A 136299-nucleotide genomic window follows, 5' to 3' on the forward strand; every position below is an offset into this window, starting at 1 on the left:
TAGTTCCCCGCCCATATAAAGACGATGCTAAATGGATGACATCTACAAGTTTATATTGCTCGCCTCCAACCTCGATCTCATGGCCTTCAGCAGTCCACCATTCTCTCCGGCCACCCCTCTTACTAGACAGCTTGAAGAAGGACTCATAGCCCAAGCACGCTTTGCTTGCGAGAGATAGATGAAGGAGAGTAGCGACAATTTGATGTTCGTCTTTCTCAAGATCAAGCATAGTCGAAGAGACAGAACCAGCACGGTCAAAGTACCAGAACTGTAACGTTCCACCTTCAACATGCAGACCAAGAACATGACGCCTATTTCCAGGGATGCAAATGGCTTCCGTAGCATACTGGATAAGATTTGGGGGACGGAGGGGAGAGGATGCCACAGGAGGGGGAAGATGTCGTAGTTTTCGACGTTTTGATGGCTGGCGAGTAGCATCTGAACCCATGAGTATAAAGTCACGAGGTCGTTTCGTCCCTCCAGGGGAATGATCGTAGCGAGGCTCCACGGGAATACGAGACATGCACTCTGTGTCGCATTCTGCCCGGGGAAACCCATAGTCAACGGGAGGGGGGGAGCGAGACTAGGGTTGCAGTCAATAACGAGTATTGAATTGGAAAACTCGAAACCAAGCTCCTTATTCTTTATTGCGACACATTCAACACCGAGACAGCGAGGTTGGGGGATTCGGTGTTTCGGCTGCGCTGTGCCAGGCTCTTCCGGACGCTTTCCATAATGGATATCGTGAGCATATTGGTGAGAAAACCCAAATGATGGCGCCTTCCAAACAACAAAGTTGAACAATCGCATTAGATCCACGTCAGGGTCAGGCACTTCCGGAGATAAAGGCGCTTTCTTTTTGGCACCGTATCGCTCAAGATATGTCTTTCGATATCGAGAGAACTCATCACTTCGAACTATATCGTCAGCAATGGTATCGAGGCCAGGATATCTGTGGTTAGATCCAAATATAGCATTCGTATACACGGAGAAGTCGACCTGGACATGGCTCTCCTCTTCGGGAGGCTTGGATCCAATGAACGAGGCAGTGGGTGGGGTAGGAGCATCGTAGAGAAATGGGGTTTGAGCAACAGCGTCGGAGATGGAGCGTAAACGGGTCTCATACTCTTTCAGAGTAATAACACTGGTACTTGCTGTGTTTTGGGACCGCAGAGAAGATGTCTTGCTTGTCCTCAGTTTAGGTGCGCTTGGCCCTAGTGAAGGTCTTGAGCTAATATACTTCAAGGGGGCATTCCACGAACCGGAGCATGATGAGTAGTTATCTCGTGCCTCTCGTTGGTCATATTCTTCCCAAGTCATCAGCACGAATACGGCACGAACAGCAGAGGGATTTTTCAAGGAGTACAAAAGCAGGTTGAGGCTTGGTAGGGAAGGGAGCGACAGGCGTTGGCCAGGCAAAGAGCAGACGGAGCGGAGTCGAGAGGTTGAGCCTTGGCCACAAGTTGTTGTTGTTGGTCTGCGACCGCGTTGACACGTGGCAGTGCGGCTATCCCGGCACAACTGAGACTTGTAGGGGCAATCAACAAACAAGGAATGCACTGCCACGTTTTCGGTCGAAGTATGTATTATTTGGCCTTGGTTCATCCGAGCCGCGAAACACTATGAAATCATAGAGACTACTATGACATGAGTTATGGGCAAAAATTCCGGAGTGATCTTTTCGGCAACTTGCACTTTGTGCCTATCAGCTTGCCTCACATGCTTTACATACTTTGCATACTCCTGTCCTATGACCCTTGCTAAGCCTACCCAATTTCTATAGGGGCCCCCTGCATGTGACTGATCTTATGCTGTATTTATTGTAGTGGAATTTATTAGAATAGTGACTATGTCGCGTAAGACTCAGACTCGAATAAGAGATCTAAGTTGTAAATACCTATGTCGCGTAAGACTGCGACAAGAGTTATACATGAGTTATAATAGGAGATATAGAATGGTTCTCACCTCAGACTCGAATAAGAGATCTGAGGGAGAAAAGTCTAAGAAATTCCTCCCTTATATACGCGACATTCCTGAGTGGCAACGTCGTCGTACAAAGGGAGTTTTAAGTTGAATAAGAGGGGCAAAACGCCCCCAACGCCTCAAAAGCCCCAGAATGACCGCTATGAATAACCGCTACACAACTACCCGATGTAAACAAGGTTGGTATTCTAATAGAATTATCCAAATTCCCGCTACTCTGTAGCGGGTCTAGACTGAATTGCCATGCAAAAAGGTCCTCTATTATTGCATATTCCATTGCTTCCCGAGGTCCTCTTTGGTCCTAACCGTTCCCTTTCATGTTCTATTACCATTGCATGTGTGTTGAAACCTGAGTTGGCCCAATCTTCCTTGCCTTTTAAAACATTCCAGTTACCCCTCCCTCAACTTGCTTCTTTCCTCACCTATGGCCGCTCCATCACACAGTGCAGCTCCCCATGCTTTCTCACCTTTTGCTTTTTTGTCCACCACTTCCGCTTCTTCTCCCTCCCTCGTGAATGAAGCATTCAAGCATGGACTTTTTACACAACCTGTAACGATCAATGATCCCTGTTTCACGCTTCTGCATCATATTGTCAATGGGGACTGCTACTTGAGTGCCTTCAGTGCATGTGCCAACACTCGGGCGAAATTTGTTCTTATCGATGATTATCTCCGATTCCTGTTTGACTTCCTCCTTTCCCCTTCTGCTTCCAATGTGTTGGAGGAAGCGCCCTCAGCGCATGTATTTACACATGTTTATATTACCATATACAATCTAAGAGTTAACCGCCATGTTGTCCAACCGCCGTTGACCTGGTTCTTTCTACAGGTTATGAGCCCAGGCGGCTCGCCTGGACACCTGAGGTATCAATCAAATCCGTCTGACTCTCGCGGTACCCCGGCCTGTTTTCCTTAGCCATCTGAGAAAGTCCTCAGGCTTGAGGCAGGAATCTGCGATAAGTCCCGCTGGGCCTGCATCTATTTGGAAAGCCCTCAGTTTGAGGCAAGAATTTGCGATAAGTCCCGCTGGGCACGTGCTTATTGTGAAAGTCCTCGAGTTTGAGGCAAGAATTTGCGATAAGTCCCGCTGGGCACGCGCTTATTGAGAAAGCCCTCGGGTTTGAGGCAGGGATTTTGTGATAAGTCCTGCTGGGCACACATTAATCAAGAAAGTCCTCAGGCTTGAGGCAGGAACCTGCGATAAGTCCCGCTGGGCCCGCGTCGATTTTGGAAAGTCCTATTTATTAGGCACCGGTAATCTCAAAGCCCATGGGACATGGCACTTTATTGCTGTAAGCCCTTAGACAGGCATGCAATTTTTACCTCACATTTTCCTCACCCCCTCCTTGCCACGTCATCACCTCTCTTTAATTTTTCTCACGCCTCATCGCACCACTGTTATTCAGAGGGTGAAAAAAAAAAAATTTACACTCCTTCCTCATTCAATCATCATGCCGGCCACCACCCCATTCGACAAACTAAGTGACGACAATTATACAGCCTGGTCCCAGTACATGAAGGCTGACTTAGTCCGGAAGAAACTCTGGGGCTATGTTTCTGGAGATATACCCCGACCACTTGGAAGTGCGCATCACAGGACTGTTCAGGCCTGGCAAGAAAAGCACGATATTGCCGCAGCTGAGATTCTACTCAATGTCTCCCCGAAATATATCAGTCATTGTGATGACACTGATGCACCTGGAACCTGGAACAAACTCAGAACCATATTCCGCACAGAGGGCAGTAGTTCTATTGCTGCACTCCGTTATCAATTCAATTCTATGCGCTACAATGGGACCACAATGCGAGAATGGATTACCAAAGTTGAAGATGCCGCGCGTCATCTTGAAGATGTCAAGTCCCCCATGATCCCAATTGACATCATCAACATCCTAATTCGCAATCTCCCAGAATCATACTCCCCCCTAATCGTCGTCGTTGATACTCTGTTGGATGACCCCCTCCGACCCGTGGACTCTACAACCATTCAAGATGTCATCAGGCGACTTCTAAATGAGGAAATTCGCCTTGCTAACACTACACACGATGGAGAACCCTGGGCTGCCAAAGTTGCCAAGGAAAGTAGGAACACAGACAGGTGTTATAACTGCGGGCAACCAGGACATATCAAATTCGAATGCAAACTTAGCCCATATGAAGTTCAGACACGCCGCAAGTGCAGGAACAAGTTCAAGAACATAAATGTGGATGAAGCAAAAATGGCAGAGCAAGATGAGCCTAATTATGAATCTCATGCCATTTATTAATTACATGCTCCTTCGTTCGAGAGGGTGTGTTGGAGGAAGCGCCCTCAGCGCATGTATTTACACATGTTTATATTACCATATACAATCTAAGAGTTAACCGCCATGTTGTCCAACCGCCGTTGACCTGGTTCTTTCTACACAATGAACTCCAGAAACTTGTATGTAATGCTTTGGGTGTTTGTCAGGGGACGACTCCCGGGTCCCCATGACCCTCCCCTATGGTCCACAGCCCTGTGGTGTAACCAGCCCTATCCAGGGCACAACCTACTGTGGGTAAGAAGATGAGAGGGAAGCTAACTTCTCATCTTCCCACAGTGGCCACCATATCAGGAAAACTTCCGGGGATACCTGGAAGTCACATGAAGGGGTAGGAACCGGGCCCAAGGCATGCGGTGTGTGGAGCGTGCGCACATGTGGGAAGCGTGGTGGGTGGAAGCGGGTCCGGGTCCGGGCTAGTCAGGGTGTGTGCCCTGACAGTGTTGCAGACTCTAATCGATATCATGCTGGTCCAAATGACTATTCCCTCATATTGAGTGAATTTTCCACCATTCAGTACTGATATCCAGACTGGTTCAGCATTTTCCGTTGCTTTGAACGTTTATCTCATCTTGAACTCCTTGCAATCTGCCGCTTTCATCAACTTGCATGTCATCTTCACAGTTCAAGTCTAACTCGTGAACAATTGCAATCCATCCTCATTGCTCATTTACTTTCCGACTCCCCATGCAACTTTGGGTTGAAAGAACACTCTGTCTCTGTCAGGGCACACCCTGCCTGACCCAGCACCGCACCCAGTGCCGCACCGCCCTACTCTGCTCCCCCCGCTACCATGCCTCGTTCCTCCTCTCCCTTTTTCCTTCTTTGTCTCTATTTCTATTCCATGGTCGATTTCCCTTTTCTCTATGTATCATCACACACCTAATACCACTCCCCGATCGCTGCACCCATCGCGTGCATCCCCACCTACAGAGCAGCACACCTTTGGGATCTCCCATGGAGACACCCAGAGAGGTCTGGCTGTGTGTGGAGATGACATGGCTCCTCCCATGTGACCCTGACCACATGTATATAATAGCACCTGGGGTGGGAACAGAAGAAGCAGCCTTCTTCTCAACTTCCCACTTCAGGTAAGTACTGTAGTTCTGTCATATCCATGCATACCCGATCCCGGCCCGACTCCTGGACCTCCATCTTCACCACCTCCGGAGTCCTACCCTACCGCTGTCTGCTCCGATACTCACCTTCGGTCCTGACACCCATGCCACCTCCACTCCTCTGTCCTTCTCCTGTCCTATCTCCATCCGCTCCGATACTCACCTCGGACCGAACACCACTCCTCTCACCACCCTCCTCCTACTCCTCCCACTCCTCCACTTCCTCCTCACAACACCTCCACCCTTCCGTCATTCCCCTACCCTTCACCCATCCACTCCGATACTCACCTTTGGACCTGACACCTTTCCTCTCCTCCACTCCTCTCCCTTTTCCTCTTTCCTCTCTCTTCCCTCTGGCCCTCTTCTGCCAACCTTCTGCCAAGTTACAACCTTCTGCCACTGTCCCATACCTTGTACCTGGACACCACTCGTACCTTCGCCTCGTACCTTCGCTCCAAGACTCTGTCATAGTTCCTACCTCGGACTTTGACCCCACCTCAGCTTTAGTCCATTGCATTGGTGACCTCATACTACATAAACACCATTGCCAATATTCCTCAGACTTCCAACCCCACCTCCGTAACCTCCGTAAGCTCCGCAACCTCTGAGCTCCACGGATCATCTTCGGCACTTTCGCCGCTTGTAATGTATCTTTCGCATTTCCCCCTCATCCCTATTTGGACTGCTGCTTCTTCCCATTCTAGCCAGTTAGTCATCATCCCCACTTCCCCTCTGGTGTCAGGGCATGCCCCGGCATGCCCCGCCCGACCCCCGCCCCGCTTCCCCGCTCCGCACCGCTTCCTTTCTCCTTTCTTTCTTTCTTTCTTTCTTTCTTTCTTTCCTTCTCTCTCTCTTACATGGACCACCTTTCCTGCTGTTCAATGTACCACCGGCACGCATGCCCATTTCCCCTCCTGTATCTTACCATCCCTACATCACCGCTACCGCCGCCGCACTCGCCCCGCACCCACAGTGGGCCCTCTCAGGATCTCCCGCGGAGGCACCCGGAGAACCATGGCTGTGTGCGAGGGTGACGTGGCACACCCCACGTGACCAATCCCACATGTATATAATAACAGCTGGGGTGGGAACCGAAGAAGTAGCCTTCTTCTTACATTCCCACTTCAGGCAAGTAGTGTAGCCTTCCCTTTTAATGATAACTTACATTCCCACTTCAGACTAAGTGGTTGGGGATGCTCACCCCGCAACGGGATCGCCGCTACGCACAGCCGCTATTCATCCCACTGAGTCCCGCACGCCAGGACCTCGCTTTCGGAGCTGTCCCTGACATCTGGGCTTTGCCCTCCTTATCTCCTTTCGGATGTACCACAGGTTCAGCCCTGTGACCTTTGGTACCACTCCGCTTCTGTCATCCCTTTGTTCCCATTTGGATGCCTTTGTTCCGATTCGGACCCCCTTTGTTTCCTTGTCTTTCGCCCTCTCCATATATATCAGCACTTGTACATACTCGTTTTAGGCCTTAGTCTAAAATCGACCTGAAATGCCCCCTAGAGACTTCCTGCTCACCTCCTATGAAATTAAGGACCAAATGGACAAACAGCAATGGCACAGTGCTCTGCTTGAGTCGCTGAGGCCAAGGTCCCTCCTTGCTAAGTCTCCGGTTCCCCTCCAGAATCGTCTGCCCTTGCCCAGTTCTAACAAGTTCCTTTCTTTTAATGATAATACAACTTCCCACTTCAGGCTAAGTGGTCAGGGATGCTCCCCCGTGACGGGATTGCCGCTACGCACAGCCAGCATCTGTCCCATTGGGTCCCTCGCGCCGGGACTTTGCCGCTTTCGGAGCTGTCCCTGACAGTCTCTGACTTCCACATGCATTGCAGTGCAAACCCTCTGCCTGAAGACCAAATACTAATCAACCATGCAAATCTAATTCGCTCCATCATCAAAGTCAATATCCATGAGCAAGCTCTCTGTCGTATTCTCTCTCATTTCAACTTGCCATTTGACCCTTCTGCGAATATGTCTACCTTGCACCACTTATTGCTTCAGCATGCTGATGAATGCTCCCCAATGCTGGTTCCATCTGCTGATGGCCAGTACAATGAATGGAGACAGCAATGTGCTTTATGATGGCTGGAAAAGCTGTCAACAGAGTCCAAAACCCATTTACTCAATGGCTTTTATTCATTGCTTAGCTCCAAACACCTGGCTTCATCAGTTTGCACTGTTTGTGGTGCAGCCAGGTTTCAAGATGCGATGATACCAGATCCTGTTGATTTGCAATCTTGTTGTTATGTAGCTCTCAGCAGGGACACTCGGATAATGGGGAACAACCAACTTGATATTGTAACTGCACAGCAGTATAAGTAGTTAAGGTAATTACACAGATATCAGACAAGAATAATAAGAGGATGAGATACGCACAAGCGCTACATGTGGAACACAGTCAACAGTGAGACATGCAGCACATGGTGAAGGGGTATCATATCGGCTAGCTGATATGGGCATGTGGTGCGTCGTCATGTCTTGCTCAACCAACAAATCTTATGACACCTCCTTGCTTGAAAGACATTACCCCCCCCATGCACCTCATCCTTTTCCAACCATACCTTTTTTACAATGCATTATGTTGTCCCCCCTTGGAGTGGTTGAAACTGCCACCACTATATTGATTTGCATTTGCAAAGAATGTCATGCCTCATTAAAATGCCGGCACTTGCCTAACACTGCTATTGCCAATGATTTGTTTTTTGGCCCCATCTGTTACAAAAATGGGGCCGGAGGCACCCATTTTTGTCCATTCTGGTGCAGGAATAGGGAAGGGGGTTGGACATAAGAGTTTACAGGTGGTTTCACAGATGATTTAACATGTTGTTTAACAGGTAGTGTGGCAGCGGGTTTTCGTTGATTATTGATTGGTTAAACTCTATTACTATACAAATCATGTGATACAGAACCCATAAGAGTCTAAAATGGGAAATTCCCATTTCCATAACACCATCCCTCCTGAGCTCTCTGACCTGGCATTGATTGAAGAAGCTCTGATAGCCAGATGCCATGCAAAAAGCTGGATTATTGTCAGGGACGTGTCCAGGGTCGAGGGGGCCCGGGGGTAATGCCTGGCACTGAGGCCGTTGTGGGGTGTGGAGCGGGCATGCGTACTGACAGGCCCGGTCCGGGATGATGGTCCCTGGCCACTCAGACTGAAGTGGGAACTGTGAGTTGTTATTAAAAGGGGAAGCTATGCTACTTACCTGAAGTGGGAACTGTGAGAAGAAGGTTACTTCTTCAGTTCCCACCCCAGGTACCTTTATGTACAAGCGGCTTGGGTCACATGAGGTTTGCCACGTCACCCCGCATACAGCCGCAGTCATCCAGGTGTCCTTGTGGGGGATCCCAAGGGCATGTGCTGCATGCACGCATGCTGGGTTGCACTGTGAGGCCGTCTGGGTTGTCCAGGGCTGGGTGTGTTGTGCATGCATCGTGGGTGGGTCAATAATACATAGGTATGGGGAAAGGTCATCTGTGTAGATAAAGATAGAAGAAAGAACAAAGGAACAAAAGAACAAAAGGACAGAAAGAAGAACAAGAGTTGAGGAACTGTGATGAAGGGTGGGGAGTAGAGGTGAGCGGGATACTGGGTGAGGGCGGGTGGAGCCGGGTCGGGCGGGTGTGCCCTGACAATTATTCATTTGTGTGATGATTCTGTGCCTGCTTCACATACAACAGGTGCATCCTTTTCCTCTGCCAACCCTACTTCTCAATGAGCACTAAAGGGCCATATCATTGTGTTTCCTACCAACCCAGAAATGCTGTCTCCTTTTCTGCCTCCTGCTTTGAATGAAGTCATCACTCCAATGTGCATTGTGTTTGTCAGTTCAACCATGCCAACTAAGGAGTGGTGTACATCAGCAAACCTTCCATGTCGATTGCCATGCTATATATCACTTCTATTGCACAATCAATTCTAGAGGGTACCCTGATATATAGATGTCATATCAATTTTATTTCAATGCCAATAGTAATGGTTGTGGTGCTATCACAATCAGCTCAAGTGGACACAGATGACATTTTGGTTTCGAGTAGTAAATAAATCAACACAAAAGTGAGAAACAAGTTAAAGGCCAAATTTACCAAGTTTTGTGCATGTCATAGTTTACCTTCCCACTAATTGGACACCACCTCTCCATGTGTAAGGGATTAACCTTACTTCACTATAATTCCGATTATAGTGATATTTATATTGTGTTGCATCGCTATAATTCCCATTATAGTGATGCTATTATTTCTTTATTTATTTGCACCGAGATATGTAATTTACATTTATATACCTCGGAGTAGTTGTAAAGGCCCAGTAGCCTTTTACCTCTACCCCGTTGAATATACAGCACATTAAAGCTTATATTTAGACGGACTACCTGAGGCCTGAGGCGAACGGGGGAACGGAACATACCGTCCCCAAAATAGTAAGCAAACCTTTTACCATGTGTGCTGTCAATCTGTAGCATAGCCCTGATGCTAGAATAGATACATGTCAGCTTGGCATAGTAACTTCATCCGTTTAGTCTCACCTTAAGTCCCTCTTTACAATGCAAGTGTAGCCACTCAGCGCTATGTCCATAAGGCTAGCCTAATCAACATGACAAGATGTCAGGCACAGGATTACCGTTAGAGCCACTGCAATAGCGCTGCCAGGATGAGGATATGGGTTTGTCAGGATTTTGGGGTGGAGCCATACACATGTTGGGAGGGCATTCAACTTGGTATCTGAAGGAGAGATTGGAAGGCAGATGCTGCACTCACTAATATGGTGCTGCTCCCATGCCTGCTCAATGTCTTGAAGTCATTTTCTCGCTTGCCAAAACTTCAAGTTCAAAGTTTGAAAAAAGGGATGAATGGACTTGAGCCAAATTTGATTCCAGGAAATTCAGTTCGGTACAATAAAATCTGCTTTTGATGCAAAGTCCATGGCTCAATATATTCATTGTAATGAAGGAGTTTCCATGGGAAGTAGAGGTACGTAATTGTACACTGGGTAGTGGTGATAGAACTGATTGAGGCTCAACCAACACATAGATTGTGGGGATGGAGCAAATTGTGGAGATAGAATTGCTGCCTATCACTTCTATTGACCTTTGAGGTTTGCTGATGTAAGGGGTTGGTGTAGGTGCCAACCCTGGTTAGCCTAGTTCCTCAGGCTGCCAACAAAAGTAACTTGTATGAAGTTATTATTTGGAACAGTATGGGAGGAAAGGCTAAGTTGCTCTTTCCACTTTCCCACACCAAGGTAGGCATCATACATAAGTAATCACTCTCCGGAAGCAAAAATCACAAAACTGCATTGCCCTTTATCGTCAACACAGGACTTCCACTGCTCAAATGGGGGCCTGGAAGCTGTATAATAGACATCCTTCAGTGATTTGGTGGATTTAGATTTTTAATAAATGGGGTATTGAAAATTATTGACCCTTCAAGTTTTGCCATGGCCGGTGTGGGCAGAAATGAATGGCAGTAACTGCCGAAATTGAAAAAAAGAAATCTGTTCCTGTTCCCTTTTCCCTCCAAAGCTCAGCAGAACCGAGTACTGTGTATGCCTCCAACAAAAAAATGAAATAATTTGGGACTATACTCCCAGATTCTTTTTTTCCAACCCATATCTCACATATTCTTGTTTTCTGATTATTTACCGGTTTGAAAATCGCTTGCGATATGTTTGCTGTGCACAGCCACACCGGAAATTTCCGGGAGAGTGATTACTTATGTATGATGCCTACCTTATTATATGACTTTGTATATATATATAATATATCTTGTCGATAATGAAGTGAGGTTGAATGTATTGTTCAATACAAATTAATTAACATAAGCAATACAGTTCTCTGAGCTGTGGGAGCTGTTTCAATGTTAACAATTGTACTAGACAACCTGTCGTGGTGTAATAATATCAAATGGAGAGGTGATCATGATGCATCTGTTGCAGAAAACCCAATGGAAAACGGTTGAAAACTGAGGGAGATACGAGTGGTGGCCCATCCCAGTGCGAGTTGTGTGCATGGGCAATACCAAATAAAAGGAAAGTCAATATGGGCCCATTGCAAAAAACCCGACAAGAAATGGTCAAGAACTGACAGAGATACAAATCCAGTGGCAGCTCCATGGATTGTTATGGAAATGGGAATTTCCCATTTCTAGCCTCTTATGGGCTCTGTACAGTACAAAGTCACGTGATATGTATATATTAACAACTTAACCATCAACAATCACCAAAAGCCACCCTTTGTTAATGTCATTGTAAAGACAATTGTTAAACCTCTGTTACATTAACTGTAACACTATTTCGATGTCACGGCCACTCCCTGCACCCGGACGCTATAGAAATGGGCCAATTAGGCCCCATTTTTATAACACGGATGATCTGTGCATGGGAAACGTTCTCCAGCACCTCATAGATGTCTTAAAAATATGTAAAAATGTTGAGTACTTGCGTTAACGATATACAAAATAGCATGCGAAATTTCAGGTCATTTGGTCCAGTATTGAGCAAGATATAATAGGTTTTGTCATTAATCTTCATTTGGACCCCTCAAAATTGCGCAATAATGAGCCGGGGCAATAATAGTAGTCGTAGAGGGCATGCCTGTTGAAACAAATCCAAAGAGAAACGAATAGGAACTGACAGAGATACGAATGTAGTGTCTGCTCTGCGCATGGTCTGTGCGTGGGAAAACGCTCCCAGTGTCTCACAGACGTCATAGAAAAATATGAAAAAATATGGAATACTTGCGTTGATAATATATAAAATGGTACGCAAAATTATAGAACGTTTGGTGCAGTATTAAGCGAGATATAAGATTAATACCATACAGTTTTGTGTGGGAAATGAGAAAAATCGCCATAATCTCCTCAGGATCGCCAAACGACGAGTGGAACTAATAATACGACATGTAGAGGGCATTGGGATGCGCCCATAGAGAAAAACCCGATGAGAGACGGATGAGAACTGAGAGAGATATGATAGATTTATGTGAAAATCACGTGTATATGTTCAGTTTGAGGAAATTCACATGAGTAATTGAGTTTGACCTCCCACAACTTTTTTCGTGCACAGACATATGCAAAAAAGTACTAATACCCCCACTCAAAACCGGTTCAAACCCCCCCATGGGAGCAACCCTTTTTTGTTCCCATGTGACTTTGGCATGTAAAATAGATAGATAAATAGATAAAATAGGTAGATAGGTAAATAAAAGTAGATAAATAGGTCATAATAATCGTAAATAGTAATTAAAATTGTTGTTGCATTAGTTATTTTTTTGTTGTTTTCACTAATTATTTATTAATAAATTATTTGTTCATAAATAATAATAATAATAATAATAATATAATAGTAATAGTGGTGTTGTATTAGTTATGTTTTCGAAATTGGCATGTACTATAAACAGTAGTACTGTTGTATTCTCTCTTTTTCTTTGTATTTCGCTATTAGCATGTAAAATAAATGGATAAATAATCATTGAATAATTAAAATCTGGAGCAGAATCAAATGAGGGGTTCCATATAAGGTAAAAATTTGAGAAAATTCATGGCAGCTTGGAACAACATGAAACAGAAACATCCAAAAAAGATAAAACCAAGGTGTTCTGTATAGAATAAAATCTGAAAAAATTGCGGCAATGTGGGACGACAAAGGAAAATAAAATCCAGAAAATTCATGGCAACATGGGACAACATAGAATAAAAGATAGAAAAATAAAAGGAAGGTGTGCTATATAAAATAAATTCCAAAAAAATTCATGGCAACATGGGGAACACTGTTTTATAAACTTATCAAGGAATAACAGACAAAACTTGATCAGTTGGGGTGGTGGGTTTGCAGAAATGGCCAGGAAATGAAGGAAAACAGGGCCTCACTCCCAGTGCATTGCCAAGAGGGGGAAAGGCATTTCTCATTCCTGTGTATGAGTGGCAGGGCAGGGTTTGGGGTGCAGCCCCAAGGCTCTCCACAGGAGTGGGGTTCAGGGCAATGCCCTGATGGCCCTCTGCAGGAGCAAGGGTTCAAAGGGCTGGCCCCTTGGTGCATAAATAATCACCATATATCTTATTATTTCTTTAGCACATGGGGAACAATAATAACAAGGATGACGTGGCATGGGGCGGAGCCCCAATGGGGTCTGGGGCAACGCCCCAGGGGGGTTCAGGGCGCAGCCCCAATGCCCTCCACAGGAGCTAGAGACTGCTAAACCCATGGGTGTGTGAGGTGTCATATCCATCCACGGCCATTGTTAGAGACCACATCGAGACAAAGGAATGTCTCCATGGTGGAGGGCTTCGGCCTCAGCAACTTATGCCAGGAGTGCTGTGCCAAGTTACACGTCCGTGCCCTAACTTACTGACTGGCAACGAGAACTAAAGGGGGTCAACTCTAGTCGATTTTATTACTGAGGTGTAACCTATGTACAAGTTGAGTATATATAGTTACAACGAGGGCTGGCCCATAAATGGCGGGGCCGAGCAGAGCGGAGCTAACGGAGTTAAACATTAGCCGATTGAATATTACCGACAAGTCAGGTTATGGGGTTAGCGGAATGGTAGGTGATAACCCAGAAACAGAAAGGAGGGATAGGCCCGAAGGTGGGCTTGCAGGGCAAGTGAGTGAATTGCCCAGCAGAGGCAGGAGTGCGCTAGTGGATGTCGGAGCTGTCCGGAAACCTTCAGGGCTCCGTACTTAGGGAGGCATAGGTAATATATTGAAAAGAGGGGGTGGTGACCATTGAAGAGAAGCAGAGGTGGTTGCGGAATATGGGAGCTCCGAGGTTAGTGAGGAAGGAGTGGAGGTAGTCCGGAGAGTTCAGAGGTAGTGGAAGTCGATGGCCGAGTATGGATATGACAGCCATTGTCTTCCACTACCTCCAACCCTTCCGGATTACCTCTGCTCCTTCTTCACTAACCTCGGAGCCCCCATATTCCGCAATCACCTCCAACTCCCTTGGTGGTCACCACCCCCTCTTTTCAATATATTACCTATGCCTCCCTAAGTACAGAGCCCCAAAGGCTTCCAGACAGCTCTGACATCCGCTAGCGCACTCCTGCCCCTGCTGGGCAATTCACTTGCTTGCCCTGCAAGTCTACCTTCAGGCCTATCCCTCCTTTCCGTTTCTGGGTTATCACCTGCCATTCCGCTAACTCCATAACCCGACTCGTCAGTAATATTCAGTTGGCTAATGTTTAACTCCATTAGCTCCACTCTGCTCGGTCCCGCCATTCATGGGACTGCCTTGCTGTAACTATATATACTTAACTTGTAGATAGGTTACACTCCAGTGATAAAATCAACTAGAGTTGATCCCCCTTTTTAGTTCTCATTGCCAGTAAGTAAATTAGGGCATGGACATGTAACTTGGCACAGCGCTCCTGGTCCAAGTCGCTGAGGCCAAAGCCCTCCGCCACGGTGTAGGAGAAATAATGGTCACACTATGGAAACCCATTATGGAAATATGCCAGATAAATCACAAAACCCCATACGACAAGTAGATATAAGAAAATAGAAGGACTTGAATTTTAATGAATTCTTACGAATTTTTACGAATTATTATGACTATATGCAATAAATTGAAAGAAAGAAAATTAGCAAAAATACTTCAAGCTTAGCATCAACAAGACGGAATTCTCGGGGAAATTTATACCAAATATTAAAGAAAGAATTAGGACAATCGACCAAGATTTGACTATAGAAACAATCAGAGAACCTCCACAGAAACTACTTTCCCACATCTGCACATGTAGCCAAGGATGGAAGTACCACGGAACAAGGATTCCTCAGGAACTAATGCAAAATTCAAAGTCGTGTTTATAATAGGAAACTGTCAGGGACTCGTCCGGGGTCGAGGGGGTCCGGGTATAGCGTCCGGGACCGAGAGCCTGGCGGGGGGCGGATCAGGCGTGTGTACTGACAGGCCCGATGTGGGACAGTAGTCCCTGGCCACTTAGACTGAAGTGGAAAGTTGTTATTATTATTAAAGGAGAAATATTGTACTACTTACCTGAAGTGGAAAGTTGAGAAGAAGGCTACTTCTTCGGTTCCCACTTCAGGTTCGTTTATATACATGCGGCTTGGATCACATGACGGATGCCACGTCACCCTCGCACACAGCCATAACCACCCGGGTGTCTCCGTGGGAGATCCCGAGGGTATCTGGTGCAAGGCGCGCGTGCTGGGCACAGCGGGAAGTCGCCCGAGGTGCCCGGGCCGGGTACATGGTGGGCGCGCTGCAGATGGGTCAGTTGTACATTGATACAGAGGAAGTCGTCCATGTAGAATAAAGAGAGAATAAAGGGGAAGTAAGATAAGGAGAAACTGAGGAGGGGAGGATGAGGGGGAAGAAGGGAAAGGGGGAGGGGGTAAGGAAGGGTGGACTGGCGGGGTACCGGGTCAGGTTGGGCAGGGTGGAGCCGGGTCAGGCGGGTGTGCCCTGACAGAAACGTAGATGTCCCCCAAATGGACCCAATGAAAGTAATCACAGGGAAAACTATCCATAAACGACGGAGATATGACTAAAACTCCTGCAAAACAAGGACAACACTTAAAAAGCAAGTGCAAAGAATAACCAGTAACGACCGAGACGAGCTTGATAGCCCATTAGAAAGGAAGGGATCTAATCTTAATCCACCCAAATTTTCATAATAAAAGGATCACGCATTAACGAGATATTCAATAACGGGAATAGCAACATCAAAAGTCCGAGCTCAGGGAAAAAACGATGTTTACGAAGGATCCATAATTAAAACATACAACGAAATTTACACGGAAATTATGAAAAATCAGAAACTATAGTTGTGCAAGTTTTCAGCCCAAACGGTCCAGCCGTTGTAAAGTTATACCAATGATGGGAATATAGAAATCCACATCATGTTTAATGGCATGTGAGGTGGCAATGCAAAGGGAACCGGCCGTCGGAACCGAGATCCGCACTTCGGCAGATCGCGAAGACCAATTTCCATCCAAATAAGGAAGAGCCCAGTCAAAACAAAGCATGGAAAGTGCAAAACAACCCTAGATCATGAGGGAAAAATCTGAGATAAATCACAGAAGCCCATATGAAAGATATAAACATCCACACATATCATAAATCCTGAACAATTAAACAGAAACAGCACCCGCATACGAACGACTATGGGAACGATGCACGTGATTACTGAATGCACACGCGAACTTTTGCTAACTCGATGAATACCAGGAAATAGAACGCAACTTTAGTACCATTGGAAAGGTGGGAATAAATGAAAATTTATGATACCAAGAACGTGAGAAACCATCCAGAAATGAATGAGATACTAGGACATGAAGTTAGAAACCTGAAAATGCGTGGGAAAACAGCTTCAAGAGGTCCAGAGCCCTAAATAAAATACATAAAAATATGATATCTTCGAGGATGACCTACTATAACAACGAACAATACATATGGAGGATTAAGATGTGATAATACAAGGGGGAATTGTCAGAGACTGGATTATTGTCGGAGTCAGAGGTGATGCAGAGGTCTGTTGGAGCGCACGCACGGATATGCGGGCGGAAATATGCGGCGCGTCCGGAAGCGCTGTTCAAGGTTAGCAGAGTGGGATCACGGCCTCAGCGACTCAGGTGGAGCGCTGTGCCCTGAGCTTGACATTTGGGGGAGATCCCATATTTACAGACTGACACTCACAGCGGACTTCAAACAAGACTTGCGGGCGGAGCGGACCTGTAGGAGGAGCGCAGACTCTGCGAGCACGGACTCAGAGGGGGGAAAGCCCCCTTTGCAGAAGGAGGGACTCAGACCAGACAGGGGGGTACTCTAGTTGATTTCAGACTAAGGTCCCCGAAAGTATTTACAGGATATAAATAGGCAGGAGGGAAACACAGAAGGACCGGTCAGTCCGGCGCGGTCCAGTGCGGAAATAAGCGGGGATTGTCAAACTGAATGAAGGACAAGAGCCCGGGAAATGGGAGGCAATGAACTAAACAAAAGCGGATCAAGTGCCAGTGTTGGCAGGTAATAAAAGTGCATCAGCACATGGATCAAGTGCCAATATTGGCAAGTTGAGCGAATGAATGGATGAACAATATAGGCACTCAGCAAGGAATGAATGGTATGCCGCCGAGTGACAAGATGGCCAGAGAAAAGCGGAGGTCAGCGTGCAGCGCCGATACAAGTCCGCAAATAAGCGGGGTCGGTGCGGTGCCGACACAAGTCCGCGAACAGAGGTTGATCTGCCAGCACTGTCACACAAGGACAGCATGAAGGCCAACAGAGGTACAGAGGGGAGTGGGAGTGTTGACCTGACCAGAGGTGTCAAGGACAACCAGAAGTGGCCAGAGGGTGCAGAGATGGGCAGAGGGTGCAGAGTGGGCAGAGGGTGCGGAATGCATGGAAGCGGGGCATGGCTGTGACCACATAGCGGGAAGCGATGAGTGTGGTTCAGATGGAGACAAGGCAGGCATGACTGAATGCCGGGAGCGCCAAGGGCTCAGGAACTGGAGGTAAGGTCGGAATACCGGCAGGGTCTAGGTTCTGATTATTGGCCAAGTCTCACGCAGTAAGGCAGGGGGCCAGACATGGGGTTGGGGGCTGGTTAGGATGGGTTTCGGGTCGGCGGATTCGCCTATCGGCATTGGTTCGCCGCTGATGGAGCCCCGGGATTTGTTGGTCGTGACAGGAATCAGGGAAGATGAACGAAATCCACGAAATCCACTAAACTACGACGGACCATGGTGGGAATTTTAGGGAACAATATTCTAATGAAGTGGAGAGCTACAATACATTCGTTTGAGTAATTCTTGACTACTAGCAACTTTTTCTTTTGGTTTTAAACCTGAATAATTCACTCATTTACCATTTCAAGTCTCATTTTTACTGAATGTCACTGAATAAAAATGGAATAAATCAGCTGAAGGTCTCAGCGCAGCTGTACGCATAGTAATGCGAAGTTTGAATTCAGAATCACTGAGTCATAGCGAATTTAATGGTAAATATGAGGAATTTGAAATAGGAAACTGCGACAAATGCAGTGCAGTCAAGTTCTAATTAACCATTAAAATAGCTTAGGTGAGGAAGGACAATAAGGATTCTAGGCGCAGTCTGACCGCAGTAGAGCCGCAGTTCAGCGCAGCTGAGTGCAGTAGAACTATAGCGTGAAAATTTCATTTTTTATTCAGTTTGAGAAAAATACACTGTAAATAAATCCTGTAAATATGAGGTAGAGCGTGAAAAAGGAAGGTGACCCAAGGAGTATAAAAGGGAGACCCTTTCTGCGACTTTTCGCCCCCCCCCTAGAGAAGTAAGAAAATAGAGTATTATTTTTCTCAAGCATTTCTGGTTGTCACTCCAGTGCGAAAAAGTGATATACAGTTAAGATTGCCACTGTAGTAAAAGGCAGCAATTAAGGAGAGAAATATTAAGTAGATATTTCAACAGGAGAGCTGGTTAACACTCCAGATTTCAAAGTGTAAACACAAAACAGTTATTTTGCTACTGTTAAAACAAGCAATAAAATAAGACAAAAATAAAACAAACTCAAGGGACACTCCAGACACAATCCAAATCCATTAACTGAGTAGAATCTTTGAAACTTCACCAAGTAGAAGATTTAATTCAAGTTAAATTCCAAATTAAACAACGCTACACAGAATTACACCTAGACAAATTAAGAAATTTCAATAAAGGAACAGCTCTGCAGGGCTCGGTTTATCTGTAAGTCAATTCCCAGAAACTTTAGACTAACCCATAAACATAGAATTAGCCAAAACACTCGGATTGGTACTATATTTACAACAAATAATACTAGTACACTTCCCCATCCTAACTACAGAACCAGGGAACAGCTTGGTGGTGGTCTCATTTGAACCTCCCAACTGACCTTCCTTCGTTCTCTCCTTCAATGGAGACAACTCCTTTGTCTTGCTCCGGTCTCTAACAGTATTTTATCACTCCCTGACAGTACATGTCTTGTATGGCACCCAAAGCCCCTCGCACTCGTTTGCAACTACACACATTAGTCCCTAACTCTGCCTCACCATCCCCCGAACCCTTGCAGCCTGGTCCTAGTCGTCTGGCGAGAAACCCAGTTGAGTTTCGCAGCTTCTCTAACTTAGAAACCCCTCTCCCATCGACTCCGATCATGCATCCTGTTAGAAATTGATCACCAGTTGCAGATTCCGACTTCAGAGATGCCACAGAACAGCCCATAGATCCAGTTCACTTTGGACTCGGTTCTGAGGTCCCCAACTTCGTCGACTCTCCTCCTGCTGATCCTCCCATCCCTACTGTCCCAACTGCCAATGATGCCGAACCCATTCCCAACATAGCTATCACACAGCTAGCCCAGGCCATTGCCAGTTTGGCTTGTCACACTGGACGTTGCAAGTGGGAAATCTGCTACAGTCTCCAGAAAATGGAAGGTGGCACTCCAACTCACTCCCCAAAAGCTAGGGAAGAAAGAGAAAGGGGGCTGAAAGGGGTGTTGCGGTATGAACAGGTCCATATAATCAATGGGAGGGGGGGGATTTCAGGGAAATATATATAACTCTGATAACTCTTGCTTATCTTCTTTCTGTGGTGGATTTTCCTAAAGGTCATGATTGTCATATCCATGCATACCCGATCCTGACCTGACTTCCGGACCTCCTCCTTCCCCACCTCCGGAATCCTACCCTACCGCTGTCCGCTCCGATAACCACCTCGGACCGAACACCACCCCTCTTGCCACCCTCCTCCTACTTCTCCTCCTACTCCTCCACTCCCTCCTCACAACACCTCCACCCTTCCGTCATCCTCCTACTCTTCTCCCGTCCGCTCCGATACCCACCTTCGGACCTGACACCTCTCCTCTCTTCCTTCCCCTCTCTTCCCTCTGGTCCTCTTCCACTGACCTTCTGCCAAGTTACAACCTTCCGCCGCTGACCCGTACTTCGTACTTGGGCACCGCTCGTACCTTTGCTCCGAGCCTCCATCATAGTTCCTACCTCAGACTTTGACTCCACCTCGGTCTTAGTCCATTGCATTGGTGACCTCATACTACATAAACACCATTGCCAATATTCCTCGGACTTTCAACCCCGCCTCTGTAAGCTCCGCAACCTCCGAGCTTCGCGGATCATCTTCGGCACTTTCACCGATTGTAATGTATTTCTCGCATTTTCCCCTCATCCCTATTTGGACTGCTGCTTCTTCCCATTCTAGCCAGTTAGTCATCATCCCCACTTCCCCTCATCCTCGTGCCCCTCTGGGCCTCACCCTCCTTACCTCCTTTCGGACGTATCACAGGTTCTGCCTTATGACCTTCAGTACTGTTCTGCTTCTGTCATCCCTTTGTTCCCGTTCGGACGCCTTTGTTCTGATTCGGTTCCCCTTCGTTTCCTTGTGCTTTCGCCCCCTCCATTATATATATCGGCACTTGTACATACTCGTAGGAGGCTCAGTCCGAAATCGACCTGAAATGCCCCCTAGAGACTTCCTGCTCACCTACTGTGAAATTAAGGACCAAATGGACAAACAGCAATGGCACAGTGCTCCGCTTGAGTCGCTGAGGCCGAGGTCCTTCCACGCTAAGTCTCCAATTCCACTCCGGAGTCATCCGAATCCGCCCATTTCTAACAATGATAGCCCTTTACCAATCGTGTGGCCACTCACAGCACCCAAGTACACGGACTTCAAAAGTAGTGGGAGGGGGAAAATCTCTGGTCCGTTTCAATCGCTATGTACATATACCCATACAGCAAACATACAATCTGTGAAAAGAGTCTGAAATACATGGGTTTGGCTGAGCTAAGCCTCCACCAACAATGGTGGTAAGGTTCGGCTGCCATTGGCTTAGAATAAAATTCCAAACAACAAAGGAAATTGAAAAGAAAAACACAAACTTCCTCATACCACTCCAAACACTGCATCAAACCTCTGTCCCTTTATCCCACTCGACTCTCCTCATCCATAGCTTTCTATCAATACCGATTTTGTGAAGTCTGGTGGAGATTTGACTGAGAACGGGAATTCTCAGAAACGGAATATATATCTTGATTATCTGTGCACAGGGAAACTTGGGCCAAATAATTTCACTGAGACTAGCTCACACGTGAGCTTCCACATAGTTCATATTGTCCCATGACTCCTGTCATGCCTGATAATCAGAATATCTCCACAACCACTGAACCGAGGAGGGTGAAATTCAACACTGAGTATTTGGGCATTTTTCTCGATTTAATGACCCCACGATCGTCCTCTTCCATCAGCTTTTGACCTTGTTCTCATGGTCGCGGTCAAGTGCATGGACTTTGCTCATGAGGGCATCTCAGGTTGAATTTCACCACCAAATCTCAACCAATTCCTTCACGGGAAGGCTCATTCGGTTCGTACGAAAACCCTCTTTCTTCTTTCCTATTACTCCCCTCTATCATTCTTTCTTCCTAATAATGTACAAGTACGGGAGCCCAATTTGACGTATTTGCTGTGTAAGGTTCCATGAATTTGAGCACACCCATTATGCACTCCTACAATGTCCACCACCTCCACCATCTTCCACTCTCCAGACCAAGGTCCGTGAGCCTGAACAGTTCGATGGAAAAGATCCCTGTGAACTCCGAGTATTTCTGGTCCAATGCGAACTGAATTTCCAGGACTGCCCCCTCGCTTTTGCTAGCAACCGCGCCAAGGTCATCTTCATGCAGTCCTACCTCAAGGGGATGGCCCTTGATTGGTTCGAGCTGGACCTACTCTTCGATCAAAATCCTTCACTTTGTCCTTGTTGGATAAATAACTACCAGGAGTTCATCAACGAACTTCAAACCAACTTCGGTCCTCACGATCCTGTGGGCGACACCGAAGTCCAACTAATGACACTGGATATGAAGGATGGGCACCACATCAATTCGTACATCATCGAGTTCAATCGACACGCTTCTCAACTTCATGGTTATGGAGAAGCCGCGCTCCATCGTTTCTTCTATAACGGATTGCCGGAACGTATCAAAGACAACATTGCCAGGGTAGGTAAACCTTCTACTCTTTTGGAACTTCACACCTTGTCACAGACTTTCGATGCACGCTATTGGGAGCGTAAATCCGAAGTGACACACCATGCAAAACCCTCCTCCAATGTCTTTGACAAGACCACTGCCACTTCTTGCTCCGACCCCGTTCCTTCCTCCTCCTTGTTCAACTCCGCTTCCGGTAGCAAGCCTCCAAAGGACAACAAAAAGTCCGAGGCCAGCTCCGCTAAGCTGGATCTTTCATCAAAACTCGGAGACAACAGCAAGCTCATGCCACAAGAGCATAAGCATCATCTCGACAAGAAACTTTGCATGTTCTGCAGTCAGTCTGGCCATATGGTCAAGGACTGTCCCAAGTCTTCTTCTTGCACATCTAAGGCCCACATGGCCCAGACTGAGGAGCAAGGATCCGCTTCCGCAGAGGCAAGTCCGCACCCCTGTGGACTCTGCATGGACCGGGGGTTGCGATTCTTCCCTCTGTGCGCTCAAAGAAGTGCGCTTAAATGCATCTTCCATCTCCAACTTGTCCTCCCTCCACATCCCCATTTCTTTTTCTCTTTCTGATGGTCTATTTTCTCCTCTTAATGTTGACCCTCCAGTTGATGTTCTACCCATTGTAGATAGTGTTGCTGATGTATCACTTTCTCCTCCTCCACCTCTGACTACTTCCGTAGATCGTTCCACCTCTCTCCACTTCTCTTCTCTCCTTCTCCTGTTTCTTCTTCTCTGTCCGATGTAAGGACAAAAAAAAAACTCTTCTGCACCTATGAGAATGTTCCTGCACTCATAGACTCTGGGTCTTTGGACTGCTTCATCGACGACACATTCGTGAAGAAGCTGGCCCTGAAGACATATCAGATTAAACCTCTACAACTACACCTTTTCAACGGTAGCACTAACTCAATCATAACCTGCACCATTGATATTCCCCTCCACTTCGCTTCCGGAAACATCACCCCCACTACTTTCTTTGTCACATTGCTGGATGGATCTTGTTCCCTAGTCCTAGGACACAACTGGCTTACCCACTACAATCCATTGATTGACTGGGTCTCAAGCAGTATTACGTTCCAAACTTCTGAACCTACCAAGACAGTTACTCCAAGCTCTCCCCCGTCTTCTCCAGTACCACTGCCATCGTCTGACATCCAACCATCTGATGTTCCGCTAGCACCTCAGTCTCAGGCTCCCATTCCTCCATTACCATCTATTGAGTTCGTCAGCCATTCCGCATTCATGAAGACTTGTCGACTTGAAGGATTGGTATCCTTCAGCCTAACCATCCCTTCCAAGGATGGCCACTTGAGGGCTGCCTCATCCCACACCGATTCCATTGACCTTTCAGCTGTTCCGAAGAGTACCACAAGTTTGCAGATGTGTTCAGTAAGAGCAAAGCCTCAATGCTAGCACCGCACCATGAGCATGACCTGAAGATTGACCTTGAGGAAGGCACTTCACCACCCTTGGGAACTATGTATTCCCTCTCTACTTCGGAACTCAAGGCTCTCTGGGTGTTCTTAGATGAACACCTGGCCTCCGGGTTCATTCATCCTGCTACTTCCACTCACGCGGCACCAGTCCTCTTCATCCCTCTGTCTTTGCATTGACTTCCAAGGGCTGAACAAGATCACCAAGAAAGATCGCTATCCACTTCCCCACATCTCAGACCTCCTCGATGCACCTAGCTGTGCCACTGTCTATACCCGACTCGACTTCTGGCATGCTTACCACCTGGTTCGCATTGTGGCAAGTGACGAGTGGAAGACTTCCTTCCGCATGCGCTATGGTTCCTATGAGTGGCTCGTCATGCCATTCGGTCTCACAAATGCACCTGTGGCCTTCCAGCGATTCGTCAACACGATCTTTGCCGACCTCTTGGACGTTTCTGTGGTAGTCTACCTAGACGACATCCTTACCTACTCGGAAGACATGGCTTCACACCAGGAGCATGTCCAAGAAGTTCTTAGGAGACTCCACAAACATGGCCTATACGCCAATCCGAAGAAATGCAAATTTCATACAGACACTATGGAATATCTCAGATACTGCCTTTCTCCCTCCAGACTCACCATGTCCATCGAGAAGGTTAAAGCCATCCAAGATTGGCCCAAGCCCCATAAAGTCAAGGATGTCCAGTCCTTCCTTGGCTTTGCTAACTTCTATCAGCATTCCATCCACCAATACTCTGACATTGTGGTCCCTTTGACATGCCTCACATGTAAAGGAGCCCCCTGGTTATTCTCTGATGACTGTCATTCTGCTTTCAACACCCTGAAAGAAGCCTTCACATCTGCTCCCATCCTGATGCATTGGGTACCCAATGCCCCCCTCATTGTAGAAACTGACGCCTCCGATTACATGATCTCCGGAATCCTGTCCATCTGTTGCGATGACGGAGAGATTCACCCCATCGCTTTCTGCTCTAGAACACTCTCGGTGCTGGAGCTCAATTACAACACCCATGATAAGGAACTGCTCACCATTCACAATGTGTTCCGATCATGGTGTCACTACCTTGAAGGTTCAGGAACCTGTCAGGGACGCATCCGGGGTAGAGGAGGCCCAGGTAAGATGCCCGACACTAGAAGTCTCGCAGGGTGTGGAGCAGGCGTGCGTACTGGCGGGCCCGGCTCAGGAGACAGTCCCTGGCCACTCAGACTGAAGTGGAAAAGGATGTTATCATTATCAAAAGGGAATACTATGTTACTTACCTGAAGTGGACAAGGATGAGAAGAAGGCTACTTCTTTGGTTCCCACTTCAGGTATGTTTATATACATGCGGCTTGGGTCACATGACGGGTGCCACATCATCCTCGCATACAGCCGTAGTCACCCAGGTGTCCCTGTGGGGGATCCCAAGGGTGTCCGCTGTGAATGCGCGAGCTGGACATAGTGGGGGTCGCCTGGGGCACCTGGGCTGGTCGTGTCATGAGCACGCTGTGGGTGGGTCAATGGTACATTGATACAAGGAAAGGTCGTCTGTGTAGAATAAAGAGAAAATAAAGAGAAAGTGAAATACATGAAGAGGAAGTGAAATGGAGAAAGAGGGAAAGAGGAAGGAGGGAGGAGGTAGGAGAAGGCTGGGTGGCGGGGTACCGGGTGAAGTAGGGCCGGGTGGGGCTGGGTCAGGGGGGTGTGCCCTGACAGAACCCCAATCATCGTCGTCACCGACCACAAGAACCTCAAGTATTTCTCTACCACCAAACTCTTGACCCGGCAGCAAGCCTGCTGGTCAGAGTTCCTCTCCCAGTTCCACATGACTCTCCAATTCCATCCCGGAAGACTCGGAGTAAAACCAGATGCGTTGACTAGATGCTGGGACGTCTATCCCAAAGAAGGGGATATGGACTATGCTTGCATCAATCTGCAGAACTTCTGACTGGTCTTCACTTTGGAGCAGCTCACTGCATCCTTACGAGCCATGTTCCTAGCTGCCACAGTAATCCAGGCAGCCATACTCGTCAACACAGAGGCTCTCCATCAAGACATTTTAGCCTCCCTCTCCTCCGATACCACAATCTCTTCTCATCTCACTTCCCCCAACCTCCCCAATTCTGGCTGGTCCATTGATGCCGAAGGCTTGTTAAGGCTGGACAACCACATTTACGTTCCGGATTCCAATGATCTTCGTCTCCACATTTTGCAAGACAAACACGACCACCAGCTCTCCAGACACTTCAGTCAAAACCGGACCCTGGACCTAGTCTGTCATGATTATACCTGACTGGGCATCCATAACTTCGTCAAGAGCTACATGTCCTCCTGTACTTCGTGTGCCCATGCCAAAGTTCCCCATCACAAGCCTTATGGCTTACTCAAACAACTCCCTATCCCTGAATGTCTCTCCATGGATTTCATCGAACAGCTACCCTCCTCTTCCAGATTCACTTCCATCTTGGTCATCATGGACTGCCTGTCTAAACAGTGCATTTTCATTCCTACCCACAATACCATCACCTCTCCGGAACTGGCTAAGCTATTCCTCCTCCATGTGTTCTCCAAGCATGGAGTTCCTTCCCATGTCACCTTCAACAGGGGTCTGGAGTTCGTTTCTCACTTTTTCCATTCACTTGGTAAGGCCCTCAACATCTACCTCCACTTCACCTCACCTCCAGTTATCATCCGGAAGGAGACAGACAGACCAAACAGATGAACCAGACACTCAAGCAGTACCTGCGCATCTATAGTAACTACCAGCAGGATAATTGGTCCGAACTCCTACCTCTTGTGGAGTTCACATACAACAATGCTCCAAATGCCACCACAGGTGTCTCTCCATTCTTTGCCAATAAGGGCTACCATCTGAACATCACCATTCACCCAGAGCGAGACTTAACATCAGTATGCTGTAAGCATGCTAGGGATGTAACCCAGCAGCAAACAAGAAAAGAAAAAGGGGGCAAAGAAAATCTTACTACCGGTAAGGCCACACACGGTCCCGGTGCAAGTGCACGATACTAATAAATTCTTTTAAAACTCAGAACTCACCCTGGTCCTTCTTGGACAGTCATCAGGGAGTCAGACTAAGCTCTTTAAATGTATGGAAGGGTCGCTCAACACCACAGTCTTTGTAGCACAGATGAGGGGTCCAACAACATAAGTACAAGATAAACTGGGCATATTTATAGAAAAAAAAGGGAAATCAGAACAAAAAATAGCCGATGGATGGTGTCAATGGAAACAGGAAGAATGTTGAGAACTCGGCTAAGAAACAATAAGGCAAAAAAGTGTCCACAAGGTAGCAATAAAAAGGCCCATAAGGTCAATATCAACCATCAATCTCGCTTCTCCACCGCATATCCGTCATCCTAACTCCCGTCCCGTCCTTCCATCCTCTTCTCCTAATCCGTCGCTGTCCTTCAAGCTCAAAATCGTGTGAATTGGTGGAAAATTGGTGGAGATATGGGGGAAATGGTGGATATCCGTGAATTTTGGGGAAGTGGCAATATGGGTCTTGAGAAAAAAACCATGGAAAAAATTGGAAAAAAAACGTGGAAATGTCCCGTGGGCATTGTGAATGCGTCGGAGGCTTTAGGGTGCTCGTTGGAGCCTCGAAAAACGTGGTTCTGGCCTTGTTTGTGTGGTACTTGCTGTGCCCTCCTACAACGTGCCCAAGAGTACTCGGTAGATCTCAACTCCCTCCACCACTTCCTTCATGAGGAAATGCACCACACTCAAATCCATTACCAGGGCCCAGCAGACTCCTGTCGGAGTCCTGCCCCAGCTTTCGAAGTAGGAACTTTGGTCTATATAAAGGCCAAGTATTTCCATTCCACCTGACCTTCCAAGAAGCTCTCCGAGAAAAACCTTGGCCCATTCGAGATCATTGCCCACGTTGGAACCCACTCCCTCACCCTCCACCTGCCGGAAAACATGCAAGCCATTCACCCGGTATTCCATGTCTTGCAGATCGAACCCTCCGTCCCAAACATCATTCCAAACTGCCACCAGCCACCTCCACCTCCAATAGAAATCGAAGGTGAAATGGAGTTCAAGATCAAAGAGATACTCAACTCCAAGATCAACTGACGTAGATGCAACAAGTTGCTCTACCTGGTCAAGTGGCTAGGCTATGAAGGGACCGACAAGGAGACACAATGGCTCCTTGCCGGCAAACTCGATCACGCCTCTGACCTCGTCAAAGCTTTCCACTCTTGGTACCCAGACAAGCCTGGTCCTGAAGCTCCTTAGGAACCTCGACTCCTCTCCTTTCTCCCCTTTCTCCCCTTTCTCTCCACTCCCCATTCCCATTTCTTTTTCTGTAAGTACAGCTCCCCTCACCTTACTAATTCTGGGCCTTCAAGGGTTCAGGCCTAAGAAGGGGATACTGTCATACCATCCATGGCCATCGTCTTCCACTACCTCTGACCCTTCCAGATTACCTCCACTCCTTCTTCATGTCAGAGACGGGATTTTGTCAGAGACTGGATTATTGTCGGAGTTGGAGATTGTGGCAGAGTCGGAACACTGTCAGGAGGCGGATAGAAGACGGATTGGGTTCTGTCTGAGTTGAGGTTGGAGGTGATGCAGAGGTCTGTCTGTTGGAGCGTGCACGTGGATATGCGGGCGGAAATATGCGGTGCGTCCGGAAGTGCTGTTCAAGGTTAACAGAGTGGGATCGTGGCCTCAGCGACTCAGGTGGAGCGCTGTGCCCTGAGCTTGACGTTTGGGGGAGATCCCATATTTACAGACTGACACTCACAGTGGACTTCAAACAAGACTTGCGGGTGGAGTGGACCTGTAGGAGGAGCACGGACTCAGAGGGGGGGGAAGCCCCCTTTGCAGAAGGAGAGACTCAGACCAGACAGGGGGGGTACTCTAGTTGATTTCAGACTAAGGTCCCTGAAAGTATTTACAGGATATAAATAGGCAGGAGGGAAACACAGAAGGACTGGTCAATCCAGCGCAGTCCGGCGCGGAAATAAGCGGGGATTGTCAAACTGAATGAAGGACAAGAGCCCAGGAAATGGGAGGCAATGAACTAAACAAAAGTGGATCAAATGCCAATATTGACAGGTAATAAGAAGTGCATCAGCACATGGATCAAGTGCCAATATTGGCAAGTTAAGCGAATGAATGGATGAACAATATAGGCACTTGGCAAGGAATGAATGGTATGCTGCCGAGTGACAAGATGGCCAGAGAAGAGCAGAGGTCAGCGCGCAGCACGCAGCGCCGATACAAGTCCGCAAATAAGCGGGGTCAGTGCGGTGCCAACACAAGTCCGTGAAGGGACATGGAAATCAGCATGGTGCTGACAAGTCCGCAACAGAGGGTGGTCCATCAGTGCCGTCACAAACAAGGGCAGCATGATGGCCAGCAAGGTTGGAGGGGAGTGTTGGCCTGACCACAGGGTGTGGAGGGCAACCAGGAGTGGCAGAGGTCCAGAGGGTGTGGAGGTGGGCAGAGGTACAGATGTGGGTGGAGGTCCGGATGCGGACAGAAGTCTGGATGCGGGTGGAGGTCTGGATGCAGTGCATGGTTGATAGGGCAGGGGGCCAGACATCGGATTGGGGGCTGGTTAGATTGGGTTTCGGGTCGGCAGATTCGCCTATCGGCATTGATTCGCCGCTGACGGAGCCCCAGGATTTGTCAGTTGTGACACTTCACTAACCTTGGAGCCCCTGTATTCGCAATCACCTCCAACTCCCTTGATGGTCACCACCCCCTCTTTTCAATATATTACCTTCACCTCCCTAAGTACAGAGCCCCGAAGGCTTCCGGACAGCTCCGACATCCGCTAGCACACTCCTGCCCCTGCTGGGCAATTCAGTTGCTTGCCCTGCAAGTCTACCCTCTTTTCCGTTTCTGGGTTATCGCCTGCCATTCTGCTAACTCCATAACCCAACTCATCAGTAATATTCAGTTGGCTAATGTTTAACTCCATTAGCTCCGCTCTGCTCGGTCCTGCCATTCACGGGACTGCCTCGCTGTAACTATATATACTTAACTTGTAGATAGGTTACACTCCAGTGATAAAATCAACTAGAGTTGATCCCTGTCAGGGGATGGACCCCAGGTCCCCATGACCCCTCTCTATGGCCCACAGGCTAACCTGTAACAGCAGCCCATCTCAGGGCATAACACTACTGTGGGTAAGAAAGTGAGAAGAAGGTTAACTTCTCACTTTCCCACAGTGGCCCCAATATGGCGAAAACTTCCGGGGATACCCAGAAGTCACATGAGGTGGGATCCGGGGTCGGATCATGCGGCGCACGGAGCGTGCAGCATGAGAAGTGCGTGGGAAGTGGAGCGGGTCCGGACACGGGTCCGGGTCCGGGCTAAGTCAGGGTATGTGCCCTGACAATCCCCCTTTTTAGTTCTCGTTGCCAGTAAGTAAATCAGGGCATGGACGTGTAACTTGGCACAGCACTCCTGGTCTGAGTCGCTGAGGCCAAAGCCCTCTGCCATGGAGACTACAAGACAATTATACAATTATGTAATGGGAAATAAGGGGTGGGGTTACCACTCCTTACAAGTGGTTATTGAATAATGTGCGGCCTTTGATAGTTCGCTGAGAGAAAGTGCAGTCTGCATTAGAATGGCTCATTAGTCACAATCCGCTGTATAGTGATGTCATTTTGCATCAAGATCATCTACACCAGATTCCACTTCATGACATAGCACCGGTTCCCATTGAGCAAGCTGTGGGCTCTGTGGCTGGTGATGCACCAGGGGCTCATTATGACCTTCTAGTTAATGATGTTGGAATGCCACTTGAACCCTCTCCACCACTCAGTGACCTTTTGCAAAGTGTGGTTGTCACTGATATAGACATGTGTGGGTCAAACTCAGCAGAAATGAGTGCAGCAGCAATTCACCACCTCAAATGATGCAACAGGGAGATAGGGGGCCACATTCAAGTGGGTCATTTGCCTGATCCTGTGAATCATTATTCTGATCCCCACTTACTGCCACTTTTATATCCAACTTTGTTTCCATATGGCATTGGAGGGTTTCATTATAGCTGTTCCTCCCCACTTAGCTTGGAAAGATTTGCAAAGCATCTGTTTGGTTTGTCTGATCAAAGGTTTCAGGAACATTATTCCTTTCTTTTCCTCATCTTCAACATCATCCAACAACAAACCACATTGTTTCACAGCCAACTCAAAACCTCCAATGCTAATTTTGATCGAGTTGCCTCTGAAATACATGTATCATCTGCTACTTTTGATGCTACCCTTGCCCATTTATCTCATGGAAATCACTTTTCCCCACAAAGTCCTGATGAACGTGCTGTGTGCCAACTGGTGAAAGAAGTCTCTGTCATCACTTCCAAAGTGCCTGGGTCTCAAAGTGCATGCACCCAGATGAGGAATGAAATTTGAGTGCTCATTTTTGACCATGGGCCTCCTAGTTTTTTTGTAACCATCAATCCAGCAGATGTTTACAATCCAATTGTTAAATTTTTATCTGGTGCAGACATTGACATTGACAATATGTTACCAGAACAAGTCCCATCTTACTAGGAGCAGGCATGTACTGTGGCCTGAAACCCCTTTCTGGCTGCATGTTTTTTTAAACTAATCATTGATGCATTTGTTTCTGCTATCCTGGGTCACACTGAGACTGATGCTATATGTTCTGATGGTATTTTGGGGCCTTGCAGTGCACATTATGGTACAGTAGAAACACAAGGACAAGGTACACTGCACTGTCATATGCTGGTGTGGATCCAAGGTGCTTTGAATCCACAGCAAATCAAAGACCACATTCTGAAGGACCAAGACTATCTATGGCATGATAAGCTGCTTGACTTTTTAGATGACACCATCAGAAATGTAATCCCAGATCATCAATCTGTGACTGATTGTTTCTCCAACCACTTCCATCCACTCCAGCATCCCCTCATGATTTGTGAACAGGACTTGCATAACTTAGTAACCAAATGCCAATCACATACACATACAGCAACTTGCTATAAACATAGCAACACAGAGTGTTGTTTTGGCTTATCTCCTGCATGCACTTGTGCTTCCAGCTCTATGGACATGGACATTGGGGGACTTTCTTTGCGAATTTCCAATGGGATGATAAACAATTACTGTGAAACCATCATCAAAGCTGTCAGATGCAACATGGACATTAAATTCATTGGGTTGGGCACTTCAGCCAAGGCCATTTTGTATTACATAATGGACTACATTACCAAAACCCCACTAAAAACACATGTGGCATATGGTGCACTGCAAGCTGCTGTTGCCAAATTGCATCAAAATCATGAGCAACCACTGTGCACAATGGATCATGCCAAAAGTACATTGATTAAGTGCGCAAATGCTCTAATTGCCAAGCAAGAGCTGGCCACTCCTCAGGTGGCTTCTTACTTACTTGGATATGATGATCTTTTTACCAGTCACAAATTCCGCCCTTTGTTTTGGACATGTTTTGTGTCTTATGTACAACAGAATGAAGTGACATCTGTTAGATATGGTGGATTCGGACAACTCTGGAATGGAATCAGAGACTTAGTGTGGAAGGACCTCAGCCTCAGCGACTCAGGTGGAGCACTGTGCCATTGCTGGTTGTCCTGGGGGTCCCTAATTTCAGATCTAGCAAAGGAAAGTCTCTTGGGGGGAAATCAAGTCAATTTCAGACTGAGGTTACAAGTTACTATGTACATTGTTTATAAGGAGGGGTCCGGAATCAAAAGGAGCAAGGGTACTCTGAAAGCAGACAAAGGGAGCTGGAAGGAGGAACAACACTGAGGGTCAAGGGTTTGACTCAATGGTGTTTCCCAAAGGAGGAGTGAAGGGCCAAGGCCCAAGGAGGAAGGAAGGAGGATGGGAGTGGGGAATGGCCAGCTGACTGAATAGAAAGGAGCAGCCCAAATAGGAATGAGGGAGAATAGCGGAATTGAATGGAGCAATGTGTCAGTGTCAGGGCACACCCGCCCGACCCGGCTCCACCCGGCTTCACCTGGTACCCTGCCCACCTCCACCCCTCACCCTTCACCATTGTTTCTCACTTCTTGTTCTTCCTTTGTCCTTCTGTTCTTTTGCTCTCTTGCCCTTTCTTCTATCTTTATCTACATGGACAACATTTCCCCTTATCTATGTATTATTGACCTGCCCGTGATGCATGCACGACGCACCCAGCCCTGGATGACCTGGATGGCCTCACAGTGCAACCCAGCACACGCACGTGCAGCACACACCTTCGGGATCCCCCATGGGGACACCTGGATGACTGCGGCTGTATGCAGGGTGATGTGGCAAACCTCATGTGACCCAAGCTGCATGTACATAAAAGTACCTGGGGTGGGAACCAAAGAAGTAACCTTCTTCTCACAATTCCCACTTCAGGTAAGTAGCATAGCTTCCTTTTTAATAACAACTCACGATTCCCACTTCAGTCTGAGTGGCCAGGGATCGTTGTCCCGGACCGGGCCCGTCACCACGCACGCCTGCTCTGCACCTCACGACGGCCTCAGTGCCAGGCATTACACCCGGACCCCCTTGACCCCGGACGCATCCCTGACAGTCAGGAACGTGTCGGACGTGTATCTGGGTGACCCGCAAGGTGCGCAAAGTCATCCGGGCTCATAAGGTTGGAGGGGCGGGACTTTAGCTTCAGCAACTCAGGTGGAGCGCTGTGCTTCATTCTTACGTTGGTGTCCCAATTTCAGACAGAAGCCTTACGATGAGGAGAGGAGTCTAGAGGGGAAATCCAAGTCGATATACGAACTGAGGTACATCCGGTGTAACCTACATGCCTTATAAACACAAGTAACTAAATAGGACTGGCCCAGAAGGAGTGGCAGATCAAGTGCGATATTAATGAATGAAGAAAGAGACAAATAGTTAATATCGGCAAACTTGGTCAACAAAAGGCAAGCAAGAAACAAAAGGAGGAACAATAGTCCACAAGCGAACAAAAGAGAAAAGACCATCCAGCCATCTAGCAAGCCGTCCGGCTGGCAGGCGGACAACAATGAAGTGGGCAACCTAGGTTGGAAGGTACATGCGTGGGGGAGGAAGTGCAGATGAGGGTGATGGGTGGACAGATGGATGGACGGATGATGATGTTAGCGGGCGGGATGGGCCAAGTGGCACTAGGATGCATTGATGGAAGTGATGGATATGTCAGGTCGTGACACAATGCAATAGTTGCAAGGTCTGAAGTAAGTCCGGAAAGTCCAAACTCAGAAGTTAAACTCCAGAATATTGGCAAAGGTAATTAAATGGAATGAGCTAACCAATACAATGGGTATAAGTGGAGGTGGGGTCAAAGTCCAAGGTTGGAGCTAAGACCAGAGGTTCTGGAGACGGTGATGCAAATGGGATCCCAGAGCAGAGGTCCGGAGTCGGGAGCATAGGTGTTGCATGCTTGTCTGGAAGGTGCCGAGGTTGAGGTCGGACCTGGAATGTTCCAGAGTCGGACCGAAGGTGGTGTCGGAGCCACAGGTGGGATAACCTCTTGGGAGTTGGCAAGGAGAAGGTGACAGAAGGGAAGTAGGGCTCCGGAGTCAGTTTCAGAGTTCTGGGAGCCCGGAGTGGAGGTCAGGATTGTATGGATATGACAACATCCACAGGCAGTTCACCTGCTCCAGCTGGTGGATTGTATGTTCAAGATGACTCAAATGCTGAAGATGCTTACATTTTGGAAATGAACCCATCTTCTGGGCATATTGAATGCCCACCAAATCAACTCACAGATTATCTTGCTTGCAATCAGCCCCCACTTTTTGAGCAGATGAACATTTGGGATTTTGTTTCCTGGGTAGACAAAGTACGTATATGCTCTACTACCACAGTCAATGAACCCAATGTTGATGATGAAGGTGATGGAAATGTTTACTTACATTGTTTGCCTCACTCCAGCCTTAATGAGAGTCATCCTCATCATTTGACACACTTTTTGAGGCATCGTTGCTCTCACCTGATTGCTGTTCCAATTGGCCCTAGCCTTCCCCATCATGACAACAGTGCCAACCTGGAATATTATTCATGTGTCATGCTCACACTTCTTAAACCATGGCATTCTCCACTCAACCTTTTAGGTGACAACACCTCCTGGTCAGTGGCTTTCAATGCATTTCTGCCCACAGTTTCTGTCCATACCTGGCAACTGATTGACAATATTCAAATATTACATGAATGCAAAAACAGTCATGATATGGAGTATGCAAAGCATCGAGGGCAAGGCCATGACACTGATTTCATTACAAACAATGCCCATGCTGTCACCAATGCAGAAGAAGGTGCTGACTTGAATTTTGAACTTGATCAAGCCATTCTTCATCAGCTTCTGGACATGGAAGAAGTAAGTACCACCAAACATTGTCGGGAAGATGAGGACATTCAGAATGCCGTTCACCATGCCATAGATGCTGGGCTATTCATTGACACTGTCACCGAGGATGTTCTATTGGATCCCCCACACTGAATGCTCTCCTTTCTCATCAATCCAGAGGTGATAACTTTGCTCAGCCAGTCACAGATCATGGCACTTTAGAATTAAGGTGATTGGATGATTATAAGACATGGAAACAAGTGGCAAAAGAGGCTCTGAAACAGTCAATGCTGGCTAACTCTTCTTCCTGGCACCAACACCTCAATTCAGAAAATTCAATGCAAGCAATGCTCATACTCAATGAATCTTACTCCAATGTTACTTGGAGTTCTGTACTGCCTCAGATCATCAGTCACCCACCGCTGAGCCAACTGATCGCCATCCAGGAGGTGCTGAATGCAGTCACAACACAATTTTCACTGAATGTAGAACAACAGCATGCTTTTCTTCTGGTTGCCAATCATGCCATACAGCCTTCTGATCTTTGGCAACCATTGTACATGTATATGGGTGGTGCAGGCAGTACTGGGAAATCAGAAGTGATTAAGGCATTATCAGCATTCTTTAATTCTGTCATATCCCAGAATCCTGACCCCACACTCTCCCACCACACCACACCTTCCTAACTACTTCACCATCCCCTACACCATAACTCCCCACTCCCCAAGTCACCTTCTTTCCTAACTGTCTCAGCTCCGGCCTGGTTGCAGCACACCGAACCTTTGCCACTCCCATCCTGGAAGCTCGGTCCTGAGTCAGAACATTTGGAGACTCCAGATTTGCTCCGATCTCCCAATGGATCTCTGACATCCCGTGACTTACCCCTAAACCATTCCCCCACCCATTTCATTTATTGGAGTCACCCAACATCCTTCGGATATGTAACTCCGCCTTCAGAGCTACCTGCTGTCAGGGACTGCGCGTCAGTTCGCGACGATAAGGGTGTTCCCGAGAATCCTAGTCGTTGTTAACGCTGAGGTGCCACCCTCAGCGGAGATAGGAGTTATATACATGGGTACCACTACCCACTAGAGTGCGGCTACAACGAGATAGAAGATAACCGATAGAATGATGACATGAAAAGATAGCTATTCATTCGGATAATCGTAAGCGAGGTGTGGGAAAGGGGTGACATGTGGACGGAAGATAGAAAGCGGGAGCTAAGCGAGAGCTAAGCGAGATTACCTGCGTTCTTCGGATCACTCCAGATCGTCTTACGGCAACTCCCTTCCGGCATAGGGAGTCAGGGTAGCCAGTTAGGCCGTGCCCTGACACCTGCATCCTTCGGTGACCCCACTCACGTTAGCACTTATTAGTCACCTTCCATTTGTAGCATGACTATCTTCTTCTTACATTCAGCTGGCTAACCCCCTCTTACCCATTTCTTGTTTCCATTCATCCTCTGGCCTCTTACTCCACCCTCCTTGACCCCACACCTCAGTTCCCCGTTAAAGATATTGTTTGGGACCTTTCGGTACCTCTCAGTATCATTTGGCACCTTTCAGTGTTTTCTATTATCATTCGGACTTTGACTAAAGTCCTTCCCATTCCTCCATATAAATACCTGTAGATTAGAACCTGTAGTTTTCCCCAGTTCTAATCTCGACTAAAATGTTACCCAAGTCCCTCTGAGTGAATCCTGACCCCTTTCTACAAGATACCTCAGACACATGAAATACAAGGACTAACTGAGACGTAACAGAGGCACAGCACTCCCTCCGAGTTGCTGAGGCCACATCCTTCTTAGAGCCTCTTGTACCACCCAGCAGAACCGGGCTTCCTGGAGAAGCTTCGGTTCACTACCAGAGCTCTTGGATCCCCTCTAGTTGAGCCCCACCTGCATTTGGACTCACGCATCTTCCCCTAGGATCCAGGTTTTTGACAGATTCAATCAACCAGTCATGTTGACTGCATTTATGTGCTTTCACTGGTGCTGCAGCACAAAACATCATTGGTTGCATGTTACACTCAGCCCTCAATTTGTCTCAGTTGCCACTGATGATGAGATCCAATGGCTCTCAAAGTTGCACTGATCTGATTCACTTCTGGTGTGGAGTGGACTATTTATTCATTGATGAAGTTTCTATGATTGGTTGTGAACTATTGGTGGATATTAGTGCTGCACTATCACTGGCAAGAGAATCAACTGATGCTTTTGGTGGGATCAGCATGATTTTTGCAGGTGATTTTTGTCAACTGCCCCCTGTTGGCTACACCAGACTCTATACAGCTACTAAGATGTTGACAAATAAGCCATCTGACTCTATATTAGACCATGGACAAAAGAAACTTAAAGGATCTCAGCTGTGGTTACTGGTTGACACAGTGGTGTTTCTGAAGCAGTCTATGTGTCAAGAAGGTGTCCACAACACTGCATTTCATGATCTCCTGTCCAGATTGAGATTTGGTACATGTACACTGGCTGATAAATCTTTGCTGGATAGCCAGCTGCTCCAATCCATCCCACCAGATGACCTGCATTCAAACACATGGGATGCTGCTCCCATTGTAACAGCCTCCAATGCTGTGAAAGATGCATTAAATTGATCAGCAGTGAAGACATTTGCTGCTCATCATCAACTGCCTCTTTCAACATATGAAGCCACCCACTATCTCCGCAATCAGAAAATGGAGGATGAAACACTGATTGATCTACTCTTGAATCTCACATCTGACTCACAGACTGGTTACACCATTGGCCGTTTGCCTTTACTGCCTCAGATGCCAGTGATGGTCTGTGACAATTTCGATGTGTCAGGGGGTATTGTGAATGGCAGTGAAGGAATCCTCAAATCAGTGCGTTACACCACAGATGATCATGGCACATGGTGTGCCACCAGCTGTGTGGTCAGAATTGAAGATTCCAGTGAACATTCTTTTACAGAGCTGCTCCCTCATGAATGTGTGATTTTGCCGAAAACGCTATCCTTCAAAGTATCATACCCATTCAGTGGTCAATCAGTTACTGTGAAACGAACCCAACTGCCATTGCTCCCAGCATTTTGTATTACTGACTACAAATCTCAAGGTAGGATGATGCCCAAAGTGATCCTTGACATCAAAAGTGCCTGTTCCATTCAATCAGCTTATGTGATGATATCACATGCTACAGCACTGGAAAACTTGCTGATTTTGCACCCTTTCAACCCCAAACATATTATGTCTCACATGAATGGAGACCTATGCAAGGAACACTCTTGGCTGCAAATTCTAGAATGCAAGACTATTTTGTGGACAACTTCACAAAACTTCCATCATGCAGAGGCCATGGCATTAAAAATGCAATTGATGGCAAGTTCTTGAACAGCAGGTATGTGGCTACCCTACAATTGGGTTGCACTATTGTTGATCCAACTCATCTTTTTCAATAGGGCGGAGTGCCCTGCACCAGCCACATGATCCACCAAGGAGTAAGAGAAGGAGGTTAGAATAGCTTGAAGTGTCCCTCCTGAAGATCAGTAGTATGGCAAGGTGAGTTGATTTGCATTTGAAATAACTGCAACCCTCTGCCAGCTGATCAGTACTATGCAAAGCTGAGTTGGTCGACTTTCCATCAAATTTGGCATCATCTGGTTCAGGGTTGAACTGAACAAGACCCACAGCCAATTTGCGACCCAACACATATTTTCTGACAGCACCAAATCTGCACACCAGGCACAAGAACCACCAGTTGATCTATCTCCAAACCTGTCCCCAACACTTGTTTTCCGATGGCTCCGAATCCACACACCATGCACAAGACCCACCATCTCCAAACCTCCCCTTCCCCTGTACCGAACAACTTCTGAGACCATCTGCTGTTATGTTGGAAATCCCCTGGGGTCTGAGGCACCAGGGTGTCAATTCACCCTTGAACTCAGATGGATCCAAAACGGAATTTACCATCTTTCTCTTCCTTTGCTGTGCTCCTGGATTTGTTATGACTCCAAACCTCCCCATTTGCATCTGATGTGCTGGGGTTTCAATTTGCGGTGATCATTCTCATCCTTTTCCATGCTGCTAGGTTTTCTGCCACTTTTCATGCACCAGTTCCGGGTGTCAGGGCACACCCACCTGACCCCACTCCACCCGGTCCAGCCCCACCCAATCCCACTACCCTCACCCAGTGCCCCTGCCCTCCTTCCTCCCTTCTCTCCTCCCCCCTCTCTCCTTCTTTCTTTCTCTTCTTCTTTCTTCTTTCCTTTCTTCTGTCATATCCCGGAATCCCGACCCCGTGCACTCCCACCACACCACACCTTCCTAACAACTCCACCATCCCCTACACCATGCCTCCCCACTCCCCAAGTCACCTTCCCTCCTGATTGTCTCAGCTCCAGTCTGGTGGCAGCACACCGAACCTTGGCCACTCCCATCCCGGAAGCTCGGTCCCGAGTCGGAACATTTGGAGACTCCGGATTTGCTCCGATATCCCGACGGACCTCCGACATCCCGTGACATACCCTTAAAACATTCCTCCACCCATTTCATTTATTTGAGTCACCTAATATCCTTCGGATACGCAACTCCGCTTTCGGAGCTACCCGCATCCTTCGGTGATCTCACTCACGTTATCACTTATTAGTCACTTTCCATTCTTAGCACGACTACCTTCTTCCTACCATTCAGTCGGCTAACCCCCCCTTACCCATTTCTCGTTCCCATTCATTTTCCGGCCTCCAACTCCACCCTCCTTGGTCCGACACCTCAGTTCCCCATTTAAGATATCGTTTGGGACCTTTCGGTACCTCTCAGTATCATTCGGCACCTTTCATTGTTGCCCCATTTTCATTCGGACTTTGACTAAGTCCTTTCCACTCCTCTTTATAAATACCCGTAGATTAGAACCTGTAGTTCCTCAGTTCTAATCTCGACTAAAATGCTACCCAAAGTCCCTCTGAGTGAATCCCGTTCCGTTCTACAAGATACCTCAGACATAAGAAATACAAGGACTAACTGAGATGTAACGGAGGCACAGCGCTCCCTCCGAGTCGCTGAGGCCGCATCCTTCTTAGAGCCTCTTGTACCATCCAGCAGAACCGGGCTCCCTGAGAAGCTTCAGTCCACTACCGGAGCTCTCGGACCCCCCTCTAGTTGAGCCCCACCTGCATTCAGACTCACGCATTTACCCCTACGATCCGGGTTTTTGACATCTTCCTTCTTCTTTCCTCTCCTACTACACGGACAACTTTCCTTGCATCAATGTACCATTAACCCGGCTTGTTAGAACTGGGTGAGGGCAGACGATTCCGGAGGGGAACCGGAGACTTAGCAAGGAGGGACCTTGGCCTCAGCAACTCAAGCAGAGCGCTGTGCCATTGCTGTTTGTCCATTTGGTCCTTAATTTCATAGGCGGTGAGCAGGAAGTCTCTAGGGGCATTTCAGGTCGATTTTAGACTAAGGGCCTAAAACGAGTATGTACAAGCGTCAGTATTTAATGGAGGGGGCAAAAGCACAAGGGAAACAAAGGGGGTCTGAATCAGAACAAAGGCGTCCAAACGGGAACAAAGGGATGGTGGAAGTGGAGCATTGCCGAAGGTCATAGGGCAGAACCTGTGGTACATCTGAAAGGAGATAGGGAGCACAAGGCCCAGAGGGGCAGGAGGTGAGGTGAAGTGGGGATGATGACTAACTGGCTAGAATGGGAAGAAGCAGCAGTCCAAATAGGGATGAGGGGAAAATGCGAAAGATACATTACAAGCGGTGAAGGTGCCGAAGATGATCCATGGAGCTCGGAGCTTACGGAGCTTACGGAGGTTATGGAGGCAGGGTTGAAAGTCCGAGGAATATTGGCAATGGTGTTTACATAGTATGAGGTCACCAATGCAATGGACTAAAACCAAGGTGGAGTCAAAGTCTGAGGTCGGAGCTATGACAGAATCTTGGAGCAAAGGTATGAGTGTAGTCCGAGTTTGGGGTACGGGACAGTGGCGGAAGGTCATAACTTGGCGGAGGGTCAGTGGAAGAGGGTCAGAGGGAAGAGAGAGGAGAGAGGAAAGGGGAGTGGAGTGGAGGAGAGGAAAGGTGTCAGGTCCAAAGGTGAGTGTCGGAGCAGATGGGAGAAGGGTAGGTGTTAAAAACCCGGGTTGTGGAAGAGGGGATAAATGCGTGAGTCCGAATGCAGGTGGGGCTCAACTAGAGGGGGGTCCGAGGGCTCCAGTAGTGAACCGAAGCTTCTCAGGGAGCCCGGTTCTGCTGGATGGTACAAGAGGCTCTAAGAAGGACACGGCCTCAGCGACTCGGAGGGAGCGCTGTGCCTCCGTTATGTCTCAGTTAGTCCTTGTATTTCTTATGTCTGAGGTGTCTTGTAGAATGGGGACGGGAATCACTCAGAGGGACTTTGGGTGGCATTTTAGTCGAGATTAGAACTGAGGAACTACAGGTTCTAATCTACGTGTATTTAAAAGGAGGATGGGGAGGACTTTAGTCAAAGTCCAAACTGACAAATGGGAAAACACCGAAAGGTACCAAATGATACCGAGAGGTACCGAAAGGTAATGAAAGGTCCCGAACGATATTAGAACGGGGAACCGAGGTGTCGGGCCAAGGAGGGTGGAGTTGAAGGCCGGAAAATGAATGTGGAAGACAAATGGACAAAGGGGGTTAGCCGACTGGATGGTAGTAAAAAGGTAGTCGTGCTAAGAATGGAAGGTGACTAATAAATGATAACGTGAGGGAGATCACCGAAGGATGCGGGTAGCTCTGAAAGCGGAGTTGCGTATCCGAAGGATGTTAGGTGACTCAAATAAATGAAATGGGTGGAGGAAGGGTTTAAGGGCGTGTCACGGGATATCGGAGGTCCATCGGGGTATCGGAGCAAATCCAGGGTCTCCGAATGTTCCGACTCGGGACCGAGGTTCCGGGATGGGAGTGGCCAAGGTTCGGTGTGCCACAACCAGACCGGAGCTGAGACAGTCAGGAGGGAAGGTGACTTGGAGAGTGGGGAGGCATGGTGTAGGGGATGGTGAAGTTGTTAGGAAGGTGTGATGTGGTGGGAGTGCGCGGGGTCGGAATTCCGGGATATGACAGTAGGGGAGGGATGGAAGGGTGGAGGGTAGGACTCCGGAGGTGGTGAAGATGGAGGTCCGGGAGTCGGTTCGGGATCAGGTATGCACGGATATGACATGGCTGTGCAACATGCCCGGACCCGGACACACCAGGTGATGCCCTACACACCAGATGCTCCTGGGATCTCTTATGGAGATACCCGGGCGGATATGGCTGTGTGCGTAAATGACATGGCACCCCCCACATGACCTTCAACCACATGTACATAAACACAGCCTAAGTGGGAACTGAGAAGTAACCTTCTTCTCACACTTCCCACTTTAGTCTAAGTGGCCAGGGACACCCTTTTGTGCTGGGCCCGTTAGTACACGCACCTGTGTTACACCCTATCGGGCCCTCAGTGCCAGGTGGCACACCTGGGCGCTCTTGACCCTGGGTCACTCCCTGACACTGGGGATGGATAAAAGCTGCTTCGATGGACAGCTCTCACTCTCGGTGCCCTCTTTGTGCAAACTCAAGATGGAATCCACCATTATTTCTCATCTCCTTGCACACACACAAGCTGAGGATTTTTTGGGATTGATTGATGCTTCATCTTTGTCATACAAAAGTGCCACATCCTCAAATGGGCAAAGCATTTGTGGGTCTTGGGTCTTACAAGAGAAATGCAATGTCTTGGGTGAATTTGCACTTTTCGGCATAATCTCCATGACTGAGGTGGGTCCTTATGGAAATCAATGGTCCACTCCCTTTAACACATGGCATGAGCAAGGCATGTGTACTGTGCTCAGGTTCCAACTCTCGCCTCAGTACTGATCCTAATTGTTTGGTCAGTGATCAAAGGTTAATGCAACCAGATACCAAATGCACCTCAGCATGCCTTCTTCAGCTCCATGAATGGTGAAAAAGTTATTTGCAGATCAAATCCGGGCTCTTAACCAGATTAAGAATGCCTCTGGCTTGGGGGTGCACTGCAAAGGTGGGTGATTTATTTACTAAATTCTTCGCAACATCATCTGAACCCATACAGAGGATGTGATTGAGATTTGTGAGAACGAGTTCAGATGGGCATATTTGGACAATCAGAATTGTCCTTTCCTTTGGATCCTTCACCCTATGTTTTTGGAGAGCAGAGCATCTCCCCTCAAGGAGGGCAAAAAAGTAAAGGTGTCTTTGGCATTAGAAACCGGTTTGTACTCCTTCTTGCAGCCCTATAGTCTTGCCTTCATTGTTTCACTCATGGATTGCCTGCAGATGCCGCCTCTCCAGCTAGTGTGACAACAAGCAACAATGATGCCACTCCTTCTGTATTCTCTCATCCCCAGTGGGATCCCAAAGGTCACTATCATCATGCACTCCCATCTCCCAACATGCAAAGAGACTTTAAGTTCCATGTCAACCTCCACGCTTTTGATGACAACAGTATAGATGTCTCATGCAATGGAATAGAATTGATTTTTAAGGAAGGAATGGCAGTCATCGGCACTGTGTCTCTGCATTTGTACATCCTCCTGTTTGACTACCATGCTACAGCTGTTCTGTTGGCTGATTGGCCTGTGTACTAACACCCAAGCACAAAATACAGTGAGGGGTGAAATCCACTCCTTTCAATTGCACTGGACTGTGATACAGATAGTCGGTCGGGCTGGAGCATTGCAAGAGGATCCTATTGTCATTGTGTCCAGCAGCAAAAAATGCATTGCTGAAGAAGAGTTGCCGGGTCTGCCCAAGCATGGTCCCTTCTTCACTTGTAATGGTGAGAACAAAAAAAAGAGATGAATCCTCCTTGGAGTGTGGGTCCAACAATGAAGAGGTCCTTCTGTTGCCTCCTGTTGAGGAACTGCTCACTATGGATCATCATGGGAAAGGAAAGGAAGTCGCATCTAAGGCTCTGTCTGGCAACACACAAGGTAAGCTGGACTCCAAACAGGATACTTTGCTTGATGTCAAAGAGCTGGTGGTCATTGAAGATGAAGTGATGTATGTTTCCTGCAAGTATTCTACATAATGGACGACTCACATTCACATTCCCCTTTTCGACCAGGTGCCCATTCATTTCTTTGACCACAAGCAAGGCTGATGAAGAGGATTGGGTTGATTTGTAGTTGCAATGCATTGGCGATTCACCTCCGGGTCAGTTTTCAACAGCTTTGAGCAGCGGAGTTGTGTCAGGGCCTGGCCCTCATTCCACAATGGGCCCAGGAGGATCCTCCTAGTCACTGGGGTATCTAGTCCCAGTCCGAGATCTTCAAACTCACTGAGGGGGCTAGCCCCAGGCTTCACAGGAAATGAGTTGAGAAGAAGGGTAACCTTCTCAACCTCCTGTGAAGCCACTACAAATGGGAGTCAGGAACTATACAGTTTTCAGCTCTTTGCCGACTTTCCATAAATGGCACCCCCCCCCCATGGGAAGATTCTGGGTGAGCTGCTCACCCAGTGTCAGGGATCAGCAATGACCCTGGACCCTATGCCAGCTGCGTGTTGAAGGAGGAGAACAGAAATCCTATAAGGCTGTTCTTTCTTCTGATACTTATATGTTAGTATTGGTACTTTAACTCAACCACTGTAGCGTTTTGGTTGCTTTGTGTATTGATATTTGTATGTGTTACTAATTGTTTGTATGTGTATGTAACTCTCAGGGTTCAATTCACTTGTCTACCTGATTGTTCCACACGAAAATCACGCTATAGACCTACTATTTTTAGTCGTTTCACCTCTGTCTTGTCACTTTTAACTCGGAGCGACTCCAACCGACTTGACTCAACATCACTATTTCTTAACTTCTTCTTAACTTTTTACTGAGGGTTGATCACTTTTACTCAGATGTGATCTGAACTGCACACTTGTACTAATAAAACTTAATTTTTATTAGGACACCTTATGACCTATGAGCCAGAGCATGTAGGGGAGAGGAGTAAAGAAGGAAGAGGGGTCAGACCAGAAAATGCGGTCTTTTATACCTTTCCTAAGGGCTCTGTTTTCACATGTCACTTTACTATTTACATTGCTGAGTAATCTTATATTGAGCTTAGTAATCCTCTTATGTAAGTGATGAGCATCCCATTCTGCTTCTAGAACTTTCTGGAAGTTTTGGTGTGGGAATCAATCGATTGCACTGTCTAACACCCATCATGACCTTGTTTACCCTTGTTTACTCACTTTATTCTAAGTCACATGTCATGGGGTTATTTGTTAGCTTAAGAGTGTAGCTTTCCGTTGGTATAAACAACAGTAAACTACGAGGATTATTTATGAAGATATGAATTTTTCAAGATTTAATTTTGAGGTTCTCCAGATTGCTTTGGCATTAGCTCATCCATTTTCTTACGATTAATTCTGGATAAATTATGCCTTGTTCCTGGACTCGAACTCTTTAGTTTCGCATTTCTAGCTCATCCATTTCTACCACAAACTCAGGATGTTTGAGCCAGTCTTCTCTGCAAGTGTGTTTTAATCTTGTTAAATCTTTTCGTACACAGACCTATACTTCAACTCCTTAAGACAGAGAAGGATTTATATTTTTCCCTATTTTTCTCGTATAGATATTCCCAATTCTTTCATCTTTTCCTCGTACCCGACCATTTTTCATTATGTGAATTCCTCGATTTTCTTCCAATTTCTCTTTGTCATTCGTTTCGTACGTTCATAAAACTATTTTCCCACATTACCACGAATTTCTAATATTTTATTTGATACAGGAAACCTTGTTTTTATTTTCATGTGGGTTTATTTGCTGTTTTTCTTCATTTTCTGGACCACCTTTTAATCCCTAGACTTGAAAGTTCGCGTAGATACTCAATTCATCGACTCTGTTCTTCAGTATTTTTCCGATATTTTATTTCAATTCATTTTGTTGAGTTATGATTTTATTCCTATTTTTATTTCTGGTCCGTGGAGGTTGTATGATTTTTATCCAATTTTCTGTGATGGTTTCTGGTTGTTTTAGTGTTGTAACTTTTATATTCCTACAGTGTATGTGTGTGGGAAGTATGCTGGTAATTCCCGTCTACTCCGCTTACCTAAGCCCCGGTGACCCGGATCATCTCCAGCATTGTTCTGGAACATTCTATGATCACATGATTCTATCGGCAATCTGTTTGGTTTCCTTATTGCCGGACTCTACATGTATATAGCTGACCCTAAGATGGGGACATCCCTTTCCCCTGGCTTTAATCACAACTAAGTTATCGGAGCATCTTGCGCGAGCACGTGCGTCCCCTGACACCCAGAAAGTTCCCATGGTTGTGGCTGTGATGGTTTCTGGGCAAGTATTTACTTAGCATACTTATGAATTGTCATTCGCTGCTGGCTTCAACTCATATGCACTCTTCTCGCAATATTAGCATTACCTGCCCATTAGATGGAATGGTAGCTTCAATATGTTGAGGAGATTGATGAGTAGTACCCCTGAGTCTGCCCGTCCCTGGTCAAGTTATAGGTTCTCTCGTTCATACCCGGTTCCTGGCAGATGACCCCCTTGTTCACAGTGCTGGTATAACCTTCCATTGATGCTCAATGGCCATTAACCTGGGTTCCATTCTTACTTTAAAGGCCATTCAGAGAACACTTGGTCCCCCCACCTGAAGATGATTCACTTCTTTGAAGAACCTCAAGGTCATGGGTGCTGTTAGAGACCGGATCGAGACGAAGGAGATGTCTCCATGGGGCTTCAGCCTCAGTGACTCAGACCAGGAGGGCTGTGCCAAGTTACACGTCTGTGCCCTAATTTACTTACTGGCAATGAGAACTAAAGGGGGATCAACTCTAGTCGATTTTATCACTGAAGTGTAACCTATGTACAAGTTAAGTATATATAGTTACAGCGAGGGTGGGCCCGTGAATAGCAGGACCGAGCAGAGCAGAGCTAATGGGGATAGATGTTAGCTGACTGAATATTACTGACGAGTCAGGTTGCAGGTTTAATGGAATGACAGGTTATGACCCACAAGCGGAAAGGAGGGATAGGCCTGAAGGTAGACTTGCAGGGCAAGCAAGTGAATTGCCCAGTGGAGGCAGGAATGTGCTAGCAGACGTTGGGGCTGTCCGGAGAGCTTTGGGGCTCCATACTTAGGGAGGTGTAGGTAATATATTGAATTGGAGAGGTGGTGACCATCGGGGGGGGTTGGAGGTGATTGCAGAAACTGGGGGCTCTGATGTTAGTGGCGGAGGAGTGGAGGTAATCCAGAGGAGCGGAAGTGGTTGAGGGTGATGGCCATGGATGGATATGACAGGTGCCTGCACTACCACACATTGATTAGCACCTCCCCAATGAGGTTACACACTTTCAAGTTCAGCCATCACCTGTGTATCTCATTGTGTGCCCCACACCCTGCACCAAGGTGAGTGCTACATTGCATCTTGGAACTCTGGGAAACCTGAATATTGACAGTGATAAGTTCGCATTCGATCAGGCCAACAGAATTGTTGAAGAGCACCAAAGATGCAGCGCTTCTCATTTCCATGTCTTGAGTATGCCTTTCAGGAATGCACTGGTTTCTCCTTCATTTCACCCCAGTCTGATTATTTCTGCCAACTCACAGTGACCAAAACACTACCATGCATTGTTGCAGGGACAAGTCCATGCATGGTGTCACAGCCATGCATTCCGGCCCATTAGCTGCCCGTCCCGATGCTGCCTGAGCCCATTCCCGCTATGCAAGCATGAGTGCGAGCCCCGACCTCAGCCCTATCCTCCCTGAGGACTCCCTGCTCACTCCTCTGCTTTCCCCTAGGCTCCCCTACACTTGGCTGACTCCCCCACAGCCACACCAACCTCCCTGCCCTGAGTCTGCCTCCGGCACCACGCCCAGCATGACTCCTCTACCCTGCCCACTTGGCCCCTACAGGGCCACTACCATTCCTGTGCCCAACTCCAGCCCAACTCCGAGTCCGGCGCTGCTACAATACCATCACCGCTATCACGGCCCTATGCTCCTTCCTTTATTTATCTGTTATTGTTTGTTTTGACCCTCGGTCATTGCTGGTCGCTGTGCAGCCAACCCCGCTCTTTGTTCCCTTTTGCTTCCGGACCCTTCAGCCTTCGGCCTGGGTCTGCTTCCATTCATTCTTTCTCCCTATATATATCCTGTATGTTACTTTATTGTACCTTAGCTCTAATATTGATTTGACCATGACCTCTCAAGTCCTGACCCCAACAAGGCAACCCCAGTAAGTCTGAAATGAGGGCCAAGAGACAGCTAGGGGGCACAGCGCTCCTTTAGAGTCGCTGAGGCCAAATGCCCTACCCTTGGGCCTTGTTCGTGACATCCCGGCCATCACAGCCTATAGCGGCCCACAACAGTGACCCTCAGTGCCGACCCTGGACCAGTGTCTAACACATGGTAAAAAATCAGATTCTGCAGAATTTGCCCACCAACATGCACTGCATATCCGCTGATGCTCCCGATGCTCATTCTATCATTATCCAACACTCCATACACTCACTCCTTATTTTTCCATATTTTCCCCATCATTCCCAACAACCCCAAGCAAAATTCCCACACCCAACCATGCTGCCAATTTCACCCCCTCTCCAGACCTCCATACCCACACATACAACCCAGCCGTTTTTCTACCCGTTAGTGATGCTCTACCTTCCTTCTTCACCCATGGAGCATTTCCCAGAATGGAAACCCCATACTCGGATGGTTCAGCATGGAGTAGAGTCTCATGTGGTCTTGACAGCACCTGTCAATGGCCACATCTCAAGAACTACTGCACCAATTGGGATGAATAAGGGTTCGTTGGAAAGCTGGAGACGAGGAGGTTGCTGATGGGAGGATAGGCAGGCGCTGCAGCGAAGTGTTGCAGAGTTAACTTTCACAATTCCCATTTTGGATCCTGTCAGGGCAATAGCCCCGAACCCCGAGTCACATGTAAATTAGATACATATAGTCACGTGGGCAAGCGGGAACCTCCAGGTAACTGCTTACACACCACCGTAAAATACACTATCTTGTATCACTTACGGCCTTGTGTGCTGAGCCACCCTAAGACCTCACACTTTTTTAAGTGCAAGAGGTGTGTTTTACAACACAACCCACAACTCTAAAATCTTAACATCTGACTCGGAAGCGCCTATGGCGCCTAAACACGCCCACAAGGGCAAGGTCACATCTGCAGTGACACTAAAAAGAAACGAGCGGTTTATAAAGAAACCGCAATCTCCCATCATGGGAGATTCAAACCAAAAGCCGTCATCAGACGACGACGAGGATCAACATGATCCGGCATTAGCAACCACCTCAGGGCTGGTCCCTGAAGGTTTTAGAAACTTACGTGGAGTAAGTGCGGGGCAAAATACCCCCAGAACTCCACAACATACTGATCTAACCCAAGCTGGGGAAGATCTCTCACCTCCTCACGAGGTGATCGACTTGCGCAAAAAACGCGTAAGCACCGAACGATCAGCCCAAAAAGCTGATCGGATAGAGTCGCAGGAAACTCCAGGGCCCCACTATCCCCTGGAGCCCCCCCTCACGTCCCCAAGTCAAGCCCCAAAGGCAGACAAAGGGAAACAAAGGGAAGAGCCCCCGCGTCGGCTATCCGAAAAACTACTGGACTTGTTCCAGGTTCCGTCTGAATGGAGGACGGAAAGTGAAGATCAACTTCTTCTCAGGCTGAAAGCCTGAGAAGGCGCGAAAATACGCCCTGAGAGCAGGATCTCCCAGAGCACGGAAGCTCCAAAAGAACTTCCGCTGTTTACACTCCCACACACCATGCCAGACAAGGCAAGGTTGCCAACCTCGGAGGAGGTCTCCGAGATAATGAAGAGGAGGCGAACTGAAATGAGGGAGTTCACTGAGGAAGCCTTACGTAAAAGTAAGGAAAAACCAGCGAACAAACCCCTCTATGAAAGGGAAGCACCCTCCACAATGGCCTCGCCTAAACAAAGCGAGCGTGGAGTGTTCACTCCAAGAACCCATTCTGGAACTCCCAGAAGCGGAAATGTCAACTGGGGAGAGTCTCTGCTCGCCCAACCAAACTTCCTCCTGGAAAACCAGGAATCGCGCATAATAAATGCGATAAACTTGATCCAAAAAAAGATCGAGGAAACGAACCATAATAGCACGGCTCGTCTAGAGATAACTCTAGAAAGAATGGCCAACGCAATCGATGCGTTGACTGAAAAAATCAGCGAACAAACAGATTTGCTGAAGGAAATAAATTTCTCACAAAAAAGTGAGGAAACAAATAAACACCCCTGGACCACGGTCCAGGACATAAATAGAACTCGTGAAAAATTCACGAAAAGAACCACCAGTGAAAGCACACTGGAATATCATCAGCGACTTGACAGAGATGCTAAGGAGATCCTTCTCCCAAGGATAGGAGAAGACGATGCCGAAAGAAGGCATCGTTCAGAGACTAGGAGGAGAATTGGCACATACCAAAGGTTCGGCCAAACGTCCACTTATGACAGACCTCTCGAACAGAGAGGTAACTCATTCACACCCTCTCAAAACAATGAGAGAATACAAATACAACTTCAGGTGAATTCGCCTGAAACCAAAGAAACACTGTGAGGAAGATTTCCCCCAGCAAAAACCCCCCCAAAGGAGAGATCTCCATTGGATAGCGACCCCGCGAAGGCAGGGGAGCAAGAAGAGTACCTGGAGAAATGGTACGAAAAGGCCATAAGAATGGCCGAAGTGAGAATACTCACTCCCTACCCAGAAGGAGTGAAACCAGAAGCCCTAAAGAATGGGCCGGCATTCCCTGACAAGAAATGGTCAGGGGAGAACGACATGGAATCGTTCTGGCAGTGGTTCACAGAACTACTGGGATTCCTCGCCTCGCAAGGATGCAAAGGTCCCCAATTTGACGAAGTCCACCTGGACTGCTTGATTCGTGGATTAGGGGGGCCCGCATTTGACCTCGGAATTAGACTCCGAGACGAAACTCTCCTCAGAGGAGATGAGGGCATGTTCCTCGAAGTTCTCAACATATTGATGAGAACCTTCATCAAAGCCTCCGCCGCGTTGAACGCGACAAAGAAATACCGCAATGTCAAATACGAAGCGGAAAAAGGCCTAAAACAGTTCTACTTAGAACTGTCAAAAGCAGCGTCCCAGATGGTGACGCTGCCAGACCAGGCGTCCTTCAACGCCAGGTTCCTAAACTACATCCCCCTCGAATGGAAGAGGGAAATGATTGCTTATTCTGTACTTGGGGGGCTTCATCGACGTCTCCAGCGCGAAAACTCGGGAAAATCGAATAGAAAGCGAAAAGAATGTGGATTGGACATGTAAAACTTGAGAAAAGGTCGTCTGGCTAGGGGAAGGGGTTCGGATGTCGCGATATCGAGGAATAACGACGCATCCGACTCAGATAAACTTGTAAACTCCTGTACTCGGCGTGTAATTTTCGATACGCGATGTAGAATCAAGCTCAGACACAAATGACGATGTAGTTTCGCATGCAAGAAATAAGCGCAAAAGTTGGACTCCTCGGAAATCATAAGAACACATGTAAGAACTCGAAGGAGTGTTGGAAATTGATTAAACGTCGGCTTAAACTAAGGCGAGGGCGGGTCTATGCTCAGAAAAAGATGCCCTCCGGCATCGCGAGTTTGCGAGTATCACCAGGAAACTCGGAGACTGGGTGTGCTGGGCCTCTGGTTTGTCCAGGCTCACGCACAAGTTGGGCCGACTGGCTGCCCAGACCGTGCTGCGTCTCTCACGTCTTATCCGGATCTTTCTCGGGTGAGGGAATATAGCCTTCGTCTAGCTCAGGCTCCGCATGCAGCGTCTTAGCATTGCCGGGCGCTTCAACATCTTGGCTAGCGTTGTACAACTCGTGTGGGTCACTTGAACACCACAACACTCCGCGAGTCACCTCTGGACTCGATGACTTGGTGTTCCTAAGCTCAACAGTGGTCTCGGCGTCGTTACAGTCTTCATCGATGAACAATCCCAAATCGTTAGGCAACTCGGACTCAGCTCTGGATGGGGCTTCAGCCTGATGCTCGTGGCGTATCTCAACTAGGCATTTGACATGGCCGACTGCTACGGCTGGTTCTGAGTGACGTGGGGCGCTCTGTGGAACAGGACTTCCGCTATCACTGAGCCTCGCCCGGTTGACTCTACATGTCTCGGGTGTGAGGATCAGCGCACGTGGGGGTAACTTCGCATTATCTTGATCAAGCGACATCCTCGGCAGTACTCTAGTTGCCCTGGCTGGAATAATCCGTTCAACCAGCAGCAACGGCTTGGGAACAAACGCCTTGTTGCGTGATCTCGTGCGGCAAGGTTTGCTGTAGTTAGCCGGGCGAAACTCATGATAGGACCCGATCGGCTGGGGCTCCTCGACTTCATTTGGGCAAACGAGGTCGGTCGATTCGAGGCCGTGAGGCCCTAGCTCTTTATGATTGCGCTCTGGTTCAATGGGATCTTCGGACATGGCAACGGGCTCGGCTTCACAAAGGCTCTTGTCATCATCAAGATACGAGTCCAGATCAAAGACGTCATAAACTGTCCCACCAAAATCCTCATCATTGGGATGCAGGTCGGAGGTGTCATAGGCTATCTCACGAAAGTCATCTTCATTGGAGCGCGAGTCTGAGTCGGGGACATCATGGAGGACTGTTTCGTGGGTGGTTGGCTCGGCGTCGGGTAGTGTTAGCGCATCATCCATACATGATTCCAAATGAGAAACATATTGTAAATCATCATAACTAGATGTCTTGCTCAATGGAATCCGGTGTTGGTCAGTGTGTTCATAGTCGCATGCCCACTCAAGTATTGCCGCGCTGGAGCGCATATTAGTCTCGTGAACCTTTCCCCCTCCATTGGGGGCACGTGGAAGATCAGACCCATCAGCCATGACCAGTTTATTAAACGCGTCGTATCTGAGTACACCAGTGGCAATAAAAGCATTTGCCTCAGGGCAGTCTTGAACAAAATGGCCTATGCCATCGCACATGGAGCATCGGTCATCAGTAGACCGGGTAAATCGAGGCCTATCTGTAAGGCACGCTAATTTGACTGTCAATGTGTTTGCACGCTCTGCGAGATCGTCTATCTTGGCTTCGGGAACTGTGTCCTGGGGGCCCGCGACATCTGTCTTGGTCTCAATGACCTCGGCATCTTCACTGGCGTCAGCGGCTCTGGACTTGGATCTCTTCAGCATCTTCCTCCTGACTGCCTTAGCTATTCTGCGACGCGATGAGGACACAGCCTCTACTTCTGAGTCGGATCCCTCATCACCGGAATCCTCGCTAACTGTGTTGTCGCTGCCATCATCAGAATCTTCAGCGGAACATCTGCTTGTTGAGTTTGAATTGTCATCGGACTCGTCGACGCGGTACAAATCACATTGTAAGAGCTCCTTAGCTGTCACAACAACGTAGTCCATGGGAGGAGCACGGGTCAAATCGATCCACCGGTTGCGGGCCTTGAGTTCTTGCTTAACTCGTCTGCGGAACTGGGTTGGCTTGAGTCCACAGTAAAAGTAGTCGTCTTTATCGCCTGCATTGAGTGCATTCCTCTGCTCAAGGGGTCTGGCAATAACTTGGAAACACCGGTGGTAGTCATCAAAATCTTCATAGCACTTGATCTTCCGCCTCTTTTCAACAAATCTTCAGAGATCTCTTGTGCGATACATGCGGTCTTCTTGCTCATCTGAGTAAAAACTGAGCAGGTTGCTCTTTAGCGCGTTCCAGTCCTTGTTCTCGTAGCTATCAAGGGTCCGGATAAAGGTGGCTTCCTTTTCTGTGGAGTAGGACACAACATAATCGCATTTCAATTGATTTGCGAGGCGCGCGGCTGCTGTCTGGAGCTCGAACTCGTATAAAAACTTCTTCAACTTGGTGCCATTGAACCTTGGGGCATCTCTAGACCATGGGCTAGGCATTGGAATGTAGAACATCGGCGCTGCAACAGCAAAACTTGCAGCCATCTTGAAAGGTTAACAAAACACGCGGAAACGGCTCTTGGATGTCCGGCAATCGAAGCAACGGGGGTAAACGAGTATCTCGCTGGGTAAAACGAGGGCAACTTGGTACAACTTTTGGGTGAAACAGCACGGGGACGACTTGAGCAGTGAAAAGGGAACTCCTGTGCCTCGTCTTGAGGTCCGCCAGGAGGCAATGATTGTGATAACTTGGGTAAACTTGTGTAACCGTGCAGATCCGTAACTCGTAGATCCCAAACATGGACTCCTGTGCCTCTTCTTGAGATCCTCCAGGAGGGACAACTTGGGTAATAAACTTCAATATCCTGTGCCTCGTCTTGAGGTCCGCCAGGAAAACAAAAACTCGGGCAATTCTGCGTGCGTGCGTGCATGCGTGCGTGCGTGTAGTGGTAGCTTGGGTGGTCCCGTGTGGATCCCTAAAAACTTGTACTGTTCTTGACCTGTGTCTGTAACCAGTGTAGATACTCGATATCCACGGCAAAATGATCAATTTCCAAACAAACGAAAAGCGTGAACTTGCGTGATTGTGATGAAGAGAAGTGTACCCCCCCTGTAAGGACCACCAGATTTGTAATGGGGTCTATCAATCTAGACTCGAGGCTCAGGTCTAGGGGGGGTAGGTCTCTCTCTCTATCTCTAGGGTAGATGGTCCTGCGAGTACGGTGCTGATACTCTGTCTCTAACCTCTAACTAACTGTCTGTACAGTTGTCATGGAAGAGTCCGATACAAATATAAAAGGAAAGTCACATGCATGAATGAATGAAAATAGTAAGGAAAATAAAGAAAAAGTCATATCTCCTCAACCACTCCACCAAATCCGACGATCTTGGACTCGTCAGAACCATCTCCACAGTCTCTACAACTCCTACTATTACCACAACTCACCAATCCTAGTCCCTGATGCAGTAGGGGGTGAAATGTGTGATAAGGGTTGGTTTGACCTGCACGGACTTGTCCCCACAACAGCGTGAGTGGGAAAGAATTTGTACTCTGGTACGAACAGGCTGAAGCCGCCTTCAAAAGCGGCAAGGTACACAGAACCCTTCGCGAAAAAGCAAAGGAAACCGAGAAATACTTCTTGGGACTCCCGAGTATCGCAAGACTCGCAGAGGAATATAATTCCCCAGAGAATAAGGGAAAAATCTCCTGGGAAAGTCTAGGCAAAGCTGCCTACTTAAAGTCCCAGTTCAAACCACTCAGGAGTCCTGAGGAACGTGCCGCAAGAACTGCGGAATGGGAAGCGAAAGCTTCCAAATACCGGGAAAGAGATGCAAGTCTCCGTGCTGGACAACCAGCCCAACGACCATCCTTCCCCACGGGAAGAACGGTAGACCTACCATACTCTACACCTGAGCCAAGCAGCTCAGGAATACAACAACCCGCTCCCACCCAGGGAGCACCCACTTCGTCGAGCCCACAGCCCGACAATGTAGCCCAGGCTATGTCATCGCATCCAACGCAGCAATCGGATGTCCAGATGAACAACCCGGAGGAAAACCCTCCTCCGGGGCAATGAATCCACCCTTGAGAGAAGGGAAAGTGACACGGTAATATGCCATCAAGGCACCTGTGAAAACACCTTCCCCCAACTCGAGGCCCCGCACACAATACTGTATGTGAGGAACTGCAAGTAACAATTGCGGAAATCTCCACTCCGTCAAAAGACCCACATCCACCACCGCTCGTGTGTAAACACCACTTACACATGAACCCTCACAGAACAAGTGAGGAACACCAAAGACATACAACCTTTGGGTCGAAATTCATTTTCGACAAACTCCACCATTTTTTCTCTTCTCTCCCTGCGATACCAATGTATCGCCGTTCACTTCAAAGTAACGGCCCACACTCATTCATTCCTTAAACCCCCTCCCTTTTCTTCACCGACATGTACAAAATTGCCCACTTTAAAGTGGTGACAACAAAACACTCATTGATAATTCCAAACTCAATGTAAATCAACTATTAAAACTCTGTTTTATTCACTATCAACTTTGTATGCGTCGCAAATGCAACGCAAGGGGGGAGAATGTCAGGGCAATAGCCCCGAACCCCGAGTCACATGTAAATTAGATACATATAGTCACATGGGCAAGCGGGAACCTCCGGGTAACTGCTTACACACCACCGTAAAATACACTATCTTGCATCACTTACGGTGTAGGCAGGATAATCGCCCACGCGCAGAGCCGGCTCGGATACCCGCTTCCAACATTCAGAAACCACTTTCATTCACGCGACGACTCGGTACAAATTTGGTATCCAAAAATAGTCCTAATTCGTACGATTCTGACGATACCAAGAACGTCCTAATCGGTGGAGATTTGACGGAGTTCTATATTGAACAGGTTAGGCACGGAAGGTCACGAGCATGTGCGGGCGTGGGAATCTCAAGCGGCAACCCAGAATTCCAGCCTCACTCGTTCCCACGGCGTCTAATAAATTGGTAAAAATGCTCATTGGCTGTGTGAGAGTTATCTCCGGCTACATTTCCAATTTAGGCTCTTAATTCCGTAAATCCATTGAGATATCGCTTATTTTCTCTTATTTTCATATTTTGCCATCATTTCAGATATTGATTGATATTCTTTTATTGTTACTGTTACCCTTTTTTATTACTTTGCCTAATAAGGTATGCAGGTGCCATATGGTACCAATATTTCTCATCAATTATTCTAAAAATAATTGTTCCTTATATCCTGTACATACCGGATTTTGGAATAGAAGTTCTCCCCTCCCCCAATTTTCTCTAAGGTGCTAGGACGTGCTAGAGAGGGTGTGAGTGTGTGGAATCCAACAGTAGGAATAAGGGCAACTGTCTAGCCCACAACGAGTGGGTAGTAGATTAGTTGAGCCCGGACCTTGCGGAATCCCGGAGAACCCACACGGAGTTTAAGGATCGAGAGTCAAGCGAAGTTTAGAGAGAAAGTAGAGAGTTTAGGAGAGTTTGGCCCCACGAGCTTAGTCGGCATAGAGAGCCGCTAGCCCTCTTGCAACGGCCTTGTGTGCTGAGCCACCCTAAGACCTCACAGTGTCAGAACCGTGCGAAGGTTCGCCGAGGGTAGCCGTAGGCGACCGAGCATTGCCCACTAGTGGTAAAGGCATCCTACACCCGACCGAGCTTTAGCGAGGGATAAACCCCACCGATCTCGAGGCCAAGGCTACTTAGGCGAGTGAGCCGGGATTTCGGCTTCAACGACGCTAGGAGGAGCGTTGCGCCTCGTTCTCGACACGGTCCCGATACTTCAGAAGGTTGGAGGTCTCACGGGGACAGAGGTAAGCTTTAGGGGGTAATTCTAGTTGATTTCGAACTACAGTACAAGCATTAGTTACAAGCTGTATATAAGCGCTAGGGAACTGAATGGGGAATAAGTCGCCAGATCTCGCGGAGATTGCGGGCAGAGAAAAGAAGGAGGAAAACAAACAACAAAGGGCACGTGTTCAAGACAGCGAAGGTCAAGCGTGACCTTCGCCGCGAGGTAACAAGGTGCGGAGAAACATGGGACAACAGGTCGTGGCGCTCTGCACCGCTAGGCCGTTCAACGACAATTAGGAGAGGGGTTGTGGAGAGGTGGCGGGAAGTGGTTAGACGGCGACGGGCGGCGAGCGGAGTGTGTGGGGAGTGTTCGGGCGTGGGAGAAGGTCAGGGAGGAGGTCGTCTGGCCCCGGGGAACGCCGGGTCGTGACACACAGATCCGTTGTCATATTTTCCCCATTCATTCATATTTCTTTTATTGTTTCTTTGTTCCCAATTGGATATTCCTTATTTATGGTTGCCTAACAGCCCATTTACATTCCCCCATTCCATTCATCCCATTTCCAACTCATATAAAATAGATAATAGCTTGTACATAACAAGTTAGTACTGAATAGACCCATGAAGGAACAAGAAAGAGTTACATCCACGATCCTAACACCCCCTCTGAGCTAGTTACCAACGTCTAAGACCCCTCTTATCATAATACTTAGCCTTGACATCCAAGAGAGACATAGGTGAGTGTTTGTTTGAGGTTTTTGCAGGCTCAGTAGTGCCCACAAACCAAAACCCGGCCCCACAAACCACACCCGCACACACTACAACCCTCCCCCTCTTCTCTGTCTCGAGTCAAGGTGATTGACCCATTACAGCATAAACAACTGCAGTCAACTGAGTGAAGTTGGGATTCCTCTGTATATGGCACAGTCAGACCTCCATGGTGTTTGTATTGACTGTAATCTCTGGAACAAACTAAATACAGATCACTTGAAGTTTGGGATTCCTCCGTACATGGCCCAGTCAGACCTCCGTGGTCTTTGTATTGACTGTAATCACTGTAATGGACTAAATACATTTGACTTCAAGTGCTTCTGCAGACTGTTTAGAACCATGCAAGATTTCCAGGAGGTGATCAGAGTAGTGGGTTCTGCCATGTCAGGTGGCATCCACCAGTTATTAAATTGTTATATTGTCAATACTGTCTGTGCACAATGCTGGCCACTGTCTGAAGGGGTGTCAGCACTGTTTCTCATGGTCTCAACACACTTTGCATAGTTGGGTAGCCCCTTCAAATAGCTTCCAGAATATATAATTTGATACTAAATGCCCTGCCTTGTCGCTATCATTGTTTAGCATAAGTGCCGAGTCTGTGTTGTCCAATATCAACATTGCTTGCTGCCAACCACATTGAATCTCCACTGTGCTGCCACCTACAACGTCACCTTACTCCCAGCTCCAATGCATCCTCTCCATTCACTTTCACTGTCAACATGCCTGTCAACATTCATTTACCATTGGCTGCATCATGTCTGGCTACACACTGTGAATTGCAGTTTATTCACAAGCTGACACAACTGGGGTATTCCCCTGGTTTCAGTTAGACCATGTGACTACATCAGCAAAAGTCCGTTATGCTCCAGAGCATCAAGAGTGGCTGGAGCATGTGGGAGACAAAACAGCAGATTGGGCACTCCTGGAGCCAATAGTGTTCTCCTGGGAGGGGGTTCAGGAGCAGCTGGGAGTGGTGAGGAGTATGTAATGTGCCAGGAGCAGTGGGAGGAAAATTTAGGGAAAAATCAAAAAAAAATTCAGGAACTATAGTGCCTTTAAAGTGCTTTCAGGACATATAATTATTTGCAAAATTGAGGAAGAAATGATGGAGAAAAATGGAAAATACTTTCGGAGACCCGAGAAATAATGAGAACTGAATTGATGGGAAAGTCTGAAAATTGAATAGGAAAGTGAGGGGAAGCCTTGTAAGCATTGTTATTTTCTGCTGTTCTGATTTTTCCTGATTGTTCTTGGTCTCACTCCCAGCTGCTCCTGGACCCTCCCAGGAGCTTTCAGGAGCTTCCTGGAGTATTGAGGAGCAGCTGGGAATGAGACCAAGAAGAATCGGGAAAAATCAGAACAGCAGAAAATAACAATGCTACAAGGCTTCCCCTCACTTTCCTATTCAATTTTCAGACTTTCCCATCAATTCAGTTCTTGGGTCTCCAAAAGTATTTTCCATTAGCTGCTCCTGGACCCTCCCAGGAGCTTCCAGGAGTATCCAGGAGTATCCAGTAGCAGCTGGGAGTGAGACCAAGAACAATCAGGAAAAATTAGAACAGCAGAAAATAACAATGCTACAAGGCTTCCCCTCACTTCCCTATTCAATTTTCAGACTTTCCCATCAATTCAGTTCTCATTATTTCTCGGGTCTCCGAAAGTATTTTCCATTTTTCTCCATCATTTCTTCCTCAATTTTGCAAATAATTATATATCCTGAAAGCACTTCAAAGGCACTACAGTTCCTGAATTTTTTTGATTTTTTCCCTAATTATTTTTTTCAACTTTTTAGAAGTCCCTATTTTTCAAAATTTCCTCATTTCCCTCTATATCCCCCCTCATTCTCCCCCTCATTTCCCCCTCATTCCCCCCCTCATTCTCCCCCCCTCATTCTCCCCCCCTCATTCTCCCCCCTCATTCTCCCCCCTCATTCTCCCCCCCTCATTCTCCCCCCTCATTCTCCCCCCCTCATTCTCCCCCCTCATTCTCCCCCCTCATTCTCCCCCCCTCATTCTCCCCCCTCATTCTCCCCCCTCATTCTCCCCCCTCATTCTCCCCCCTCATTCTCCCCCCTCATTCTCCCCCCCTCATTCTCCCCCATTTCCCCCTCCCCCATATTCTGCCAGCCCGAAAGTGATTAAGTTGCCAGATTAATCATATATCAGGCCATAAATTTTGATTGTGTATTGGTGAGTCTCAGTGTCCTTGATATATAGTATAGTGTTTGATCTAAATGTTAAGCAGTGTCTTGTTGTGTTAGTCTTGTGGTAGGAGGTATTCATGGGGGATCTTCCCTCTTTTTTTTTCCTTTTCATTTTCAAATGCTCCAGGAGCTCCCAGAAGCTTCTCACCCCTATACACTTTGAAGCATCTAATCAGGGTTGACTGAGGTCGTAGCGGGAGACAGCCCAGGAGGCCCAGAATGTATTGGGAGCAAGCAAGCGGCGTGAGACACGCGTGAACCGGCTACAAGTACAAAGAAGTTTCAGACAAAACAAAAGAAATACACAAGAAAGTAGAACAACGGATGATAGTAATACATGCAAACTCCGGAATGGGTGGAAACCAGAAAAAGATATATATGGAAACAGAATACACGCAAGATCGGAAACGAAACGAAGTAATCGGTGGTGAAAGGGGAGGGGGTGGGAGAGGCGAAAACAAACTAGCATGAGACTGCAGCAACGGATATGCATGAGTCGAGGGGGAAAAGCAGCAAGGGAAACAGGGAGGCAGTAGCGGCAGCAGCGGCAAAATCACGAGAGTGAGTTCGAAAGAACAGCAGCAAGTTGGCCTTGTACGCACCACGAGAGTCGCGAGAGATTCAGGCGATAAGGAAGGAAAAGGGGGCGCTGTGAAAGCCCCTTTTTATAAGCATGGCCTGAATTGTCATGAGCACTCTCGTGATAAGTGAGGTTCAGTACATACCTCCGCTGGTGTGGTCCGCTTCGCGCATCTGCACCAGAAAACCCAGCATACGACTGAGGCACGGTCCCTGGGTCCATCAAATGGTCAGGTTGTGCAGCAACTCGTGAAAGCGGCAAAGGGGCAAGTGCGGTGCTGAGACAGGTGCATCGGGGTGATCGAGCCAGGGGAAGTCATAGCGTTGGCTGGGCTGAGTTTGATCGTTGCCCTGTGATTAGTCTCGTGAAATGAAAACATTAAACAACAATTAAATTGTATTTACTGGATATGTTTGTGCACAAAGCAATGCTCCAGGCCCTCCTGGGAGTGCCCTGGAGTACCTAGCCAACTCTGGAGGAAATGGGCTGTTCCTGGACCGGCCAATCTCCTCCCGATTCTCCCAGTGCTCTCGATACTCCGGAGCACTCAGGAGCATAACAATTTTTTGCTGATGTACTCAGTCACAAGACTTCCCTTTCCTATTATTTCGGACTTATCTGTGCCAGGTCACAGATACATTCATTCATTGAATTATTCCTTTTTTCCTCAGTTCTTGCACATATAGCTTGAGACTGAGGTCTTATCATCCCTTTTACTTTGTAACTTACATGATCTGTATATTGCCTTTAGCTAGCGCTTATAGATCAATTACTGTGTGTCAAGAAAAGGCAAGTATTTTATAGATAAGTGTTGAGGATCTATGTAAGGCTGGTGTAAGTGCTGGCCTGGTTGATTCTTCAGTCCTCAGATCTGTCAAGAAGTTAGACTATATGGAGCTCAGGTGGTGAGGAGAAGGGTAAAGTCCCTTTACCCGACCCCGCATCATATGTACAAATGTAAACACAATTGTTATAAACTTGTGAGGGACCTTAACATTGGCAGAGGCCAGCAATTGAGTTCAGGTGGTTAAGGGACTTGGGGTAATTGAAAGTTGCTGAACCAAAGTCAAACTCGATATTACACTAGAGGGTGTAAAATACAAGATCTCCAGCTTAGATATGGTTCTCTATGCTTATCACTTACAAAACTCAACTCCTCAAAATCCTGTGGCCCAACTGACACATCTCATCACAACGTGCAAGGTACTCATCAACTTTGTCTGGTGCAGGTTGCCAGTGTTGACCAGGTTTTACAACAAGCAACGATTGCTGGACCTTTGCCTCCGCCGCATCGGATCTTGCTTGATCAGTTCAAACCACTGCAGCTTGTTTACTGAATAGACATTCGTATCTGGGCCGGTCTTGAGCTATGCATTCAATGAGTGCCATTGTAGCTGCATCATAGCGCATGTTGTAGATGGGGATACAAGATGAGATCATCTGTCGGAAAACACTGCGGAAGCGTTGTAACCCGTTACAAGGCGTTGTAACGCCTTTCAACGGCACGTGCCGTTCTAACGCTCTCAACACTGAACTCGATCATTCCAACACTTCGAGGCGTTGTAACGCTTTGCCTCCGTTTCAACGCGTTGCAACGGCAACAAGGTAGGGTCAACAAAAAGAGACAACCCCTTGCAAGCCAGGATTGAAGCATACCTTCACTTCATTACATCCTATCCTTGATTTTGGTGACTCACATTTCGGAATAGGACCAGAACTAAATATCATTAAATGGTTGGTACAGGTGGGAATTGAACCGAGGAACACTGTGATCATTATAGTAAGTACATTCATAACCGCTACACTACCATGCACTCTCAGCTCCGCGCTGATATGTTGACATAAAGTTGTATCAATCATAGGTCTTTTGAGTGTATATGGGCTAAGTTACTTAGTATTCTCAATATGTGTACACCCGCTGTGGGATTGAGGTCTAACTCATTGTGGCTCTCAATGGTGGTGCTATGTGGAGTTAGAATTCGTGATTGTTGTTCATTTCAGCAGTGGTATTGAGGAGAACATGAGTGCAAACACAAATCAGAACTCAGTGAACGAAGTGGCTTAAATAAGAATGTGCGGTGGACATTGAGGGTGGTGGAACATGGAGCGATAAAGGAAGATTCCTATGCTGGACACTGACAGCTGATGGGGGGTGCACTCTGTGTGTGGTCGGAATCGTTGTCCATGCTGTCCCTGAATGACATGTTACGACTCAGCGCCCGGCCTCCCATATGGAACCCCACTGGTTAAAATGACACAGGAAGAGAACGGTGGGGTTGTTGGGGATTTGTCACTTGCTGAAGTGGTCGTTCGCTGTGAGAGTGGCTTGACCGTCAAGTAGGTAGACGTCATCGATGTGAAGCAAGTGAAGGTAATTTGTGGCAATGGATCATGGAACGTGTGTTTGCCTGAGTATGGGGGACTCCCATGTGGCTTGGAAGTACAGGGTATGGAAATGTGAGTGTACAGTTGCTGCAGCCGTGGTTGGCAGTGAAGGGGAAGTGCGTCCATACGTTTGTGAACAGGGATGTTTACAGCGGGGCTGAGTATTTACAATTTGATTTTTGCATTGAGCGTTGGAACGGACTAGCAAAGTGTTGGAACAAATTAATAAAGCGTTGGAACGGATCAATAAGGCGTTGAAACGCGTTGAGAGCTCTTAACGCGTTAAAACGAAATTCCGTGTTTTCCGACATCAACTAACACGCACACGTGCTTAGAAACCCAGCTTCCTCAACATTGACATTCGGTCTATGATAATGAAGCTCACTCCATCGAGTCTCACATCGTGCGGCCACTTCCCAATAACTCATTACTGTTAGGAACATGCACGAAAATAATCACGGGTACGACAAAGGTGAATAAGAATCAGAAAAAGGAAACATTGTAGTAGTGGGATGCAGGTGGCGAGGGTGGTATCTGGGTAGTTGTGGGGAACCCTGTGATGATTTGAGGGGGGGAGGTGCGGAATTTAAATCGTTGGTGGTGCGTCCTATAATGAATGTGGAGCGAGGTAGATGCAGGTGATATTAGGTGAATCGATGAACGCTAATCATGCAACAAGTTTCGCTTGCCAACACGGCAGAAACTATGTAAGGACATGCGAGCTGGTTTCAAGCCGAAGACGAAATATTGTCCATGATGTCCGTTCGGTATCCGAATCATCGACGTTGTCTCGTCGATCGTTGGGACTTGGATGGTGTTTCTTCCGCCATAGCGGCGGTGAAACTCTGAGCACCAGGAGCGGCGCCATGTGCCCATGCAGAGTATCCCCCCGGTGGCATAGCTTGAGGGGTCGTCGAAGCCGGCGGTGTTTCATGTGAGGGGGGAGCGGTAGGTGCCGTCGCGACCGCCTTGCCTTTGCCCTTATCTTTTGAGGATGCACCACGTTTGGAGGAGCCAGACGGGCCAGGGACTGGAGAGGGCGAAGTCGGATCCGGAAGCTCGAGGGTAGGTGAGGCTGCAAAGGTTTGTGAAGGACCAACATATGTTTCAAACTGAGCATTTGAGTTTTGCGTGTCCTCGCTGGTCCCAGGCTCCCATGCACTCCATGTTTGCTGGGACACCACCTCTTCTTCGTTGTCTGCTGAAACCGTCACACTGTCGATGTAGTGTGAACTGGACGCTGCGTCTTGCATCATCTCATCTTCGTGGTCATCTTCGTCCTCACTTTCCTCATCCTCTTCGCCGACGCGAGCGGCCTCGATGTCGTCATCTCCTTCCATCCCAAAATCCCAGACGTCGAGGAAGGTGTGTTCCTGGGCGTTGCTTGCGGCCACGCAGAATCGTTCGTCAAAGACGACTTGCCAGACACCAGTGATGTTGGTGAGTAAATCACGAATGACAGTCCCATCTCGCGTATCCCACATCTTGAGCGCTCCATCTGAGCCAGAAAGGACTTTGAATTCATCGTGCTGGAAACAAGTAATAGCACCAGTATGTGCAGAGAGGACGTGTTGCAGGGACCCAGAAGTTGGATCCCATATCCGAAGCGTGGAGTCTGCCGCAGCAGATACAAGGGTAGTGGGAGAAAGGGAGAGTAAACCAACGAGAGAGGTATGACCAATGAGGGTGTGCAACAATTGACCAGTCTTGAGCGACCAAATTCTAACGCTCCCGTCCATTGAACCCGAGCAGACTTGATTGCGAATGGAATCCAGCACGACGCTATAAACTGTAGAGCAGGAAAAAAATTAAACCCAGTGCAAGAGGATAGCGAGTCGATGCCTACCTTTCTGTGTGTGCCCTGTTAAAGTAAACTTACAATCTCCAGTTATAATGTCCCAGACACGAACAGTAGCGTCATAACTCCCGGACACAAGTGTGCGTCCGTGAGCGGCCAAAGCCCTCACAGCGTGCGTATGACCTTCTAGCAGCCTGATGTGATATGGATTTTCACGCACGTCCTCCTAATGACCGGTCAGCCATTATTGATAACTGTAGACAATGTAATAATAATGCCCCACCTCAGCTGGATCGTCTTCCGTCGTATCAGCCCCAAAGCATCTATACTCATCTTCACCCCTCCCGGGCAACCTCCAAACCCTAAGCGAGTGATCCCGGCTGCCAGTAACAATCAACGTCCGCTTGGGCCATTTCTCCTTCACACCACTCCCATCATCCTTCTCAATCCAAGTCGGCCTCACAACCGCCAAACACCTTACAGTACTCGTATGTCCCCCAAATACATGCGTGTTTCTCCCTGTCGCAAGATCCCAAATTCTCACGGTCCGGTCAGTCGAGCCAGAGACAAGCAAATCATAATATTTGGGAGACGCATGAGGATTGCGGGACACAATCCTTCTCGAACACACCGCGAGCGCCCACACACCACCTTCGTGTCCCTCTAAAATCCGGATTTGCCTCCCATCAGCCGGATCGTACACATGAATGGAATGATCGTCCGAGGCAGAGATGATTCTTCGACGAGAGAACAACAGACACGTAACGACTGAGGCACCATGAGCAGGGAAGTGTAAACGCTTGGGTGTTGTCTGAGTCCAGCGGGAAAGGATCGTGTGGCGAGCTCTAAAGAGAAGCTTGTAAGGGTGTGGAAGGGGTAGTGAAGATACAGTGCTGCCACGTCTGAAAGCAGGCGGGTGACGCGCGCGGTACTCTTCCACTCGCTGAGCAAAGGCAACCTCCGAAGGGCCACCGAACCATGTTCCGGTACGTTTGAGAAGGTTCATCCATATGACAGGATCGGAATCAACTAAATTCCTCCAAGAACGGGAGACTCGAGCAGCGGCAAATAAAGCGGAAGGCGGCAAGAATTGAAGGATGTTCGAGGCAAGTTCGGGAGGAAGCATACCGACGAAATCGCGAGCTAGGGTGGGGGTGAGGACGGAATGAATCATGCGAAGCACTTGGAGTGGTGAATGACGGAGGAGGGTAAGAATGTAGTGGGATTGAAGGCCAGGGGGGAGTGAGATGTAATGTGTAAGCAGATCGGGAAGAGCTAAGAGTGTCGTGAGTGAAAGATCCGGCTGAAACGGAGCTTGAGCCTCAGTGGAAGGGTTAGGCGCCCATAATACTTGACCCGCGGGGCTCGGCTGGGGTGATGGGAGTGGTGATGGAGGTGCAGCATGAGATCGAGTCACAATTTGATCAGACGGACGAGCCTTCTTGCGAGGAGGCGGACTGCGAGCAGTATCGTCTATACCTTCCATCACAACATCGCCACTGTGAGGATCATCTACAGGACTAGTAAGACCAGAATCACTATGCACCCGCTTTCGAACACCAAAGCGGTCTATAGCCTCGTTTAATCCGACTACTACCTCCTTATCCTTTTTCTGATTAGATGACGATGAATTCATCATTTGCCACCCTTCACCTCCGATGACATCTTCGCCAGCCCATTGAGGATCAGTGTCTTCATCCGAATCACCTGGATCATGGAAAACAGCGCGAGTTCCACCAGGGAAGACAAGTGGGAATCGACGCAAAGACCGCGGCACAGGCGCATGCAGCAGCGGATATAACTTGGGATCTTTCAAAGTCGGCTGCGGCGGCAAAGGTGGCAATGTGATGGGAGCATACGTCGTAGTAGTCGTCGTAGTCGTCGTAACACTAAAGAATAACCGAGGAAAAGGGGGTCAACACGACGAAAGACGCGTTGTGCAACCAGTGGCGTGGATAATTCACTCACACAGTGGTATTTTTGGCTGGCCCAAGGATTATCTGCGGACCTTGTGACAAACCATAGCTCTGGTGTGTCTGCTGATGACCCCCCGACATTGGGTAGCTCATCGCTGGCTGGACTCTGCACCGAGCGGCAAACCTGTAAGTTGCACGGCGGCTTGACGCTCTGGTGTAATACGGCAGAACGGAGTTTGGCGGAGTTTATGCCTGTACATCCGAATGCGTGACATTCGATCCATTCGAATTACATAATTTCGCATCAGTAAAAGGCAATAACGCGCGCGCTCTCGGCTCACACGGAGAATCGTCCGCAGATATCGGCGCGTGGAGCCAAAAAGATCGATTATTTTATTCCAGGTGTATGTGGTTGAATGGTGATCTTCGAGAAAATTCAGTTCAACCGTCAACGTCATGCATACATTACATGCACACCAGTACTGAAATTCGACCCCATAGAACATTGCTTACAGCGTTATCGTACAACGCCAGTGTTGCGCTATAAATACAAAAAATGTGCATACACAGTAGTGTAAGTCCAGAACGGGATAGCGAATGGCAAGAAACCCAAGTCGGCATGAGAGAAAGCTGCGATGCATGGAAAGCATATTACAATGACAAAAACACCCCAAATATCTCACGATTTGACAAATTAATGACATATCATTTTGACATTAGTGTCATACCTTCGCCAGGGAGAGATAATTTGGCATTCTTCCCACTTTTCCTCCTTGCCCTAGCAGCAAGTACATCACTCCTCCTCTGACCTCTTGCATAACTGTCCAAAATAGCTCGAGTCTTCTTGTCTGCTGCGGCCATCGACCGTCTCGGACGGGCCTGTTGCAATGACGTCCGCTTAGCGGCGACGCCTGACAAACGTAATGTCTTAGCGGGACTAGCGACAGCACCAGCAGTACGCTCGCGTTGTTCTCCCAACTTCGCGATGACCTTCGAGCGAGAGATGCGAGGTCGGCGAGAGGGTGTCACGCCTGCTTCGAAAGTCATCCCCGTTTTGGGAAGGAGTGTTGTGGGGGCGGGAGTGGCAAGAGTAGAGATAGTTGTATCGGCTTGTTGCGGATGTGATACCGGGTTGATGGTCGTTGAATTAGGGGAAAGAATCTTAACTGCAGAGCAGCGTGAAGAAGTGGGAGGGGACTTCAAGTGTGCGAAATCAGAGGATTTGAATTTAAAGCCTTGAGCTACAGGAAGCTTTGAAGGAGTGGCAGATAGGATTGAACTGGTGGGTGAAAAAGTAGATCTTCCAACAGACGAAGAAGGTTGAGCACCAGAAGGTTTCACATTCCCGACGTATCCAAATTTACTGACCAATCCACGGGAAGAAGCCGAGGACAAGACACTGCTCGAAGCTGTCGAGTTCCTCGTCCCAGATTTGGAAATTCTCACGCTCCCAGAAACACTTCCATTGAGTGAAGGTGCGCGAGTTTTGGCAAGAGAAGAAGCTGTGGGCGCGAAGAGTGTGGAAATGGATGTGTCTCCATCCTTGGTTTGATTTTTCGACAAGAAATTCGGCTTTCTCAGAAGCCCGATGGAGGAAACGGTGCCGCTCGTGGTTCCAGACAGCCGCGAAGATCGAGAATATAACGTAGATGAACGAGCGCTAGACGCGCTGCCCAGCGCACTGGAGGATTTGGTGGTACTCAAAGCCCCAGATCCTCTGCTGGAGGTAGACCGTCCCTGGGTGGTGGAAGTGAGGGAGGGTATGCTCGGACGCACCAATGGTTTTTGTGACGGAATTGGCGGGGCGGGGCGGGATGGTCTTGTAGGTGCCTCCAAGGGTGTAGCAGTTTTTGGCTTGGCTGGCCGGAAACCGACAGAAGGTGCAGTGGGCTTCGGCGCGTGGGTCAATGAAGTGTCTTTTGCAGTCGCAGGTTTCGACGAGGTAGAGGTCGCAACATCTCCATCCTTGCTCTCCCTCGTGGAGGGGACTCCTGCAGGTGCTACAGCTGCACCCTCTCCACCCACAACAGCGGTGAACACGCTCTTCATGACGGACTTGGCTGACTTCTTCAAAAATCCGAATCGACCCATAAGGCCCTTCGGTTTACCTGATTTACAACGCGATTAATTCAGCTTCATTTGTTGAGGACCCGAAAGACCACCACTCACTGCTGCCAAGCACAGCATTCTTTCCAAGACTTCTCCGACCGACGCTACTCCTGCGTCGTTGCCCGGTTTGACTAACTCGAGCTTTGGACATCGATTTCCTCTTGGCAGCTGTCACAGCAGCCTCAATCTTCTTGTTCGCCATGGCCGACAGATCCACGACTTCCTTTGCCTTCTCTTCAAGTACGATCGAGGGTGATATCCCTTTCATGGAAGTTCTCGCTCGTTTCGCAGCTCTTTCCTCACCAGCCAGAGGAGCAACTCCAATTTGGAGAACAGACGGTCGAGTGGGAGTTCGGCCGCGAGAAGCAAGGGACGTTCGGTTTGGCCTTGGAACGAGATGAGAAGTTCGAGGCTTGACCCCTGCGAGAGATGATTTGCGTGGTGAGTTGGAAAGACGTTGTCGAGCGCGTATCCTCGCACGGTCGTCCAAAATAGAGGGCATCCTATTATACGGAGGGCTGAGAATGTCAACGGGAACCAAATGCATGAACGAGCTCACTTGTTGAACTCACGCTCATGGGCAGCTACAAAGCGCGAGTACCCTGCTGCTTCGGGTGCAGGCTCAGGCTCACGAGCGCGCTTCTTGCTCGCCTCGTTGAAGAAACCAACGGTGATGGTCGCCGGAGGGTCAGTCACAAGCAAGCGACGATTCATTTCTTGCAGAATCTCCGCACGCAAACTCGCTTTCTTGGTCTCATCCATCGAAACGCCAGGCATCGGTGAGCGGAACGTAAACTCTGTTGTCGAATGTGTGAGAGCGAGGTTAAATTTCGGCGAGGCTTGACGATCTGGAGAGGCATGAGGGGTTCCGGGAAGGGCGTCGGAGGGTTGAGAAACAGATGGAAGAACGTGGTCTGAAGAGGCGCCACCAGAGTGCGAATCGGGCGTTTGAAAACTCTCAGTTTTGTCGAATGTTGGGGAGATGGGGGATGAAGAAGGGAAAATTACAGATTTGCCTCTGAATGGAGAAGGCATGGCATAATCAGGAGAAGAAGGTGGCTTCCCCACGAGTCGAACCGTTGATGCAAGACCAGCCTCGTTCATATACACCGAATTTATGGATGTATTTGGCTCGGGCTCGGGTTCGGGCTCATTGAAAGGTTCGAACTCTTTCACATCGTCATCTTGCAGCTGAGAGGAGGGACGAGTTTCGGTCGGGGCAGGGAGGCTTGTCATAGAGCTGGAGGCCAGCAGGTTTGACTTGGAAGAGGAGAACGATCCATGCAAGAGAGTGGCAAGTGCTTTTATCGAGGATGTCACACTGGAAGCTAAGGCGCCAACAAAGACGTAAATCGGCCCTATATCATCTCAAGATAATTTAGACCTTACATTTACTTGAGCTTTCGCCCGTTCCAAATTCATTGATCGTGGATAGGTTTTGAAAGTGTGTTCGATACTCCTGCTCCGGGGGCTCCTCGATGAGAGACCAGGTCTCGCTAGGTCGAGGCGCAACTATTTCGCCACTATGGGTCTCCTCCGCATTCCCCTCCCCGCGTCTGAGCTGAGAATCGATCGCGGAAGGATGGTCTCTGCCATATTCTTGTAGCTTCCCGATCAGTTCTGGATTCTACAAGCAAGCTCAACCCTCTAAAACATCGCTAATCGACAAAAAAAACCCAACCTTTCCTATTGCTTTTATCCCATGCCTCTTGCATAGCTGCACAAGCTGGTTGCGTTTAAGGGAGTGAAGAGCAGGAGAATTAAGCAGAATATTATCTGACGACATTGGAGACTTGTAGAGGCCAGGAGTAGATTATGAACGTGTAGAAACGCGCCAGGACCCACGAAAACGTAGGATCAAGCTTCTACTCCGGGTCGGTGAGGAAATGCAAGGTTTTGGGATGTTGTCGCGCTTCAGAACTGAATGCGGGGCCTTGTTGAACACGAAGAAGTAAAATGAGCCCCGGTGGCAACAAATATGTACACACAAACAATCACACTCTATTCAGAACGCCAAGCCCTTCCATTCAGTCCCCCACAAAGTAACCTCCACACTAACCACAGACGATGAAGTGCCTGGAAATCATTGGAGTCGGTAACGCCTGCCTGCTATCTAGCCCATTGATAGTCCTGAAAAACCGAAGGATTAAGCTCTTCATACAAGCGCGTATCCTGTTAGGCAGGATGCCAGCCCCTATAGGTACCCTGTGACTCGGTCAGGGGTGAAAGAGACTTTTCATGCTGCAGAGTAGACTTGATCTCATGTGTTCTTATCCCACAAGTCAGGTAAGAGATTGCACCTCAGCTAGGATTCATCCCGGATGTGCCTTTGGTTTAGCCCAGAACCTATGTTCTCGGCTGAGATCAAAGGAGTGACAGGACCATTGGACACAGCCGTAGGAGTTGAGATACGAGCAAGTGGATATAACACTTTGCGGGACTCCCCTGACGAAACATCCATTGTCTGATACTGGTTTGCAGCATGCAGGCTGTGCAACGTTAATGGTTGCTGAGGTGAGTACCCCAGCCACATCGGTCGCCACCGGCTTCGAACCGAGCTATATAGATCCCAATTTTTCCACTTCTATCCTCAGCCGCAGCCCGGCGACCGCCACAGCGCAACCCGACCCAGACAAGATCGAGATGTGCGTTGGGGAGTGTTGGTTATCGTGCCTGATGTCGGGCGCGCCATCGCCCCACCCTGCAACTAGCTTACGTTATTGAGAGTGGTGGCGTAGTGTTTCCTTTCCTGGTATGTAGGCTACCATGCTTGTGCGCCATTCAGAGTGCTTTTACTAATAAAGTGAAAATTTTACGTTTACGTCTTTCCTACGACGTCACTGAGGTGAGATATCACACCTTGTTTTTCTTGTCAAATACCCCCCGTGTCGACTGGTGTTCCCCAGCGCTTCAAGCGAGGTATTTTTCCCCCTTGGATGCAGCCCACGTACAGCGCTTCCAGACTAGGTTTTAATATGTCGATTCCAATGATATCACTCCCAAGTCCAAAAGCGGAATGGCTATCGAGAGGGAGTGTTGCGCAAGCCACGGTACCTCCAATGAAGATTGCGCCGGGCGAATTCGGCATGTCGTGGACAGCCGCCGGATCAATTCGAAACGTGTCAGAGCGAAAACGGGACATTGGCCGGTTACTTCCTAGTATCAACCTGCCTCCATACGCAACCAACGATCATCTCCTGATGCAATACTTGACCCTCCCAACGTCCCCTGTAAGTGTGTCCTCGCGTAATGGGAGAAAGCCACCAGGATCACCGGGGATGCCAGACACTTGCATAGGGTCTGAGCTATAGGCGCCCACGCGATTCGTAAAAGATTGAAGATGGCGGGGCGAATGCAGGCATGATCCTCACGTAGGAATCGAACGGAAGAAATGACACCAAGCTAGGAGAGCAGGTTCAATTCTTGAACCTACCTCGAACCTCGTGCGATGGTTTTGACCCTTCTTTCGAAGGTTGATCCGTCTGTGGGGCACACGCGGCATCATAATTTACAGGCTTTGAATACGACTACGATTGGTCTGATCTGGACTTGCTCTAGTGACACGATCCCCACTCGATCTGCACGCACGCATAGGCTTTACAATTCACGATAGTACGATAGCTAGAACTCCTGCAATTCGGTGTGAACCGGCCTTGCGAAAAGCGTACTGAACAAGTGGTTAAAGTCATTGGCCTGTTTGGATTACTCCATCACTCGTGAAACTCCCCTATCTCTCAGAAGACGTTCGGTAGGCATGATGGATTCAGACTTGTTCCTTATGATGAAACGATCGGCAAATCGGAGGGGTCGTAATCCACCTCCAGGCACTGTGCCACTTTTCCTCACTGATGCCCATCAGCCATAAATTAATTTCTTTACTGCCTCGTGGTAGAATTTAATTTCTATTGCGACGGCAGGAAAGATCAACTATTGAGCTGATTGGTTTCAGTGTCACACGTCGGTGCAGTGTATGTGTAGCGCTCAGGAACATCGTCCGAAATAATAGTGAAGCATTTATAGGCTGCCAAAAAATCACGCTTAAAAATGTTTCTAGGGGCTGGTCGTCATCGAGAGGGAAAGCTTCTCGCCTAAAGGAATAAAGCGATCGGCAAATTCGCCGGAGACACTGAAGACTCGAGAGATGACCGTACAACCCGTGAAAGGGTGATGACGATGAAGGGCGGATCAATAAGCTTGCCAAGGAATTGATCCTTTCTGGATTACGAGTCTGGATTAGAATCATGCCTCGAAAATATCCCGAGTGGAACGGATGAGGGAGGTCAACCCGTGATTCTATTGAACAACTCCGAGTCTGGTCTCATTATCCAACGCGCATTTACAGCTGTTCGCCTTGATAGCGGCTGCATTACGAGGCCATGTTAGAAAGCGATCTTGAAACACGTATTTGCATGTGTTTGCGCCGACAATTTCATGTACCATCCACACTCCTGAGCTGCTGCTTCAACACCCCGTACTCGTCAAGTCCATCCGGAACGATCACAGAGCGATCCTCTCCCGGAGGCAATGTATCTCTAAGATTAGGCACCGGGTTCACCTATTCCCAATCAAGTATGTCAGGTCATTGTAGCACGACATGCCTTTTGGCCTGTCTAAAATTAAAACATTATGATCATCAACTCGGAATAGTCATGTTGAGTCCGATTGACTACTTGAAACCCAAGTACACGGTTTCATTGACAGCTTTCGTGGATCGTCCTTAGTCGGACCGACCATCCCCAACCAACAAACATCGCAACTCAGAAAGTTGACTCTAACATGCAGTGTCCAGTGAGCGTCGATATGGTGCGGCAACAGAGGGCTACTCCTGACGAGGATAATATTCAGGGTACGCTTGGAAAAATTTGTACGCTGCTTCATCTTTGGCATACCCTATGTTGGTTCCCTGGCCACGAAATATCGAGCCAAGGACTAGAACGCATTCCAACCGGGGTCAGTTGTATATTTTCGGAGAAAGATATTAAGCCCACCGTGAAGCTCTGACTCCCAGATCACCGTGTTATGGCCCACAAGTTCATTCACAACCTTGATGAGTGCGTGTTGAGTCAAAGAGTTATGCATGGGTGCACGGGATTCACGAAGGCTCACCCAGTGGTAACCAAACCCAAAACGTTGCGCGGCAGTGTTGAGCCAGGATCGGGAATCTCCAGGTGAGCCGGGTTGACTCCTTACAGCGACATTTAGAATGGGGTAAGGAGGGAACCCCCACTCATTGGAAAAAAGTACAGAACGAGTTGTGGAGGAAAGACTGGGAGTGGAGGTTTCAACTTGGGGGACATCTCGTTCACTGTGGAGCGTGGGATCTACGTCAACGAAGGAACCTGAACCCGTCGATTGCTCAGGCCTGACGAGCTGCTGTGCATCTGGAGTCCGAGTCGTTAGGGTTGAGTCGTTTTTCTCCCCTGATGCGGAGAATCCGCTGTGGTAGACACGGCCCCCTTGGCGACCTGTACATGTCACGGCATGAGCAAACATAGGAATTTGCAACTCAACACCATACCTCCGGTGGACATCTCAGAGGTTTCTTCTGCTAAGCATGATCTGAGGGAAGTTAGTGGTATTATCCAATTATCTGACAACTTACTCGAGAGTATCGCGCACCCCATTGATGCTTATTCGGCCCCTGTGCGGAAGATATGTAAAGCATCTAGCAACAGAGCTTTCGAATTCGTCAAGGCCCTCCCACTCATAGGGCGGTATGGCAGCGACAGGGATCTGATTGTCAGTAAGGTGGGAGTAGGGAGGTTCTCCAATGAGAATCTGCGGGAGGGGGTAAACATCTTTCCCTGGAAAAAAGAATACGATCAAAACTACTTGTACACTGACACAACCAAAAGCCCAGACATCGTTTTCTCGATCCGGAACCTTTGTGAGACCATTGAGCAATTCTGGGGATCCAAAACGGGGACTGGGGGGATGATAATCGGAAGGAAGTAATTTATCCAAACGATCATACGAGAATTGGAAACCACGTAAGCAAGCATTGCCTCCATCCCCTATCACGACGTTTCCCTGAACAGAACAGTGCCAAAATTAACCATCGAATGGTGCTCTCCAATGGCTGGCATAGTTGACGTACGGGTTCGATGTTTGCATGGACGATTTCTCTCGAATGGAGATAGCAGAGACCCAGCGCAATATCATACACCTGCACAACAAGGCATTGGTCACTTGTTTTCTCCTCGTTCGTGCTGAGATGTCTCACCATCTTTCGTCTATTGGAAACTGGGTGCTGGCGCAGGTATACCATCACATCGCGGTGAGGATGCCAAGCGGAAATTAGGCCCAGACTGATTACTTCAGATTCCGGAGATAGCATCCATCCACGGAGCCTCTCTATGTTGGGGTGCATTAATTGACGCCATATTCGGATTTGCCTCTTTAAGACCTTTTGAACACCACCTTCGTCAGGTTCAAGGATGGCTCGGAAGGAATAATGGCGAGCATACACGTATGGATTCAGCGAGCACACGCGAATCTGTGACATTGAAGTAATCTGATTGTTGGATGCAGACTGGCCTCTGTTGAAATGGCGTTGATCATCACCAAGGACCGCACTCGGCTATTCCAGGAAGCGGGTACATACGCCCTTATGGGTTCCCTTATAGGGAAACGGAGGATGCCCTTGATGTGTATGCAGTTTTTCGGATTGGATTTTTCCAGTGAGGTTCCGGTCGTCCTCTTGCATGATTTCATGTTCTATGCTTAACCGAATGGGGAGAGTATGTTTCCCAGCCATTACAAGCCTTCTGAGCATGAGTTTTTCTCTTGGGGAACGACAATCCACGCACCTCAGCCGATCTGCTATTCTGCTGACAGTGGGTCGTCTACTAGGTTCATAATCTAGACAGTCCATTAGCACGCGTTGAAAATCATCAAGATCTTCCCATCCGTATGGGGAAGTATGCATCACGGCTGCGATAGGGATTTGGAGGTCGTTCTGCACGGTTATGTAAGGTGGTCGCTCCTGAAGCACCTGGAGAAGATTAGACATTGAGGCGTATGGCGATGGCGAAAGAGAAATACTTCTAGCGATGTGCATGCAAAGGACCAAACATCGCCACTCGTATCACACTCAACTCCAGCCCTTATCAGCAACTCGGGTGGGGCGTATCGTACAAGCCTCAGAACACCGTACTCCACTCCAGAATAAACGGGATTTTCCCTAAGCGAGTAGCAGAGCTCAAAGCCACCAATCTTTGCGATAGGAATGTCATAAGTACAATCAACGAATATTTTCCTCTAGAAAACAAAGAGAAAATAAACAGACGTTCAGGCGAGGACGGGGAATGTCATATAGCGCACAGGACTGAGATTTCCATGAACAACACCCTTGGAGTGAAGATGCCCCACACCTTGAGAGATTCCGATAACCTGTATTCGACGCAATCAGAACGTGTGTCTCACTTCTCTTCGATTAAAAAGCATACCAAGCCTTGCCGATCCACACCTCTGTGCTCTCGAAGAAAGGCCATGATTTCACCTCCTTCGCATCTCGTCAAGACAGCAGCCGCGTGAACCAGAACTTCATCATCCAACATCATCCATCCCCGGAACTCTACAACGTTCTCGTGCTTTGCGGCTGCCAAAATGCGTACTTGATGCCCGATACGCTATTTAAGGCACCGACTCAGGTACTCCATCAATAGGATTCGAAGGGGCACATCAGACCTCGGTAAAGTGTTTCACCTCGCTCTGTTTCGAAACGTTAACTTCACAAAGGACCTCGATTCCCACTCTATTCTGCCGATCGCGACCGTGGGACACTCCATCAGTGGGGGGCCAAGCAAGATATCACAAAAGCTGACTTGGCCTTGCACACCAGGCACCATGGCACCAACCGCCACTTGTCCGTGATCCAGCTTAATTTCCTGAGAATCAATAGGCGGGGGGTCAGCCTCCGATACGAGGGTTTGTAAGTTTGGATGTGAGGACATGTCGTTTGGAGGCAACGTGTTTGTGATTGCAGGACGGTGGTGACAGGGAGCGATGGATGGACGGGTGGTCCAGGCAAAAGTGGAGAGCAATACAATTTTGGCGTGCAAAGGAAGATGTGTCAGAGATTCACGAATTGGGGCATATTACATTACGAACACCATATCATAAGGAATGGTGGTGTATTGGCTCAAATAGTGATATTTGAGTCTGAGGATAATTTCAAATCAGTCCGAACAAACATGATTCAAGTAGCCGTATCCAGAAGCGCTCATGCTTACAACGCACCCAAGAGTGCCTCGCTGGTTGTAGGCTTCAAGGAGTACTATGCGTTTATTCGTGTATTTCCCTGCCGCCACTGGCTCCTCGGTTTGTCAAACAGCGGGGTTTGAGTGTTGGAGTAGCGGTGCATGTGACCATTTCATCTCGAGATGGCTTCAGGCCTGACCATTCTTGTTATGGATCAATATTCTACTTCTGCACTACGTTTAGGCCCCGTATCGTGACTTCCGTGGAACTTGAACTTGTTCCACCTACACTTCATTACATTCTATACATCCAAACTAGTACACATGAGCGGCGGATGCGTGACCATCGTTATGAGTCTCACACCACAATCATTGCTAGTTCCCTCCGCCAGCTGTTGAACAGGTCGGAGGGCGGACGTCTTTCCCCCAGCGTCTCCAGCGACTGTCAAGTGAGCAGACATGCCGTGGGATACTATACCTGAATCTGTGCTCCGCGATGTTAGGGAAAAACTGAGCAAAATTGATTCTCGCATCCTCGACGGCCAGGTGAAAATAGAAGATCGCTACTGTATTGCCAGTGGAGCTTACGGAGTCGTCTATAAGGGGCTCTATAACAAGGTTCGCAAATTGAGCCTCACGATGTTTCAGTTCCTCTCAAGCTTATCTATATTTCGCCCCACCTCCTCGTTAGAGCATCGTATGCATCAAGATTTTCAAGTCTCGGTACATTGATATCGTCTCCAATGCCGATAGCAACATGATCTCAGTATGTGGATGCATCATAAGTTTGGCAAATGATTCATTGCACTCCAAGCGGTTAATTCATGAAGTCAAAGTTTGGAGGTTGTTAAAGCACAAACATGTTGTCGAATTTTACGGATGGTTGCTCGATCTGAGAAGTCCGGAACCACCATCCCCAAGTCTTGTATCGAAATGGTGCGAACACGGAGACGTACGAATGTTTCTTCGTTGCCGGCCTGATGCTGACCGTCAAGCGTTGGTGAGCGTGCTCCCGATCGCCTTACCCCGGAGAGTCATTGATCGAGCCGAATAGATCTGTGGCATTGCCCAGGGCATTGCATACCTTCACTCCGAGAAAATTGTCCATGGCGATATTAAACCAGTGAGTTACCACCGGGTAGTCCTGCGTCGATCAAATCTCAATCTAATTTCCCCTCAGGACAACGTCGTAGTTGACAAATGTGAAGTCCCAAAATTATGCGATTTTGGAGCATCTTGCTTCCTTTCGGAAAGTTCCTTCGTTTTGGAGCTGATAAGTGTGAAGACGTTGTATTACGCGGCCCCAGAACTATCTATTTACCAGGACAATGCCCACCGAGGAATGGAGAGCGATGTTTGGTCTTTCGGCTGCACAGCTATGGAGGTACCGACATGATTGATTTTAGGTGACCAGCGTCCACTGAATTCCTAGCCAAGATTCTCCGGAAACAGATGCCGTATTGCTCCACACCTGGTGAAGCGATATTCACAGCCATTGGGAAAAAGCGTCCACCGTTCGAATTGAAGCCTTCAGAATTATCCGCCGTTGAGAGAGTGGTAATTAGATGCCTTGAGTACGAGAAGGATGACCGTCCTGCCATCACGGCTCTGATCAATGATCTTATGTGAGTGCGTGCACATCCCTCACCGGACACGCGCCCAATAGTCTCTGCAAGAAACCCCCGGGAGGAAGGACCTATACCATTTTCGGAGGTGCTTAAACTGGAAACACAAAACCGTAAAGGGAGGTGGGCAAGTCGCAGCCAATTTCATGCCCAGCTTTCTGGCACAGTGTGCGAGCGGCCTCACTGCTCGATACAGCGCGGAACCTACAACGTATGGGTATATTCAAACGCTTCATGCGCTTGTTCTGGGGAGACTTATCTCGCACGGCGAATGGGAAATTCTATAGGATACAAAGAAAGTGCGAATCAAGATCCTGCGAAGGGTCACCCCCATATCGAACGAAAAGATGCTTCGAAATTTTATCTGGGTAAGTTTCTAGTTTGTGCACACATGATACGATTTAATCGTTCCAAAGGAGTTCTTGACTCAAGGGGAAAGGTGGCCATGGGCTGACGACTCGAGCCCGGTCGCCAAAATGCAGGGATGGGAGCTGAGCATCGACGATCGCAGCTATCTCGACATTACTTTAATTTCTGATTGGTATCCGAATGGGGATATCAAAACTTATCTAGCGGACTGTCCAAATGCGGATGCCAACATCTTGGTGCGTTCTAGAGCCGATAATGCTCAAAAGATTCCAATACAATGCGTCTAGGTTCGCGACATTTGCTTTGGCTTGAAATATCTCCATGATAGGGGAATAAAGCACGGGAACATCAAACCAGTACGCCCGCATGTTATGTTTATTGTGTTTGCTCCCTAAACGAGTGATGGCTTCGCAACAAGACGAACATTTTGATCGATGGTGGTGGTCGAGCAGCGCTATGTGACTACGGATTATCGGAGCTTTTTCGGGACCTGCCAACCAAGTTCCAAAGTGTACGGTACACGGCGCCCGAACACCTGATTTGCGACAAAGACGTGTTTCCATGCAGCTACGAGGGTGACATTTGGGCTTTTGGTTGTGTTTCGACCGAAGTGAGTACTGTTGGTTCCTCACAAGATCGACATTGTATCTGAGGCCCCTGGTTCGTGAGATCTACATCGGCCAGCAACCGTACTGCACAATCGAAGATGAAACTGAGATTCTCAAAGATAAACCCCCAGCATACACGGCTGATATTGTCCAACCCATCGGTAATACCGAGATTTGCGACTGTTTAAATGCTCGCCCAGAGGAACGGCCAAGCCTGGACGATGTTCTAGACTCCCTCGATTGATTCTGGTGCTCATGTTGATGGTCGCATCTGTTCCGCAACCTACACACGAGAACCGCCGTACTGTAGACGAACACGCCTTCGTGATCCTTGCTGGTGGCACATCGAAGCGTTAATAAGACGAAACCATGTGTTGAAGTCTAACCTGTTTTCTGTTGCATGTACTGGCACTTCTTGGAGATCTGGGTGCTGACTGGTCGTATTACTGGATCCAGATACCTGTCTTGTCCCTTCTCTCTGTTGTTCTTCAATGGTATCGAATCTACTTTGGCATATGTTCCAATGCTATGTACGAGACGGTCATGCAATATCGCAATTTCAACGTTTGTTGAAGGGTATTGATGCATGTTTGACGTCGAACCATCGACGCTGTAACTACTCACGAGTACGGGCCAGTATTACCTTTCTTGGTATCTTGACTACCATGCTTATACGTCATTCAGAGTGTTTCGCTTATAAATATTATTTACGTCTTTCCTCACATACAACGTGGAACTGAGCTGGTGAAATACGCTCCTTGTTTTTCTTGTCAAATGTCTCCGTGCATGCCACTCGCATCCAAACTTAGCTGCCGCCCTGTAATAGATCCTCTAACGTCCCCCTTCTTTGACGACCCTCACCACCCCGTCGGATAAAGCCACCAGGCAGCTTGGGACGCCAAATATTCGAACGGGATTGTTCGCGCGACTCACAAAAGAGCGGGGTGAGCGCAGACAGGACTCCAGCTTTTACTAAAGTAGAGGGCGAACGGAAAGAAATGATGCCAAGGAGCATGGAACCTACCTCTAACCTCGCTCTTTGAGCTTTCTTTCGGAGGTTGATGCGTCTGTGCGGCACTCATACTACTTCACAGGCTTTGTCTGATTGGTCCGATCTGGACTTGCTCTAACATGATCCCCACCCAGCCGCATGGCACGCATCGGCCTACAATTCACGACGCACAAAAGTGACGTATTGGGGAAAGACACGATCAATCATATGGACGGAAAGCGTGCTGAGTAAGTGATCAGCGTGTTCGAATTGCGCTGTATTCGTGAAACTCCCTCCTTTTTATCTCCCAGAGGATGTTCGGTATGGATGTTGGGTTCGGATTCGTTCCCTATGACGAGACGATCACGAACATAATTCTGGGAAAATGCCTTTCCTGGCACGGCCACTTTCCTCACTGATGCCATCAGCCATAAACCAATTTCTTGACCGTTTCGTGGTGTTTCCACCCACAAATCCCAAGTAGAAATAACAGTGTGCCAAAATTCACGCTCAGAGCCCGTGAAATACTTTGAGGGCTGCCAGCCGCTCGCGAGCGGGTTATCCCTAATTTACATGTCGAACCGAGCACTCAGGGAAATTATTTCTAGAAAAAAAAAGCTTGTGCCTCTGAGCTGTATACATGAACGTACAAAGACGCACGACACACTCAGTTTTGCGGTCCCGGAGAGGACATGGAGACGGTTAGAGTGCTTCTCCGCTACCCAACTTGCCGGATAAATTACGTTCTACTTCTAACAACAATCCAGCATTGCATTCTTACTTCCAGAAGCTCGTTATAATTGCTGACACCCGACTCATCTCCAAGTCTTGAACTACAAAATTACGAAAGGACATTGCTCAACCAAATAATGAACGGGGAAAAGAAAGGGACCAGAAATGCGCATTACTGGATCAAACTACCTGACTGATATCAACAACGATTGGGGCCTTCGATCTTCCCTGAACTAGAAATCGAGTCCCATCCTTGCTAGCCCGGGGAAGGTAAAACAAATCAAGATTATCTTCCCCCAGGACTCGGTCACCATACCAGGGGTCTCTGCCAACGGCGATCGGGGTTTCCTTCGGGCGCTGTGCTAAAATTGAACTTGTATCCCTGGCTTGGGGCCGGTAAGGAACATCATCAATATTATCAACAACCATTTCATCCGTTTCTTCGACTCTCGTGGTATGATGTGAGGTTTGTGCAATCGGAGAGTACTCCAATGGGAGGATGAGTTCTGATCTCCCGTTAAACCAGATGGCTGGCAGAGCAGACGGAGTGCGGCCGGGAAGAAGTAACGGGGTCCTTCCTATTGCAGACGAATAAACATCATTGCGGGTACTTCCGTCCCCCATGGCAGGCGAGAGGTCGTAAAAAGGGCACTTCAGCCAGGATTCGTCCGAGACGGAAGTTTGTGCACGGCTCACATCTTCCGGGATTAAAGGGACGGAATGTTGAAGGAAGATAGGGCTAGGGGTGGAATACGAGCAAGATGGGGCAATGCCAACATTGATGATCCACTTGTCGAAACCACCCATACCAAATCGGGTGATCAACTCGCCTGAATCCGTTGACCAGATAAAAGCGCCATTCTTGTCGTAAGCGCTAAAGTATCGGCCTCCAGGAGAAAATCCAAGGGTGTGACGAAGGGGAAGGGAAGAGGGTTTGAGAGACTGAGTAGTAGAGGGAGGCATGAGAAGCTGAATGAATGAGTTGCCCGAAACACGCAAGAGTGCCGTGGTCTCGTACCAATCCCCTTCGGAATTGCTCGGGACTCGAGCGATGAAAGATCCATCACCCGATACTGTGGTTACAGGAGGGTGGGTGGTACTGGGGAGAATGCCAAGCTTCACCATAGGCATTTCATGACTGAAAATGGTAACGTTTCCTTGAGTATCTTCAGTGGCAATATAGGCATTGCTGCTGTGGATAAATTCAATCCAAACGGGAGGATAGGAAGAATCGCTCTGAAATCGACAGATTGTGGCTTGATTGTTAATGTCAGCTACTTCAATAATGCCACTTCCGAATCCGAGCGCTACGAGATGGCCATCTCTTGAGAGCGCTGCACAGGTCACAATACCATTGCGAACGCTGTCATTGATAAACTCAGCTCCATAATCAATCCCTTCTTTCTGCTGCTCATCAACCGCCCCTGGCAATTTAGTCAGCTCCGCCTCCATCACCCTTCGAGCGCTGTGTGCATCATCGCTTAAAGGAATTAAGCCACCAGCGAACTTGCCAGACACACTGAAGACTCGAACAGGATCCGAGAGGTGACCATACAATTCGTAAACGAGTGATGACGTTGGAGTGAATGGGAGGACGGATCGATAGACGTCCGGACGAGTGCGCCACTTAAAAATATCCCGAGCAGCACGGACGACGGAGATTGACTTTGACTTGTGATTCTGCAATGCATAGTGATGATGGAAATACTCGAAATATAATTCAATTGGGACTCACCTTGAATTGATTCCAAACGCGAGGAACATCTGCCTCAGAGCCTGCTGAGAAGAACGAGAACAAGTTTTGTGTCCAGAATTGTTCAAATTCTCTCTGCAATCCATTAGACTCTTGCGAAAAGAGGAGCGAAGGGTTCAAGTGTCGGAACAAGTGCGCAAGTGCATAGTCGACATGCTTGGGTTTCGAAGTCTTACTCTTGGACTCCCACTTCTTTTCATCTCCCAAGGGAAGTTCGGTGGGGAGACCCAACTCATTCCTTTTAATGGCACCATTCACAAATCGAAGGAGCCGCAACCCGATTGAATACCCATTCTTGTCGTTAATGAAGAATACCTTGTCCTCTCCCTTGCCAATCGGAATCCCTGTGATGAATTCCTTCACTGTCGCATGGTAGAATTTGACAGGCATTTCGTTTGTTGAAGGCATATCCACTATTGAGCTGATGGGCTTGAGTATCGCGCGTACTTCATGCTCAGAAAACATTCCAAGGAGCTGTGATATCCCATACACGCCGAATGCCCACCGTGGGACAACCATCATCCCAACGACCTCACGGTATTTCTCTGTGATGTGTGGATCGATTTCTGGACGCTGTTGTAGATAGGCCCGTCGCATTATTCGCAAGTACTCCCAGTTCAGATCCTGAGGCGCATCTATGAGATTGCGATAGTAATCAAACTCGGTTTCCAGCACTGAACCGCATTCAATCTGAAGGACGACATCACGTATTCGGGTCGAGGCGATAAGAGGTAAGCCACGGCAAGCTGAAGCGAAGCCATCAAGATCCTTCTCGGTCGGTTTCCATGGAGACTCCATGATACAGTCCTGAAGCCCGTTCTCGACCATACAACGGATTGTGTGGAAATTCTCATCTTCCGCCATCTGATCCATATCTTCATGAGCGATCGAAAGATGCGGATTAGCTTGAGCCCAAGCGGAAATCACTTGCGGCTCTGGGCGGCAACTGACGAGTATGGCAAACATCGGAGGCAGCTTATCAAGCAGAAGAACGAGCCTCATCAAAGACACAAGCACCTCTGGGTTTCCGCACTCGTCGAGTCCATCCAATACGATCACAGGGCGACCCTTTCCTGACGACAATACACCTCCGAGTTCACGCATAGGGTTGATGATCCAAGCTGCCATCTCTTTCTCAGCAGCAGAACCACCGATACTGCTGAATGAAGCGGACTCCCGAAGTTGCCTGATAAGCAAGCTCTTATACTCGGCGTTGAATGCCGCAAGCTGTCGGGCAAGGGTAGAGGGGAAGCGTTCAATCGAATCGAGTCCTGTTCCCCTTTGGTTCTTATCCCAGAAGAAGGATGATGCAAGGGTGTGCTGCTTGTCAAGCGTGGAAGCTACACCCATAGATATCACGGTTTTCCCGGTCCCAGGTGAACCACGCAGCCAAACAAATCGGTTCTCAGGATCCCTCAGGCGATTGAGAATTGAGCTGCGGGTTTGGTCCCGTGTGGTTTCGGGGCATTCTGACTTGCTCTTCACGCGATACCACTCAGCATCTGCTCTGGGCAGTTTTGAAAGTTCATCTGAACACGGTACTGAGCTGAAGAGTTTAGAATCAAGGGAAAAAAGACGAACAGTCCACCGACGCTTGGATCGTATTGAGAAGGTTTAAGGTTGTTGCCGCCGTCTACAGGGGACGCTCTATGAGTCGAAGTTAATCGGCATGAATATAGTTTTTACGAACAGCAAACCGGGAGAGGGCTACACTGATGTGCATCCTCACGTCATTTATGCTCTGCGTTAAAGAGTCCGCTGTAGATATTTTCCTAAAGAGATTTTGATTCTGACTCATGGGTGACTTGATCTTCTTGACCTGGTCTTCCAGAGCCCTGTCAACAGTGTTTGAGATCTCAATGAATGAAAGATCGGAACGGCATCCACATACAAGTGTAATTGATTCACTAGAAAACTAATTTGGGGAGGTACCGGTCCCGTCCACAGTTGGAGTGGCCGTAGCATGATGCTGTATACATTTTGCACATCATCATTCAGCCTTTTGAGAGCTTCGTTATTACCAGTGACGCTCTATGTGAATGAGGCAAACGTGAGGGATATATCATGATTAATTGTGAGCACCATATCCAGACCTCGTAAACCTGAAGTAGCGTGAGAAGCAGGTCTGGAATTTTAGGGAGGAACGAGATGGGCGAGAATTTGAGAGCGATGGATGCGGTGTGGAGAATGAGCCTAGTGGTGCTAATGATGCTTCCTTCTATGCCGTCCGACGGGCCAACCGACGATGATGGTGTTGGTTCTGACACAGGGGGTACAGGGAAATTCATCCCTGCATTTTCCAGTTGTGTGCGGACGCGTGCACGATTGTCGTATGGGGTCCAAGGGTTGGGACTTGCGTAAGCAGTTTCGGGGAGCGATGGCGCCGAGGGGGGAGATAACAATCGGGCCGAATGAACAAACGAGATGGGGACAGGCGATTCAGAAACGCGTGTGCTCGAATGGCTAATACTACTGCGACCTGAAGGCCATAACCGACGATCGCCCAAGAGGGACCATGGAGGTACGTGATGATGAGGAGTATCGTCGGGAGTGGGAGTTTGGAGAGTCAGCAGGTCAGTGGGAAGGGCTTGACGTGATGGAGGTGGGGTATACGGGTCCGAATGACTGTGAGATGGCCCGAGCAGCGTAGTCACACTGTTTAAGGCGGAATCGCCAGAAGTACCCGCGGCCCCATGTATCCCAACATACGGTTCACTGTGCCAGTCATGAAAACCAAAGTCCGGGGCCAGCCAGCTGGTGAAATCAAGCTGAGGAAGGTGAAGCAATGAAGATAGGGCAGATGATTGTTCCTGATTACTGACGGATAGAATAGTGGATGGCCGCTTTGGTGTCCGAGGCTCAAACTCAGTGGATGATCGTTTTCTTTTGTTTTTGTGGTCCATGGTGTAAGTATCAGTGCGAGTCAAGAGAGGGGGAGTCGGATAAAGGCCAGATAACTCCCTAGGTTTCTTTTCGCTATCAGATGGCCTAGTTGGGGGCAACTTCAGCTCTGGTGAAGCCACATCCAAGTCCACAGACAAGCTCGCCAGGTGTTCCCGAGACACTACGTGGGCAACATGGCTGCTGAGTGTCGTGGAGGAAGTAACCCCGGTAATTAACATTGGGTCGCTGTTTTCCCGCAACGAGGAAAACCCGCTCCGGTAATTGGGACTTCGTTGGTGACCTGTACATGCCACAAATCAGGCCAACGAAGAATTTTCAGATTAATGCCATACCATTGACGTCGTTGGAGATATCAGGTGATTCAGAAGTAGCTTCTGCTGCCAACCACGATCTAGTGGGAGTGAATGGAAAATTATCTAATCATTTGGTAGGGACTCACTCCAAAATATCACCGGCATCGTTAACGGTTATTCGATTGTCCGGAGGATATGCAAAGCATTTGGCGATAGCGCTCTCGAATTCATCAAGATCTCCCCAGTCATAGGGCCTTCTGGGGTTTGCGGCAATGATGGGAACCTTAACGTCAGGTAGGCAGGAATAAGGAGGTTCACCGATGAGTATCTGCGGGAAGGGGTAAACATCTTCACTTTGGCGACAAAAATAAAATTACTTCTACAGTGACACAACCGAAAGCCCAAACATCGCTTCCTTGATCCGGGATTATTGTGAGGCCATTGAGGAACTCTGGTGATACAAAACGGGGACTGAGGCCATCATGGATGTCGGGGGAAGTAATTGGTCTAAACGATCGTATGAGAACTGGAATCCACGTAAGCGGGGATTGCCTTCATTCCCTATTACTACGTTTTCCTGATCCCAATCTTAAATATTACAGAGGGGGCTCCCAGTATAGCCGGCATACCGGTTTAATGTTTCCGTGTACGATCTCCTTCGAGTGAAGATAGCCAAGACCTTGGGCAATATCATACACCTTGATGGCAAGAAGTCGGTCACTTGTTGCCCTGTTCTCGTAGTGCATATCTCACCATCTTGCGACGGTTTGTATCCGGATGTTGGCACAGATACTCCGTTACGTTGCGGTGGGCATACCAGGCGGAAATAAGACTGATTACTGGTTCAGTTCCTGCAGATAGCACCCATCCGTGGAGCCTCTCAATGTTGGCATGTATCAATCGACGCCATAAACGTATCTGCCTCTTCAAGGCCTTCCGAACGTCATTCCCGTTAGTTCAGGATGACTTTGAAGAAATGAACGTGAACATACACGCATGGAATTACTCAGGGCTCGTGGATCCAAGATATTGATCTGTTGGATGCAGACTGGCTTCTGTTGGAATAGGATTGACCCGTCACCTGGGCTACACCCCGCTGCACGAATTCGCATGCACGTACGCCTTTATAAGTCCCCTTATACGGGGACGAGAATCGTCCTTCAAGTGCTAGTAGTTGCTCGGATTGTATCTTTCCGGTGAGGTTCCGTTCATCTTCTTGCATAAGTTCACGTTTTATGTCTGCGTGAATGGGGAATGAAAGTTCCCCGGTAGCTGCTTGCCTACTGAACGTGGGCTTTCCTCCAAAATAGGCAAATTAATCTACGCACTTTAGTCGTGCATCAACTTCGTCAATGGCAGGTCGTCTATCGGGTTCATATTCCAGACATCCCATCAGAACACGCTCTACATCATCTGAGTCCGCCCATTCGTATGGGGAAACGTGTTTCATGGCTACACGTGGAACAAGCAAGTCGTCCCAAGTAGCCTTGTATGGAGGTTCTCCTCGAAGTATCTAGGAGGGATCAGACATCAAGCCGCATGGTAACAATAAATTAGAGTACCTCCAGCGATGTGCATGCGAAGGACCAAATATCACCGCCCATATCACATTCAATTCCGTCTCTGATCAGCAATTCGGGTGGAGTGTAACGTATAAACCTAGACGTCCTATGTTCTGCTTTGGGAAGGATAGGTGTTTCTCTAAGGGAATAAGACAAGTCAAAACCACCAATCCTAGGGACAGGACCCTCCGGAGTACAATCGACAAAAATTTTCCTCTAAAGAACAAAGTTAGGGAGGGATTCTCGCGAGGGCATCGAACGGACAGGATTGAGGTTGCCATGAACGATCCCCTTGAAATGCAAGTGTGCTAGGCCCTTGGAAACCCCAAAAACTAGTGTTCGTGCCAGTTTCTGTCGATGGGATTTATCCTCCTGTGTCCGAAGAAAGGTCATCACCTCGCCGCCCTCGTATTTCATTGAGACGGCGTCCACACGAAGTGAACTCGTATCTTCCGGCAGCATCCATCCTAGAAACCTCACGATATTCTCATGCTTTGAATCACGTAAGATGCGCAATTGTTGTCCAACACGCTATCAGTATAGCTGAGTGGTGAGATACTGGTGCTGCGTTGGCGACTTCCAAACGGACCTGAATAAAGTGATTGACCTCAGGTTGTGTCAGCGAGTAAACATCGTATAGGATTTCGATGACTTCTTGACTCTGCTAGCATTGCCGGAATGCCTTGGTGGAGGTTAAACAGGATACTGATCACGAGGACTCACAGCTGGCTGGACTGTCCCCTGGCTGAGATTTAGCTGGATTTCGCGAGGATCAAGGGGTGGGAAGGCGGCTTGGGATACCAAACGTTTGATATCTGAACGCAAAGGCGTGTTGTGGAGAGACATGTTCGCCACGGTACGACGGGTTTGAGTCGAAGGGGCGAGAGTTTGGGGAGTTACAGAAGGCCGGTTGTCATACCCAAAGATTATCGTTGTGAGGTTCAGATAGACCTTCCTGGACAAGATAGAGTATATAGTATTACTAGTACGAAGTCAAGGGACAATTGAACATCCTCGTGATTCTTTATTACAAAGCGCTTATGTACATGATCCGGTACATCAGTAACGTTCTTTATTACGTTTTCGTGATTTCCTCATATCGCAATCATTTAGTCTGCTGAAAATTTCTCCCGTTCCAGTGATAGCTTCTAACTGGCAGACATGACAGCGCAAGCTACCCAGGAGTCCGTGGTCCGCTACGTCCGCGAAATGCTGAAGGACTATTGCAGGCTCGATAATAAAGTACAAAGAGATCATGCAAGACCCGTGCAAGGGGGCTACGGAGATGTTTATCGAGGGACCTACACAAACGTTCGTTTCACCGGGTTTTGGGCGTTGCGATTAAATTGTATCGATCATACAGACCACGACGCCAGTTTGTGTGAAGGTCTTCAGACATGTGGATTTCTCGTGTATTGAAAACGATTCCATCTCGGTATGTTGCACGTCACAAATTATTGATCACTGATTTAGTACAAGCAAAGCGATTGATTCATGAGATTCAAGTTTGGAGCCCGTTAGATCACCAGAACGTTGTCCGATTCTACGGATGGATCCTCTATGAGTCGAAGAATACAGAACGCCCGACTCCGAGCCTGGTATCAAGCTGGTGCGAAGGTGGAAACATATTAACTTTCCTTGGTGTACGGCGCCCCACTGGAGATAAGCGTTTGCTTTTGGTAAGTGTAACCACGGTCATCCAGTCCGCGTAATTTTCACCGTGGGTGCGACGCAGATTCAGGGGATTGCGAAAGGTCTCGACTACTTGCATTCACAGTCCGTAGTGCATGGTGACATCAAACCAGTGAGTCAAGTAGCTCGTGCATCTAAGTCTTATCTCCCTAGTTTCTGATCTCTATTTAGGACAACGTTGTAGTCGACGGAAACGATGTCCCACGACTGTGTGATTTTGGAACATCCTCCACCAACCAACCTAATCGCCGCATACTTAGGCAGACACACACGATGACATTGCGGTATGCGGCCCCAGAATTGTTGATGGATGAATACCCCTTTCGCTGTGCAGCCAGCGATGTTTGGGCCTTCGGGTGTACGGCTATGCAGGTGCGAATCTAACCACTCGTCCGCAGTCTGGATGAACTGATACTCCCCGAGATCCTCCGTGGAGAGCAGCCATACCACTTTGTTCGGAATACTGGGGCTGTAATTCGTGCTGTGGAAGTTAAACGACCGCCCTTCGAACCGAGGTCCTCAACTCCTATGGAGGAAATTCTTAGCGGCTGCCTTGATTACGATCCTCACCGTCGTCCTGATATCAAGACTCTTCTCGACAAATTTGGGTGGGTTCAAGGGTATCCTACACCCACATATGTCAACCATGTTCATCAGAATCCCGTCCGAGGAAACACTTACACCGTTCCCGGAGCTGGTAAAATTATTGTTACGGGAACCTACAGGGTATTGGGCGAATGAAAAGGACTACAGGAGCGACGGCGATGACGACAAGGATGAAATAGTACGTACAAGTCCTCATTCGGTATTACGTCGTGGATGCAAGGTACGTCTCGGGCTCACGTTGAAGCATACCTTATTCGTGAACTGAAGCTCCATTAGAACCGAATGGATGTGCGAATAAAAACCTTGCGAAAGCTCCCCATAACAGCTGAATGGGAGCGCAGAGACTTTGTGCGTGTACGTTGGTCTGCCCAGCTTCCTAAGAAGTACGCTTGAATGCTCCCGAAGCGCTTCTTCGCCCAGGGAAAGAACTGGAACAACTTCGCCAGGACTAATCTAGCGCCAATGCAAGGATGGATGATGAGATTAGATGATGATGGGAACCTCAACGTTGGTCTGGTTTCTCCTTGGTATCCGAGAGGGAATGTCAAGTCCTATCTGGCGGAGTATCCGAAGGCGGATCGCAATAAATTGGTGCGTTCTAGGAGCTGACACTGCTCAGAGTTGTACTCTCATTTCTTCCAGGTTTTCGATATATTCTGTGGCTTAAACTACTTACATGATGCAAAAACAGTGCACGGTAATCTCAAACCAGTAAGTACATAGTACATGTGGCTTCCCCGCTGATTAATTTATCTCTTGACCAATTTCTCGCGTAGACAAACATTCTGATCAAATTTGACGGTACGGCGGTGCTATGTGACTACGGACTGCAAACTCTCCTACGCGATACAGGTATCACATTCCAGAGTATACGGTATACTGCCCCCGAACTTCGTCAGAACGACGGTGGCGCATTCCAATGTAGCTATGAGGGCGATATTTGGGCGTTCGGCTGTGTTTCGATAGAAGTGAGTATGCGTCGTTCCTTGTGGGATTGGCATCGTATCTGAGAGTTCTGCTTTACAAGATCATGACGGACCAGCGACCATATGATACAATTGACAAAGAAACTGAAATCCTCGTGACTGAGATTCCAGCCTACACGACTGACAGCCTTCAACCCATCGACAGCGCAGAGATCAAAAGCTGCTTGAATGCCCCCCCAAAGGAACGATCAAGCCGCGAGGTAATCCAGGAATGGGTTGATTGGCAGTCGTGACAGCATTATGAATCTACACATTTAACTTGCATTTTGTATGAATGTATATTTATCTTTGTTTAGCCTTTTGGGAATATGTCATAAAAATAAAATTCGCCGTGACTGTGAAGGAGGTCGAGCGTAGGAGTGCAAGGATCGATGGAGAGGAATCGAAAAAATTAGTGCAGCTTGACGTGAATGCCAACATAAACGCCCTCCCAAGATTGACACTATTGTTATACGCGCAGTAATACCTTTTGGTGTACTTTAGTAATGAAGCAGAAATGACGATACACGGCAGGTATAAGTAAGGGCTTGAACCATAGCACGTCAATTTAGGAGGGCATTACCAATCGATCTTTGGCAAATAGTTCAGGAGTGTGCTAGCGGAGCTAACATGCCAGCATGTATGTCTGGCATGCACCCTTCACTGTTGCTGGCATTCCGCTGGTAGCTATGTTTTGTTTTGTTTTTTTTCTCTTGAATTGAATGTGCGGAGTTGGCCGAATTTATCTAAACCAATCCCCTCAAGCGGCAGCGCTAGGAGCCGTGCTCATGACCCGAGCTCTAGACAAAGACAAAGTACTGCATAGTCAGTGAGTTGGTGTTACTGGTTCAAATGGCAGCTTGAGTGCCCAGAACATCGTCCCTGGCGTATTTGAAAGAGCACTCCGGAGCCCGCTACAGCTGTCCTTTTGGTGTGGGGGCTTAGGATGCCCCCCCCCCCCCTATTCTGATGTAAACCTCTCGGTTTTCTCGGAAATGCACCTGTTGATCAGAGCTTCGCCGCGTTGTCCGTTGAACTTTACCACTACCGACTCTGCCAACGAACTCGCCTAATCAAGGCGAATGTCAGCGCCTGATCTATTTCACTATAGCTCACACGGTGATGCATACGATATTTGGGCGCTGTTCATGCACGCGAGGCCAACATTGCATGGGGTGGGAATCACTGATATATATACATCGCCAGCTGGCCTGCTTGTGCCGTGTATGCGCTAGAATTGGGCCCTATATGCCTCGACTCAGTACCTCGACAAGTCATGTTCTTTGGGCACCTCAACCAGGGCTCATCAGAGTGATGGCCTGGGTCTGATGCAGATCTGGTATACAAGGAGCGACTATAGGATTCGGGACGAGATATGAGGGGAACATAACACTGGAACTGAGGACCCAAGTCGTGATGTCTGGTACGAGATATTGAGCGATCAACTGGCAAGAATCTGTTGACCACACGAAAGCGTGGTTCCCGCCGCAAACGCCAACCTGTCGACTTCCGGGTGAGAACCCAAGCATGTGACGGAGAGGAGTGGTCGAACGACGGGATTCAGGGGGGCTACCAGAGGAAGGCGATGAGAAATACCGAATGGATGGCTCAACAGAGAGTGCCATTTCCCCGTACCGATCGTAGTGGAGATTTCGAGGGACTCGTACAACCGACACAGCGGTCACAGCAGGACCAGGACTACCCAGGACCAGGACTTACCAGAAAGAGTACCAACCCTTAGGGGTTGCATACCGAAGTCAAGGATGGTGATGTTTCCACTGCTATCCTCAATCGCGATCTGGTTGTTGTCGATCCAAACCGGCCGGGAGATTAGTGGGACTGCACTGAAATCGAGAGATCGTTCTCCGATGGTCGATGTCGGCAACTTCGCTACAGCGACCATCGAGGAAAAGCGCCGCGCATGTGGGTTCGTGGAATTCAGCGTCACCTCACCACCAAGCATCTTCGGCAACTCGGGTAACTTGGCCTCCATAAGCTTTGGGCAATGAATGTGCATCCTCACTTAGTGGAATGACGCGACCGCCAGAAATATAATTTATGAAAAAAGGGTGCCAAGGTCCATAAATCTCGTGAAATTGATCGCCTTCTGAGGAAGTCGAATTGATTTGTGATCCTGTGATGCAAGAATGACGTCAGCGGGGTACCAAGAACACCCATACAGTTAACATGTATTGCGAGAGCCTAGGGTGCTTCCGCCAAAAAAAAAGAAAAAGAAGAAAAAGAAGAAAAAGAAAAAGAAAAAGAAAAAGCAGAAAAGAACAAGAAAAGGCAACGGCGCAGTATGAACATGTATTTGAGAGACCTGCGAGGGCATTGGTGGGGCTCGGGGGCCTGCTGGTGAAGCAACACGGATGATTCTAGGGGAAGTACGGCCAGTAGAACGCACTCTGACAATATCGGGACGTGCTCGGGCTCGGAGACTTGCAGGTGAAGCAACGCGGATGGTGCTAGGAGAATTGCGGCCAGTCGAACGCACTCTGACCATATCGGGACGTCGTCGTAAGGTTTCAGGACGGACGGACGGAGGCAATGCTTCATAAGGCTCAATCCAACCGCCACTCACAGACGGACGCACAGGTGTAGGTGGCACGGGGGCGGGTTGCACACTTTCGAAGAGCGAATGGGCTAGGGGAGTGGGAGTTGGTATATGTGGACGTGTTATAGTGGGTGCAGGAATTACATGGACAGTGTGTTCATAGTCACCAGGACGTCGGCCTGAGGAAGCAGACCTCGATCGACGATGACGACGTGGAGAGCGAGAGCGAGAGTACATGCGACGGGAACGAGAACGGGAGAGGTGAGGGCGTGGCGAAGGTTCACGGTATAGCAAGGTGTCAGCCAGTTGACTAATTGCACCACCAGTGGCCCCAGAAAGTGCTGCATCTGCCAGCCTGTCACGAGTGGTTGGCGAACGCGAACGCCATCGTCGTGCAGAACGAGATCTCGAACGACGTGTGCTCCCTTCAATCACAATAGGACGATGAGGTGATCGTGAAAAATATGTAGAACGGGTACGCGAACGACGGTCCCGTGGGGTGCGGGATCGCCGGTGACCGTCTCGACTGTAGGTCCGATGCCGTCTCCTTGATCTGGACTCAGGTGGTGACCTTCTGCCAGGCTCATATTGGGTTGTAATAGTCGGAGGCGGATACACACTAAGTTGCGCGGCATCAGTGGCTCGGTGAATTGGGGTCGCAGCGCGGTGACGAGAACGCGGCGTGCTCGCCCGTGAGAGTGTGGAAGGAAATCGTGTGGATTCCGTTCGATGAGAGACCGATTCTCCAATATTTATGACTGTTTGCGCTGGCGCTGAAGGCGTCGCTGGATGTGCCACATCATCGTATGCAGTCAGTGGAGGTCGTGCCTCAGAAAGACGAACCACCGGAGGTGGCTCTGTCCTAAGTGTAGGAGATTGTGTGCGAACAACCTGTGTGGACTGAGAAGAATGCGGGGTGCCCAGTCGAACAATCTCCAGTGCTGAAGGCGGTTGCTCCTGAGCAGGGGGGTTATTGGGGTGATTATAAATGATGGCTTGCGGATGTCCCTCGTAGATCGGCGTCGGCGATTGGGCGGCTGGGGGTGGGACATCTGCTTGAGGTGGAACCTCTTGCTGAAGTGGACGGGGTGCTTCCGGACTTGGCCCAATTTGTACGCGTTCCTCCTCTGTGGGACGCTCTGCCTCAACCTTCAAAGGGGGAGGGGCTCCAGGAACAGCAACGGGAGGCACAACTACAGGCGCTGCTTCTGCTGGGGGCGGAACGCTTGGCAGATCATTCAACTGATCCGGAACAATGGAACCTTCTGGAGAGAGGGGAACAACGGCAGTCTGAGGAAGAATTGTTGGACTTTGAGTTGGGAGCAGGGGAACATTCATCATGGTAAGCGGAATGGTGGGGACGCCTGGTCCTGGTGGTGGAAAGACGGGAGGATATCCCGCTGAGTCCACTAGATGCGGGACAACAGGACTTTTCTCAGATTCAGTATCTTCCCTACGTTGTCGGGGTGTGGGAGTCAGTCCAGGTATGACAGGTGGCGGTTGTTGTGGAAAAACTGGATGAATGGGCACCACCCCAACTGGTGCCGAAGGCCCCAGTAACGCACGTGATGGCCGAAATGCTGTGTATGCGGCCGAGCCTAAGTACTAAAAAAAACAGCTCATGAAGATATACTCACAGGGGGGTGGAGTTGGCAGGAGCTCATCTTGCATCCATTCGCGTTCTATGCGGCTGAACAGAGAAAGTCCCCTGGGACTGGATGTAAGTTTTACCCTCGAAAAATCTAAGCAAATAGCAATTTGCATACTCTAGCTGCGTATTGACCTGGTTGATGGGGGGCCGCCTGCTGGGCTCATACTCCAGACAGCCCATCAGAACACGCTCAAAACTATCCAAGTTTATCCGTTCGTACGGGGGAACGCCATCCATGGCCGCCTGAGGTATGAGAAGATCGTCCCAGATATTCTTAGAGGTGTATGGAGGATTTCCCCAAAGTATCTGGGAAGAGTTAGATACCAAGCTACATGGTAATAATAAACCAGAGCACCTCCAGGGATGTGCATGCGTAGGACCAAACATCACTGCGCATATCGCACTCAACTTCGTCTCCTGTTAACACTTCAGGTGCGGTATAACGTATAAGCAGGAATGACCAGTATTCCTCGTTAGGATATACAGGCGTTTCGCTCAAGTAGCACAGATCAAAACCTCCAATCTTAGCGACAGGGCGCTCGGAAGTACAATCGATGAAAATTTTCCTCTAGAGAACCAAGCGAGTTAGAGAGAAGTATCCGGCAGGGGAGTCGAAGAGAGCATCGAACGGGGTTAAGGTTGCCATGAACGACTTTCTTGGAGTGTAGGAAATCCAGGCCAACAGTGACTCCCAAAACCTGTACTCGATGTAAACTAGACTGTCTCTTGGAATTTTCAATATATAACGTACCAATTGCTGGCGATCTGCGCCCTTGTGTGCATGAAGAAAGCCCATCACCTCACCACCCTCGCATTTCCCTGAGATGGCGACTACAGTGAACAAATTACCATCTTCCTGTACCGTCCACCCCTGAAACTCTACAATGTTTTCGTGTCGTAAATCGCGTAAAATGTGCAACTGCTGCTTGACCCGCTGTCAGTGCAGTTAGGTGAGATGCTGGTGCTATGTTGGTGATTTTAACAAACCTCAATAAAGTGATCCGCCTCAGCCGGTTCCGAAACATCATATAAGACCTCGATAATTCCTTCATTCTGAGCAAGATTTCTCAGTGAGGGTCAAACAAGACACCACGAGGGCTCACGGCAACATGAGCTGCCCACTGGCTGGGATCAAGTTGGAGGTCAGCTTCCGACGCTAAGCGTTGTGCGAGATCTGAATGCCAAGGTATGTCGTGTGGAGACATGCTCGCTGCCGCGATGGCGCCAACAGAGAGTTCACATCTGGTTATGGCAGGTGATGGAGTACCTAGTTTTCACGTTCGAGTTGGTGAGACCCCCTGAGCCAGAATTGGTCGGCGTGGGATGAAGAGTTGATTACGTCATAACTGAATTGTGCTTCTGCGGTTGAACGAGTTCGGATATGTGTTGGATTGGTACCAAAGAGTTTCGAACCCTTATGAGCACTTTTTTATCACTGAGAACTCCTCTACCAGTTTCAGTGAACGATTGATAGTTGACGGATATGACGGCAGGAGCCACTCAAAATGCCGTGCTCAGGCAAACGCTGCGGAATTATGACGCTGTACAAGTCCCACCACATCCTCTAAAAGTTACATATCCTCCAGACGAGGTCTTTGGATTTTTCGCATACCAACAGCAACTTCATCCTGGTATGTGGGAAGATCATATCATAGGGCGCCGACCGCTAATCTAATAATACAAGCAAAGCGATTCATTCGCGAGATTAAGATTTGGAGCCCATTAACGAACGAACATGTCGTTCAATTTTACGGGTTTATCCTTAACAGTGGTTCGGGGAATGTGAAACCGACTCCGGGTCTTGGTGTCATACCGGCGCGAGGTGGAAGGGGATTATCTGATTATCTTAACCCGAAACAAACCATGACTGATGATGAGCATTTGACCATGGTGAGCGTAACTCTTAGTAGTTCTCATAGGGGTGGGACACAGCTTCTAAACATTGGAAGAGGCCTTGATTTTCTGCCTGCACAGGCCATAGTTCGTGGTGGCGTAAAACCAGCAAGTTGCGTAGCTTGCGCGCCTAGATGTTGCCCACCCATCCTTTACATAATCTATATCTAGGACAACATTGTAGCCGACCAAAATGGCCACCCACAACTGCGGGATATTGGAAGAGCCTGTATTCCATGATCTAAATCCCAGACGCAGACAATGGAGGCCATGTGGTTGGTACGCAGCTCCGGAATTGTTGAAAGGTGGATCCTCCTGCAGTAGACAGAGCGATGTTTGGGCCTTCGGGTGCGTAGCTATGCAGGCAATCCAGATCTCGCCAATGGTCTACAGTTCAGACGAACTGACCCTCGCCGATATCTTCCGTGGCAAGCGTCCATTCCACTACCACCAAGGCGCGACGATCACCCTTCGAATCTATCCCTCCATCTGCCGTCCTGGGGTACCTTATCAGGTGCCTGAATTACGATCCTAGTTTTCGTCCTGATATAAGGACTCTCAGTAAGTGCATCTGTATTCTATCCTTTGCGTATACTTAATTATCTTCATCAGGAATCCTTCCGAGGAAATACCACCTTTCTTGGAGCTGCTGGATCAAGAATTAGAGCAACCCACTGGACGTTGGGCAAGCACATGCCAATACACAAGTAACTTGAAAGAGCACCAGGGAGTCCTCGTTGGGTGTTATGCCATGAGTTGTTCGGGAAGGTCCCACTTTCTGTGCTTACCGCGACGCGTTATCTGGTGAACTGAAGGTTTGTCAGGGTCAAGGGAAAATGCGAATAACGACCTTAAGGGGGGATCCGCATATCAGCCGGTTGGAGGCGTAGAGATTTTCTCCATGTGTTGTTGGTCTGCACAGTTTTCGCCTGCGATGCATGACTTGTGCTCCCCCAGAACTTCTTCGCCCAGCTAGAGGCATGGCGCGAACTGCAGACCGTCGCCCATGTGAGAATACTAGCAAGATGTAAGCACTCAGTTCTTAGCAAGCGAATTAAATGAATTAAATCTTATCTATATACCTGGCAAAGTGTAAGCGCTAGGATATACAAAGGTTTTAGTTATTGTCCAAGATAGCGAAGGCAGGAGATCTCACCTCAGTTCTGAGCAAGCGAACTGAGGGAAAAATTACGGCTTTTAAGCCTTCTGCGATGCGGCTGGAAGAGAGTTACCAAGAAGGGAACGATGGGCAATCATGTAGATCGTACGTCCGTGCGCAAGGTATGTGACCTTTCTTCTATGTAACAGCACAAATGAAGGATGGATGAGCGGTCCAATTCCTGATGACCTTGGTATTCGAAAGGGGATATCTGAAGAAGTATCTGAGGGCGGATCTCGATATGTTGGTATCTCGGTGGCAAAAATGGCAATCACAACCATTATTCTCACCCAGACGTGTTGCCCTCCAGTACATTCATCCCCAATGGTCTTTTCGGATGTATACTCAGTAATCATCGGCGGTCCGTTCAAGTCCCGGCTAACCCGTTGTTGGCAATCGTTGGGCCCGTTTACCCATGACGAAGGCAAGGATTAGGGCAGAGTCAGCCTTCAAGACACCTTATCAGCCCGACATTTCGAATCGATGATTTAGAGGTGTATAGAACAGTCTTCATAGCTGTTGCTGAAGAACTCCCGTGCTCGAGACGCTTTACTTTATACCGTTTGAGCCGCCCGTTGTCCCCTCACCGAGAGGGGGTAAGCAAACCACATTCGGCATAAACAGTCCTGATTAGCCAGGTTGGCCCGAGCTCGTTATCAGATGCGATTGGCTAACAATGTTTCTATACCGCACATCAAGTACGTCAGGTAGCCGGGTTTAGCGAGCACAAAAGATTTTTGGGGTCGTCCGATCGGCCAGTGCATCCGGGAGTGACATTTATGGTCGGATCTGGGTGACCCTTTCATTGAACTCAGCAACAAGTACATGACAAAAAATCAATGTAGTGGCAGCCTCCTCAGTCACCCAGCAGGGGCGGGGAGACGAGTTACTGTCCCATTGGTTCAGTCACATGTCACAACGAGACAGATGAATATATTGACGATTAATTCCCACGGTATCCGGGAGTTGCCGGAAACAGCAAATTAATTCAGTTTTTATTCAGTTCAATATTTTCACGTGATGTGCGGCACATGTCACAGTACTGAGGGATGAACTACGCAAGAAGGAGCCGGCAATCCCCGAATCCCGTGGGAATGAACCTACGGTCGTAATGGGACAGTACTCCTGTTATCGATCACTATGGCGACATGAGTCAAGATAGGCTGACATCCATTATGCGTAATCACATACTAACCAAAAGCGATTCTCGAGGCGAACTGCGGATCTGTCTACGTTGGAATGCGCCACCCACAGGGGGCTGCATATAATAAATTGGCACAGCATTGATTATGCAAACGTAGCGCTTGCGCATGCAGATATATCAGGGTATGGCGCTAAATCGTATGATATATAGGGGCTAATGAATGAGGGACGCCAAACAAAAGCGGCTTGGGAAGGGCAAGGCATGCACAGACGATGAAATATTCTTGAGTAGCGAGCGGCACGCTAGCTCAGCATGGATGAAAGTTAACTCACACCGAGAGAATAACGATTCGGTTCTATGTTCTTTTAAATTTTACACTCAGAAGGTCGAAATATCGAAAACGTCGAATTTCATAAATCCAGCATTGCATCGCGATGTAAGATTACTCGATAACGACTTGGAATAGTACTGTTGCCGGACAGTTTCTAGCTGAGAGCGAAGGATCACTAATTATATTTAGATAAGGTCATCGCTAATGATTCAACTCAGCCACATCTATTCGAATTGAGCCAGGGAATGGCCAATAGCTCGAGACCCCATTCGATACATGCATAGGTCAATTCTAGTTCTGAGACAAAACTGAAGCTCCTTCAACCGGTCCAGGGACACTCAGGTCACCAAGATAATGTTGGAATTTGCACGTGGTCTTTTAGGGAAACCTAAAAGTTGGACATACTGGGAATCAAACTCCAGTCTTCTGGATCGCGAACTCAGCATGCACAGCCATTACACCATACGCCCTGATAGGCTGAGGTGGTTATTTCAACAGATAAGGGCTTCCTTGGAAGATGGTTCGTACATACACAACACAATATCCAAAGAGTTCCCAATGCCATTGTTTCGTCTACAAGTGCCACATAGACTAGAGGTGTACTCATTATATAAACCATGCAAGGAACAATCCTGCGAACTTGGATCCAATCACAGAAGTGCATGTTGTAGTCCGAAACTACCGATTAAGATGAGCGACTGTTTTCCAGCACGATTACATGGTAGAAGGCATTAAGAGTGCGGAGTTCAGAAGGTAGGTAGAGAAGGCAGGCGTGCGTTAATTTTCAAGTTTAGTGAGTGCCCTGAACGCCTTCTCGCTGGCGGACCACTTAGCCTCGCGAACATTGGGTTTAGGCGATCCTTCATATTTAGTACCGTTGACTAGAAAAGAGATAAAGGACACCCAAGTATTCGAGTAGTAGATGAGATGCCATACCATGGCATGTTACTACCCAGGTTACTCGGTTTTCGGACACGAGGATTTGCTGGGGGGGATCATAATGGAGGGTCCACCCCTTGCTCAAGGGTGCAGAGTTCACTCGTCCCTTTGCATATCTCACGTTAGTATGAGTAGAACTACCAGGGAGGAGCGTACAGTCAACTTGGCCAAAATTGGAGTCGCTCATTGTGCTAGAAGTGTTCTAATAGAGGCTGGAGTCCTGCCTACTAGAAGTGCGGGATTGCTGATTGCTTGACCTTCGTCATTCAGTAGCTGTATTGTAGTGGAGTTGTCCGAATTTATTATGTGTCCCGAATCTGGCGATTGCAGGACTCCAGCCTCTATGGTGTATATAATCCCCTCTAAACCAATCCCCGAACGATAGGTCTGAAATGCCCTTTATCTTGGACGTATAGAGTGTGTGATGAAAGGCCAGAGGCAACACTATCTGCCATCGAAGAATCACAGATGCTTCAGAGACTGCACCTAATCAAGGCGAATCAAATGTCAGCGCTTGATTTATTTTACTATAGCTCACAGCGATGCATACGGTATTTGGTCCCAGATCATCACGCACTGTTCATGCACACGAAGTGCCTCCAACGTTGCATGGGGCGGGAATCACTGATATATATACATCGTGCAGCTGGCCTGCTTGTGCCACGTATGCGCTAGAATCGGGCCCTGCATGCCTCGCCTGTTGAGTCAAGTTTGATAAGCCACAGCGTGCTTCAATTGAGATGCCTCGACTCAGTATCTCGACAACTCGCGTTCTTTGGGCACCCCCCTCTATATGCATACCTCATCCACCCAGGAGGATGCTGGCTCGCAATCATCTACGCACCCTTCTAGGACCCTTTGGCACAGCATAGCTTAATGTATTTGATGTGCTCACCATCGAGGGGTATTAGGAGTGCCACTCCAATAAACCAACCGTAAAAAATTGACCAATATCCAGAAAATTACACCTCTTGATTAATCCTGACCTACCCACAAAGGCCTATCTATCTTCAGCTTGAGTAGCATGTCCGAAAGCGGGGCGCTTCATCCTTATGTTCTTCACTTACCCTTTCCGCGTCAGTTCCATCGCTGGTTCCACACCTCACTCGAACGGTCGCGTGTGGTACGGAGTATGGCCTTTATGGCTGAGTTTTTGCCTCGTTACTTCATACTATTCATCCTCCGAGCAACTGAATTTTCAGAGGATGAGGGGATGCTCAGTAGAATGAGTTCGATGCTAATGACTGTGGGAGCAACTACCGCTTCGTTGCCGTCGGAAGCCAATCGGCGGAGCAGTTGGGTGCCGTTCCCTGAGCCGAACGAAAATGACCAGGAAGCGGTTGCACTACGGTATTTACCCCCGGCGGAGAATCGCTTCGCTTGGAGGCTGGGAAACATTTATGTAACCGAGTTGTCAAGTGGGCCATCTCCGCTGGCCGGCTCATTGGGAGAATGGTTGGGGCAGCCATGCCCCCACCCCCGAGTCATGCGCACCCATGAACTCCGGCATGAGTGGGAGGGAAATTCAGCGCCGAAGAAACCGGCGGCATTCCGTCAGTCTGTTAGCTACATTGGAACAGCAAGTGAGAGTGTCGATAAGCAGTTGAGACGTGAGACACATGCGAGTCACCGTCTCCGCTATCTCGCGAAACCTTCCTTTCATCTCTTTCTGCCTTCTTCTCTTTTCCTTCCGCACCTGCCCCTTCCTTTGGAAATACCTGTATACCTCTATGGATAATTCCCAAGCGGGAGTAAGAGCCAGTAGGATAGCTGCCATCTGAGTTGAAGGGAGAGAGATTGCGTGTAAGGAAAGCTACGGCCTCGCGAGATAAACCTGGCCGAGACTCCACACACTAACTTCTCCGGGAAGTACATCATTGACACTGATCTAGATCTCAGTAACTGATGTTGTGGCTGCTTAGCGACACACTAATTAAGAAAAAGGCTTCTATACAGAACGCAAAAAAATTTCCAACCCAAATCCTTCGCTTTATTGGTAATAAGTTCGACTTGGTATTGTAAGCATCCCATTCTCTTAAGCTCATGTTTCCAGAAACGCACCATCGTCCCAGGCACCATCCTAACATTGTAGCCTTCGACAGCAGCACAATTAGACGCAGATTTACTCGATGGCGCGCACAATTACAATTACATCAGAGAACCACTCAACCACTTGATAAGAGGAACACACACAGACGCATTAGACGACTTGACTAATATCAACAATCGGAACTTTCATGCAGCCCTGAACCGAGTTCCGTCCCTGCTGGTCCGAGGAAGATAAAATACACCAAGACCATCATCATCACCGCTACCACCACCTTCTCGTTCTTCATCGTCATCTTCACTACGCCCTTTTTCATCATGTTCTTTGTCGTCATCGAACACTTGGTCACCATACCAAATTTCCTCAGTGCCGATGTTGCGCGGGTTCCGTACGATTGGACGGTACACTTCTGGGAGGATGAGTTTTACCTTTCCATTGAACCAGAGGGCCGATACAGTGCGGCTTGTGGTAACCAATGGGATCCTTCCTGCCGCAGAGGAATATATCTCATTACGCGTGCTTTTGTGCTGCATGTCAGGCGAGAGGTTATAAAAGGGATACCTCAACCAGGGCTCATCAGAGTCGTGGCCTGGGTCTGATGCGGAATCTGATATACATGGAGCAACTATAGGATTTGGGACAAGATATGATGAGGGGGGATAATACCGGTATTGAAAGCCCAAGTCATGAAGTCTGGTACGGGATATCGAGCGATCAACTGGCAAGAATTTGTTGACCACACGAATGGGTGGTTCCTGCCATAAGCACCAATATATCGACTTCTGGGCGAAAACCCAACCATGTGACGGAGAGGAGTGGCCGAAGAAAGATGGGATTCAGGTGGCCCACCAGAGGAAAGTGATGCGAGATTCCGAATGGATGGCTCAACAGAAACATCCAAGAGTGCCATTTCCTCGTACCAATCGTAGTGGAGATTTCGAGGGACTCGTACAACGAAATTTCCATTGCCCGACACAGCGGTTACAGCAGGACGAGGGCCACCAGAAAGAGTACCAACCCTTTGGGGTTGTATACCAGAGTCAAGGATGGTGATATTTCCACTGCTACTTCCTCAGTCACAATCTGGTTGTTGTCACTGCAAAACTCGATCCAAACCGGGAGATTAGTGGGACTGCATTGAAATCGAGAGATCATTCTCTGATGGTCGATGTCGGCAACCTCGATAACCCCGCTACCAAAACCGAGTGCAACCCGGCAACCATCGAGGGAAAGTGCCGTGCATGCCACGATCCCGCTACGAATATCGGGTCTGTGGAATTCAGCGTCACCGGTGATGACCTTACCACTAAGCATGTTCGGCAACTCGGATAACTTGGCCTCCATAAGCTTTCGGGCAATGAGTGCATCCTCACTTAATGGAATGACGCGACCAGAAAACTCGCCGGAAATACTGTAGACTTGAATGCCCATATAATTCATGACGAAGGGGTGATGATGATGAAGCGAGTGGAAGGAAAGATCAATAAAGGTGCCAAGGTCCACGGAACCTTGTGAGGCATTCTGACTTGCTTTTCACGGAGAAATATTCAGCATTTGATTTCGCCAGTTTCGAGAGTACCTCTAAAAACTGCTGAGAGAAAAGTAAACAACTAAACAAACAAACAAACGTTCTTCCATTGTTTGGGTTGTATGAAGGACTCGAGATTTGAGGTTGTTGTCATCACCTACGGCAGACACAACAGTCAGCCAAAAGTAAACAGCAATTACATATACCTAACGCACAGAAAAACGAGTGATAGCAGAACTAATTAGCGCTTTCGCGTTATTGATCTCCTGCACTAGCTGGGTAGCTGAGATTTTCTTCTTTGCACGCTTGAGCGATTCTAACTGTTGAATCCGTACTTCCGACCGTCCACATACAAGTGAAATTCTTTGACCAATAAGACCACTTGAGGAGGGATTTGTTCCATCCACTGTTCAAGCGGCAGTAGTATCACGGTGTATGCTTTTCGCACCTCTTCGTCCAACTCCACCAAAGCTTCATTCTTATCACTGATATTCTGCATGAATGAAGCAGACGTTAGAAATATTTCTCGCTAATTGCGGAAACAATATCTGAACCTCAGAGGCCTGAAGCAGCCTGGCAAGTAGGCAGGTTACCAGCCTCTATTGGAATCTGGCAAGCAAGCCTGGAATGCGGGGGAGGTTCGGAACATGCGAAAACTTGAAGGCAGTGGATGCGGCTTGGATATTGGCCTTCGTGGCGGCGGAAGTCGATCTCTTTCCACTGCCAGCTGGCCTGGTCGGAGGTAACAACTCTGTCTCCGATGGAGTATGACTACTTGATTTTGTAGAAGGCTCAATGCTCATCAGCGAGCTGGTGGGAGATGGTGGCGATACCAGATCATAAAGGGATGACTGAGCCATGATCGGCAGGGACTCTTCAGGGCGAGGCGTACTTGGCGGGTTGGTGTCAGAACGGGGGCTTTTCTGGAACAGCCAAACTATAGATCTTTGGGATGCCGTCTGTTGCTTCGCATCGCGAGAGCTAGAAGGTTTCAATAGGGGGTTTCACGATGGGCTAAACTAGCCTAAAGTGCATCAAAACTGCTGATCCTAAACTGCACCTAAACCGGTTCTAAACTGTCAGTTTAGCTAAACTTGAGAACGTGCCTCCGAAGGCCAAAGCTGTACTTTAGAGTAGTCTAAACTCCAAACTCGAACTCGGGCTTAATATCCATATGTCCGTTGCAGACTGTACAGTTCCTTCACTGAATTAGTCCCATCTTTTGCTCTTGCTATCAGCACCTTATGCCTCCAAAGCGGGTTCAGGGAGATCACTCTCACCCTGCCGAGTCTACTCCGAAGCGCCGCCGCTCTGCAGGGATCTCTCTCACGGAAACTCCAGTCAAGTTGGAAGTCCAGAAGATCCAGTGGGATGCCAATCCTCGTTGGACAGACCGCCTTGTCACACATCTTGCTGAGAATCCTGACATCCGCCTGAAAATATTCAGCGACTCCGCAGGCCAGGCCAAGGAGGAAGGCCGCAAGAAGGTAAACTGGCTATAGTATGCTCAAAGAAGATTCTTCTTGCTTTCTGACTCCTTTCCCAGGTTGTAGGCGGCAAGGCAAAGATTACTTATTACCGCAACATTGCAAAGGTTTGCTTTGATGTTGAGAATGAGCCAGAGTGCACATCATACACAGCAGAACCTGGCCGCTATGCCACTTCAGTGATGGGTCGGCTCAACACGTATGTGTGGATTCCCTTTCCTGTTTCACACTTGTGCCTAACTTTGTGTTCAGGCTCCAGAAAACATATCAAAAGTATCGGAAATCACTTCGAGTAACAGGACAAGGGGTGAAGGATGATGATGAGAACTGGGATGAGAATAAAATCGGTGTGTCAAACCCTTTTTTTTTGTATACACTTTTCGGTGCTATACATATTTCTTCATATTACTGATATGCTTGGCATTGGCAGAACAGGTCCGGCAGGCATTTCCATGGTGGGATATGCTTCATGAGTGGTGGAGCAAACAACCCAAGCACGATATTGATTTAATCACAAATTCCAACTCCGGTGTGGCCAAAATGGCTAAAGATTTGGAGGAACTTGTCGCAAAAGATGATAGATCACCAAAACTCGCAACTAAAGTGGCTGAAGATTCCTCTGATGAAGTATGGTAGTTAGTTCAAAATTCCCAGCAACAATCCTAATCACAGTGGTCTCAACTAGGAATTGGATACGAAGGATGGTGTCAGCCAGCCAACTTCAGAATTGCCATTCTCTCAGGCTCCCACGGAACCATCCAGTCCAACTTGTGCTCCGGGTTCCCCACATCTGAATCTAGCCAAATCTCCACTCAGCCTACCTACAGCAGCACTCCAGAAGAAGGGGGAAAGCTCGTGCACAGCTTCACGCTTGGCTACCCCCCGACCAAAAAGGGATTATATTGCAGATTTGCAAGAGGCAACACGGGTTGATCAACAACAATCACAGCGTGAGGCAGAGCAGCTGCACACCCAAAAGCTCAAGATGATTGAGTATAAAACGGAAAAGTTGAGGTTGAAGCACTTGAAGGTACAGTTATGGCTTGCAGAGCTCGGTCAGCAGTCAGCAGCTATGACACACCAACCACACATGGGCCTTCCATTAAACACTCATCTTTATGGACCTGGGCAGCCAGCACCAAACTCCGCAGGTCTACCATTCATGCTGGAGAACGAGTTAGGTCTCAATTTCCATGCAGATGATAGTTTTCAGGGAAATCAAGAGAGTAACACGTAATCACAATATCCTAATATATTGCAGTGAAGAGCGCTTCTTGAACAAGTCGGCGCTTGGTTTGTCCAGCATTTTCACCTGGGAGTGGTTCCAAGGCTCCATTCCAGGCAAAACCATACACCGGGTCATCATCCTCATTACTCTCCTGACCTTCCATGCCCTCATCAATCCATTCCCAGAAATCAGCTTCATAAATGGAGTCCTCAACATGCGAGACAAGAGCATGAACTATAAGACATGCCCGTACCCATGCCAGTGCCAGCACATAATCCCGTTGGGAGTTAATTTGTTGGCGCAAACCACGTAGAGACTGAAAGCGACCCTTGAGGTACCCAACAGCATGTTCGGACCTAATCCGGACCTATGATAACTTAGTAATTAGCATATTAAATGGACAGAAGAGAAAGCGCCGACGGACGGTAGAGAGATGATAATTGAATTGGCGATTGTGTGGCAAAAGTGAATATGGACTCTTGTATGGCACAACACACCAGGGAGAAAGGCCATATGCGGAATCTGCCCACAGCCATTCACCATTCCGAAAGAGAACATCAGATTCCTTGAATGCACGAGACTCTTTGAATGTGGTAGAGTCATGCACACTGCCAGGTGGACCAAGGACATAGTCGATAATGCGGAGATTGGGCAGTGTCACTAGCTAGAATCAGGGGTAATAAGTAGGAGAGCCAGTACAGGAGTAATCATCATACCGTTAGGCTCAGCGAGTAATTTGATTTGCGATCAAAAAATTGTTCTCCGAAATGGCCCGGCTTTGATGCAAGGGGTATGAGCGTTCCATCAACCATGCAAAACCCGGGACGCCAGGCATGGCATGAAACACTCTCAACCCAGTCTGACGCTTCGCATTTCTCACCAGAATTAGGCCATCGGATTGCCTGGTCATGAAGCGGTATAATTGCTATCATAACACGGCGCGTTGCTTTGACAACAGCACCTACACTGCATCCTGCCCACTGTGCAACGGCCTCCACTGACACCGCACTCCCGAAATGACCGAACCGATACAGAGCGATTGCAAGTTGATATAGGATCGGCAGCTGTGGGATCTGAGACCGAGTCTGGAAGATAGGATGGTGCTCTACTAGAGACATGATTACATCAAAGCTGGAGGGAGAGATACGAAGATTTCTTCGGAAGCGTGGGTGGTCATCAAACTTGTAGCATTGGAGAACAAGTGCAAGCTGACTGCACTTGGAAACATCATTGGGGAAAAGAACTCGGATACTAAGGAGTACGCTTAAAAAGCATCGGGCACGGTGAATAGAACGGATGTAAGACTTGCGGAGGAGAAGCAGTGAACGTCCGGTGTCCGCTTCGGACTCAGAGAATATGGAATATGTGCGGGAAGTATCACTATTGCTGTTGGAATGACTGTTACTACTGGAGCTGGAGCTGGAGCTGCTTGAGCTGCTGGATGTGATGCTTGATATGTCCCAGTCATTAGAGGGCCCAGTGCGCGAAGAGGAAGATGATGATAGGATCTCGGAAAAATCGTCGCCATAAGCTGTCAAGAGCCGGCGTCGTTGAATATAGTACCGCCTCTGAATAAGCTCAGCATGCTGGACAGTGGCAGCAATGACATGTCGGCGGTCAGAGACAGTGGGCATGAAGTTTGCAGTTGTTACATAATCTACACGTGGTGTCGGCGATAAGGAGCTGTGGCCCCAAATGTTGAAGTGAGTTTAGGCCTAGTTTAGGAATAAGACCATCGTGAATACTTCTCAACTCCCCCATAAACTGGACTCTTAACTGTCCCTCAACTCGGGTCACTTCAAGTCTAGTTTACATCCCAGTTCAGTACCACTTTAGCTCATCATGAAACCCCCTAATGTGGGTGAAACCTTGGGTGGCTCAAGATAGTAAACCTAACAACCCCCCTTAGTAGAATGGATAAAAGTCACATGCATAGGCACGTGCGCTGAAAATTTTCTCGAAAATCATAAAATTAGTTCCGCAAATCTGATTCCAGATTTTCCATATTTGTAATGTTTCTAGAAGCATATTTACAAATTAAGTCCTGGGGGAGCATTAGTGGTGTCTTGGCCTAATGGCCAATTCATGATTGATTAGCCTCCGTTCTTGGCTCGGTTGGGTGCCAGTTCGATTCACGGCTATTTGTGTCCTTTTTTCTTACTCCCTGGGGGCACTGGGCATAATTGGGTTGGTGGGTTGGGTATTTGGGTTGGGTGTTGGGTATGTATGTGTCTATTTTTGTCAAAATGAGTTAGGTTGGGTTGGGTTGCTCATACTGTAGTTCAGATTCAGAAGTTGAGCAATTCAGATTAGACTATCCCCACACCTTGATCATTTATTTATGATAAATATGATATTCACGACATGTATCTCTAGTTGGTTTTAAAATATATTTCCTCATTTACGTAGTTGTGCATGTGGCTTTTGTCCGTTCTACTAAGGGGGGTTATTAGGTTTAGTGTGAATAGCACTCCTGGCGGATCGGATGATCTTCGGATATCTGCATCCGCATCCGGAAATTCACGGATCTGGTTTTGGATTTTCAGAGGAAAATATCACCTATTACTCATCACGGGATCAATGTAACTAGGTATCGTAGTCAGTGGGGGTCGGCAAACCAGGTTAGAGCCTGGTGACGCTTACATATGTAAGCAACATTCGTCTCAATCCTGGCCACACCATCCTCACCCTCAAAACACATCATCCTTAGGTTGTAAACTATATTAGAATTAACTGAATAATGGTATTATGTAGACTGAAGATTATGCATATGGAAGGACGGGTAATTAGATGGACATTTTAATGATTGAACCATGTTCGAGCCGAGCACCATCATTTTCCATCATCAGAGGGGCTGTAACTGCCATGCTATGGTGTTTTAGATTTATAGCTATTTGTCTTAGTACTCCTTTCCATCCCTCAATGTCCATACTCAGGTTGGTAAAGACCCCAAGTCTCATGTATCTATATCACGAGAGTGAAGGCATTCTGGGAAGTTTTGTCCCGCAGTATTTGGGAGACTAAATACAAACAATTACCCTCTAATTATAAAGTTGATTGGACCAAAGCAACAGTGCATTTGAGGCTGGGTGAGGCCCACAACGTTGTAAACCATGACATGTGATCCCTATTTGTGCCTATTTCAACATTCTTGGAAAGATGAGTTTCAAATGTACCTTCAATCCCCTTCTTTTTGCTCGAATTTTGGCATGCTTGTAGACATATTGTCTGTTTATATTTTGGCCTACCAAATTTTGGAAATTCTTCCTCAATCACAAGTTATTCATCATACAAAAAATCGCATTTTACCATATTGCTTTATAGTTCAATGATTGCTACATATGAACTCTTCAAACTTCGAAGGATTGCTATAATAGCATTGGACTACTTCTTCGCTTAGTTATTACATTGGTATAGCTATATATTATATGGAGCTTTGGCCCACTACATCCATTTTGGCTTCAGAGTCACAGAATGTACCTTTCCTCTTTTCCAATTGGCTTCAAACTTTGCATGATTACTCTAGAGATATGAATGCAAATTTTGGCCTAGTGGATTTTTGAAATTCTTCCTGATGCACGAGAAAAGCCCAAGACAATCCCGCACATTTTTTGATATTCCATAATCATCTATAAAAACCGCTTCAAATTGGGCTTCCATCCTGTGCAGGTATATCAATATCATTATTTATGGCGATATTTAATACATGGTGTACTAGTCAAGAGGAATTGTTTTTGATGAGGAATGATGGCCATTTTTGGCAAGCACGTGATCATTATATTATCTCAGACATCTCCCTTCGTTTGCCAACCCCCATAGTCAGGGGGGTTCCGATACCTCCTTAGATACCAAACCACCTTTTCCGAGCATGCTCTGCATGCTCTCAGAATCCTAGCCATATATAGATACTTCATACACTCTCAATATGGAATCACCTGTGCTCTGAATGCTCTCTGAATCCCTTGTATATATAAGGTGCTTCATACATTTTCTATATGAAAATTGCGTGCTCTGAATGCTCCCAGAATCCCAGCACACTGTATACTGTGTATATATTCAATTATACTAATTATACTAATAGACAAATAGTGCTGGTGTCTAAACCATTTCATCACGTGTCTCTTCTCAGGCGTCGTCATCATCGTTGCCAATGCCAACTGTGCCCATGATGCCAAAGCGGAAAACTAGGCTTGTTAACACAAATTTCGTGACTGGTACACTGAATACAACCAAATCCGGGCTCATCGTGTGCAAGACAGCTTGGAAGAGGTTCCAAGATGCACAGTCCTCAATTCTTGAAGGTGACGTGGCCTGTGGATAATGCGTGTAAGGTCATAATCGTCAGCTTAGGTGTCTCCCCAGCCGTTTCTTCACTGGTAGATGATATTAGAAATGAAATTGACCTTACTGGAAGTGATGATTGGAGTGTCAGCCTCGATGAGCCCATGATCGACTATTCCCTAGACATGACTTGTGAAGAGCTCGCTGATGTAGTGACACTACTCCAGCCAAAGCAGTAAGTATTATGTTGTTTCTGTTTTAACTGTTACTCCATCTTGCATCTGTTTAGACGAACCAAAGGACTCTCATGGCAAAATAGAATCCAGGCGTCACAAGCACACTGGGCGGCATTGATACCCAGTCTCTCTGACATTTACTTGAGGTACAAGACAAGCAACCCTTGTTGTATGCCGCTTCATTACCCAGAACCACCTGAAAATTCGAACTTTGTTCATATTTACGTCGTTGATGTCTTTGGTAAGGCCTTATTCTGTTTGGAAACACTCACAAGATGCTAGTTTTCTGAAGATGGACGGTCATACGAACACATTCCTCAAGACCCAGATGAAACCTCACCGACATCTGCCATTCTCCGTTCAGGCTATATCCCACCAACTCTCATCAATCCAACTGTAGCAATCTCAATACGTTCACTCAAGCTCCTTCATTGTCTAATGCATGCCTTATCCGGCTTCAGTGTCCAGTCATTTGCCCGATTGCTGGCCGATTTGCACTGCATGAGTGTGTATATGATGGATATAACGGCTTTGTTGTCTGACAGCACCCTTTTGTCAGGTTGTATATCAACCATACTTTGGTACACAGGTCTCATTAGCCTTTTATGCATACTATGCTATCATTATGAGAGTGAATGCCTTTGTGAAGCACCTCATGGGATGTGATACACCAGATTATTGGCTCAGGAACTCATGTCCCGCATGTCATTACAAGGTATGTCCTGCACCCTTTACTGACCACTTACTAATATCTCCTATTCTAGCTTCATGATGAGCCTGAGCACCCCATTAATTTGATTGTCACAGGCAATGGAAACACTTCCTTATCACGGCTCCCCCACGGGTCTGAGTCCGACCCTCGGACTTTCCTTAGTGACTACTTGTCAGGGACAGCTCCGAAAGCGGCGAGGTCCCTGCATGCGGGACTCGGTGGGACGAATAGCGGCTGTGTGTAGTGGCGATCCCGTCACGGGGTGAGCGTCCCCGACCACTTAGTCTGAAGTGGGAAGTTGAATTATCATTAAAGGGGAAAAGCTATGGTACTTACCTGAAGTGGGAAGTTGAGAAGAAGGCTGCTTCTTCTGTTCCCACCCCAGGTACTATTATATACATGCGGCTAGGGTCATGTGGAGGAAGCCACATCATCCCTGCACACAGCCGCACCTCCCTGGGTGTCTCTGCAGGAGATCCCAGAGGTGGCTGCTCAGTAGGCGGGAGTGTGTGCGGTGCATGTGGCGACCAGGGGGGAGCAGGGTTAGGTATGTAGTGGTACATGGAGAAGGGGAAATCGACCGTAGAATAGAAATAGAGAGAAAGGGGGAAAATAGAAGAAGGAGAGATGGGGAGTGGTAGCGGAGTAGTGCAGTATGGCACGGGGCGCGGGGTGGGGTCAGGTGGGTGTGCCCTGACATCACCCCCCCTTAAGCTGCTTCGCCTCGAAGTGGCTGGGCAGTTTTCCTTCTCTCTCCCCGGGGTGTGGGGGTGCGTTCGGTGGAACTCCTCAACTAGGTTGGAGGCATGGGTCAGGTGGTCGCGCGTGAGCCACTGGTTTTCTGAGTGTGGCCAGCCTGTATACTTTACCAGGTACCGGAGTTTTCGGCGTAGCCATTTAGAGTCCAGGATTTTCTCGACCTCGTACTCCTCTTCTCCATCTACGAGGTCTGGGCCAGGGCGGGGGTCAGTGGGGCGTTCCGCAATTTCATCGGGGTGGTGCGGTCTGATGTTCATCACGGATACAACTGGGTGGATCCCTCTTTGTTGGGTGGTGAGCTGGAGTTTGACGGCAGCAGGGGAGACGACTTTAACGATCGTGAAGGGGCCAGTCCATTTATGGTCTAGCTTCTTGGTTGGGCGGTCAGTTGTGTAGTTCTGGGTGCTGAGCCAGACCCAGTTGCCTTCTTGGTACATGGGGGCCGCCTTGCAGTTCCGATCATAGTAGCGGGCCATCTCATCCGCCACGTGCTCCAGTGCCGCTTTCGCCTCTTCTTGCATCTTCATCATCCTCGATGAGAAGGTGTCAGCGGCTTCTACCTCGGATGTGCATGTGGGCTCTGTCCCCATCCTGGGGTGTTGGCCAGTATCGAGCTCAAAAGGGGTGCGGTGAGTGGAGGAGTGGACACGGTTGTTATAGGCGAACTCCGCTAGCGGGAGCCAGTCCACCCAATTGTCTTGGCAGTGGTTGACAAATACTCGGAGGTAGGCTTCTACCTCTTGGTTTACTCTCTCCATCTGCCCGTCTGTCTGGGGGTGGTAGGGCGTCGAGGGGGTGAGCTTGACGCCAAGGAGGTCCGCGAGTTCCTTCGAGAATCGTGAGATGAAGGCGCTCCCTCTGTCACTGAGGATTTCCTCAGGGAGACCGTGGTGCTTCCAGACGTGTTCAAGGAAAAGCCGCACGATCCCCACTGAGTCCACCGTTGTCACTGTTGGGATTGCGTTGAAGGAGAGAACGAAGGAAGGTCAGTTGGGAGGTTCAAACGAGACCACCACCAAGCTGTTCCCTGGTTCTTTAGTTAGGATGGGGAAGTGTACTAGTGTTATTTATTGTAAATATAGTACCAATCCGAGTGTTTTGGCTAATTCTATTTTTATGGGTTAGTTTTAAAGTTCCTGGGAATTGACTTACAGATAAACCGAGCCCTGCGGAGCTGTTTCTTTATTGAAATTTATTAATTTGTCTAGGTGTAATTCTGTGTAGCGTTGTTTAATTTGGATTTAAACTTGAATTTAATCTTCTACTTGGTGAAGTTTCAAAGATTCTATTCAGTTAATGAATTTGGATGGTGTCTGGAGTGTCCCTTGAGTTCGTTTTATTTTTGTCTTTATTTTATCGCTTGTTTTAACAGTAGCAAAATAACTGTTTTGTGTTTACACTTTGAAATCTGGAGTGTTAACCAGCTCTCCTGTTGAAATATCTACTTAATATTTCTCTCCTTATTTGCTGCCTTTTACTACAGTGGCAATCTTAACTGTATATCACTTTTTCGCACTGGAGTGACAACCAGAAATGCTTGAGAAAAATAATACTCTATTTTCTTACTTCTCTAAGGGGGGCGAAAAGTCGCAGAAAGGGTCTCCCTTTTATACTCCTTGGGTCGCCTTCCTTTTTCACGCTCTACCTTCTATTTACAGGATTTATTTACAGTGTATTTTTCTCAAACTGAATAAAAAGTGAAATTTTCACGCTATAGTTCCACTGCGCTTTGCTGCGCTGAACTGCGGCTCTACTGCGGTCAGACTGCGCCTGGAATCCTTATTGTCCTTCCTCGCCTAAGCTATTTTAATGGTTAATTAGAATTTGTCTGCGCCGCATTTGCCGCAGTTCCCTATTTCAAATTCCCCATATTTCCCATTAAGTTCGCTATGACTCGGTCATACTGAATTCAAACCTCGCATTACTATGCGTGCGACTGTGCTGAGACCTTCAGCTGATTTATTCCAATTTTATTTAGTGACATTTAGTTAAAATGAGACTGAAATGATAAATGAGTGAATTATTCAGGTTTAAAACTGAAAGAAAAAGTTGCTAGTAATCAAGAATTACTCAAACGAATGTGTTATAGCTCTCTACTTCATTAGAGCATCGTTCCCTAAAATTCCCGCCATGGTCCGTCGTAGTTTAGTAGTTTTCGTGAATTTCGTTCATATTCCCTGATTCCCCTTTGTATTATCACATCCTAATCCTCCATATGTATTGTTCGTTGTTATAGTAGGTCGTCCTCGAAGATATCATATTTTTATGTATTTTATTTAGGGCTCTAGACCTCTTGAAGCTGTCTTCCCGCGTGTTTTCAGGTTTCTAACTTCATGTCCTTGTATCTCATTCATTTCTGGATGTTTTCTCACGTTCTTGGTATCATAAATTTTCATTTATTCCCACCTTTCCAATGGTACTAAGGTTGTGTCCTATTTCCCTGTATTCGTTGAGTTAGCAAAGTTTCGCGCGCACATTCGGTAATCACGTGCGTCGTTCCCATAGTTGTTCGTATGCGGGAGCCGTTTTCGTTTAGTTGTTCGGGATTTATGATATGCGCGGGTGTTTATTTCTTTCATATGGGCTTCTGTGATTTATTTCAGATTTTTCCCTCATGATCTAAGGTTGTTTTGCACTTTTCGTGCTTTGTTTTGACCGGGCTCTTCCTTATTTGGACGTAAATTGGTCTTCGCAATCTGCTGAAGTGCGGATCTCGGTTCCGACGGCTGGTTCCCTGCGCATCGCCACCCTCACGTGTCATTACACATGATGCAGATTCCTATATTCCCGTCATGGGTATAACTTCACAACGGCTGGACCGTTTGGGCTGAGAATTTGCATAACTATAGTTTCCTATTTTTCATAATTTCCGTGTAAATTTCGTTGTATGTTTTAATTATGGATCCTACGCAATCATCATCTTGTCCCTGAGCTCGGACTTTTGATGTCGCTATTCCCGTTATTGGATTTCTCATTAACGCATGATCCTTTTATTATGGAAATTTGGGAGGATTAAGAGTAGATCCTTTCCTTTCTAATGGGCTATCAAGCTTGTCTCGGTCGTTACTAGTTAATCTTTGCGCTTGCTTTTTAGACATTGTCCTCGTTTTGCAGGAGTTTTAGTCATATCTCCGTCGTTTATGGGTAGTTTCCCCTGTAATTACTCTCATTGGTTCCGTTTGGGTGACATCTACATTTCCTATTATAAACACGACTTTGACTTTTGCATTAGTTCCTGAGGAATCTTTGTTCCGTGGTACTTCCATCCTTGCTACGTGTGCGGACGTGGGAAAGTAGTTTCCGTGGAGGTTCTCTGATTATTTTTATAGTCAAATCTTGGTCGATTGTCCTAATTCTTGGTTTAATATTTGCTATAAATTCTCCCGAGAGTTCCGTCTCGTTGATGGTAAGCTTGAAGTTTTTTTTGTTATTTTTCTTTCTTTTGATTTATCGTGTATAGTCATAATAATTCGTAAAAATTCGTAAAATTCGTTAAAATTCAGGTCCTTCTATGTTCTCATATCTACTTGTCATATGAGGTTTTGTGATTTATCTGGCATATTTCCATAATGGGTTTCCATAGTGTGGCCGTTATTTCTCCTACAGCGTGGATGCGTTTGGATAGGCGATCTACTATGACCAGGATGGCATTGTAGCCCTTCGACTCGGGGAGCTCTCCGATCATGTCCACCGAAATCACCTGCCAGCGGTGGGCAGGGATCTTGTTTGGAATGAGCTTTCCCACTTTGTGGGAGGGGAAGGATTTGACACGGTTGCAGGTGTCGCACCTGCAGACGTACTGCCTGACATACTCCGCCATCCGTGGCCACCAGTAGTTGCGGGAGACGAGTTCCAGGGTTTTCCACCATCCTGGGTGCCCCATCGCCTGCACATCGTGGTGTAGCCGCACCAGGTCGTGGCGGAGTTGTGGGTCTTTCGGGACATATATCTTCCCTCTGTACAGAACCAGCTCTCCTTGCTTCTCCCACTCGTCCGACCTCAGCGTGCCCTCCCCTGGTTCCCACATCGCCTTCACCACCTTTTCATCCAGGTCTTTTGCCCTGCTAATCCTCTCGAGGATAGTCATCTCCTCACCCTCCACCAAGACCGCCTCTGCTGCATGGGCCTCAAACCAAGCAGGTTGGAGGAGGGTTAGCCCATCATTGTCATCTTTGCCTTTCGGGTGGTCCGCTCGGCGTGAGAGCACGTCCGGCTTTCCCATGAGTTTCCCAGGGCGGTGGATGAGGGTGAAGTGAAATTGGGAGAGGAAGAGGGACCACTGCGCTTGGTGCCGGTTCAGCCGTTGCACGGTGCAGAAATATCCTAAGTTGCGGTGGTCAGTGTAGACCTTGACTTTCTGTCAGGGCATGCCCTGACATGCCCCGCCCGACGCCCGCTCTGCTTCCCCGCTCCACACCGCTCCTCCCTCCTCTCCCTCTTCCTTTCTCCTGTTCTTCTTTCTTTCTTTCTCTCTTTCTCTCTCTCTCTTACACGGACCACCTTTCCTGCTGCTCAATGTATCACCGGCGTGCATGCCCATTTCCCCTCCTGTATCTTACCATCCCTATATCGCCACCACCGCCGCCGCACTAGCCCTGCACCCACAGCGGGCCCTCTCGGGATCTCCCGCGGAGGCACCCGGAGAGCCGTGGCTGTGTGCAAGGGTGACGTGGTGCACCCCACGTGATCGATACCGCATGTATATAATAACAGCTGGAGTGGGAACCGAAGACGTAGCCTTCTTCTCACATTCCCACTTCAGGCAAGTAGTGTAGCTTTCCCTTTTAATGATAACTCACATTCCCACTTCAGACTAAGTGGTTGGGGACGCTCACCCCGTGACGGGATCGCCGCTATGCACAGCCGCTACTCGTCCCACCGAGTCCCGCACGCCGGGACCTCGCCGCTTTCGGAGCTGTCCCTGACAGCAGAAGAAGGCTTCAACCTCATCTCCCCTGCCTCCCCCGCTATGGTGACCGAAGAGCAGTATGATGAACTGCTGTCCCGATTCCAGGAGCTCCAGGCCATCATAGAGAGCCAAGCTCAAAACCAGCCCCCAGCTGTGCCTGCACCGGCGCCGGTTCCCGCACCGACACCCGCACCTGCCCCTAGACCCAAACCGCCTAAAGTCGCCCCCCCCACTGCCTTCTCTGGAGCAGCCAAAGACCTTGACCGCTTCAAGGCTGAATGCGGCATATACTTCCATGTCCGAGCGGCGGAATTCCCCAACGCCCTCTCCCAGATCCTCTTTGTCCTGTCCTATATGAAGGGAGGAACTGCGGGGGCGTGGGCGACGCAATGCACCATCGCATTACTGACGACGGGCTCCCCCCGGCTCACCATGGACAAGTTCAACACGGAACTCGACGCCATGTTCCAGGACCCGAACTGTGAAGCCACAGCCAGACAGAAGCTGGCCACGCTGCGGCAGGGCAGCGACTCCGTGGATAAGATCATCCAGGAGTTTGAGATCCTCGGACCCGCCTCACGGCTAGGGGATGTGGGGCTAGTAGATCGCTTCGAACAGGCGATCAACTCCCGGCTCCGCAAGAGCGTTTATCGCCTCCGCCCCATGCCGACAACCTGGGCCGAGTGGAAACACAAGGCCACCCTCCTCGACAACCAGTGGCGGCGTTTCCAGGCGACGCAACCCCACTTAGCCCCTGCCAGGCCCCCACTCTTACCCCCCAAGACCCCCACTCTCTACCACTCTCCCGCAGCCACGCCCCCCACCTGTCGCCACCGCACCCCAGCCCCCCGTGCCCCGCCCCGCGGCAGGAGCAGGGCTGCAACCCATGGATCTCGACCACTCAAGGATCGACCAGAGGCGAAACAGGCTGTGTTACAACTGCGACGCACCAGGGCACATCGCGCGGGATTGCCCACAACCGAAAACCCGCTGAGCCAGACGGATGCACCCTGAAGACCTCAGGGCACTCATGGAGGGGCTGAGGAGACAGCTGGTGGACGAACCAGAGACAGAGGGAGAAAGGCAGGAGGAGGAGGCCCAAGAGGATTCCCAGGATGGCGACCGGTGAGGGACGCGCCCCGGCCGCCTGCAGGCAATAGTACTAGCTCGTGTAGATACCATGAGGTGCCTAACCCAGCGCCGATATCCAAATTCCACCGAGTCATCGCCAAGAAGAAGAGGAAAAACGCGTCCTCAACCAGCAAGGGCAGAGAAGCCCCAGAAACGGTGTCGGAGGTAGCGGTCCTGCCACCTGCCATCTATGTGTTGTCCAAACAGCCCCCAGATCCCTCAACCTCGCCGTGAAGCTGACCACCTTAACGTCCCTCGCCAGCGTCTCCGTGTCAGCGCTCCTAGATTCCGGAGCTACAGGGAACTTTGTGAGCGCCGAGTTTGTCAGAAAACACGGGCTCGAGACGACCCCACTTCTCCAGCCCATCCCTGTCCACAACGTCGATGGAACCCCGAATGAGAACGGAGCCATAACCGAGGAGCTAGAGGCCCTCTTAACATTCAGACGACACACGGAGCGGGCCTGCTTCGCCATCGCAAACCTTGGGAGGCAGTCCCTTATTATAGGACACTCGTGGCTGCTGCACCACAACCCGGAAGTGGACTGGACACGACAGAAAGTCACCATGTCCCGCTGCCCAACATCCTGTCAGTCGATACGAGCGCGAGCCGACTCAGACCCCGCGATAGAGCCTGGGGATGGGATCTACGCTGCTATCATCCCACCGGGGTGGGGACATGAGCTAAGAGCGACCATGACCCCATTGCAGCGGATGGCCCAGGAGGCCCACGAGCCGGAGGCAGAACCCGCACAGTTTGAGGCACTGGTGCCAGAGCAGTACCAGGAATTCCGAGATGTGTTCTCGAAGGAGGCTTTCGATCAGCTACCTCCGCAGAAGCCCTGGGACCACGTGATAGACCTGGCACCAGAGGCCAAACTCCCGAGAGGGAGGACCTTCCCCCTGTCGAGGCCGGAACAGAAGGAACTAGACGAGTTCCTCTGCGAAAACCTGCGGAATGGGTGCATACGGCCATCCAAGTCCCCGATGGGGGCGCCAGTCTTCTTCGTCAAGAAGAAGGATGGGTCGTTACGCCTGGTCCAGGACTATCGCAAGCTCAACAAGATCACGGTGAAGAACTCATACCCCCTCCCCCTCATCTCAGATGTCCTCGCGCGCCTCCGAAACGCCAAGTACTTCTCGGTGCTAGACCTCCGCTGGGGGTTCAATAGCGTCCGCATCAAGGACGGCGATGAATGGAAAGCGGCATTCTCAACCAACCGGGGGCTGTTCGAGCCTACCGTCATGTTCTTTGGCCTATGCAACTCCCCAGCAACGTTCCAGACCATGATGATACTCCGAGACTTCATCGACCGGGAGGTTGTCATCTGTTACATGGATGACATCCTGATCTTCACCGCTACCCTAGAAGAACACCGGAAGGTTGTCCGCGAGGTTTTGGAAATGCTGCGAAGAAGGAAGCTCTTCTTGAAGCTGGAGAAGGGCAAGTTTGAGCGGACCTGAATCGAATACCTCGGCCTCATCATTGCCGAGGGAAGCGTCGTGATGGATCCCATGAAGATCCACAGAGTCCTCGACTGGCCGACCCCAACTAAGGTCAAAGAGGTGCAGTCCTTCCTGGGGTTCGTCAATTTCTACTGCCGGTTCATCAAGGATTTCTCGGAGATAGCCCGCCCCTCCACGCACTAACCTGCAAGACGAAGACTTGGGCCTGGGGACCAGATGAGGACCGCACGTTCCGCACCCTCAAAGACGCTGTCACCTCCGCCCCCGTCCTCACCTTCCCCACTGACACAGGCCACTTCAAGCTCGAGTGCGACGCTTCCAACTTTGCGACCGGCGCTGTCCTCTCTCAGCTCCAGGCAGATGGAGAATTCCACCCGGTAGCTTTCATGTCAAAAAGCTTCACAGATGTGGAACACAACTACGAAGTGTATGACAAGGAGATGCTCGCAATAGTACGCGCCCTGGAGGAATGGTGACATTTTCTGCAAGGAGCAGAGGAGAAGGTTGATGTCTACACTGACCACTGCAATCTAGGGTACTTCCGCACCGCGCAGCGCCTGAACCGGCACCAAGCACAGTGGTCGCTCTTCCTCTCTCAGTTCCACTTTACCCTCATCCACCGCCCAGGAAAGCCCATGGGGAAACCGGACGCACTCTCATGCCACGCTGACCACCGGAGAGGTAAGGACGACAATGAGGGGCTGACACTCCTCCAACCAACTTGGTTCAAAACCTGTGCAACGGAGGTGATCTCTGTAGAAGGAGAAGAGATGACTATCCTCGAGAGGATCCGCGGAGCGAAAGACCTGGATGAGAGCGTGGTGAAGGCAATGCGAGAACTCGGAGAGGGGACGGTTAGGTCAGATGAATGGGAGAAACAGGGGGAGCTAGTCCTATACAGTGTCATATCCATACAATCCCAACCTCCGCTCCGGGCTCCCGGAACTCCGAACCTGACTTCCGGAGTCCTACTTCCCTTCCATCACCTTCTCCTTGCCTACTCCCAAGAGGTTATCCCACCTCCGGCTCCAACACCACCTTCGGTCCGACTCCGGAACATTCCGGGTCCGACCCCAACCTCGACACCTTCCAGACGAGTATGCAACACCTATGCTCCCGACTCCGGACCTCTGCTCCGGAATCCTGTTTGCGTCTCCGTCTCCGGAACCTCCGGTCTTAGCTCCGACCTCGGACTTTGACCCCACCTCCGCTTATACCCATTGTATTGGTTAGCTCATTCCATTTAATTACGTTTGCCAATATTCCGGAGTTTAACCTCCGAGTTCGGACTTTCCGGACTTACTCCGGACCTTGCAACTATTGCATTGTCCATTTCAATTCCGCTATTCTCCCTCATTCCTATTTGGGCTGCTGCTTCCTTTCTATTCAGTCAGCTAGCCATTCCCCACTCCCAACCTCCTTCCTTCCTCCTTGGGCCTTGGCCCTTCATTCCTCCTTTGAGAAACACCATTGAGTCAAACCCTTGACCCTCAGTGTTGTTCCTCTTTCCATCTCCCTTTGTCTCCTTTCGTCCTACCCTCGCTCCTTGTTAGGTACGGGTCAGCAAACGGGGACGACTGGCAGGGACAAGGCTCCGGGGTTGGGCTTCGGCCTCAGCGACTCCAAGAGAGCGCTGTGCCCACCTACTGTCTCAGTGCCCACATTTCGAAGTGGCTTGGGCTGCCTTGTTAGGGGGGACAAACCATGTCGATATTCAGACTAAAGTTATAATAATGTAATATACATATATATATAGTAAGAAACTGAATGAGTCAGGTGACAAAATGAAACAAAAGGAAACAGAATAAGGGCCGGCATCTGGGTCAGAATGCATGGTCGTGACACTCCTTTTGATTCCGGACCCCTCCTTATATACAATGTACATAGTAACTTGTAACCTCAGTCCGAAATCGACATGAATTCCCCCCAAGAGACTTTCCCTCTGCTAGATCCGAAATTAGGGACCCCTAGGACAACCAGCAATGGCACAACACTCCGCCTGAGTCGCTGAGGCCGAGGTCCTTCCACGCTAAGTCTCCGATTCCACTCCGGAGTCGTCCGAATCCGCCCAGTTCTAACATACAGGGGAAGAATATATGTCCCCAAGGACCCGCAGCTCCGCCACGACCTGGTGCGGCTACACCACGATGCATGGGCGACGGGACACCCAGGGCGATGGAAGACCCTGGAACTCGTCTCCCGTGACTACTGGTGGCTCCGGATGGCGGAGTATGTGGGACGGTATGTGTGTGGGTGTGACACCTGCAACTGCGTCAAGCCCTTCCCCTCCCGTAAGGTTGGAAAGCTCATCCCGAACAAAGTCCCTGCACGCTGCTGGCAAGTGATCTCTGTCGACATGGTAGGGGAGCTTCCCGAGTTGAAGGGATACAATGCCATTCTCGTTGTAGTAGACCGCCTATCCAAGCGCATCCATGCAGTCCCTACGGTGATGATGGTGGATTCAGCGGGAATCGTGCGGCTCTTCCTCGAACATGTCTGGAAACACCATGGCTTACCCGAAGAGATCCTCAGCGATAGAGGAAGCGCCTTCATCTCCCGCTTCTCGAAGGAACTTGCAGACCTCCTCGGAGTCAAGCTCACCCCCTCGACACCCTACCATCCACAGACGGACGGACAAACCGAGCAGGTAAACCAGGAGATAGAAGCCTACCTTCGAGTGTTCATCAACCACTGCCAAGACGACTGGGCGGACTGGCTCCCGCTAGCGGAGTCACCTACAACAACCGCGTCCACTCTGCTACCCGCCGAACCCCCTTCGAGCTCGACACTGGGCAACACCCCAGGATGGGGACAGAGCCCACATGCACGTCCGAGGTGGAAGCCGCAGATGCGTTCTCCTCAAGGATGATGAAAATGCAAGAGGAGGCGAAGGCGGCGCTGGAGCACGCGGCGGACGAGATGGCCTGCTACTATGACCACAATCGCAGGGCAGCCCCTACATACCGAGAAGGCGACCAGGTCTGGCTTAGCACCCAGAACTACACGACCGACTGTCCGACCAAGAAGCTAGACCACAAGTGGATTAGCCCCTTCGAGATCACCAAAGTCGTCTCCCCCGCTGCCGTCAAACTCCGACTCACCGCACGACAGAAAGGGATCCACCCAGTCGTGTCCATGACGAACGTCAGACCACACCGCCCTGATGAAATCGCGGAACGCCCCACCGACCCACGCCCAGGCCCGGACCTCATAGATGGGGAAGAAGAGTACGAGGTCGAAAAAATTCTGGACTCCAGATGGCGATGCCGGAAACTCTGGTACTTGGTAAAGTATACCGGCTGGCCAAACTCAGAGAACCAGTGGCTCGCACGCGACCACCTAACCCATGCCTCCGACCTAGTGGAAGACTTCCATCAGACGCACCCCCACGCCCCAGGGAGAGAAAGAGAAGACCGCCCAGCCACTTCGAGGCGAAGCGGCTTAAGGAGGGGGTGATGTCAGGGCATGCCCCGACACGCCCCGCCCGACCCTCGCTCCGCTTCCCCGCTCCGCACTGCTCCTCCCTCCTCTCCCTCTTCCTTTCTCCTGTTCTTCTTTCTTTCTTTCTCTCTTTCTCTCTCTCTCTTACACAGACCACCTTTCCCGCTGCTCAATGTATCACTGGTGCGCATGCCCATTTCCCCTCCTGTATCTTACCATCCCTATATCGCCGCCACCGCCGCCGCACTAGCCCTGCACCCACAGCGGGCCCTCTCAGGATCTCCCGCGGAGGCACCTGGAGAGCCGTGGCTGTGTGCGAGGGTGACGTGGCGCACCCCATGTGATCGATACCGCATGTATATAATAACAGCTGGAGTGGGAACCGAAGAAGTAGCCTTCTTCTCACATTCCCACTTCAGGCAAGTAGTGTAGCTTTCCCTTTTAATGATAACTCACATTCCCACTTCAGACTAAGTGGTTGGGGATGCTCACCCCACGACGGGATCGCCGCTACGCACAGCCGCTACTCGTCCCACTGAGTCCTGCACGCTGGGACCTCGCCGCTTTCGGAGCTGTCCCTGACACTTTCTCCTCCGCTCCTTGTAGGAAATGCCACCACTCCTCGAGGGCACACACTATTGCGAGCATCTCCTTGTTGTACACCTCATAATTACGCTCTACATCCATGAAACCCTTGGACATGAAGGCTATGGGGTGGAACTCTCTGTCCGTCTGGAGCTGGGATAGTACTGCTCCGGTCGCAAAGTTAGAGGCGTTGCACTCGAGTTTGAAATGACCTGTATTGGTGGGGAAGGCGAGGACCGGGGCAGAGGTGATGGCATCTTTAAGGGCGCGGAAAGCATGGTCCTCGTCTGGTCCCCAGGCCCATGCCTTGGTCTTGCAAGTCAGTGCGTGGAGGGGGTGGGTGGTCTCGGAGAAGTCTTTGATAAACCGGCAGTAAAAGTTGACAAACCCCAAGAAGGACTGTACTTCTTTGACCTTGGTTGGGGTTGGCCAGTCAAGAACTCCGTGGACTTTCATGGGATCCATCGCGACGCTTCCCTTGGAGATGATGAGGCCAAGGTACTTGATCCGTTTCCGCTCAAACTTACACTTCTCTGGCTTCAAGAAGAGTCTCCGCTTCCGCAGCATCTCCAGGACCTCTCGGACAACCCTCCGGTGCTCCTCCAGGGTGGCAGTGAAGATCAGAATGTTGTCCATGTAGCAGATGACGACCTCCTGGTCGATGAAGTCCTGGAGGATGTCGTTCATCATTGTTTGGAAGGTCGCTGGGGAGTTACACAGGCCAAAGAACATGATGGTGGGCTTGAATAGCCTGCGGTTGGTCGGGGGCGCTGCCTTCCACTCGTCGCCGTCCTTGATGTGGACGTTGTTAAATCCCCAGCGCAGATCTAGCGCCGAGAAGTACTTGGCATTTCGGAGGCATGCAAGGACGTCCGAAATGAGTGGGAGGGGGTACGAGTTTTTGACCGTGATTTTGTTGAGTTTCCGGTAATCTTGGACTAGGTGCAGCGTTCCATCCTTCTTCTTGACAAAGAAGACTGGGGCCCCCATTGGGGATTTGGACACCTGTATGCGCCCGTTCCGCAGGTTCTCACGCAGGAACTCGTCTAGTTCCTTCTGCTCTGGTCGTGATAGGGGGAAAGTCCTCCCTCTCGGGAGTTTGGCATCTGGCACCAGGTCTATTGCATGGTCCCAGGGCTTCCGTGGGGGCAGCTGGTCGAAGGCCTCTTTCGAGAATACGTCCCGGAAGTCCTGGTATTGCTCTGGGACTAGCGCCTCGAACGGTGCAGGCTCTGCTTCCGGTTCGCAGGCTTCCTGGGCCATCCACTGAGACGGTGTCATGGTCGCTCTCAGTTCGTGTCCCCACCCTGGAGGGATGATAGTGGTGTAAATCCCGTCCCCTGGTTCCCCTACGGGGTCCTGGTCGGTGTGTCCTCATGTCGACCGACAGGAGGATGGGCAGCGAGACATACTGACCTTTTGCCACATCCAGTCTACCTCTGGGTTGTGGTGCAGCAGCCATGAATGGCCTATGATGAGGGACTGCCGCCCCAGGTTTGCGACGGTGAAGCGGGCCTGCTCTGTGTGCTGTCCAAATGTCAGAAGGGCCTCTAGTTCCCCAGTTATGGCCCCATTCTCATTTGGGGTCCCATCGACGTTGCGGACTGGGATGGGTTGGGGGAGCGGGGTTGTCTCGAGCCCGTGCTTTCTGACGAACTCGGGGCTCACGAAGTTCCTGGTGGCTCCTGAGTCTAAGAGGGCTGATACAGAGACAATAGCGAGGGAGGTCAAGGTGGTTAGCTTTACAGCTAGGTTGAGGGATCTGGGGGGTTGCTTCGACAGCATGTAGATGGCGGGTGGCAGGACCGCTACCTCCGGTGCCGCACTTGGTATCTCTCTGTTTGAGGACACGGTTTTCCTCTTTTTCTTGGCGATGACTCAGTGGAATTTAGACATCGGCACCGACTTAGGTGCCTCACGGTATCTACACGAGTTGGTACTATCGCCTGCAGGCAGCCGGGACGCGTCCCTCACTGGTTGCCTTCCTGAAAATCCTCTTGGGCCTCTGCTTCCTGCCCTTCTCCCTCTGCCTCTGGTCCATCTACCAGCTGTCTCCTCAGCCCCTCCATGAGCGCTCTGAGGTCTTCGGGGTGCATCCATCTGGCTCGGCGGGTTTTCAGTTGCGGGCAATCCTGTGCGATGTGCCCTGGTGTGTTGCAATTGTAACACAGCCCGTTTCGCCTCTGGTCGATCCTCGAGCGGTCGAGGTCCATGGGTTGTGGCCCTGCTCCTGCTGCAGGGCAGGGCGCGGGGGGCTGGGGTGCGGCAGGAGTGGGTAGGGGGCGTGGCTGCAGGGGAGCGGTAGGGAGTGGGGGTCTCGGGGGCAAGAGTGGGGGTCTGGTGGGGGCTATGCGGGGTTGCATTGCCTGGAGGCACCGCCGCTGGTTGTCAAGGAGGGTGGCCTCGCGTTTCCACTCGACCCAGGTCGTTGGCATGGGATGGAGGCGGTAAATGCTCTCGCGGAGCCGGGAGTTGATCGCCTGTTCGAAGCGATCCACCTTGGGAATTATGTGGTAAAGAATTACAGGATTATTGGGAGGAGAAGCACTGACACATGATTGCCTGTGCTAACAACCCATCTGCAGAATTTCCTCCAACCTGAGAGGAGGAGGAACTAGAAAGAAATGAGTTGACTACCTTCAACTTATGTCCATCCAACATCCTGGAGTGAACCCAAACAACTTTCTCTTGGAGGGATGTGCAAACTTGTGACCTGAGGAAGTTGGCACTCCGCTCAGCATCGCTCTGGGATTCACAGTACACGAGAGATGGGATTGGAGGGGGATTGGATTCTTTTAGGCCAAGTGGGACAAGGAACCCAAGGTCACTGCATGATTCTTTGCTGTGTTGCATTTGGCAGACACAGTAATGGAGGTTTGGGTGGTCATTGGAGCGACACATCCATTTGGTCATCTTGCCACTGTAAGTGTTATACCAAGGGTCCAAGCCAATTTCTGACAATAATTTTCTGCACGTGTGAGCATCCAATGTGGTGGAAGTTAGATACCATTGGCATCTATTCTGGAGGTATGAGTAAAGCCATGTTAGATTTTTATATCTGGGGGATCTAGTCATTGATTTTGCACTGAAGTGCCATCAACTACAGTACATGACTTATATACATAATACAAGACAAATGAGAACAAAGGGAAAACCCAAGATGGACTTACCCACTTGCTGGGTTGACGAGCTCATGAGAGAATTGCCTTGTGGAGTGGGTAACTGAAGGGTGGGATTAGCGACAGCTATTGGATTAATGGGAAAACCTTTGCAGGGTTGGCAGAGGTCCTAGGAGGTCTGTAGTAATGTTGGGTGGGTAGAAATATTAATAAACTTCTATGATGAGGATAAGGGGTACTGGGGAAGGTACCAGAGATTGGAGGCGGAGGTGGACCAGAGGATATGGCAGAGGTGAGGGAGAGGATGAACCGGAGGTGAACTGGAATGGTGGTGGAATAGGGCAGAGGTTGGGTGGAGTTGGTATGGATATGACAGTATCCCCTTCTTAGGCCTGAACCCCTGAAGGCCGTAAGACCTATGAGAGAGGCTAAGGGAGGTACTGTGGACAGGAGGAATGTTGGTGCTGGAGGAGGAGAGGAGGTGGAGAAGAAGAAGAAAATTTTATATCAAACCTAGTACTCAGGCCCAGGCTTGTGTGGATAGTGGGCGTGAAAAGCTGCAACGAGATCAGACAACCCTGTCTATAGCGATCGATCTTGGAGTCGAGAATTTCTCCAATCTCAAACTCAGGTTTGTCTGTTGATCACAATCGGTGGAGGTGGAGGTTGGTTGCAGTTCGGGATGACATTAGGAGTGGCTGGTTCGATTTGAGACACATGGAAGACTGGGTGAATGGCTCTCATGGATTCAGGGAGGCGGAGCGTGATGGAGTGGCTACCCATGTGGGCAATGATCTTGAAGGGGCCGAAATTCTTCTCAGACAGCTTCCTCAAAGGTCTGGTGGAACGGAAGTACTTGGCCTTGATGTAGACTGAAGTACCACCCTTGAAATCAGGAGCTGGGATGTGTCTAGCATTGGCCAGACCCTGATATCGGATCTGGGTGTGGTGCATCTCCTCACAGAGGAATTGGTGGAGAGAGTCGAGATCCATGGTGTACTCCTGCACATGTAGTGAAGACAGATCTCACTCTGGATGGATGGAGAGGTTCGGATGGTAGCCTTTATTGGCAAAGAAAGGAGAGACGCCAGTGGTTGTGCTAGGAGCATTATTGTAGGCGAACTCTGCAAGAGGCAAGAGCTCAGCCCAATTATCCTGCTGATAATTGCAATAAATGCGCAAGTACTGTTCTAGCATCTGGTTCATACACTCTGTTTGTCCATCTCCTTCCAGGTGATAACCGGAGGTGAAGTGAAGGCGGATGTTGAGGGCTTTACCAAGCGAACAGAAGAAGTGTGAAACGAACTCCGGACCCCTGTCGGAGGTGATATGGGAAGGAACTCTGTGTTTGGAGAACACATGGAGGAGGAACAACTTCGCCAGCTCTGGCGAGGTGATGGTATCGTACATGGGGACAAAGATGCATTGCTTCGATAAGTGGTCCATGATGACGGAAGTGAAACCGGAGGAGGAGGGTGTCAGGGCACACACTCTGACTAGCCCGGACCCGGACCCGTGCCCGGACCCGCATGTGTGCTCCGCCCCGCATGCTCCGCACGCCGCATGCTCCGGGCCCGGTTCCTATTCCTCATGTGACTTCCTAGTATCCCCGGAAGTTTTGCTGATATTGGGGCCACTGTGGGAAGATGAGAAGTTAGCTTCCTTCTCATCTTCTTACCCACAGTAGGTTGTGCCCTGGATAGGGCTGGTTACACCATAGGGCTGTGGACCATAGGGGAGGGTCATGGGGACCTGGGAGTCGTCCCCTGACAGAGGGGAGTTGTTCTATGAAATCCATGGATATGGAGTTCCAAGGACATTTGGGGATGGGGAGTTGTTTCAACAAGCTGAAAGGCTTGTGGCGAGGGACCTTGGCACGGGCACATGATGTACAAGATGAGACATAGTTCTTGATGAAGGTGTGGATTCCGGGCCAGGTGTAATCTCAACGAATCAGATCTAGCATCCGATTCTGGCCAAAGTGGCCTGAAAGCGGATGATTGTGTTTATTACGCAAGATCCAAAGTCGGAGATCATTCAGGTCAGGAACATAGATGCAGTGATCCAGCCTCAACAGGCCTTCAGCATCTAGTGACCAACGAGAGTCAGGAGGTATAGGAGAGGAGAGATGTGAAGATATGAAAGTATCCAAGGGGAGTGCGGAGATGATGTCCATGTGCAATGTCTCTGTATTGACCATGGAACTAGCTTCGATAACAGAAGCAGCCAGATAAGTAGCTCATAGGGACGATGCGAGAAATTCCGATGAAAAAATGGGCCTGAAGTTCTGCAGATTGATGCAAGCATAGTCCATATCCCCTTCTTTGGGATGGACGTCCCAATGTCTAGTCAATGCATCAGGTTTGGCACCGAGTTTTCCAGGACGGAAGCGGACTATCATGTTGAATTGTAATAGAAACTCAGACCAATGGGCTTGATGCTGCATCAGGAGCTTCGTAGTGGAGAAGTATTTGAGGTTCTTGTGATCAGTGACAACGTTGATTGGATCTCCGGATCCTTCTAAGTAATGATGCCAGCCCTTAAATGCCTCGTGTATCGTGAGGAGCTCCTTATCATGGGTGTCATAATTCAACTCCGGTGGGGACAACGTATGCGAGCGAAAAGTGACAGGGCGTATCTCACCATCAGAACACCGGATGGAGAGGATCCCTGATACTGCATAATCGGAAGTGTCTGTCTCCACAATGAGCGGAGTGTCAGGCACCCAATGAGTAAGGATGGGGGCAGAGGTGAAAGTGTCTTTAAGAAGATGGAAAGCAGAGCGACATTCGTCAGAGAAGAGCCATGGAGTATCCTTACATGTGAGCCGTGTCAAGGGTACTACGATGTCAGAATACTTGTGGATGAAACGCTGATAGAAGTTTGCGAAGCCAAGGAAGGACTGGACATCCTTAACCTTATGGGGCTCAGGCCAGTCCTGAACAGCTTTAACCTTCTCTGTGGACATGGTGAGTCCAGCTGGAGATAAGCAGTAGCCGAGATACTCCATAGTATCGGTGTGGGATTCGCATTTCTTCGGATTGGCATAGAGGCCATTAGCGCAGAGTCTCTGGAGAACCTCACGGACATGCTCCTGGTGAGAAGCAACGTCCTCAGAGTAAGTGAGGATATCATCCAGATACGCAACCACGGAAACGTCCAAGAGGTCAGCAAAGGTTGTGTTGACGAATTGTTGGAAGGCCGCAGGGGCATTAGTCAGGCCAAACGGCATGACTAGCCATTCGTAGGATCCATAGCAGGTGCGAAAAGAAGTCTTCCACTCGTCGCCCGCAGCAATACGGACCAAATGGTACGCATGGCGGAGGTCGAGTTTAGTGTAGACATTGGCACGGCTAGGAGCATCAAGGAGGTCTGATATGCGGGGAAGCGGATAATGATCCTTCTTTGTGATCTTGTTCAGTCCTCGGAAGTCAACGCAAAGGTGGAGCAAACCGTCCTTCTTGCAGACAAAGAGAACTGGTGCTGCATGGGAGGATGTAGCGGGGTGGATGAAACCGGAAGCTAAGTGTTCCTCCAAGAACATGCAAAGAGCTTCAAGTTCCAGGGGAGAGAGGGAGTAAAGGGTTCCTAGGGGTGGTGATGTGCCTTCCTCAAGGTCGATCTTTAAGTCATATTCATGATGCAGCGCTAGTATAGAGGCTTTGCTCTTGCTAAACACATCCGCAAATTCATGGTACTGCTCTGGAATGGCCGAAAGGTCAACAGTTTTGGAGGATGAAGAAGCAGCGTGGAGCTTAGCTTCTAACAGGAGTGTGCTCAGGCTATATGAAGTAGAACCTGTCAGGGACATGTCCGGGGGCCCGGATGTGGTGCCCGGTGGGGGACCCTCTCCGGGTGCGAAGCGGGTGTGTGTGCTGGCAGGCCTGATGCAGGACAGCAGTCCCTGGCCACTTAGACTGAAGTGGAAAAGGTGAGAAGAAGGTTACTTCTTTGGTTCCCACTTCAGGTACATTTATGTACATGCAGCTTGAGTCACATGATGGGTGCCGCATCCTCCTCGGAGACAGCTGCAGCCATCCAGGTGTCCCCGTGGGGGATCCCGAGAGCATCCGCTGCAGGCACGCATGCTGGGCACAGTGGGGAGCTGTCCAGGGTGTCTGGGCCGGACAGGTCAATGGTACATTGATACAGGGGAAAGTGGTCCATGTAAATAGAAGGAATAAACAAGAAGAGAGTGATGGGAAGAATGAAATAAAGAAAAGGGAAGAAAGAGAGAAAAGGAAGAAAGAGAGAGGGGGGAAGAGGGAGGAAGAAGGAAAGAGAGGGATGGGCAGCGGGGCAGCGGGTGAGGTGTGGCCAGGTGGACCTGGGTGGACCCGGGTCAGGTGGGTGTGCCCTGACATCACCCCCTCCTTAAGCCACTTTGCCTCGAAGCGGCCAGGCGGTTCTCCCTCTCTCTCCCTGGGGCTAGGGGATGCGTCCTGTAAAATTCCTCGATCCGGTCAGGGGCATGGGCTAAGTGGTCCTGCTGGAGCCATTGGTTCTCTGAGCTTGGCCAACCAACGAACTTTACCAGATACCAGAGTTTCCGGCATAGTGTCAGGGACGCGTCCGGGGTCGAGAGGGCCCGGGGGTAATGCCCGGCACTGAGGCCGTCGTGGGGTGTGGAGCAGGCATGCGTACTGTCGGGCCCGATCCGGGACACTGGTCCCTGGCCACTCAGACTGAAGTGGAGAATGTGTTATTATTATTAAAGGGGAAAACTATACTACTTACCTGAAGTGGAGAATGTGAGAAGAAGGTTACTTCTTCGGTTCCCACTTCAGGTACATTTATGTACATGCGGCTTGAGTCACATGATGAGTGCCACATCATCCTCGGAGACAGCCGCAGGCATCCGGGTGTCCCTGTGGGGGATCCCGAGAGCGTCCGCTGCATGCACGCGTGCTGGGCACAGCGGGAAGCCATCCGGGGTGTGTGGGCCGGACGGGTCAATAGTACATCGATACAAAGGGAGATGGTCCGTGTAGATAGAAGGAAATAAACAGAAGAGGAAGATGAGAAGAATGAAATAAAGAAAGGAGAAGGAAGAGGGAAAAGGAAGGGGAAGAGAGGGAGGAAGGAGGGGGGAGAGGGATGGACAGTGGGGAGCGGGTGTGGTGTGGCCGGGTGGGTCCGGGTGGACCCGGGTCAGGCGGGTGTGCCCTGACACATAGCCACTTAGAGTCCAATACCTTCTCGACCTCATACTCCTCTTCTCCATCTACAAGTTCCGGGCCTGGGCAGGGGTCAGTGGGTCGTTCTGCGATATTGTCTGGGCAGTGTGGCCTGATGTTCGTTACGGACATGACCAGGTGAACTCCCTTCTGTCGTGTGGTAAGTTGGAGTTTGACAGCAGCTGGGGAAATGACTTTGATGATCTTGAAGGGGCCAAGCCATTTGTGGTCCAGCTTTTTGGTCAGACGGTTGGTCATGTAATTCTGGGCACTAAGCCAGACTTGGTCGTCTTCTCGATATTCTGGGGCCATTTCACGGTCTCGGTCATAGTAATGGGCCATCTCGTCCACTGCATGTTCCAATGCAGCCTTCGCCTCCTCCTGCATTTTCATCATCCTTGATGAAAACGCGTCAGTGGCTTCCACTTTGGATGTACATGTGGGTTCCGTCCCCATTCTGGGGTGCTGGCCGGTGTCGAGTTCGAAAGGGGTTTGGTGGGTGGATGAGTGGATGCAGTTGTTGTCGGAGAATTCCGCTAGCGGGAGCCAATCCGCCCAGTCGTCCTGTCGATGGTTGACAAACACCCGGAGGTAGGCTTCGATCTCTTGGTTGACCTGCTCAGTCTGTCCATCTGTCTGGGGGTGGTAGGGCATCGAGGGGGTCAGTTTGACGCCTAGGAGGTCCGCAAGCTCCCTTGAGAAGTGAGAGATGATGGCACTCTGTCGCTGAGGATCTCCTCAGGGAGCCCATGGTGCTTCCAGACGTGCTCTAGGAAGAGCTGCGTGATACCCTCCGAGTCTACAGTCGTCATGGTGGGGACTGTGTGGATACGTTTGGACAGGTGGCCTACTACCACCAGGATGGCATTATAGCCCTTGGACTCTGGGAGTTCTCCCACCATATCTACTGAAATCACCTGCCAGCAATGGGTGGGGACCTTGTTTGGGGTAAGCTTCCCAACTTTTCATGAGGGGAAGGATTTGACACGGTTACAGGTGTTGCACCCATGTACATACCGCCCAACATACTCTGCCATCCAGGGCCACCAGTAGTCACAGGAGACAAGTTCCAGGGTTTTCCACCATCCCAGGTGCCCTGTTGCCCATGTGTCATGGTGTAGCCGCACCAGGTTGTGGCGGAGTTGGGGGTCTTTTGGGATGTACACCCTCCCCTGGTACAGGACCAGCTTGCCTTGCCTTTCCCATTCATCCAACCTTAACGTCCCCTCTCCCAGCTCTCGCATGGCCTTTACTACCCTCTCATCATGATCTTTTGCCCTGCATATCTGATCTAAGATGCCTACCTCCTCACCTTCCACCGAGATTGCCTCTGTCGCACGGGCCTCAAACCAGGCGAGTTGGAGGAGGGTTAACCCCTCGTTGTCACCCTTCCCTTTCGGGTGGTCAGCACGATGGGAGAGTGCATCCGGTTTTCCCATAAGCTTCCCAGGACAGTGGACAAGGGTAAAGTGGAAGCGGGAGAGGAAGAGGGACCATCAAGCCTGGCGTCGATTTAGCCTCTGGGCCATCTGGAAGTACCCCAGGTTGTGGTGGTCGGTGTAGACCTTGACCTTCTCTTCAGCACCCTCTAAGAAGTGTCACCATTCTTCGAGAGCTTGGACGATTGCGAGCATCTCCTTGTCGTACACTTCATAGTTACGTTCCACGTCCGTAAAGCTCTTGGACATGAATGCCACTGGGTGGAACTCCCCATCGGGCTGGAGCTGAGAGAGGACTGCACTGGTTGCGAAATTGGAGGCATCGCACTCGAGCTTGAAGCGGCTGGAGTCAGTGGGGAAGGAGAGAACTGGGGCAGTAGTGACAGCTTCCTTGAGGGTGTGGAAGGTGTCGTCTTCGTTCGTGCCCCAGTTCCAGGCTTGGGCCTTTCAGGGCAACTTGTGGAGTGGGCGTGCTTTCTCAGAGAAGTCCTTGATGAACCGGCAATAGAAGTTCACAAACCCCAGGAAGGACTGCACCTCCTTCACCTTGGTTGGGGTTGGCCAGTTGAGGACTCCGCGGACCTTTATGGGATCCATTGCAACACTACGAGATGACAAGGCTGAGGTACTCGATCCGGGTCTGCTTGGACTTGCACTTTTCTGGCATCAGGAAGAGCCTTCTCTTCCACAGCGTCTCCAGGACTTCTCGGACGACCCTCCGATATTCCTCCAGGGTAGCCGTGAAGATAAGAATGTCGTCCATGTAGCAGATACATAATGACTTCCCGGTCGATGAAGTCCCTAAGGATGTCGTTCATCATGGTTTGGAAAGTTGCGGGAGAATTACACAACCCAAAGAACATTACCATAGGCTCGAACAGCCCTCGGTTGGTCGCAAATGCTGCCTTCCACTTGTCCCCATCCTTGATCCGGACGTTGTTAACCCCCCAGCACAGGTCCAGAAGTACTTGGTGTTCCGGAGGCAGGCAAGGACATCCGAGATAAGTGGGAGCGGGCAAGAGTTCTTTATGGTGATCTCGTTCAGCTTCCGGTAGTCCTGTACTAGGCATAGTGATCCGTCTTTCTTCTTGACAAAGAAGACTGGTGCCCCCATTGGAGACTTAGACGGTTGTATCTGCCCGTTCTGCAGGTTTTTGCGCAGGAACTCATCCAGTTCTCTCTGCTCCGGCTGTGAGAGGGGGAAAGTCTTTCCTCTGGGCAGTTCGGCATCTGGTACCAGGTCTATAGCATGATCCCAGGGCTTCCGAGGGGGCAGCTGGTCGAAGGCTTCTTTCGAGAACACGTCCCGGAAGTCCTGGTAGTGCTCTGGCACCAGTGTCTCAAATGATGCGGGTTTTGCGTCCGGGTCACGGGCCTCCTGGGCCATCCGCTGAGAGGGGGTCGTGGTGGCCCTCAGGTTGTGTCCCCAGCCAGGGGGAATGATTGCAGCATAGACCCCGTCCCCCGGCTCTAGTGCAGGGTCCTGGTTGTCTCATGCTTGTGGCTGTCTACAGGAGGACAGGCAGTGGGACATGACGATTTTCTGTCGTGCCCAGTCTACCTCCGGGTTGTGGTGTAGCAGCCACGAGTGCCCTATGATGAGGGATTGCTGTCCGAGGTTTGCGACCGCGAAGCGGGCTTGCTCTGTGTGCCGCCTGAATGTCAGAGGGCTTCCAGCTCCTCAGT

General features: G+C 49.0%; 24 protein-coding genes and 1 non-coding gene across 25 annotated transcripts in view; 10 read left to right on the forward strand and 15 right to left on the reverse strand.

The window, feature by feature from the left end:
• EI90DRAFT_3061152 (uncharacterized protein) overlaps positions 1–1652 on the reverse strand; it is a 2596-nt gene extending 944 nt beyond the window's left edge. The window contains exons 1-3 of the mRNA XM_039060540.1: positions 1263–1652; positions 604–1214; positions 1–583 (exon numbers count right to left, since the gene is read on the reverse strand). The exon at positions 1–583 is cut by the window's left edge and continues 333 nt beyond it. Of these exons, the coding sequence (XP_038915204.1) occupies positions 1–583; positions 604–1214; positions 1263–1605 (1537 nt within the window). The 5' untranslated portion in view covers positions 1606–1652. The remainder of the gene's footprint in view (positions 584–603; positions 1215–1262) is intronic.
• A 28748-nt stretch (positions 1653–30400) lies between these two features.
• Positions 30401–30886, forward strand: EI90DRAFT_2853595 (uncharacterized protein; the record flags this gene model as incomplete). The annotated part of the gene is made up of 2 exons (XM_039053758.1): positions 30401–30660; positions 30724–30886. Coding segments are annotated over 2 exons (423 nt in total), but the record flags the coding sequence as incomplete, so codon positions are not given.
• A 6919-nt stretch (positions 30887–37805) lies between these two features.
• EI90DRAFT_2923359 (uncharacterized protein) lies at positions 37806–38480 on the forward strand (the record flags this gene model as incomplete). The annotated part of the gene is made up of 1 exon (XM_039054815.1): positions 37806–38480. One exon carries the CDS (start codon positions 37806–37808, stop codon positions 38478–38480), a length of 675 nt encoding a protein of 224 aa, XP_038915206.1.
• Positions 38481–42680: 4200 nt separating this feature from the next.
• EI90DRAFT_3016941 (uncharacterized protein) lies at positions 42681–44266 on the forward strand (the record flags this gene model as incomplete). Its single annotated transcript, XM_039057052.1, has 7 exons — positions 42681–42878; positions 43071–43140; positions 43192–43350; positions 43416–43717; positions 43794–43917; positions 44030–44141; positions 44206–44266. 7 exons carry the CDS (start codon positions 42681–42683, stop codon positions 44264–44266), a joined length of 1026 nt encoding a protein of 341 aa, XP_038915207.1.
• Positions 44267–51839: 7573 nt separating this feature from the next.
• Positions 51840–52443, reverse strand: EI90DRAFT_3061157 (uncharacterized protein; the record flags this gene model as incomplete). Its single annotated transcript, XM_039060541.1, has 2 exons — positions 51840–52297; positions 52384–52443. Coding segments are annotated over 2 exons (518 nt in total), but the record flags the coding sequence as incomplete, so codon positions are not given.
• On the forward strand, positions 52417–52848 carry EI90DRAFT_3061158 (uncharacterized protein). The gene has a single exon (XM_039060542.1). It carries the CDS (start codon positions 52527–52529, stop codon positions 52722–52724), a length of 198 nt encoding a protein of 65 aa, XP_038915209.1. The 5' UTR covers positions 52417–52526; the 3' UTR covers positions 52725–52848.
• Positions 52849–64046: 11198 nt separating this feature from the next.
• Positions 64047–67125, reverse strand: EI90DRAFT_2923322 (WD40-repeat-containing domain protein; the record flags this gene model as incomplete). Its single annotated transcript, XM_039054814.1, has 4 exons — positions 64047–65059; positions 65117–65294; positions 65331–66957; positions 67037–67125. The coding sequence occupies 4 exons, from the start codon at positions 67123–67125 to the stop codon at positions 64047–64049; spliced, it is 2907 nt and encodes a 968-aa protein (XP_038915210.1).
• A 2165-nt stretch (positions 67126–69290) lies between these two features.
• On the reverse strand, positions 69291–71166 carry EI90DRAFT_1256426 (uncharacterized protein). Its single transcript, XM_039051595.1, has 6 exons — positions 71082–71166; positions 70775–71026; positions 70483–70720; positions 69653–70421; positions 69566–69596; positions 69291–69513 (listed from the first exon to the last, which is right to left on the reverse strand). The coding sequence occupies exons 2-6, from the start codon at positions 70877–70879 to the stop codon at positions 69358–69360; spliced, it is 1299 nt and encodes a 432-aa protein (XP_038915211.1). The 5' UTR covers positions 70880–71026; positions 71082–71166; the 3' UTR covers positions 69291–69357.
• A 3001-nt stretch (positions 71167–74167) lies between these two features.
• EI90DRAFT_1255263 (kinase-like domain-containing protein) lies at positions 74168–76937 on the reverse strand. The gene is made up of 11 exons (XM_039051592.1): positions 76783–76937; positions 76542–76724; positions 76417–76485; positions 76138–76353; positions 75698–76087; positions 75561–75632; positions 75317–75499; positions 75191–75259; positions 74696–75123; positions 74612–74641; positions 74168–74558 (listed from the first exon to the last, which is right to left on the reverse strand). The coding sequence occupies exons 2-10, from the start codon at positions 76653–76655 to the stop codon at positions 74626–74628; spliced, it is 1557 nt and encodes a 518-aa protein (XP_038915212.1). The 5' UTR covers positions 76656–76724; positions 76783–76937; the 3' UTR covers positions 74168–74558; positions 74612–74625.
• Positions 76938–77464: 527 nt separating this feature from the next.
• EI90DRAFT_3061186 (kinase-like domain-containing protein) lies at positions 77465–80467 on the forward strand. The gene is made up of 12 exons (XM_039060543.1): positions 77465–77912; positions 77986–78060; positions 78109–78294; positions 78349–78417; positions 78475–78678; positions 78732–78919; positions 78971–79130; positions 79207–79287; positions 79336–79524; positions 79576–79644; positions 79707–79898; positions 79958–80467. The coding sequence occupies exons 1-12, from the start codon at positions 77754–77756 to the stop codon at positions 80138–80140; spliced, it is 1755 nt and encodes a 584-aa protein (XP_038915213.1). The 5' UTR covers positions 77465–77753; the 3' UTR covers positions 80141–80467.
• A 1665-nt stretch (positions 80468–82132) lies between these two features.
• On the reverse strand, positions 82133–86870 carry EI90DRAFT_1256333 (uncharacterized protein). The gene is made up of 9 exons (XM_039051594.1): positions 86716–86870; positions 86609–86653; positions 85466–86556; positions 85264–85403; positions 85063–85207; positions 84954–85005; positions 83355–84901; positions 82316–83299; positions 82133–82229 (listed from the first exon to the last, which is right to left on the reverse strand). The coding sequence occupies exons 1-9, from the start codon at positions 86732–86734 to the stop codon at positions 82218–82220; spliced, it is 4035 nt and encodes a 1344-aa protein (XP_038915214.1). The 5' UTR covers positions 86735–86870; the 3' UTR covers positions 82133–82217.
• Positions 86871–86977: 107 nt separating this feature from the next.
• EI90DRAFT_1255671 (uncharacterized protein) lies at positions 86978–88072 on the reverse strand. The gene is made up of 5 exons (XM_039051593.1): positions 87898–88072; positions 87690–87841; positions 87562–87624; positions 87323–87502; positions 86978–87267 (listed from the first exon to the last, which is right to left on the reverse strand). Exons 2-5 carry the CDS (start codon positions 87789–87791, stop codon positions 87166–87168), a joined length of 447 nt encoding a protein of 148 aa, XP_038915215.1. The 5' UTR covers positions 87792–87841; positions 87898–88072; the 3' UTR covers positions 86978–87165.
• EI90DRAFT_1255034 (uncharacterized protein) lies at positions 87610–88260 on the reverse strand. The gene is made up of 4 exons (XM_039051590.1): positions 88132–88260; positions 87898–88082; positions 87690–87841; positions 87610–87624 (listed from the first exon to the last, which is right to left on the reverse strand). Exons 1-3 carry the CDS (start codon positions 88171–88173, stop codon positions 87796–87798), a joined length of 273 nt encoding a protein of 90 aa, XP_038915216.1. The 5' UTR covers positions 88174–88260; the 3' UTR covers positions 87610–87624; positions 87690–87795.
• On the reverse strand, positions 88073–89189 carry EI90DRAFT_1255082 (uncharacterized protein). Its single transcript, XM_039051591.1, has 4 exons — positions 88855–89189; positions 88721–88795; positions 88132–88662; positions 88073–88082 (listed from the first exon to the last, which is right to left on the reverse strand). The coding sequence occupies exons 1-3, from the start codon at positions 88975–88977 to the stop codon at positions 88348–88350; spliced, it is 513 nt and encodes a 170-aa protein (XP_038915217.1). The 5' UTR covers positions 88978–89189; the 3' UTR covers positions 88073–88082; positions 88132–88347.
• A 209-nt stretch (positions 89190–89398) lies between these two features.
• On the forward strand, positions 89399–90974 carry EI90DRAFT_3061202 (kinase-like domain-containing protein). Its single transcript, XM_039060544.1, has 7 exons — positions 89399–89442; positions 89495–89810; positions 89867–89935; positions 89995–90195; positions 90247–90431; positions 90481–90649; positions 90706–90974. The coding sequence occupies exons 2-7, from the start codon at positions 89529–89531 to the stop codon at positions 90820–90822; spliced, it is 1023 nt and encodes a 340-aa protein (XP_038915218.1). The 5' UTR covers positions 89399–89442; positions 89495–89528; the 3' UTR covers positions 90823–90974.
• On the forward strand, positions 90835–91719 carry EI90DRAFT_3061206 (kinase-like domain-containing protein). The gene is made up of 4 exons (XM_039060545.1): positions 90835–91020; positions 91072–91140; positions 91206–91397; positions 91457–91719. Exons 1-4 carry the CDS (start codon positions 90892–90894, stop codon positions 91646–91648), a joined length of 582 nt encoding a protein of 193 aa, XP_038915219.1. The 5' UTR covers positions 90835–90891; the 3' UTR covers positions 91649–91719.
• Positions 91720–92422: 703 nt separating this feature from the next.
• EI90DRAFT_1256673 (uncharacterized protein) lies at positions 92423–93493 on the reverse strand. Its single transcript, XM_039051597.1, has 3 exons — positions 93114–93493; positions 92525–93054; positions 92423–92463 (listed from the first exon to the last, which is right to left on the reverse strand). The coding sequence occupies exons 1-2, from the start codon at positions 93409–93411 to the stop codon at positions 92687–92689; spliced, it is 666 nt and encodes a 221-aa protein (XP_038915220.1). The 5' UTR covers positions 93412–93493; the 3' UTR covers positions 92423–92463; positions 92525–92686.
• On the reverse strand, positions 93494–96079 carry EI90DRAFT_1256672 (uncharacterized protein). The gene is made up of 3 exons (XM_039051596.1): positions 95718–96079; positions 95589–95659; positions 93494–95531 (listed from the first exon to the last, which is right to left on the reverse strand). The coding sequence occupies exons 1-3, from the start codon at positions 95987–95989 to the stop codon at positions 93577–93579; spliced, it is 2298 nt and encodes a 765-aa protein (XP_038915221.1). The 5' UTR covers positions 95990–96079; the 3' UTR covers positions 93494–93576.
• EI90DRAFT_3061212 (uncharacterized protein) lies at positions 95792–96921 on the reverse strand. Its single transcript, XM_039060546.1, has 5 exons — positions 96706–96921; positions 96590–96655; positions 96354–96536; positions 95958–96300; positions 95792–95908 (listed from the first exon to the last, which is right to left on the reverse strand). Exons 1-4 carry the CDS (start codon positions 96805–96807, stop codon positions 96127–96129), a joined length of 525 nt encoding a protein of 174 aa, XP_038915222.1. The 5' UTR covers positions 96808–96921; the 3' UTR covers positions 95792–95908; positions 95958–96126.
• Positions 96922–97085: 164 nt separating this feature from the next.
• EI90DRAFT_3016949 (uncharacterized protein) lies at positions 97086–99089 on the forward strand (the record flags this gene model as incomplete). Its single annotated transcript, XM_039057053.1, has 10 exons — positions 97086–97233; positions 97287–97492; positions 97680–97843; positions 97889–98009; positions 98049–98056; positions 98108–98202; positions 98264–98310; positions 98453–98503; positions 98617–98759; positions 98804–99089. The coding sequence occupies 10 exons, from the start codon at positions 97086–97088 to the stop codon at positions 99087–99089; spliced, it is 1269 nt and encodes a 422-aa protein (XP_038915223.1).
• Positions 99090–100525: 1436 nt separating this feature from the next.
• On the reverse strand, positions 100526–100599 carry EI90DRAFT_t137. The gene has a single exon. It is a non-coding gene; the product is annotated as a tRNA-Ala (tRNA).
• Positions 100600–102030: 1431 nt separating this feature from the next.
• On the forward strand, positions 102031–102937 carry EI90DRAFT_1257028 (uncharacterized protein). Its single transcript, XM_039051599.1, has one exon. The coding sequence runs from the start codon at positions 102093–102095 to the stop codon at positions 102804–102806; it is 714 nt and encodes a 237-aa protein (XP_038915224.1). The 5' UTR covers positions 102031–102092; the 3' UTR covers positions 102807–102937.
• A 935-nt stretch (positions 102938–103872) lies between these two features.
• Positions 103873–105026, reverse strand: EI90DRAFT_1256934 (uncharacterized protein). Its single transcript, XM_039051598.1, has 4 exons — positions 104859–105026; positions 104744–104800; positions 104642–104696; positions 103873–104526 (listed from the first exon to the last, which is right to left on the reverse strand). Exons 2-4 carry the CDS (start codon positions 104751–104753, stop codon positions 104097–104099), a joined length of 495 nt encoding a protein of 164 aa, XP_038915225.1. The 5' UTR covers positions 104754–104800; positions 104859–105026; the 3' UTR covers positions 103873–104096.
• Positions 105027–111635: 6609 nt separating this feature from the next.
• EI90DRAFT_3124759 (uncharacterized protein) lies at positions 111636–112831 on the forward strand (the record flags this gene model as incomplete). The annotated part of the gene is made up of 5 exons (XM_039063751.1): positions 111636–111874; positions 111929–112116; positions 112168–112382; positions 112435–112590; positions 112640–112831. The coding sequence occupies 5 exons, from the start codon at positions 111636–111638 to the stop codon at positions 112829–112831; spliced, it is 990 nt and encodes a 329-aa protein (XP_038915226.1).
• A 14669-nt stretch (positions 112832–127500) lies between these two features.
• On the reverse strand, positions 127501–127779 carry EI90DRAFT_2841459 (uncharacterized protein; the record flags this gene model as incomplete). Its single annotated transcript, XM_039053688.1, has 1 exon — positions 127501–127779. A coding segment is annotated over one exon (279 nt), but the record flags the coding sequence as incomplete, so codon positions are not given.
• Between the last annotated feature and the right edge of the window lie 8520 nt (positions 127780–136299).

This window comes from Cantharellus anzutake, assembly GCF_015039405.1.
Source record: "Cantharellus anzutake strain C23 chromosome Unknown EI90scaffold_29, whole genome shotgun sequence".
NCBI classification, from domain to species: Eukaryota; Fungi; Basidiomycota; class Agaricomycetes; order Cantharellales; family Hydnaceae; genus Cantharellus; species Cantharellus anzutake.

Coding starts and splice junctions, on each gene's coding strand:
- EI90DRAFT_3061158 (XM_039060542.1), top strand. CDS start 52,527: ATGATTGCGCTCTGGTTCAATGGGATCTTCGGACATGGCAACGGGCTC.
- EI90DRAFT_1256426 (XM_039051595.1), bottom strand. CDS start 70,879: ATGTCGTCAGATAATATTCTGCTTAATTCTCCTGCTCTTCACTCCCTT. Junction 70,721..70,774: donor GGATAAAAGCAATAGGAAAG/GTTGGGTTTTTT, acceptor GCTTGCTTGTAG/AATCCAGAACTGATCGGGAA. Junction 70,422..70,482: donor GGGCGAAAGCTCAAGTAAAT/GTAAGGTCTAAA, acceptor TTGGCGCCTTAG/CTTCCAGTGTGACATCCTCG.
- EI90DRAFT_1255263 (XM_039051592.1), bottom strand. CDS start 76,655: ATGATGTTGGATGATGAAGTTCTGGTTCACGCGGCTGCTGTCTTGACG. Junction 76,354..76,416: donor TTCATGGAAATCTCAGTCCT/GTGCGCTATATG, acceptor TTTGTTTTCTAG/AGGAAAATATTCGTTGATTG. Junction 75,260..75,316: donor TTTCCAATAGACGAAAGATG/GTGAGACATCTC, acceptor CTTGTTGTGCAG/GTGTATGATATTGCGCTGGG.
- EI90DRAFT_3061186 (XM_039060543.1), top strand. CDS start 77,754: ATGCCGTGGGATACTATACCTGAATCTGTGCTCCGCGATGTTAGGGAA. Junction 78,920..78,970: donor GCTCTGATCAATGATCTTAT/GTGAGTGCGTGC, acceptor AGTCTCTGCAAG/AAACCCCCGGGAGGAAGGAC. Junction 79,525..79,575: donor ATGCGGATGCCAACATCTTG/GTGCGTTCTAGA, acceptor CAATGCGTCTAG/GTTCGCGACATTTGCTTTGG.
- EI90DRAFT_1256333 (XM_039051594.1), bottom strand. Junction 86,557..86,608: donor TATCTCCAACGACGTCAATG/GTATGGCATTAA, acceptor TGGCATGTACAG/GTCACCAACGAAGTCCCAAT. Junction 83,300..83,354: donor GCGTTTGGAATCAATTCAAG/GTGAGTCCCAAT, acceptor TATGCATTGCAG/AATCACAAGTCAAAGTCAAT.
- EI90DRAFT_1255671 (XM_039051593.1), bottom strand. CDS start 87,791: ATGCAAGAAGATGAACGGAACCTCACCGGAAAGATACAATCCGAGCAA. Junction 87,625..87,689: donor ATAAGGGGACTTATAAAGGC/GTACGTGCATGC, acceptor CTATTCCAACAG/AAGCCAGTCTGCATCCAACA. Junction 87,503..87,561: donor CCCTGAGTAATTCCATGCGT/GTATGTTCACGT, acceptor GACGTTCGGAAG/GCCTTGAAGAGGCAGATACG.
- EI90DRAFT_1255034 (XM_039051590.1), bottom strand. CDS start 88,173: ATGGGCGGTGATATTTGGTCCTTCGCATGCACATCGCTGGAG. Junction 88,083..88,131: donor TCGCATGCACATCGCTGGAG/GTACTCTAATTT, acceptor GATCCCTCCTAG/ATACTTCGAGGAGAACCTCC. Junction 87,842..87,897: donor GAAGTTGATGCACGACTAAA/GTGCGTAGATTA, acceptor GTAGGCAAGCAG/CTACCGGGGAACTTTCATTC.
- EI90DRAFT_1255082 (XM_039051591.1), bottom strand. CDS start 88,977: ATGTCTCTCCACAACACGCCTTTGCGTTCAGATATCAAACGTTTGGTA. Junction 88,796..88,854: donor AGGGGACAGTCCAGCCAGCT/GTGAGTCCTCGT, acceptor CGGCAATGCTAG/CAGAGTCAAGAAGTCATCGA. Junction 88,663..88,720: donor AGGTCAATCACTTTATTCAG/GTCCGTTTGGAA, acceptor CTATACTGATAG/CGTGTTGGACAACAATTGCG.
- EI90DRAFT_3061202 (XM_039060544.1), top strand. CDS start 89,529: ATGTGGATTTCTCGTGTATTGAAAACGATTCCATCTCGGTATGTTGCA. Junction 89,811..89,866: donor GAGATAAGCGTTTGCTTTTG/GTAAGTGTAACC, acceptor GGTGCGACGCAG/ATTCAGGGGATTGCGAAAGG. Junction 90,196..90,246: donor TCGGGTGTACGGCTATGCAG/GTGCGAATCTAA, acceptor ATACTCCCCGAG/ATCCTCCGTGGAGAGCAGCC.
- EI90DRAFT_3061206 (XM_039060545.1), top strand. CDS start 90,892: ATGCAAGGATGGATGATGAGATTAGATGATGATGGGAACCTCAACGTT. Junction 91,021..91,071: donor AGGCGGATCGCAATAAATTG/GTGCGTTCTAGG, acceptor CATTTCTTCCAG/GTTTTCGATATATTCTGTGG. Junction 91,398..91,456: donor TCGGCTGTGTTTCGATAGAA/GTGAGTATGCGT, acceptor CTGCTTTACAAG/ATCATGACGGACCAGCGACC.
- EI90DRAFT_1256673 (XM_039051597.1), bottom strand. CDS start 93,411: ATGCACATTCATTGCCCAAAGCTTATGGAGGCCAAGTTACCCGAGTTG. Junction 93,055..93,113: donor AAGGGTTGGTACTCTTTCTG/GTAAGTCCTGGT, acceptor CGGTTGTACGAG/TCCCTCGAAATCTCCACTAC.
- EI90DRAFT_1256672 (XM_039051596.1), bottom strand. CDS start 95,989: ATGTTTGGTCCTACGCATGCACATCCCTGGAGGTGCTCTGGTTTATTA. Junction 95,660..95,717: donor CAGGTCAATACGCAGCTAGA/GTATGCAAATTG, acceptor ATCCAGTCCCAG/GGGACTTTCTCTGTTCAGCC. Junction 95,532..95,588: donor CCTGCCAACTCCACCCCCCT/GTGAGTATATCT, acceptor CCGCATACACAG/CATTTCGGCCATCACGTGCG.
- EI90DRAFT_3061212 (XM_039060546.1), bottom strand. CDS start 96,807: ATGTCTCCACACGACATACCTTGGCATTCAGATCTCGCACAACGCTTA. Junction 96,537..96,589: donor AGGCGGATCACTTTATTGAG/GTTTGTTAAAAT, acceptor CTGCACTGACAG/CGGGTCAAGCAGCAGTTGCA. Junction 96,301..96,353: donor GCGCAGATCGCCAGCAATTG/GTACGTTATATA, acceptor CATCGAGTACAG/GTTTTGGGAGTCACTGTTGG.
- EI90DRAFT_1257028 (XM_039051599.1), top strand. CDS start 102,093: ATGTCCGAAAGCGGGGCGCTTCATCCTTATGTTCTTCACTTACCCTTT.
- EI90DRAFT_1256934 (XM_039051598.1), bottom strand. Junction 104,527..104,641: donor TATTTCTCCGTGAAAAGCAA/GTCAGAATGCCT, acceptor TCAAGTCTACAG/TATTTCCGGCGAGTTTTCTG.